The sequence below is a fragment of the Aquila chrysaetos genome, chromosome 1, assembly GCF_900496995.4.
Source record: "Aquila chrysaetos chrysaetos chromosome 1, bAquChr1.4, whole genome shotgun sequence".
NCBI lineage: Eukaryota > Metazoa > Chordata > Aves > Accipitriformes > Accipitridae > Aquila > Aquila chrysaetos.
Window position 1 is genome coordinate 27,172,032 of NC_044004.1, and position 121,896 is coordinate 27,293,927.

At 39.5% G+C, this 121,896-nt stretch overlaps 3 protein-coding genes and 2 long non-coding RNA genes across 11 annotated transcripts; 2 read left to right on the forward strand and 3 right to left on the reverse strand.

Annotated features, from left to right (window-relative positions):
* Nucleotides 1–13,983: 13,983 nt before the first annotated feature.
* TMEM33 (transmembrane protein 33) lies at nt 13,984–28,040 on the forward strand. Of its 3 annotated transcripts, none has more exons than XM_030014256.1 (8): nt 13,984–14,040; nt 14,155–14,219; nt 15,370–15,464; nt 15,903–16,090; nt 17,030–17,097; nt 17,871–18,004; nt 19,954–20,037; nt 21,430–28,040. In XM_030014256.1, the coding sequence occupies exons 2-8, from the start codon at nt 14,163–14,165 to the stop codon at nt 21,557–21,559; spliced, it is 756 nt and encodes a 251-aa protein (XP_029870116.1). In that variant the 5' UTR covers nt 13,984–14,040; nt 14,155–14,162; the 3' UTR covers nt 21,560–28,040. The 3 variants fall into 3 exon arrangements, with proteins under 3 accessions (XP_029870116.1, XP_029870106.1, XP_029870119.1); XM_030014246.1 differs by having other exon boundaries at nt 13,994–14,065; XM_030014259.2 differs by having other exon boundaries at nt 14,019–14,057.
* Nucleotides 28,041–35,409: 7,369 nt separating this feature from the next.
* On the reverse strand, nt 35,410–54,151 carry LOC115335839. The gene is made up of 3 exons (XR_003921559.2): nt 54,140–54,151; nt 43,915–43,918; nt 35,410–35,647 (listed from the first exon to the last, which is right to left on the reverse strand). It is a non-coding gene; the product is annotated as an uncharacterized LOC115335839 (long non-coding RNA).
* Nucleotides 36,402–38,005, reverse strand: LOC115335799. The gene is made up of 2 exons (XR_003921544.2): nt 37,699–38,005; nt 36,402–37,481 (listed from the first exon to the last, which is right to left on the reverse strand). It is a non-coding gene; the product is annotated as an uncharacterized LOC115335799 (long non-coding RNA).
* On the forward strand, nt 38,093–81,313 carry SLC30A9 (solute carrier family 30 member 9). 4 transcript variants are annotated; one of them, XM_030001932.2, is made up of 18 exons: nt 38,093–38,303; nt 40,286–40,462; nt 43,983–44,045; nt 47,628–47,727; nt 49,123–49,215; nt 49,606–49,688; nt 51,122–51,180; nt 51,989–52,056; nt 56,773–56,875; nt 60,162–60,217; nt 61,820–61,955; nt 62,369–62,408; nt 62,856–62,927; nt 63,387–63,494; nt 64,780–64,945; nt 70,568–70,697; nt 73,233–73,346; nt 74,862–81,313. In XM_030001932.2, exons 1-18 carry the CDS (start codon nt 38,207–38,209, stop codon nt 74,904–74,906), a joined length of 1,710 nt encoding a protein of 569 aa, XP_029857792.1. In that variant the 5' UTR covers nt 38,093–38,206; the 3' UTR covers nt 74,907–81,313. The 4 variants fall into 4 exon arrangements, 1 of the variants encoding a protein (XP_029857792.1); XR_005931124.1 differs by lacking the exon at nt 70,568–70,697 and having other exon boundaries at nt 38,192–38,303; XR_005931128.1 differs by lacking the exons at nt 73,233–73,346; nt 74,862–81,313 and adding an exon at nt 65,678–65,778 and having other exon boundaries at nt 38,192–38,303; nt 70,568–70,653.
* Nucleotides 81,314–88,175: 6,862 nt separating this feature from the next.
* BEND4 (BEN domain containing 4) lies at nt 88,176–121,689 on the reverse strand. Of its 2 annotated transcripts, none has more exons than XM_030025073.2 (5): nt 121,214–121,689; nt 112,553–113,119; nt 99,482–99,573; nt 95,307–95,476; nt 88,176–91,982 (listed from the first exon to the last, which is right to left on the reverse strand). In XM_030025073.2, exons 1-5 carry the CDS (start codon nt 121,587–121,589, stop codon nt 91,973–91,975), a joined length of 1,215 nt encoding a protein of 404 aa, XP_029880933.1. In that variant the 5' UTR covers nt 121,590–121,689; the 3' UTR covers nt 88,176–91,972. The 2 variants fall into 2 exon arrangements, with proteins under 2 accessions (XP_029880933.1, XP_029880924.1); XM_030025064.2 differs by having other exon boundaries at nt 95,236–95,476.
* Nucleotides 121,690–121,896: the final 207 nt, after the last annotated feature.

The window sequence follows — 121,896 nt, forward strand, 5'->3', positions numbered from 1 at the left end:
ACAGCTTTGCTTTGGAGAAAGTTAATGGGAGCAACCTAAAGCAGAAACAAGGAGCGAAGTAGGAGCTGGCAGTGTGGATGATCTACCACGACTGCTCAAATTCACTTTCTGAATCTTTTCTATTAAACCGTTTAAATGCCCCCAGCATCACCCTGACTACCCTGGATTTCTGGTGCAATGAGAAATGATGGTGTGGAGTCACCACAGGAATCTATATCATTCATGTTTATAGTTTCTGTCCAGCTCCAAGGTGCACGTAGCATCTTCAACATAACCTTAACTAGGGACTGCTGGATGACTATGTGGGATGGATTGCAGAGGGTGGCCAGGAGTCCATGACTTCCCTGAACAGGCAGGAAAAGGATCTTTGCAAATAGGTCTTTGAATCAGGATTGTCATTGCATTTTGTAAGGATGTGTTTCAGCACCCTCGTTAACAGTTATTTATGATACTAAGGCACAGGGGTGCTGTCATTTATGCTCATCTAATGATGTAAGTCAGTAGCACAAAAGGAGTGCAATGGAGCCTCCTCATCCATGGGTTCTTGCTGTAGTTCAAAATTTAACTCAAACTCTGTATCATCTAGGATAATATTTGTCTTTTCTAGTTGCTTTTACTTTTAGACTGATAAACACACTGAATTGTGTGGTGATTTTGTTACCTAGACAAATATCTACAAGGAACAAGTATGAAACCACTAAACTGATTTTCACTTACGATTTTAAAACAAGATTTCACAGTAGGTGTCTAGAGGCGAGATCTAACCAAAGATTAATCCCAAGTCACTTAACTGCTTAGTATTAGCCTTAGGAAGTTTATTCTTCATAAAATAAAGCTCTATTTTGATACCAGATGTTAATGCCTTTACTCAAACTGATCTCAGCTGATAGCATTACTGAAAAAGCTTTTAGCAACTGATAGAAATTGAAGCACTATCTCTATTTGTGTATAACTAATACATGTGGTAGACATTGTTCAAAGTATTCCTCAAACAAGATGGCTTGATACTCAATACTCAAATAGGAAAGAAAAACTATTCACACTGATCTCCAGAGCAGAATGAAATCAGATGACTAGTGACTGAACAAGCTAGGTTCATGAAAACAATCTTTGAATATTATGGGTTGAATATAAAGAACGCACAGAACAGATCAAATCCAAAATGCAATACTGTATTTCTATTCACTGGGTATCAATGTGCCCCTTTTATTGGTCTTTCAGAATCTGAGGAAGTCGTGATTAGATGGCATGAGTGTTCCATTTTCAAAAGAATAGATAAATAGCATGAAAAGTCCCCTTAAGAGTTTAAGAAGAAATCCCCCCCGCACTATTTCTGGTTCCTAGTAAACTTCGCTGTTCTTTGAGAAATACCATTCCTTCAAGATATCATGCAATTCTACATCTGCAAATGCCAGAAATACTCGGATGCCAACACCACTGAAAAAGTCCTTCAATATATTAAATACTTCTCCTAACTACCCTTCTTGTCACAAATATTATTCACTATTCATTTCTAGTGACCTTTTTTGCAGTGTTAGATTGGTTTATACTTTAAACAAGAAGAATCTTAGTGCAAGGGTCTCCAATGAAATTTTATGAGATAATTACACAATAAATGATGAACAGAACTTACCACTACTATTTTGCGATCATCATCATTCTGTGCTTTACTGCTTTTGTTATCGCCACCTCTCAAGGCCTCGAATGAGGCTATTGAGACTTTGCTGAATGCTGCACTCGCTCAGATGAAAAGAAATCTTGGGTTTTTTTTTCTTCCTGGGCTTTTGCAGTCTGAGGCCCTGGCTGAAGTAAGTGGGGTCATATCAACCAAGTTAAGCGCACCTGTAAGCGTTTACTGAAAAAATACAATAGTAGTGCCCCATTTAGTTTTCGAGAACAATGAGGAGCAGACACAATCCAGTTTCTGGATAATTAGAAATCTGTATTATCGTGAACGAACTTACTTGAAAGGCATGCTAGGAAGTTACTATTCCAGTACACATGGAATACAAATTACCAGATCATAATGCTCTAAATCTCCATTAAATCGAACCCTGAGAAAACTGCAGAAACAGGAAATTCACCCTAGTTTCTTCACCCATTTACTATGTAAGAGGTCTTAGTAAGTCTAGAATTCCAAAATATGTTTCAGAAATAAGTTTACTAGCAATTTGCTATGTTATTGAGGTTGTGCTCCCTAGTGTGTTCATTCGCTAGGGTTTAGTGAGAGGAAGACTTGTACTGCATCTGATATGATACCTTATCACTGCAGAATCAATTGCGAGGTTTACCAGCACTGACAGGGACATAATGAAAACAGATCTGTCTTCTGACCTTGCTATCTCTTGTAGAGCAAGACATGGCATCTTCAGAAGAGATGAGAAAACACAGTTCATTCTTTTGGCATAACATAATATATTTGATCACTAACCATGCCTTTCCCTTTAGCTACTATTTGGTCCTCCATTCTCATTTTTATCAGTTTTGCAGCATTTCGTCTCTTCTCTGGGCCATGCACTGGTACACAGGATATCATCCTGATAAAAGGATATAGAAGACATTTGTATCCTCATGATGGGCATGTATTTGACCAAGTAGAGGACAAAAAGCTGTTTATTTTCTTATGCTAAATATTTTTTTCATGTATTGAATGCCTATTTTAAATTATATTCTAATTAGAAGTAAAGATACTTCAGGAATAGAAATGCATTAATTTGACGATTCACTCCTAAATTTAACATTAATCAGAAGTTACAGTTAGAAAACAGATCTACATATTCTTATTTATGCTATTTTTTAACTCTTCTGTGTTTGACTTTTGAATGATTATTTGTCAGTTTTATTGCTAAGTGATAAATGCTCTGATAAGCACTATGCAGAGCCAGGACAAATAAATATTTGATTGACACAAGTTTTATTTTATTGCATGAGCTCATGCTCACAGGTGAAAATAATTAAATTTTATGGTTTATGCCTGAGGCACCTCTGGTTTAAAACTGTTGTAAAATAGCCTGATCATATTTAATAGTTAGAAATGTACACTGCCACTATAGGATAGTAAGGTCATTAGACTAGCAAATGTTATCAATATTCCTATTTGTTCTGGAAAAACATTTTTATTTGTTTCTTTTAAGCTGAGGTCTTCATAAAAGCAGGTGCACTGGAAGATATTCTTGAGGAAGCGGGTTTTGCATAGGACTGTAGTTAATTTGGGCAGTCAGACCTGTTACGTTTACCATGTTTTGAACTCTACAGTTCTGACAGCATCCTTATCTTGGCCATGGACAACTCCAGAAAGTCGGTACCATATTCACTAGGTGAATAATTGGTGTCCTGGCCAAAAGTGCCACATCTTTGTTGTGGATTTCAAGAGGGCAAGCTCCATGACCTGCACTCTGTTCATATTTCAGGGCTGTTAGCTGAGCTGTACCTTAGGTTCAAAGCATCTATATGGTACTGAGCAAAGGCTGATCTTGGGATTACAGCTAATGAACAAGGTTCTGACTCGTCTGGCTTGGATGGTGCCCAAAACAGGTCTAAAAGGAGGTCAAAGACTTGGACTTGACCTTTGGAAAGATTCAATGAAGTTTGAGAGATCGGTGTTTGGAAATTCAGACAAAAGCCTCGATTTTACCTTGTGCTTGGAGACAGCACTGACAGACTTTTCTCCTGCCTGGTCACTTGTATTCTAGACACTTCTAAGAGGCTTTTGTTTCCAGCTCCAAAGTGGGGGGCAAGTTTTTAGGGAAATTTTAATCATTTGACTATGGGATCCACTATGGCATCTCATTTTAGTCACAGAACCTCAGAGATGCTTTTTTCCAGACATCTTGCAAAACTGTTTTCGCTTAGAAATTGCAGAGTACATTTGTGGTCTGAGATCATTAAAAAAAAATCACAAAATAATTTAATTTCCATCTGTTTGAATAAAAACTCATGATGGAGAAACATTTTTGCTCTGAAAAATTAATAATTCTTTAGAATTTTAATATATCAGCACTTTTTTCAGGTAAAAATGAAAATAGCAGCAGACCTCAAAGGATGGACTAACCACTGAAATTTTCTTCACTTTGTGGATATGTTCATAGTGTCCTTTAAACCAAAACAGTAAAAACAATCATGTCTGATGCTGTTTCATGCCTCCCAATGAATGGATATAATTAACTGAAACCCTTTAAGGATGATTCAAAGAGAGTTTCTCCTTAACATCCCAGGTGGAACCATCTGGGCTGTCAAGCTGTATAAACTTACTAAACTCTGTTTTAAGAGTATTTAGATGTTTTAATTCCACTGTTCTCACTGGAATGCTGTTACAGATTCTGATTGGTTAGGAGGCTTCTTCTTGTTTCTAGTCCAAATACATGAATAGCAATTTATACCCATTTATTTTTGTATCAACTTCAACTTAACTGATTATTCGCCTGTCCTGTTGTTACCTAATACAGAGCAATTGTGTTCTACTGTCCTCTCATAAAATCACCTATTCCCCTGAAGAATACAACTCTCTATACTTCTGTTTCAGTTCCTTATTCTTGAACTTATGTCACCAGAACGGTACAGTGTGTTCTAGATGAGGTTTTACCTGTGCCACATACAATGGCAGTAATATTTCTGTATTTCTCCTTATTGCCCAGAGGATCATGTTTATCCCTCACATTGCCTATCATTTTGGCAGCTCATATCCGTGCTTTGTAGTCTGGTACCTTCAGCTCCACCTAGGTTAATTCCAGATCATGCTTCTTTCCACTAGTAGTTTTCCTGAGACCATGTCGTTATTTTGCATTTAGTACTACTGAATTTGATCTTGTTTCTGTTTCTCAAGCCCTTGAAGCCATCCAGATTTTTTTCTGCATGATAAGCAATCTATTTGTCTTGAAGATGCCTCCTATCTCCGCAACACTGGAGATAACCCTATCTCCATACTAGTACCTATGCCATTATGCAATTATGAGCATAATGAACACGAACAGTCTTGTGATTTATCTTTAAGGAGCTACATTAGTAAGTACCCATCAGTCTTCCCCTTTTAATCTTTGCCATCTTTGCCAGAGCCAGTTCCTTACTTACCTGTGGTTCTTTTAATACCCTTCCCCATTTCCACTAGCAGTGCCATGCAACTTCATGTCATTTTTTTTAATGATGAGATAGCTGAAATCTACATTTCCTTTTCATAGAAAAACAACTCCATTTGACACCTTTCATAAACTTATATTGACTTTCAGCTGATTTACAATTTAATTCTTTTATTTTTAATTGTTTTTTACATTAAGAAAGCTCATCCATTAATGTTTACTTCCAGTATCTTTTCTCTAGTATGTATTCATTCAGATCTATGTGAGGATGGTGGCAACAGTAGCAATTTCCGTGCCTTCTCCTCCAGCAGTCTACACTACCTAAAATTGAGATTTTTTCCTCCTGGCCATTTTAAGAGACTGGGGATGGAATTACAGACATCCTCCTATAGCAGATATAATTTTTATTTTCTTATTTCACCTTTACTTGAATTCCTCTGTACAGATGACCTCACTAACCATTTACTTAATTTATTGGTAGATATTCTTGCAAAATATAAAAAGCTTAGATAGATAAATATCTTTTATTTATTCTTCAATTTATTTTAAACCATATCAACTTGCAATTGCTCAGTCCAGGATTATTTTCAATAGATGGTTATCTTACAATATTTGTATTCTCTCCAACACCAAGACTGATGTAGCAGCTCAGCTTATAGAATCATAGAATCATTTAGGTTGGAAAAGACCTTTAAGATAATTGAGTCCAACCGTCAACCACACCCACTAAACCATGTTCTGGAGTACCTTGTCTATGCGCTTTTTGAATACCTCCAGGGATGGTGACTCAATCACTTCCCTGGGCAGCCTATTCCAATGTCTGACAACCCTCTCAGTAAAGAAATTTTTCCTAATATCCAACCTAAATCTCCCTTGCTGCAACTTGAGGCCATTTCCTCTCATCCTATCTCCAGCCACCTGACAGAAGAGACCAGCACCCACCTCACTACAACCTCCTTTCAGGTAGCTGTAGAGAGGGATAAGGTCTCCCCTCAGCCTCCTCTTCTCCAGACTAAACAGCCCCAGCTCCCTCAGCCGCTCCTCATAAGACTTGTGCTCCAGGCCCCTCACCAACTTGGTTGCCCTTCTCTGGACTGCTTGTTGATGCAGTATTGATGAGGAAGTTTGTAAGCTGTAACACTTCAGAATAGCTGCACTGTATGGTTACAAATAACCTGTATTCTTTCATCTGTATCTTAGAAATCAACATTTTTCATAATGATGGCATTCCTGAGAACATTTAATCTGTTATTAACCTTCACTGTTACTCATCACTTTATGAGTCCTTAAGAGTCCTTATCCTTCAGTGCCCCTTAACAAGCATGCCTGCTATTCCATCATGAATTTATTATCCTGACAATGGTGGATGTCATACCCATCACTAGTTGTTCCACTTTCTTCATTTTTGCTGCTTAAGACCCTCACTTTTCATACGATCATACAAATATTGATTGGAAGGCAACCCAGGGGTCAGGTGGTCCAACCTCTCCCTTGAAGTAGGACCATAGCTGAGTGTTGAAAATCTCCAAGGATACAGATTCCACTGCCTATGAGCAATATACCACTGCATGTAAATTATTCTCTCGTTTCTTATTGTTCATCTCCCATTTCTCAAGCACATTCCTGTCACTAAGCCCACTACCTGCTACAGCATTCTTCTTACACTTCAACAATTCCTGACTGATGTTCCTTTATCTATTTTAATACCTCTATTTCTCTGATTTTTTCTGCTTCTGCTATAATTACTGTACAAATTACACCTTTTCCTTTTCATCTTCTTTTTCCATTTTGTCTTTTATCTACCCTGCTAGTCTTAATCCTAGAATGCTGCTTAAAATCCTTAGCCTGAAGGACTCTTAGTGGCCAAACATCTTCATATCTTTCCTACCTCACTCATCCTGAATTTATCAGCTGAGGACATCTTCTCATAGCTTCTGCCTCCCCAGTGGGCTGTCAGAGGAATTCTACTGGCTGGGTTTCTTTTCCTTTAAGCATCTTTCCCAGGATATTAGATACCCATGAAGTCATTGAATTTTGTCATGTCATGTGAACTTCCAGAACTTTTTTCCTGCTCCTGTCAGAACTATTTTAAACTTTTCATCTGCTCATTGTCTTTTGCAGCAGACAAATGACTCTGAAGGAATCACATGACAGGCTTGCCAGACTTTTTAATATTTCAAGGCTTTTAGCAAAGATCCTCTCCCTAATGTCATCCATGAAGATTAAAACAAAGGTGCCAGACAGGAACTGTTCGTAGTGGTCTTGCACAAACTGTAATGTAAAGCAATCTTATCTATGACAAAGAAGATTTTTTAAAAAATCTCTGTTTTATCTTTTTATTAGGAAAATGAGATAAAGGACATTTGCTTACTTTTCAGAAGTGTGCAACTCATCAAAATTTCTGTCATCAGGAATGAATGGTATAACGCACCAAAAGTCTCATTAAACCTCAGTGAAGAAGCTAACAGTGAGTATAGACAGTTTTCTACAGACATGCCCTGAATTCCCTGTGCTTCTCTTCCTGTGCCACTGACTGATACACCATTGACTATTATACTTCAGAAGCTGTCATCCATGTCAATAATCTTGCTCTGTGTTTAACTCTTCACTTTACTTGTGACCCGCTCTAGATTGCTTACAAATTCCTTTCTATAATGCCAGATATCTCCCTTGAACCCTAACCCCCCTGTATTTTACCTTCCTAATAAAGGAATTACTAGTGGCTATATATAAGCAACCAAAGATTGCCAAAGAAGAAATGTAAGATAGCTCTTTTCTGCAAAAGTCATAACACGGAAGGCTGAATTCAATAAGAAGTTATGAGCCTCAAAGTATACACCTCCATTACCAGTCACCATGGTCAATATATAAATCGGAAGCATTATGACTGAGTGAGAAACTTATCCTTGACTTATCAGTAGACTATCTGACTAATTGGTATCCTTGAGGATTTTTATATCTCAGTAAGAACATTTTCTGGGATATGGACAGCTTGATTTCATTCAATTTCACGCCACTTCAGCACATGATTAGATCAGATTTAAATGGATGGACTTTACCTATGACTGTTTGGAAGGACAAATCTAATTAACCTGATTGTCTTTCCATGTATTCTTTATCTTTTCTAAGTTCTAAGCTCTTATTGATTATCAGTGGCCACAAAAAACAGTTGGATAAAATATGCATATACTTTTTTTGGCAGTGATTATAAACCTAGATTAATCTAATTAAATTATACAGAATAAAATAAAAAATAGAGGGATTAATTATATAAACTGGAACCCTTGGAGCATTTGCCTCGTATGTTTGGAATTGGATATGCTGTGAATGAATAAACACCAACGAATAAAAATACCCCCCTCAAAAAAAAACCAATAAAATGTCTACAGAAGACATGTCAGTCCACTGTGTTTAAACAATCTAATATCAAATACCAAATGTTAAAAATATTTCCACATATCCCTACCATGTACTCATCCATCCAGTTTTCTGTGACTGAATTTCTGCATGGGATCTCACAAAGAATGCAGAAAGTTACTGATTTCAGAGTTTATCTGTACTGCAAAGCGCTTTTGAAAATTCAGCACCGGAAGTATGTGATAAATGATCAAGAAGAATTTATGTAATATAATAAATGAGACCACTGGAACCTACCCTGGTTAGGAAGACATACTAGATTGTGTAAAAACTGTCCAAAATCAAAAGCTTCTTTCTGAAGCTTCGTCTAATTTTAATAAGGATTTCTATGTACACCTGTGAAACATTTACTGCCTAGGTACTTTTGTAATGATCTTAAGAGTGCAGATGATATTGACAGACAAGAACAAACATCTAAAGATGCTTGTGGATGAAACCAGAGGCAGCTTTGGGGGTCCAGAGAACATAAAACGTGCAGTCCCCACATTCGCTGTAGTTGTGAGAAAAGTTTTGTATGTGAATGGGGTGGGATTCCCCACATTCTGACTGGTACACTGAAGTCGAGGGAAGTCTTTGGCTTGTGTCACCTTCAGATAAAAGCAGAAAATTTCTTGGTGGTTCATTTTCCTTCAGCTTAACAGCTTGCAACCCTAACAGTTTACCTGCAGACCTCTGGTTATGCTGAATGAGTGGCAGAAATGTAACCTGGTTCATGAATATCTCTGCTGAAAAAGACTGGACCAGAGGTTACAGCGTTACTAAACTTTAGTTATCAGTGCAGTACCGTGTCAGGCGTTACTGTCACCAAACTTAGTGGGGTTTTTGCTCAGTTCATATAACAGTATTTCAGAAAGGGAGTATTTCTTTGCACGTTTCTGTGCACACACACAGCTAACACTCCTTGCATCATGAACTGAACTTCTCCTGGGGAAAGCTCACAGCTTTGGGGTTTGGGGTTTCGTCCCTCGTCCTCTTTTTATTCCCTCATTGTAGCCTGTCATTAGTAGAAGAAAAGGAGCCTCTTACCAACAAGTCAGTCTGAGTTCAGCATTGATCAATACACCTTCAAATACTTCTTTAAGCTTGCAAGAGGATGCTTATCAATCTTTCCTGCTGCGGTATTTCTAATCAGGCAGTACAGGTAGTCGAAAGTTCACATCTATAATTCACCATGTTCCTCCATTTGTTGATACAGTCTCTTGCTGCAGAATTCTAAAATCTTCCCAACCTTCCTCGCATTTGTTAAAAAGAACACTTGCCCATCTTTCTTTCCATTCTTAAGTTTCCAATATTTTTCATGTCCTTAGTGGGTTGGACATTGCAAATAAAATACACTGGTAAGGCTGCCCTGTCAATCACATGCAAAGCCTTGTGCCATACCTCCAATCTTTAAAAAGATATATATAAATTTATCATATTTCTTTGTACCATCTTAAGCTTTCACTTGCAGCTTCTGTGTCACATATCTTAATAACACAGGGATATACCAAAACTGTGAAAGTTATGAAAATGCTGACACAGAAAGCAACTGGAAGGAATATTGTCCTATTTTGCACATCTTCAAAAAGGTTGTGGTTTCTCCTTTTCACTGCTTTGGCAGGCACTCAGTGATTAAAAGGGTAATCCTTCCAGGAAGGGTGAGTAAATGGAAACTCCAGCTGTGAGGGAAAAGAAAGACGACCATGTTTGATATTGCTACAGACCATCAAGCAAAAATCACAAAGCAATCTGGTAGAGAGAGACAGAAGACTTCTGTTTCTTTTTCTGAAAAATGTAACAGGCATTGACCCGATGTCCTTTATTGTTTCTTGAGATGTGGACAGCCAGCTTGAGATAACCACAAACAAGAACCAAATTGTTCATGACAACTTTGCATAAAAACTTATTTTAGCTTTGCGTTATACACTACTGATACAAATAATGGAGCTAGTTTGGCTATGAGGAACCGCAATCGTATCGACCTTGGAAGAATGTTCTCTCTTTTATTCGAAATAAATGAAAACTATATACAGATGTTAGCAACAGTACCTTCTTTCAAATCAAGAAGGACAAAATAGATAAATCATTATCTGAACCTCAAGTGCTCCATGCTGCAAGGTGGTGAACACCAGCTAAACAATGCTAAACCAGCTTCTGTTAAAATGACTGAGAATTGAGGCCACTGGAGACCACAAAAGATTGCATGCTTCTGATGGTGATGCTATTAAAAAGACAATAAAAAGTTTAAATTTAAAACAACTTGTAATGCAAAATACTGGTTCTATAAAATATTTATTATGGCTGTCAAAAGTTATTTAATAATAATTGTTGTTTATAAAATATTTCCATAGTGTCTGTGATGAGGTTCTCCGTAATTAATTTGAAACACACAAAAGCCTCCTTCTTTTTCAGATATTCAAACTGGCTTCAAATTACATATGGAGTTTTGCATATTATTTCAACTGAAAACACAGTCATTAAGAAGGAAAGTGGCAATGGGGACTCGGGAGTTGTGGATTCCATCTCCAGCCCAGCTATGCTACTGCTTGTGTGCCTACAAGCAAATTACTAACCTTTTTGACCCAAAGTCTTCATTGAACATCTAATAGTGATGTTGCGAGCATCAGTAAACTTGCACTGTGTCTGGAAAGTCTCAGCCGGAGCTAAACAAATGCAAAGCATTGCATATTTTCTTTCATGTATTTCTAAAATATGTGAATTATTTTACAGACATCTGAGGTGTTTTATTTTTTTTTTCCCTGAGACTTCAAAGTGGGTGCGTGGAAGTAGGTGTACACATTTGGGCCCAAAATACATCCCTTTGCATCTACAATTTTTTAAATTGAGAGAGAGCTGATCCCAGGTATTGTTACTGCCAATAATTCTCCGATAGGCTTATAAATTTACTGGGGGGAAACAGAGAGATGCGTCAGTTATAATTTCAGATATGCCAGTGTTGATCACATTGGACTGCCACAGAGGAGAAATGGGACTATATTGCTAATGAGGTAGATAAGTCCTCAGCAGTTACAATGATACTCTTCTAAATATCTGAACCATCAATCATCAATGAAAGCAAACTGGTGCCTTGATGGTCCGGAAGAATCCCCTTACAACTGTCAGAAACCAAATCATTAATAACACAGGAATCAATTTCTGTTCCTCGTCTCTGCTCAATCAGCAATATTATAGCAGAGGAGAATTGGGAAAGGGAGAAACCAATAGCTGACACTTGATCTCTTAAGATATAATTTAATGTCTTCTCTCAAGTTAAAGTGAACAGTAGCATGGTCCGAATTGCTCAACAGGAGAGACTATATTGAACAAGAAGTGAGAACAGACGCAGAACAAAAGCGAAGGGGAAAGCTGGGAAAGGAAAAATTGATATAAACTAACTGGGACTTCTTGGCTGTAAGGGGCCAAGTGTGATATTCTTTATTAAGTTTCCCAAAGCGTGGCACTTTTTAAGCCATTAACTTCTGGGAATAAACAATGGTTTAACATTCTATTGAAACGAAATTAAGGCCAATCTACGAAAGACAACTTTTCCTAAAAGAAAACACAAACTTTAGCATTATAACTGATAGACAGTAAACTAGACTCTAGAAATGCTTTGCATGTGGGTGTATTTGGTCCTTCCTAAACTACAAATGCTAACAAATAAATAAGCATTCCTGATAAAGATGTGGATTTGTCATCCTAGGTCCGTTTAAGAAATACATAGTCTTGAAGATTGATCAGTTTTTTTCCCTTGTGACATTTCAGTTAAACATCAGCAGCATTAAATGTCTGGTGGTCTTCGATGTGTATTTCCACATTTCAGTTGCATCTAATTAAATCCAGATATATTAATATTTTCTCTTGTAATAAAGCAATGTGGTAATGGTTAAACAATTTACTGGGATTATATTCAAAGCCTTAATTTTTGTTTAGCATAAATGTTTGTCAGTCTTTTTATTACACCTTTGAGAACACCCAGCAGACGTACTGAGAGTCTTAATTCTCTAGTGCTGTATACTGGAGTCTCCTCTGCCTGTAGAAAAATGGTGCCAAAATAGCAGGTAGCTCTCGTCCCTACTTCGCAGCCACTTTAGGGAGAGATGAGTGCTTCAGAAAAGGAAGTGGAAAATCAGGTTCTGCATCTTCAATTTAAAAAGTGTTAATTACCCTAAAGCCTTAGTTTATTTGTAATTGTTATGGTATTAGAATCCCTATCAGCTGACTCTTCTTTTGCTCCTTCCCTGTCAACATACTTCATTACACATTCTTCTGATGTCTTCCTGAGTCTCTTCCAATCAATCTTCAAGTTTAATCATCATAAGCCGGAAATGAGGCTGATTGCAGATCTTGATTCCAACATCCTTGGTCACAAAAATACGCCTTTTTTGCTGCTAAAGAGTAATTGAAAGCATCTGGGAATGATTAGAAACTGGAGCAGTTGGCTTGCTATCCTGGAACCCACGCTGCCAGAAGGGGGAACCTGCTGCACACCCTTGAGAGAGACCCGAGTACAAACCATGTCAGGTTACCAGAGCTAAAAGTCACAGGTGTCCGTCTGGAGGCCCGCACTTCGTTTTCTTTTACTTTGATACCACTTCAGCCGAGTTATGCTAGATTTAAAGACTTTCAGCTAAGAACAGAAACATAGCTAGCTATCCGGCACAGATCATTAAAAAAAGAGATCAACATTAAGACAAGGGTCGGATTAATGAAGGGAAGATTAACCCTTTCCAAGACCTTGCAAATAGCATACAATAGCTGTTGGGAGAGTGAGCAGGAGGCTTCTGGTTTGTGCTATCCAGCTCGGTCCTTCTGTCAACGTTGCTGATATACCTGCCCTTGATTAAAGCTCCTTAGCTTTAAGGTTTAATGATTATTGACCAAAGATTTCAGAAACTTATTTCAAAGCTGCTGCATTTTAATGTAATATCACTTACAGTATCAATATTTGGGCACACGCTGCTTTGAGGAGGCTTTTTTTTTTTTCCTTTTTACATCATAGGCAACCAGTAACACTAAAACACGTGCATACAGCCCGAGACGGCACGATGTTTAATTTGCGCATTGCCTCATTTCTGCGTGACACCACCGTGCTACCACAGCCCCGGCGAAGCGGTGAGGGCCCTGGCTGCGACCTGCGACCTTATGACTCCCGCTTCGGCTGCAGCCGCACAGCACTAAGCCTGCGCCTCGCGCAATGGCTCCCGAAAGCCTGTTTGTTTGGCCCTCAGAGAGCAAACGCTCCCCGGACCGGCGCCGACGCGAGCGTTAATGTTGTTGCCGTTACTGCCAGAGCGCGGAGGCGGCCCGGCACAGGCCCTACAGGGCGAGCTGAGAAGCAGAGGTGGGGCCTGCTGCGGGCGGGCCCCGCGCACCTGAGGCACTGCCTCGCCGCGGCAGACGCGCTCCCGGCAACGGCCGAGGCAGCCCCGCTACCGCCTCCCAACAAGGCCTTCTGACGTCACTAGGCGCGGTCGGAGGCGTGACGTCGCCGGGCCTACATTGCCCAGCAGGCCCTGCGGCCCGCTGGAAGTGACGTCCGGCCGTATCCGGGGAGGGCGCGGAGGCGGCGGTGCGTGGTCCCTTGCCGTCTTGCGGTGGGTCGCGGGCGGCCGGGCCGGGGGCGGGAGCTCGGGAGGCGGTGGCGGTCTCCCCTGCCCCAGCTGAGGCGCTTCTCTCCCCGCAGGTGCGGCCATGGCGGACTCCACACAGAATGGGCCCATGCAAGGCGGGGCCGGCGGCGGAGCCGTGGTAAGGAGCCCCCGGCCGTGGCGGGGCGGAGCAGGCCGCGGCGCCGGCCCCGCTCTTGGCGGGGCGGGCGTGAGGGTCCTGGGCCGGCCACGGCGCTTTTCCGTGGCCCCGGGTGCCCCTTGTGCTGCGGGGAGGGTCCTGCTGGAACCGCAGTATGGCCGACTGCTCGCCCGGGTACGGGCAGGGGGAAGCGGCTCTTTCGCTTTCCGATGGAAAACGTTCTGTCGCTGCGCCGCCGCTCTCGAAAATGCCTCGGTCAGAAGTAATTCCGTGTGGCAGCAACTACGTGTCTGTAGTTGCATTGCGCAAGCGAGGCAGTAGGTGATGATACGAAGACGCTTGCAGGTTGGTTAGGTTAATTTCTGGTTGCTTTCATAAAATGGGTCTGGGGACACAGAGGAAAAGAGTGGTCTTCAAAAGCTGGTTCAAACTCGGAAGAAAAATGTTGAGCTCTTTCAGGTGAAAGGAAACTGATGTTTTAACTGTTAGCCACCTAGTAGCCAAAAGTATGCTGTGTTTCATTAGAGCCTTTCTGGTACAGGGACTGTATCAGGAGTGGAGAGGGCTGTGGTTAAGGAGAGCTCAACAACAGGAGAAGTGCTAGATTACTGTTAAAAGCTTTTTTGAGGCCAAGAATGTGTAGGCCAAAACGATGCCGCTTTCCTTATGATGTAGTTACGCTAACTTTACCTGAGCCTTACTTTTTCTCCCCTTGGTAAGAATTGTGGAGATTTAGCCCCAGGTGTGTGGAGTGTATTCTGAAAGGAACCTTGAAGTAATAGATGCAAAAGTCAGTCAGGTCTAAAGACCTTGCGTGGTAACATTTTTGAAGCTGGCTGTTTAGTGAGGTTGTTCTGTATAGAAGTACCACCTCCACAGAAGATCTTACCACTATATTTGGTTGTAGTGTACAAAGGAGCCTTTTGGTTCTGAGGACACCTAGCTATTTTTGATCTGGTTAGTAACGTCATACGAGTCAAGTGTCACAGAACAAAAAGGTGCTCTTCACTTCGAGCTGTAATTTGCTTCTATTCAAGGTTGGGGAAGGACTTGCAATTTAATATAGAAGGGAAGAATGTTCATTGTATGCAAATATTAAGATTCCAACTTCTGTGGGGGTTGGGTTTTTTCTTTTCTTCTTCTAATGTAGCAATTTCTGATGGCTAACAAGTTGGATACAGCAATGTGGATCTCCCGCTTGTTCACAGTTTACTGCTCAGCTTTATTTGTCCTGCCTCTTCTAGGGTACGTATTGTAATATTGTAAAATAGCATTAAAAAGTTACAAAATAACTGCGCTCCCTTTTCATAGTGTTGTTTTTCATGTAAGGGTAAAATTCTATTATTCAGCTTACTTGGATGCTTTTTATCAGAACAGTTTACAGATTTTAGGTTGGTTTAAAACACTTTTAGATGTGTTTGGAAAATGTGTTGAGCGGCGGTAAAGTGGTGGCAAAAGCATGTTTTTATGTGTAGCTATGGAGTAATATATTGAATTGCTTTACCTTTGGCACCCGTGGTGAGTCAGTGTTACCAGTTTTCGAGTTGTATTTTAGTAGTAGTGCTTATGTATGATAATAGAAATACTTTGGGTATTGTGCAATTGTGATGCAATTCTCAAGGGTGGAAGACTTCTGAGCAGGGGCTTGGTTCATATGGTAACATCTCCTCTGATGATTTGCAGGTTGCATGAAGCAGCAAGCTTTTATCAGCGTGCCTTGCTGGCAAATGCTCTTACTAGTGCCCTCCGACTACACCAAAGGCTACCGCACTTTCAGCTTAGCAGGGCATTTCTGGCCCAGGCTTTGCTGGAGGACAGCTGCCACTACCTGTTGTACTCTCTTATCTTTGTGAATTCCTACCCTGTTACAAGTATCCTTTACTTGTGTCATCCTGGTAATGTTGTTAAATATCTTAAAAACTTGGTTCTTTTCATCACCTGATGAATGATTTGAAAAACTAGTTTAAACTAGAATATGTTTGCTATTCATAAAACATACTTTATGTAAAATAGGAGAGGCTTATGTTGATTGATCCATATTCAGGTTAATCACCTCTATAAGTAGTACACTGCAGTCTCTGGCAACTTAGATTTTCTTTTCCTGAGACTTAAGTTCAGTGGATTTTATGACCAGCCTCAAGTGATACTTTGAGAAGTTGGTAACTTTCGTTTATTACCAGTACAGGGTTTATATAGGACTCCTCACTGTAAGCAATATTCAGTAGTAGCTTTTTCAGAGAAGTTATTAAACAGATGAAGTCTGCAAAAAAGACTTACTCCTGTGGCTTGTCAAAGGTGGCTGAAGAACTGACTTGACTTTGTGCATATGCTTAATGTCCTACTCTTAAAATGTCTCTGGCAGAGGAATGAATGTCTACATTCTTGCTCTCTAAAATCTGAATGGCTGGCATGTTCCTTGATAAAGAAATGCATCTTGTAGCATCTCTTAATAAAAAATATTATGACTACATGTGTCTGATAGATTTTAAATCGTAACCTTGTGTGTCTTTCATGCAGAAAGAATGCATTTCAGTAGAAACGTACTGGTGTGTAATAGCGTATGTTGTACTTTGCATACCTGCATACACACGCATTTTGAAGTCAATAAAAATGCATAGCGAAGAGGTGTAAGAAGCAAAGGGAAGAGCTATAAATATGGATGTTAGACATATATGTGTCTTAACCCAGTATAGGTCATTCCAGTCAACTTCTTGCAAAAAGCCATTTAGCTATGACTTGTGTGTTAGCATAACATCATGGGGAAACGAAGCACTTGTGCAGCCTATAATTTTCCTTATCGCTTGCTTCAGTGAGTATTTTTCCTGTTCTGCTGTTCTCTTTGCTTCATGCTGCCACATATACAAAGAAGGTTCTGGATGTAAGTATGATATGATGTATGATACCATTAATACTGTTGGTATTCTTGGGGGTTATAAACACGTTTGAGTTGCAGCTATGGTTTCCTTTAGCTAGACTAGAGGAGTTAGAGTGAAATTGTAGTATGGAATCTCAGCACAGAGAATCTGAGAAGTCTTTTTTTGGGTTGCTCCCTGCCACCCCACCCCCGCCTTCTGTTATGACTCAATGATATGTTGGAGTTGACCCTAATTACTTTTCTTGAAATGCTATTCTTTGAAGGAAGCAAAAGCTGTGTAGCAGTTAAGTTGAAACTTAAGACATGTCTTTTCAAGCTAAACTGTAGCTTGTTCTATCTCAGTAGTAAAATAACAAACTGCAGGGTGAGGCTAGCAAGCAAAATACTTGCCAGTTGGACCTGCTGGTCAATGAACTGCCTTGTGCAGCTTAATATAACTCCAAACTTTGGTGTTCCTAACTGGGCTATCTTGCAACCATAGGCCCTTCCGTCCTAGTGGACAGAATAAGGCTCATGGCCATCTCGTTGCAGTTGAACCTAAAATGGGTGGGTAAGGGAATTGCAACACCTCATGTTTTTAATTGAACGCTATGTAATTACGGAGTTCCAAGCTTCCGGTAGTTTTCTTTGGGATACTAATCTCCATACCTTCAAAGGATCTAATCTTAAAATGCTGAAATGAGTTGTAAATGATAATTGTTAGTATTTTGGTTTCTTTGTGCTAGAGAAGATAGGTGTAACTTGTATGTTTTCTGGCAATCTTTTTTTCTTTAAAGGCACGAAGTTCAAACAGTCTGCCCTTTCTGAGAAATATTTTGGAGAAACTGAATGCTAATCAACAGAATATTCTAAAATTCATTGCTTGCAATGAAATTTTCCTGATGCCAGCTACAGTTTTTATGCTCTTCAGGTAAGAATTACCACAACTATTTTCAGAATTAGAAACTTTCTACATAGGATTACTTTTTTGCAGGTAGAGTTCTCTGCTGGTTACAGATCTCCATTTATATGGTTCTGGCTGACCAAGGCTTGAACTTAGAGTTAAATTTATTTGATTCCTAGACTTCTCAAGTTGGTGCATCATGAAATCAAAAAAGCATTCACTCTGATATAACTAAGCACCAAAAACCCCTTCCCTTTCATAGCATAGGTCACATTGTTGGGTCAAACTAAAGTTTTTCAGGCCTGTAAATTGTGTTCTCCTACAATGTTCAGTAAGTTGAATTTTGGTCAGTGTAGTAGAATATTGAGATCTTCAGCTTCACTGAAAGTGAACTCTTATTTTTGACTATTAGATTCCAGAAATTTAAGTGGCATGAAATTTCACTGTGCTAAAACTGTGCAAGCAGGAGTAGGTTATGTCCTCTACTGTGTTACTTCTGACCAGTGACCCTTGTTTGTTGCGGTTTTGGGTTTTTTTTTTTTTTTTTTTTAAATTCCATTTGGCTTTGCCTGCTGTGCAGGCTGTTGAATTCATTTTGGGCGTCTTGAGCATATGCATGTTAGAATCCTACTGAAGTCATACAGGCATAATGACCTGCCAGTCACTGAAGTTTGGGTCATTTCCTTTTAATATTTGGAGGAGGATTAACACCCTTTGTTCTATATAAGTTGTAGCACAGTGAGAGCATTTGTCTTGAGTGGTCTCACAGGCAGCAGAAGGGAGGCTTTATCTTCTTGGAAGTTGGTAGAATGCTTAATTTGTCTTTATCTTTTGATATGTCATCTGAACACTTCAATGCTTCAGCCCTGAAGGATTCCATTTCATTTAAGGCCACTTACCAACTGACAGATACACTCTGTATCCAGTATCTGAAACTTTCAAGTCCTTTAAAATTCTCTTTAGGAGAACTTTTTTTTCTCTCTCTATGGAGAATTTAGTAAGTAAAGTGTCGCTACTTGCTATGTCATCTGGTAGATACTGAAGTTTATAAAAGATCATATACCAAATTTTAAAATCGTGTAATGGTTAAATGCAGCTATTGTGAGAATTTCTTCTTTAAACTGTTTTAGAATATTAAATTGCTTGTAAATACTGTACAGGAGCAAGATTTCCTCTTTTTCCCTTTCTGTAGCTTACTTTCCACCTTATTTTTTTCTTCTGGGTGAAGATACTGCTCATACTTGAAGGAGCTCTAGTTACTGGAACTGTCATGTTCAACTTCAAACAGAGCTTTTTAATATTGTGTTATATAAAGAAGCTTCAGTCAATAAAATTAAACTCATGGTATTTCTGTGCTTTGCTATGTATGGTTTGTATGCTACCCTTTCACTGTTTTACAGCACTGTGATGTGAAACAGCAGCTCTGTAAAGTGTCAAAACCTAATTTCAGTGTAACTGAAATAGTTGGATATCAGCTTGGCATTAATATCTCAATACAGCTATAATAGTCTCCACTGTGTTCTGAGAAGTTTTGCAAAAGATATTAGAAATATGGTTCAGATAGTCAAAGTGCTACAATTGGAGCTGAAGAAGCTTGCTGTAACTGGACTACTTATGTCAGCCAATTTCTGTGCTTGACCAGCAAACTTTTTCTTAATCCTGAACAGGTGTCCACCATCACTTCTTTGATTCTTTGCCCATCACCAGAAATGAGGCATATAAAAAACTTCATAAATATAGACTCAATACAAGAACAACACTTTAACTGCTTCATTGAGCAGTTTTATAATGTAAGTTTCTGCTTTTGTAAGTGTATGGTTATGTACTCTTTCTTGTCAGATCTAGATTATCTGAACCAATGTGACCCCAATCTAGGTTTTTTTGAGCCTAAGTAGTTTGCTTGCTTTTATAAAGAAAAGTCTTGATTTTTTTTTTTTTTTGTCAGTATTAAGCTCTACTTCTCTATTTTCTTGCAGTGGGCAAGGGAGTCTGCTCCAGCCATTCATTTACTATAGATTTCTTACATTACGCTACTCCTCTCGGCGAAATCCATACTGTCGGTAAGCACTAAATTGATTTTCAAAGTTCATGTCTAACTGCATAGTGTTTAGGCATTCATAAATTTTTCATTCTAAAATGAATGCATAACTCATACTACTGAATCTGCAAATGGTAATTACAGAATGTGGAATACACCTGGATGCTAAAAAAAAACCCCAAACCAGCTGGTTTAAGATTACATTTATTTCATGTAGCTGAACTTTTCTGAAATGTACCATCATCCTTGAATGGGAGCTTTCAGAACATCCTTGTGTAATTAAAATTGGAAAAGAAAGTCTTTTAATTGTTCTGTAACCATTTACCAGAAAGATATCCTTAGTTTTAGATTCCAGGCCTATCTGAGGCTAAGTCTATACATGAACAGGCACTTATGAAGTTGTGTAGTGTTGACAGAAATAAAATCTGTGGATCTTTAACATGTTCATTACCTCCTTCAGTTAAATTCGTAAGTCAGGTTAATTATAATTGAAGTAGAGCCTTATTGATTTTTGTTTGAAAGTTGGTCAAGCCAATGCCATTGCTTTAAACTTTGAAAACATAAATATTTCCATGAGGACTTGCTCAGGTCAGTGTTTTCTCAGAACTTTTCTTATGACAAGTGTTGTATAGCATAAGATTTTGTGAACATACTTTCCAGTCTGATCACTACTCAATTAGAAAATGGTTTGCTAAATTACTGAGGATTTGGCTTTGGCTGCCATGGCATGCAAAGATAGGTCTGAGAATCGTAAACTTAATCACGTCCTATTCCCTACTATTTTGTAAGAAATCAATTGTTCCATCTTAGTAGATGGTTTAGTTTCTTTGTTTTTAACAATAACAGCAGCAATCTATGAAGGTGCTTTACTACTTTCATATCTAAAAATAATTTAAGTCATGCAATACTAAAACTAAGTTTCAGTAGAACTAGTTTATCCAAGATGTTCTGCTGGCATTTATGTAGTTTTAAGGGGTGGTGTGGGTTTTATTTCTCATGTCTGTCTCCTCATAGTTGCTTCTAGAGTGCAGGGTTCTTGCATTCTGACATGAAACAGTGCAAACACACAATTACCTTCCAAGTCCTTACACTATTTCTGATAAAGTGTTACTCTTCCCTTTTTTTATAGTGTGGGGATTTTTTTTCTTGGAAGTGGAATTTTTCTGCTGTCTTTATATCTGTCCTCAGCTGAAAGCTGCTGAACTGAAGTTAATTAAAATGTTCATGTTTAAAGGACGAGAGTTCTGAAGCTCTTGCAAGATACTGCAACGCTGAGTTGATCTAAAGAACTTGTTAAGTAGAGTGTGTGGGGGGTGTCGAGAAAAGAAGTGAATGAAAAAGATAGATTTAGATGATATTTACTTCTGATAAGTGCTGTAGGATTTTAAAACTCTCTTTAAATCTGATTTTTCAGGACTCTCTTCACCGAGCTGAGGATTGTTGTTGAACACTTAATAATGAAGCCCTCATGCCCTGTTTTTGTAAGAAGACTATGCCTCAGCAGCATTTCCTTTATCAGCAGATTGGCACCAACTGTTGCATAGCCAAATTTCAGGCACTTGTGTTTTGTGAACATTATGAGCAGCTGGCACTTCTGCTGATGACTATAAATTCCTGGTTTTACACTGATCTCGCTCCAGGCTGTATAAAAATGTGTATATGCTTTTCTTGGAGATAATATGAAATTTAGCATATCAAAAGCAAGTCATGGAAACTTAAAATTACTGTGCTGTATTGCTAATTGGTGGGAAAAAAAAGTAGCTGCATCCTATCCAAAACATGCCCAGTCATACAGAATTGGTTTTTTAGGAATTGAGGACTGTTTGAGGTTGATTAAAACTTTAAGAAGTCTGTGCTCAGTAGGTTTATGTTAGTTTGAACTATAGCTACTGTAGGATGTCTCTAGTGGATAGCAATTGGTACACATACCTATGCAGTACACTTTGGACAGTATTCTCCTGCTTACTAAATGTATCTGTAGAATCATTTTGTCTAAATTACTATACTCAATGTAAAAATATGACCCACTTAGATTTTAATCCCTTTTGTTAAATTCAATCAAGCTGACATAGTTAACACCTTTTCTCAAGGAGAGGCTATTTTTATTAATGCTATTTAAAAAGAACTCTTCCAAGTTTCTACCTTGTGACATAGTCTTACATTATGTTGTTGGAAGAAATCTCAAGACTCTGATCATGGAAAACTCTGTGCAGTTGTCTTGTCATAACAAGATGTTTTACCAAGCCAAATTGCTGACCTGTAGGCTTTTCAGACAAAGATGCAATACTTAAACTTTTAACCACCTCTTAAGTGAACTAATCAATGTAAATGAAGTAACTTTTGTAGAATCATTGCAGATTTGTTCTTGTGTCCACATAAATGTGAGACTGCAGTAATTCAAGCATGTCAGCTTTTTAGAAAATTAATCTGTAGCTAGCTCTATATAAATTGTTATTCCAGTTTCTGAGACTCTCATTGTGATGGGAAATTTGCATAAAGGATTGCACCTGTTTAGGCAGCTTCTGAAACAAATGGGTGTAGGATTTTTTGGCATAAATCCATCTGACTGATCTGAAGCTAGTGTCATGGCTACAGAAGTGAATATTAAATTGAGTGCTGATTAGGCATTCACCCAACAGCTGAAAGGTAGGTTGTGGAAAAAGAATCTTATCTGTCTGAACACAACTTCTTTCCGTAAATTCAGGGCAAACTATTTGCATAATCTTCTGTGGTTAATGTTAGTATTCTGATTGCATAAAATTAAATGGGTTTCATTGGCCTTTTGTAAACTTCTGTAGCATTGTACTTAACTATTCTTCCTTGGTCAGAGAAATCTTACGTGAAACACTTTTAAAAACAGTCTTGAAGCAAAGTATTTTCCTGTAACTATTGAGTTATCTTGTCTGTGATGTGGATATCATTCAGACTTGCCAGTTGTATTAGTTTGTTAGATCAGAGCCATGTATTTATAAACCTAATTCAGTTTTTGCTCAACCTCTTGGTGTTTATGACCAATTGGTAATTCAATATGATATCCTTTGACTACTCGTCTTGCTCTCTGAACATGATTAGCTATTTATAGAACACTTCCACACTGCAGAAGCAACTGCATGCAGTAATGCTGTACAGCTGCTAAAGACTTGCAATGAGATTCACTATATGTATATCCTGTAATTTGAGGATTTTATAAAAACTAAAATTTCTACTGCAATAAAAGGAGTGTTAAATGTAATTTGCTAGGCTCTTCAAGCTTATTTTCTCTCTAACAGAACATACTGATGCTTGAACCTGGAAGTTGAGCAGAATGCTGTCCTGTGTGTATGTGTGCATGTTCTTATATCCCACCGCTGCTTCTGAATTGGGACATAATGTCTTGTGCATTTCTAAATTGTTTTTTAGGTAATCTTTGCTTTCTAAAGTGCAAAAATTTATGACCCTTTCCTTCAAATTTTAACCCAAGAATAAGCACTGCAACAACAGTTATCTAATCAGAGGAGAAATCTAGACCTACTTACAACCTGTTCAATTCTTCAGCACTATTCTAGGCCCTCTTTCATGTTACATGGTGTATTTTTCGAGTGGTGATATCAGATTCTGTTCAGCTCTTTGCACCACTGTGATTTAATATTTAATTTGGCCATCTAAATTCGTCTCGCATACTGGGAGTAGAAGGCAAATAAATACTTGTGTAATTACTGTAAGCAAAATAACATATTACTTCTGAGAAAATTTTTGTGGCCTAAGACTGCTGTTATGGGTGCAGTCTACTGTTCCTTTAATTGTATGCTGTTACTAAATTAGAGACGAGTCTAAATTGGATCTGATGTATTGCAACTGTAACTGAAGGATGCTGTCTTGAGATCCAACTCTGTGAATGGATGAGGAAGATCAAAAGAAGTGAGTGAGATGTCAGTAAGTAGGGAGTTGGAAGGTAGTGCCATGAAGTAGAGCTTTTATGTTGATACTGAATTTCTTGTTAACTCCTATTAAGTCTTAAAAATAGATCAAGAGGAGGAAGATGTTTCATAAATGGGATTTGATTTGGCTAGTAGTATATTCTTGGCTTTGCAAGGAGTTGCTTGACAAGTGAGGCCTGGATTTTACTTGTGGCCTGGTAAAACTTACCTCTCTGATGTGCCAAGAAAACATGGAATAATGGGGTAAGGATAACTTTGAAGCCAAATAAATAAGGCAACTGACCTGCACGCTGCATCAACTTTGATTTTTTTTTTTTTTTTTTTTTTACTGCAGCCTTTAGGCTGCCTAAGTGATAACACTGAGTTTCCTCAATGCTGGCAAAAACATTTTGTCCTTGTGCCTGCTTCCTTACCACAGTTTGTGACGCTCTCTATACTAACAAACACATGAAATGCTGGTTGTGTCCTGATAGCCTGAGATTTTTCTGGTGAAAAGAACTGTATGTTCATGCTGCTGTGCTGTCAACAGCTAGTGGTGATGCAGAGGCTGTAACAGAAGTCTGTGGTAGTAGAGAAGTTTTGCAGCTGACCATAAAACACCTGCCAACCCCAAATGTGAAGCAGAAGAGTCTTTGTCCTACTGAAAGGTTGGCTACCTAATGTGGTAATTGTTTCCACTGGTATACATCACAGTGGTGATTGTTTTCATCATCTTAGCTTTCATAAGTTAAAGTGCTGTTGCACAGATTCTGTGGGTAGACCTACCCCTTGCTGTCCACAAGCTTGCTGTAGAAGTGATGCTCCAGTGTAAGACTGGTCTGTTCTCACCTGTAGATAAATAAAGTGTCAGGACCCACTGGGTCTGTTGGAGTAGCTAATGCCAGTTGAGGTTTCTTACACACACAATAATTCACTAATGCATCCATCCTTTTCTTTATTGTCTTTAACTTTATACTTTTATTGTCATTTTTGTCCTGTCAGTTTTGTTTTGCTCTCTTCTTTGATGGATGTTCAAGGGGAGCAATATCTGTCAATATTTTAAGTTACATGTTTTAAGGATTTTTTTAATATATTATAATTGAGCCACTATTCCAACAGTTTTTGAGCTGCTAACTATATATGTGATAGTACTGTTCCAAACAAATAACGTAGCTGGTGATTTTGTACAGTCTGTGTTGGACCTTTTTATCATTAGGCACTGGTATTGCAACATTTGCTGTGCAGATCCCCTGTTAATTAAGGAAGTACAGTTCCTGCCCATTTTACAGACAGGAACTGAGGCATGGAGGGAAAGACCACTTGCCTGAGGTGATGTAAGAGCTCTGGCAGAGCAGGAAATAGAAAAGAGTTGGACAAACATCCAGGGGAACTGTGATTTGTTTCTACACCACATGACTTCTTGGTCCTGTTTCCAAAATGATACTAACTGCTGCTTACACAGTTTCAAAAAGTACTGTACGTTATGGTGCTCAGAGTAAGGGTAGTGAAGACCATTGAGCTAGAACAGCATGTTCTTTTAAACAGTGTCAAAAATTGGTTCTCATGTGCAAGAGCTAGGTATAGCCCCTGGTATTGTCATCTTTCTGGTGAGGAAAAATAATGCAATAGAGTAAGATTGCAAGCACTTACCCTACTAACATCTAGCATGTATGCTGATCTGTTGTAATTGTCTATAATTTTTAATTGCTGCAGTGCAAGTATTTGTGGTTAAACTATATATACTGAAAGTGGTTAGTTTATCTTTGTACTGTAACTTTTCTTGTGTTACAATTATCTTAAAATCATAGGAAGAGTCAGACCTTGCTGTTTTAAATTGCCTTTTAAGGATAGACCCTTAAGCAATCCTTTATATCAAAGATGCATTATCAGTATGGATAATGTAATTGAATTTAATCTTAAATGTGGATTCAAAAATATCTTTTTCATAAAATGTCAGCATTACTTACTAATTTTTCTGCAGAAGCTAGCTCTGTGCTAATAGCAGATATTGTGCAGGTAAGGGAGTTTCATTGCTTAGTTCTGTGCCATCCAGATGGTACAAACTTCTAAAATGAATTGAAAAATTCATCTTTTGCTTGTATTCAAGGACTGAGGCACAAAATGCTAATGTAAGGGCTCAGAGGGGAAATACAGTTCTCCTGCATATTTGAGAAAATGTGAAGCCCTTTCAAGAAAATCTAATAAACATAATAATCACAGGCTGCTGACACTAAGGAAAAAGCACCTCATTCGCTCTTTCTTTTATGCAGCAATTTACTGGTCCCTACTGATTTTCAAATTGGATCACTGCAGTAAATTATCCATGCCAGTACCTGTGAAAGAAAGCACTGGGATCCATATTTGTTTAGTGCTGTGCTTAAATCAGCAAGAATGATAAATTTGATGGTATGAAATTGGAAATACCAAGGGTTTTTCTCAGTGAACGAGCAAGTATCTCCATTTGTAATTTATTGTGACCCTTTTTCACTGTATGTGCTTTGTATGTCAAATATTTATTTCAAAACAAATTAAATTGTTTTCTGTATTGATACAGCTATGGTTTTGTTGATGTTCTTGAAATCAAATTGTGTAGGTTTTTTTCTGGATTTAAAATATTACCAATATTGTGTTGGAAAACAGCACTTGTTCAAATCTCCGAGTTTGAGTTACTGACCAACAGCTTTGCATGTTAAGCGTCCTAGCTGTGTGTAGGGTGTTACGGTTTTTTGTCTTGTTTTTTTGTGTGTTTAGTATAGTGCAAGATGCAGTGAGCTACTTTGGTTTCTCATTTGCTTTTTCTAGAGAAAAAGGAAGATTAAGCTGTATATCAAAACCAAGAAAAGCTCATCCCTGTCTTAAGTCATTGGAGCTATTCTGCTTTACACCTGGCATAGGTAACACCAAGTCCTGTGAAAAAATTTACCTATGTGCTCAGTTTACTACTATATTTTCAGTGCAGGTATTAATAAAGTTGACTGTACACCTGTGTTTTGGCAGGAGTCCTGTCCCTTTAATCTTAAAACAGGTTACTTTGTGACTATGATTACCTCCCACTGCCTTAGTAAATGCCACTGCTGAACTGAAAAGGAGTCATAGCTAGCACTTGATTATTTGGAATTTATATCAGTATAATAATAATTTGTTCTGCAACTAGTAAGCAAAATTGTAAACCAGTGTTAATAATGTGACCCTATGTTACCCTCTTCTTGTGGGCTAGGCCTAGCTCATTTGTGATGGCATGTTAAATAGCTGACTTCTCTTTAAGCCCAGTTCCAACCAGATAGGCTTTATTCTACCACAGCTGGCTACCACCATACAGCTGCAGTTTTGTTGAAGCAGTAGTGTGGATTGCTTTCTGAGGAGCCATGAAAGACTTGGCTCTTAAAGCAATGGTTAATTTGAGTTCATCTTCCTTTATCCCGGTTTCCATGTGCCTGACCAGGATACCTTGCTTGCGAGGCGAGTGAAGTGTTGCAGCAGTCCAGACTCCTGCCTGGGGTGAGGAAACTGGTTTCCTTAAGAACAAGTGCAGATCATGGTATTTTAATTTGCTCTGTGTATTCCTATGAATGTTCATTCATGCACCTTTCCCAATGTGAAGATCTAGAGTGTGTTGGATGAAGATGGTGCATCAGTTGGTTGAGATATTTCACAGGAAAATTAAGCTGAAAATGAGAAATGGTAAAAGTGCAGGGCTAGATTATCTGCAAAGGTTAAAGCAATGTCAACTATAGTTTTCACAAAGGTAGAAATGTAATAGAAGGAAGAAGAATGGGGAGAAAAATAATGAGAATGCAGAATAGTTTAGCTCTGTGACAAAAAGAGGTATGGAAATCCTACTGGGTGCTCTGTTGCTTTCACAAACCCCAATTCACCATTCATGGTTTCATGCCATCAGTATCCTCTGGACAGTACTTAAGTTTTCTAGCTGTAAACTATTTCTAACTTAGTCTCTATTAAAATACAATTGGAATAGCATGTTTGGATGCTGCCACATTGCACAAGAGCTGACAGGCTGATCTTGGTTTACTTAAAATGGAAAACAGCTGCAGTGGAATTGTGTTCTTGTCCATTGTGTTTGAAGCTCCTGTAGTGGAAAAGTTGAGAAATAAATACTTATGATGGTCTATATTGCTCTTGGCTTTTTTTTTTTTTAAGCTTTTCTCTTTCCATGTTGCTTTGCTACATTTTTACATTGGCAGTCTAGGGGTAGATATAAGTGCAACTGCATGGGGTTTTGTCCTGATGTATGTTTGCTTCTGTGTGCGAAGACGCATATAGAACATATTTGTACCTTAGCATTTTAAATTTTTTGTATTTTTTTTTAATCTAGAAAATCTGACCAAACAGTATTTTGAGATGACAGATGTTTGCCTATTACAATCCCTTTCAACATATTCTGCTATAGCAACTTCTGTTAGGTTCTGACTAAAGCGCAACAAAAACCATTGTGAATCCTTTTAGTGATAAAGTTTAAATCATAGCTGTTATTAGCAAGTTTTTTTGTAATGGTAGATGGAAATCTGAAGTTGACTTTCTGAATTCTCATGTGTCCACTGGCATTTTATCAATTGTATAACTGTAATACAGAGAAATACTGAAACCTTAGAAACTACAGTTAGAGCATGAAGCATTGGTTCAGCATGTGTTTGAGCATCCAGTGGTTCTATTCACATTTTTAATTCTCTCAAATTTTTTAACATCACTCTGGGGCAGAGGTAAGCAAGACATTTGGTTGCATCAATGTTTGTACTGTGGTTGATGGTCTTTATGCATACTTCAAGCAGCAGTTAAATGACTAAATAAAACATAATATTTTGAGGGTTTTTTGCCATTTGGATATGTTAATACACTTTGCTCTTTATGATTAAAAAGCCTCTTTCTGCCCTCTGCCAGCCTTCTCTCTTTGCAGAGTGTTACATTTGTAAGGGAGATGGCTTGTAAATAAAGGTTCTTGCACTGCGTAGGTGCTTCTAATATACTGCCTTTATACACTTCAAAAGTACCAGTCAAGCTTATTTCACATTCTTGTAATCAATTTTTTTTTTCTTACAAGCAAAAGAATCAAGCTGCTTTTAAGCTGGTCCTTGCTTTGTTTATGTGAGAGGTTGTAGGACAGGTGGAGTGGCAGGAGACTAGACCTGATGATGCAGGAAGCTTCCTCCAGTCCTATGTTCCTATGCGTGTCTGCAAATTACTGTAGAGAATAGGAGAAGTTGTTTCACTATGTTATGTATTATGTACCTAATATTGTGTTTAAGAATTTTAAACTAGCTTTCTGCTTTAGGATGAAGATAAGTGCTGCTAACCGTAACAGTTCTTCTTCCTTACTCAAAGGCTGGAAAGCTTGTTTGACAATGTGATATGGTCATTTGAAATGAAATGGAATTCTTCTTCCATGTGCTAAACTTATTCCAAACCACTGACCTCTAGTGGCTGGTTTGCAACTATGAAGCAAAACATTTTAGTAATTTAATGTGCTCCTCATGTGTCTCTTGGCTACCGGAGAGCCTTTTTCCCTTTACATTTCTTGGGAGAATCATGTCTCTTCACGATTTATTGTACTTTGGCTTTGCAAGTATCTGACTTGTGCATTAGAAAGGAGATCAAAAGAAAACCAGATTTAAGGTTAAGGTTTCTTTAAAGAAGTAACTAGTCACAAGCCCAAATATTTGTTGTTGTTATTGCGAAGCTAGAAGACCCTATGATCTGTGAGAGCATCCCATAATAAAGATCTTAAAATGTTTATTGTCAAATCCTTGCAGCCATAAAGCATGGTAATTACATTAGCAGAATCCTGATTCCTTTTTGCTTAGGATGTTGCTACTTTACAATTGAAGTCTTTCCTATATGTGTAGGATTATTGATCCAGGAACAGTAATATTTTCATCTTTTTCCTGCCTGACCATGAAGCACACATTTCTGAATGTATGCTGTATGAATCTTTCCCTTTTCCCTAGCTTGATTGTAGCTGCCTATGTCCCAATATAACTCTCATTGATTTTTGTTGAGATAGGCAAGCGACTCTCCAGTGGGAGAGCAAGTTCTTTAAAAATGGAATGCCTCCCTTTAGGAAAACAGAGTATTGGGTAGCTAAAAGGAGTGCCTGCATTAACATGTTAAATCAGAGCCATACTGGGGTTTTTTTTAAGCGAATCCTGATTGTTCTCATTTACTGTGAAACCAAACTGGAAGGTCTGCTCTAGGCTCACTCCTAATGGGCTCCAGTCTCTGTCAGGGATACAGGGCCTGACCGGTGTGGGGGCTGCATTACTGCCAAGTTCTCCTGTGTGTACCGAGTGCACATGGTGATGGAGGGCTTTGAAACCATGGAGACAACATGTAGTGTCCTCAGGTCTTTTGAGCACTAAATAAAGGGCCAAATGATCTGTGTGTCTGCTGTCAACCTCTAGCTCTCAAAGTTTATCCCATCTTTCTCCTATCCTGATAGTCCTTCCTTTCTTTACCTGCCCTATCTCCTGTTGTTGTCTGCTCTTGTGAAACCCTTTCTCTCTTCTGGAATTCCCTCCCTCTGCTTTATTGTACTCCTACTTCAACCAGTTCTGCACTACTGATGTCAGTTTAGCCTCCCAGAAGATCTGGCATGCGTCACCTGGGTTCCTGAGGAAAGGATGGGGTTGCCAGCCTGTGCCATGAGAGGACTGCGAGCTGCTCCAGCAGCAGCAGCAGGAGGTCACTAGCTGCCTGGCTGCTGCTGGGGTTGAAAGGGCTAGTTGAACACTGCTGTGTGCAGTTCAAGAAACTGAAGATGACTCTGCTGGTGTTCAGGTGAATGAACTGCATGTCAATAATGGAAAACACTTATCCACGTGCTGGAAATGAAAGATATTTACTTCTAGTCTATGTTGATCTTTGACCTAGTGACCATGAAATAAGTTTACAGACCTGTGTGACTCAGTGGTGTTATGCAGACTTCTGTAGACTCACCATTTTGTGCTTTGGAAGAGTCATTCCCCTCATGCACCTGCCTGCCATGAAATATTTTCTCTTTTTCTGTTAATTTAAATATTTTACCTGAAAAACTTAAAGGCTGTTTGGGATCACTGGACACTTCATGTATTCATACTTTTTTTTTTTTTTGGAACTCTCAGTATGTATCTGCTTGGTGTTAACATTGTATGTGTAGGATCATAAAAGGTACAAAATCAAAACAGTCTTTCCCTTTTAAAAACCTTGCTATGCTGTATGGAAGACACACAAGGCAGGATGTTAAGGGAATCCCAAAGAGTAATTTAAACTATATTAAGTCATTACCTCAGCTCTTGCTGCTGATCTGGGGACATTGCAAGTCTCTTCCACTGTATGAACTTGAAATCTTTAATGAATTTCAGATTTAAAAATAGTCAAATTGGCTTTGTACTACATCCTTTTTCGTTGTCCTGGTTTCAGCTGGGATAGAGTTAATTTTCTTCCTAGTAGCTGGTATAGTGCTGTGTTCTGGATTTAGGATGAGAAGAATGTTGATAACACACTGATGTGTTTAGTTGTTGCTAAGTAATGTTTATACCAAGTCCAGGATTTTTCAGCTTCTGATGCCCAGCCAGCAAGAAGGCTGGAGGGGCACAAGAAGTTGGGAGGGGACACAGCCAGGGCAGCTGACCCAAACTGGTCAAAGGGGTATTCCAGACCATGTGACATCATGCCCAGTATATAAACTGGAGGGAGTTGGCGGGGGCGGGGGGGCCAGACTGCTGCTCGAGGACTAACTGGGCATCAGTTGGTAACTGGTGAGCAATTGCATTGTGCATCACTTTTTTTTGTATATTCCAATTCTATTATTTAATTTAATAAAATTATTGTCATTTTATTATTTTTATTATTATTATTTTATTTTCTGTCCTATTAAAGTGTCTTTATTTCATGAGTTTTACTTTTTTCCGATTCTTTCCCCCATCCCACTGAGTGGGGAGGGGAGTGAGCAAGCGGGCTGCATGGTGCTTAGTTGCTGGCTGGGGTTAAACCACAACTGTCCTTTTCGGCACCCAACGTGGAGCCTAGTGGGTTGAGATAACGACAAATCTGACTGGAATGCTTTACAACAAATTTATTGTAAGCATTCATTATATTAGTTCAATAGTTGCTGGTCACAATGTTGATTTGTTTGCTCTCAAAGTCAGCGTGCTTGTTCTTAAAGTTGCATTATGTAATACCTTAGTGTATATGCTCCCTGTTGTGCTGTTTATCACCTGTGGGAACTGGGGTAATGTTATCGTGTTGTACTTTGTAACACTGGCTTATGATACAATGGAATCGCTGGTTGTGAAACTAACTGATCTGGTATTTGTACTCAGCATTGCCGTCATCTCTGTACCTCGGGAGCCATCTGTCAGAAACTATTAATAATTACACCTTTTACCTTTTCTCCTCGGGGAGCCAATTCAAGGTGGGGAGACACATCTCTCCGCCTTCCCCTTCTCCTCCAGGCAAATTACAATAGCTCTTGAGAATTTTGAAAATCCTTGGGATGTTCGAACCAGCATGTTCCTATTGCTATGTCTCCTGAATGTGTTCCAGATATTGTATAAGGCTAAACAACTATTTAAGAATATAACCCAGAGATCTGCCCTGAGGCTGGATAATCACAGGTGGCATGGCATGTGGGAGAATATGGGCAGGTATCTAGAGAACTTCTCACCTCCAATGGTTTGCAACTTCACTCCTGAACAACTACAGAACCCTGATGAAGTGACAAAATATTTGAAAGGAAAATGCTGTGGCTATTCTGAAGAGGCACAACTTACTGCCCTGTGCCGGGTCCTGGCCAGTATCTACCAAACACTGCTTGATGTTATGCAGCACCCTCAGGGGGGAGGGAGGGAAGACAGAGTGACAGGCACTGCAGCTACTCCAACCCTGGTGATAGGCATTGCAGCTGAACCAGAGAACCAACCTGTGCCAGTATCAGGTGCCCCTATACAGAAGAAATATACAAAAAACCCAGTTCGCTTAGTGAGGGATGAAGATGAACCAGGGTCATCACAAGAACAGGAGGAAGAGGCAGAACCAGAGGTAATCACCAGATCCCTATCCCTGAGCGAGCTGTGGGATATGCGAAAGAATTTCAGCTGTCATCCAGGTGAGCACATTGTTACCTGGCTGCTCCGATGCTGGGACAATGGGGCTAGTAGCCTGGAATTAGAAGGTAGGGAAGCCAAGCAGTGGGATCCCTTTTTAGGGAAGGGGGGCTTTGACAAGGTGATCAGAAAAGGGACACAAGCCCTTGCCTCCCGAGGCGACTCCTGTCAAGCATGAAGGAAAGGTACCCTTTCAAGGAAGATGTTACATGTCAACCAGGCAAGTGGACCACTATGGAGAAAGGTATCCAGTACTTCAGGGAATTAGCCATGCTAGAGATGATTTGTTATGACCTGGATGATGCACAGTTACCCAGAGATCCAGATGAAGTCCAATGCATGACCCATGTGGCAGAAGTTTGTATGGAGCGCACCATCGTTGTATGACAACCCATTGGCAGTACTGACCTGGAAGGATGAAGAGGCACTGACGGTGGATGAAATGGCTTGCCAACTCTGGCAATACGAAGAAAACTTCTCTTCCTCCCTATGAGCCTGTGTCTTGGCTGTGGAAAAACTGTCCAAAAAAATCTGAAAAACTGATCAAGCTGATTGAAAAGTCCTACTCCCCACTTGTACGGACCAGTATCTCAGCTATTAGGAGCAAGTGTTCCTCTGCTCAAGAGAGAGAATATAGAAGGTACACACCACGGGGTGCCCTGTGGTTTTACCTGTGTGACCACGGAGAGGACATGAGGAAGTGGGATGGAAAGCCTACCTCGACCCTAGATGCATGGGTACATGAGAGGAAAAACAAACATAAAAGGGGATTCTTCCAGGAAAAATGCTGCTCCAGTTTCCAGACAGAGTAGAAGGGCTGATCTTACTTCTGATCCTCTTGAAGGGACTTCTGAGTAATTTTTACAAGAAGTGAGTAATGAATTCTCTGACCAGGATTAGAGGGCCCTGCCTCCAGCCAAGGGTAGGACAGGGACAACCAGGTTTATTGGACTGTCTGGATTTGCTGGCCCGGCACCTCAGACCCACAGGAGTATAAGGCTGTGGTGGACACCGGTGCACAGTGTACTCTAATGTCGTCAAGTTATAAAGGGGCAGAACCCACCTGTATTTCTGGAGTGACAGGGGGATCCCAACAGCTAACTGTATTGGAAGCCTAAGTGAGTCTAACTGGGAATGAATGGCAGAAACACCCCATTGTGACTGGCCCAGAGGCTCAGTGCATCTTTGGCATAGACTACCTCAGGAGAGGGTATTTTAAGGACCCAGAGGGGTATTGCTGGGCTTTCAGTATAGCTGCCTTGGAGATGGAGGAAATTAAACAGCTGTCTACCCTGGATGGTCTCTCTGAGGACCCTTCTGCATGGGGTTGTTGAGGGTTAAAGAACAACAAGTGCCAGTCACTACTACCACAATGGTGCACTGGCGACGATATCGCACCAAGACTCCCTGGTTCCCATCCATAAGCTGATTTGTCAACTGGAGAGCCAAGGGGTGATCAGCAAAACTCGCTCACCCTTTAACAGCCCCATATGGCTAGTGCAAAAGTTTAATGGAGAGTGGAGACTAACAGCAGACTATCGTGGCCTAAATGAAGTCATGCTGCTGCTGAGTGCTGCCATGCCGGACAGGCTGGAACTTCAGTATGCACTGGAGTCAAAGGCAGCCAAGTGGAACGACACAATTAATATCGCTAATGTGTTTTTCTCAATCCCTTTGGCAGCAGAGTGCTGGCCACAGTTTGTTTTCACTTGGAGGGACGTCCAGTACACCTGGAAACGACTGCCCCAGGGGTGGAAACACAGCCCCACCATTTGCCATGGACTAATCCAGACTGCGCTGGAAAAGGGTGAAGCTCTGGAACACCTGCAATACACTGATGACATCACTGTATGGGGCAACACAGCAGAAGAAGTTTTTGAGAAAGGGAAGAAAATGATCCAAATCCTTCTGAAAGCCAGTTTTGCTATAAAACAAAGTAAGGTCAAGGGACTTGCACAGGGGATCCAGTTTTTAGGAATAAAATGGCAAGATGGATGTTGTCAGATCCCAATGGATGTGATCAACAAAATAGCAGCTAGGTGTCCACTGACTAGTAAAAAGGAAACACAAGCCTTCTTAGGTGATGTGGGCTTTTGGAGAATGCATGGTCCAAACTACAGTCTGATTGTAAGCCCTGTCTATCAAGTGACCTGGAAGAAGAATGATTTTAAATGGCGCCCTGAGCAACAACAAGCCTTTGAACAAATTAAACAGGAGATTGTTCACGCAGTAGCCCTTGGGCCGGTCCGGATAGGACAAGATGTTAAAAATGTGCTCTACACTGCAGCCGGGGAGAATGGCCCTACCTGGAGTCTCTGGCAGAGAGCACCTGGGGAGACCTGAGGCCAACCCCTAGGGTTTTGGGGTCAGGGATATCGAGGATCCGAGGCTGCTATACTCCAGTTTTGGCAGCACATGAAGGAGTTCGAGCTGCCTCAGAAGTGGTTGGTACTGAAGCACAGCTCCTCTTAGCACCCTGCCTGCCAGTGCTGGGCTGGATGTTCAAAGGGAGGGTCTCCTCTACACATCATGCAACTGATGCCACGTGGAGTAAGTGGGTTGCGCTGATCACAGAATGAGCTCGAATAGGAAACCCCAGTCTCCCAGGAATTGTGGAAGTGATCACGGACTGGCCAGAAGGCTAAGTATTGCCAGAGGAGGAGGTGATGTGTGCTGAAAAGGCCCCACTGTATAATAAACTGCCAGAAAATGAGAGGCAACCTCTATCTCCTAGCAAGAGGTTCAGATGGTACAGAAGCCCCTGCACAAGCATGACATATAATTTTTTTTATCAGGTTGGTCAGAGTTTAGCAACTTGAATGTGAATGAGATTTTTCTTTTTTTTTTTTTTTTTTGAACTGGCTTGATTTCATGAAATACGGGCTTAAAATAGCTATTGAATAACCATTATTCAAAATTAAACCTTAGGATGCAATTCCAACTATATTGAATGAAAATGTTGCGACTTAGTGAGAAACAAGATCTCACAGCCTATTCACCATGGCTATATATAGTAGTCTTTGCCACAGGCAAAAAGTCGTTTAATTTAGTTTGGATGTGCTGAAATACATACACAGTTCCCTATTATTTAGGGTGTTTCTCCATTCATTGCTAGTGATAACTACTGGTTGTGATGCTCATAAATAAGGATTTGAGATGAGATTTTTGTCTTAGGATGCTGCAGCTACATACCATGAACATGGTAGTTCATTATCAATTGTTTTATGTACTTGGCTATCGCATACCAAATAGGCTGCTACTGATGCTCTTTTGCTTGTTGTTTGTCTCCTTCCTCAGGTTTCAGTGTTTATCAATAGAAAGATTCATGCAGAGCCCTTGATCATGTGAATATTGGTTGGCTGCCACACTGGTAGTATCTATTAATGTCTATGGTATTTCAGCTTTATTATTTTCCTTCCTGTTTCATATTTACAACAACAAAACTAGACAAGGCAAATTCAATTATTTAGCTGGATAAAAGTATATGAAATAGTTTAGTAATTCCATTTGGGTTTGGATAGGAAATGATAAACCTAAAGAAAAATACTTGTAGGAGTAACGTAACAGCACCTTTTCTAGAGTATAGCAGAGAGTCTTCAGGAATTACAAATGTTTCAAGAATTTCTGCTTATATTCTTTCAAATATCTTTATGCACGGAAAAGAAAGGGTACTCTGTTAACCTCATGTTTCTCCTTTTTTTTTACTGTTAGGCTCTTGCCAAAATTACAAGCAGCCAGCAAAACATACATCAGTTGCATGCTAGACTCCAACTAAAATTGGTGAATCGACTCCATCTTTGGTACTTTATAACTTGCAGTGAATTTAGTATTTAACTCCATTGCTCTACATCTGTTACTAATGATACAGCATCTGTTGCAATACTCCTGATTCACCTGGTATGGCTGTGATTGGACTATTGGGAAGATGGGCGTTAATTATTTTATGCAAGTATTTTATTTCAATCTGCCTCCATTGGGCTTCTACGAAAACTTATATTGGCAATGCTAATGACTAGCTGGCTGGTAAAGAAGTTATGTGCCAGCAAACCTTGTTCAAAATCTAATTGGGTATGTTAAAGACAGGCACCATAATAATTCTCCTCAGTGATCAAATGCTTTGTGGATTTTCAGGTACATTAATTATCCAAATTCCCTGCCAACCTAACTTCTGGTGAGCTCCCACGTTCCTCACAGCGTGCAAATGAAGGCAAGGAAGCCAGAGACAGTTTGTCAGAGTCACGTAAACTAATATCAACGCTATACTGGAAAAACATTGCCAAAATGTTTTTTTTTTTTTTTTTTTTTTTTTAATTAAAAAAAAGCGTGTAAACTGATGCCAGTGGGACTAATTGCATGCATGGTCCCGCGCCAGGCTGTAGGTGAGAAGAGCAGAAGGCGGTGTCACGGCAGGGCTGGGATGGGTACCAGACATCATAACCCTCTGACAGCAGCATCACCCTCAGGGCACCCTCTCTCTGCAGAAAGATACAGGTTTTTAATTAAATTTTTTTTTTTTTTATCAGCACTGATCCGGGAAGCACATTTTTAGGGGAGACCTAAGGGTAGGGGAGAGCATTTTCACATAAAAATCTCGCAAACAGCTTCATCTTGCGTGTTTTAATATTGTTACTACCGATAAAACCATGTCTCTCTACATGTTTTTATCTGTGCTAACGCAATTAGCATACATACCTATGCTGCACACGCACGTATATGTTGCCTCTTTATTACGAGCAGGAAATTAGCCGTTCCTGCGCAGGAGGCGCTCCCAACGCGTACTTGGGTGGATGCAGCCTCGCTGCAGGCGAGGCGGCGGGGGGGGTCACTTAGGGCCGAGCCGGTTTTAAGCGCCAGGCCGGCGCGGGGCCTCCCGGTCACTCCCCCGGGCCTGGGAAGGCCTCGCCCGCCGGGGGCGCCGAGCCGAGGCGGCTGGGCCACTCCGCGCAGGCGCAGCGGGAGGGGCGGGTGAGTCAGCGGCGGCCGCCGGGCGTCGCGCCGGCCCGGCGGCCCCGAGGTCCCTCCGCATATCCGGGTGCCGAGGCCCCGCCCACCGCCGGCCCCCCGGCTACCGCCGCCGCCGCCCGGGGCTTGCGGGCGTCCCGCCGCAGCCGCGCCGGGCCTCTCCGATGCGAATCGCCGCCCCCTCGCCGGCCGCTGCCGTGCGGCGGGGAGCGGCCGGGCTCCGCGCGCGGTCGCCGCCATGATGCCGGCCCTGGCCGCCCAGCGGCGGGGCTGCCGTGGCCTCTACCGGCTGTACTTGCGGTGCCAGGCGGCGCCGCTCCCCCGCGCCTGCCACGGTGAGTCCCTCAGGGCCCGGCCCGCTGCCTTGCGCCGGCGGGCTGCTGGGAATAGCCCCCCTCCGGCCTCCGCGGGCCGGGCCGGGCCGGCGGACCCCGGTCGAGCCTCGTAGAGAGCTGTAACGAAGGTGTAGTCGAGCTGCGAGCTCGCGTGGGGGAAAGCGAGTGCCAGCGCTCGCAGGCGGCGGGTGGCAGCCGGGCTCGGGCGCCAGCAGGGGCGGGAAGGGATTCCTCTTGAGGCCGTGACGCTGCCCCCGGCTGCGGGGCGTCTCCGGGCCGGGGGCTGCCTTCCGAGGATCGGCCCGAAAAGGAGGGAGAACGCTCGAGTCGTTAAGTGCCTCGGTAGGCGAGGCGTGTGCGGACGTGCGTAATGCCTTGTCGCGGGTGTTTTCGCACGCCCTTTGCGGGCCCGCTGCCCTGTCAGCCCCCGTCTTACGTAAGACTGAAAACGTCACGCCCGTGTTGGGGTTGGAGTTTGCAGTAATTCTGTGAAGCGAAGCGCGGCCTCGCAGGATTTTTGTGGGTCTGAGGAGCGAGCCCTGGCTTTTCCTTTGGGCCACAGGTCCCGTGAAATTTAAATTCTGACCGGCTTTTTCCCCCTTCATGTCATCACTTCTGGTTGAATTGCAGCAAATACCCTTTCTCTTTAGCGGTTTCTTTTGTATGTGTGGATTAGTAGGAAAAACATCCTCTAAACATGCTGATCAAGTTTCCCTTTTTCAGCTGCTCCAGTATCACCAAAGCTTAGGAAACAGCAGTGCTCATCTTGTGCCATATGTTTATTGTAGTGTTTTATGAGTCGTAATCAGTAAGTTGACTGAGCTGCGTTCAGTTGATTTTTCTGGGCTTTTGTCACATTACCAACAACTAATAGTAAGAGCTTATCTGACTTTTTTTGGTGAAACTGGTCTTCTGTAAGGTTCGGTTCGCTACGTGCACAGGTGCAGATGCTTCGGTACTGTAGAGGACTAAAATAAAAGCAAAGCTGTTCAGACTCTTATGGAATACAAAGTTTTATAAAATATTTTCATTTTGTGAGAGGTGCGTTATTCATACATGATTAGTCATACTTTGTATGATTTGATTTACCAGCACTGCTTAATTTTTTTTTAATTTATTTATTCTTTTAATGAGTGCTTTCCAAAACAGCCAGTTTGCATGTTGCATTTCTGGTTGGAGGAGTTATATACCCTCTCTACAGAAGTGTTTATGCTGCCTAAAAGAAACTACTTGCTAATACAGGTTGGCCTGTACTTCATACAACTCTACTTTTGGCTAGTTTTTGAAATTGAAGATTGCCTACCTAGGGTGATTTCTCAAGAGGCTTTTTACATACTTATCTTGTAATTTGTCTGTTGTAAATGTTGCAAAATTTAAGATTCCTCTGTATAAAATATTTTATACAGCAATGTGTGCTTTTCTATGTAATTTCTGTAGCAAGTTGCTCTTAATGCATAATGCACACAGTTCAAATTTTCTTAATTGGTAGGCTGTGGTTTCTACAGAGTATACACAGAGTGAAATGAAATAGCAACACTGCCTAATAGTTCTGTAGTGGTCTGTATTTGTTCTTTTATCAATACTTGTTTTTTAAAGATTTTGAGGCAGTATGACTAGAACGGGACTTAATGTGTCAGTAAGCCAATCTTATCAAATAGCTTTGGTGTGGGTTTTTTTTTTTGGTTTTTTTTTTTTTTACCCCGTTAAGATCATCTAGAGGTCTTTGGAAAAAGTGCATACCGGATGGTACGGGGAAAAAACCCTAATGTTAGAATAAAGTTTAAAAGTGGATATTTGAAGGGAGGTAGTGGAAGGATGCTGTATACTCCCATTTTGTAATTCCTAAACATGGGTAAAATAAGCATAGATCAGTACTTAAAAGCTCACTTTCCATAACTTATGCTGGTGTAGCTGGACCACTTTCCCTTCTTTTTCCTTCCAAAATGGTTGCCTAAAACATCTTTTTTTCCTCCCCCTGTTAGGATGGCAAGCTTCAATGAAAAGTGGGAGTCTGTCTTATATTCTGTCATGCAATCGTCTGCCTGTGCAGTTGATGAGTCAAGTGAGAGTTTATACCTCCAATGGTCAGAAAAAAGATCTTGGATCAGAAGATACAAATGGATCAACCCCTGAAGAAACCCTGCATAAAGTTGGAACAGGTAGTACTAAGCTAAAATAAAGAGTATTTATATAAATGTGAAAACTTTGTATTTAACAATTGATAACTTTTTTTGTCCCAATTGTGTGCTATTACGGTTGCAGAATTCTTGGTATTTGTTGCTTGTGGGCATCTATATATAAATTTCAAATGCATAAGTAGGGAGGGATGCTGAAATTTATTTCTTTGTCATTCCAGTATTTAAAGGATTTAAGTTTAGAGTAATCAAATTTAAAGTGGTGATAATAAAATGTGGATGTCAGAAGGGATTGGGTAATTTAAGGGATAAGAAATGGAATGTATTACTTGTCTTTAACCACTTTGCTTGCTTACTTGGATTCTTTTTGTAGTATTGCAGGTTTGTTGTGTGAAATGAACTGGTGATAAAGATTGAATGAGTGTGAATACTGAGCACTGTGACTTTTCCAGGTCAGGCTATAGATGACTGGTAAAGAAGGTCGAGCTGTTTCACCTGCTAGAGCTTTCTAATCTGACCGGTGCCAGAACTGCAGCATTCGTATTGAACACTTGATACAATGGACATAACCTGACCCTCCTTGCTGTTCAATTTGATTGTCAATCCTGTGCTAGTTAGGTGCTTGTGAAATTCACAACTGTCTTGTCCTTGCTCCATCGTAGGATCCTCTATTTTTTCTGCTTATTAAGTGTAGGACTGCACAGACACATGTTTGGAAGAGTACCGCGCTTAAGAGATAACAAATGCATTTTAAAATGCTCTTCCTGTGTGCTTTTGTCTGAAACTAAGTGGTCTACTAAAGAAAATTTCCTTCTCTTCATTGTCAGGTCAGCAGGTATTCGTTCTTTCTTCAGTAGCTTTTAAATTCCTGAGGCTTGCAGTAGTCTTTAAAAGCTGGTAACTATGGCCAGCTAAGAGTATTACTTTTCTGATGTTTTGAAGTACAAAAGTGGATCTTAAATGTTGTTCTGAGTGTAACGATTAGATATTGTTCCTTAAGTCTGTGATTGGGTTTTAGAAGAGGATAATACTTAAGACCATTTATGTTTCTAGGAAAGTCTTGAGGTGAAGGTGGTTGCTAGAGGGTAAGATTCTTGCAGAAGAATGTGTGCTTGAATACGCTGAAAGACTATAGAGCCAGTTTTAGTCGTTGGTGTTTTCTGGGTTCTTAATGTGCAGTTACTGGTGTTAAACAACAGACATGTGAAAACAGTCTAGTACTATTGCTTTCATGATTGCCTTAAGTTTATATAATTGTTGACTGTTATCAGAAGGGGTGTTTCCGCCTTCTCCTACCCCTGTCTGATTATTCCCTCTCTTGTGCTGGCATTAATTACGTTTAGGCCTGTTTTGTGAAAAAACTAATTGCTTGTTTTGCAGAGCTAGGGTAGAGGTAGGATGGATCAGTAAGCTGATCCTGCTCACTGTCTCTAGAATGGCTGGAGGAGAGATGCTGCCCTCTGTGGCAGCACAGCCTTGAGTCATAGTAAGCCTTGAATGGAACTGCGCTACGTGGGCACCATGAGACTTACCTTTTGTTGAGAGTGGGGTCTCACATATGCAAGTGTATATGGAAACTGCAGCCTAGAGATATTGTGCATAGATGAACAATCACTTTGAAGTTTATTTTGCAATTCATGTTGTTACATGCATGCTTCATAAGGGGGGGTATTTTCTGGGGCCTAGTGGGTAGAATGTTCTTATGCATTATGGACATATTACTACTGTTTATTTAAAAAAGCATGAGATTTTGATAGAGTTCTGAACAGGTAATATACTACTTGTAAAGATTGCCATACTTTTCCAGTAACTTAAATATTTAGCAAATAACAGATATCTTTTGGACCTCCATTTCTTTATCGGTAAACTTGGGAAATGCTTTTGTGATATTGAAGGTGATATTGAAAATATTAACGTATTCATCTTGAAAGTTCTATCATATCAACTGCTGCTAGTCTGAAAAGCAGTAATTGTGAATTCAAGTATTCTGTATTTTTTTTTCCTCACTGATGCACTGTGATTTTGTCCAGTCTCTAGGGTGAGGTAGTAAACTTTAAAAGGGTACTTGATGTATGTAGATCTCTATGCATATATATAAATCTTGATACATCTGTGCCTTTTTCTCCCCCCTCTGAAATCTTATGACTCAGTCTTTTGTTAAATAGTGTTGGTGATTTTTCTTGTAATGACATAAATGATTGCACATGGTTTCTGAAAAGCAGCTACTGCTCAGTTTTTGCTAAGCAATCTTGGCTGAAGTTTTTTATCATGACTACTGATAGATAGGCTGGCTGGTGTTCTAAACCACATAATAAAAGAAAGGAAAGGAACAGCAAAGGTTTTTTTGCTTCCATTTTCAAGTCAATAATGGATAGGGGTGACTGTTTTAGGAATGCTAAATAAGGTCCAGCCTTATTTTTTGTATAATAAGATCAGTTTCATAAATTTATAAGTGTTATTTTTCCAAGAAAGTATACTTGGATTGTTATTAGCCTTAGTCCTCAGTTGCTGTTAGGGCAATAACTAATTGCCTGATGAAAAGACAGTTATGTAGTTCAAGCTTGAAGAATATCTGACCTTTGACTAATTTGAGTAGCATGTTAAGCTAGGAGTATCTCATTAATTAACACAAACCTGCTTGAAAATCTTCACTTTTTTTATGTATCACTTCCAATACGGTCAGTTTTAATTTTGTTAATGACTGTGGATGTGTGGCAAACCTCCCATGTTAGAGAGTGTTGGCACAAAAGAGTGGGTGTGTTGGTTTGATGTGTTAGTATCATAAGGTTTTTGTCTGAAAGCTATGTCGAGATGTGTGAGGTAAGGATGCGATATTTGTGTTTTCAAGGAGTACTTCTGATTTCTAAGTAGAATCTCACTGAAATTACTAGAATTTATTATTTTCCAAGTATTAAGATTCACTTAACAGTACTGTAAATTGTATTTTATTAGCTTTTTCTTGAGTCATATCCTCAAATTTCAAAACTAGCTAAAATACTTTGTTTTCATTCTAGCTCCAGCTTGTGACACAAGAGTTGTGGATTTTAGTTTAAATATTCTGTATTTTAAGGAGCTTGCTTTTTGTAAGTGAAAAAGCTTCAGTCCCTTAAAATTGAATTACAGCTTGAAAGCTCTATGAGACTGGGCTGATCAGCACCCATAAGCTATATAGGATTCATTATATTTACTAATCTAAAATTTTGTATAAAACTTGCCCCACACCGTAAGTGCACTGTTAAAATATTTTTTAAAAATTCAGGATATTTTTTGAAGTATGTTGCAAGTTGGTGCTCTTCTGCTAGCTGCTAGGAGTTTATTCATCAGTGTTATATTAAATGTCTTTTTTTTTTTTTTTTTTTTTTTTTACTATTTCTGTCTTTTGAGAGTTTTAAATGTTGGAAATCTAGCAAAAATTTTTTTTTAATTGTTAGGGTGGAAAGCAACATTAAGATATATTCTTAATTTGTTATGTCAACCAAACTCTTTACTAAAAAGAAAAGTAGGTACTTCCATATTTACAGTGAGCTTTATTTTTATTTTACAGGACAAGATACGACCAATGCAGGTCAAAAGCAGTCTTTCCTTAAAGAGCCAATCCAAGTAAAAGGTAAAGAAATACTTCCTGTATTGAAACTCTACTGTTGTCTGCTGCTAGTAGGCAAAAAAGATAGGTGTAAGGAAACTGTGGTTCCTCTTCCATAGTGTAACAAGTTATGTGAATAACATTTTAAACCACACTTGTATGTCAGCTTTGTTTGGTATGCAGTTGTTTGAAAATGACTCCCAAAAAATCAAATGTAGCGATGTTCCTTCTAATTACTCACTCCTCTGTGTCTGTTTTTAATTGTTTCATTTAAGCTGATGAGTTTGTCAGGAAAAGACTAATTTGTTTTCTCATCTGTTACCACAGTCTATCCTCCTTGCATGTTTTTAGGCATGTCCATTCACCATCGCAGACTTAATGTGGCTAAGCTGAATACTTGATCTTCCCCTGTTCCTTGTTCTAAGTCTTCATCTGTTCCTTCTTATTGCTAAGTTAATCTAATCAGTGTTGCTTCTAAATATACTGAGACCGCATGAACTGCCTAATCTGAATCCTGTAGTGTTCCCATTTGTGCCTGTAGAAATATGGTGGGTTGACCTTGGCTGGATGGGACCTCAGCTGGGCAGGGGAGAGAAAATATAATGAAAGGCTTGTGGGTAGAGATAAAGACAGGGAGAGATCATTCACCAACTACTATCAAAGGCAAAACAGACTCGACTTGGGGAAATTAGTTTAATTCATTACCAATCAAATCAGAGTAGGGTAATGAGAAATAAAAACTAAATCTTAAAACACCTTTCCCCTGCCCCTCCCTTCTTCCCGGGCTTAACTTTGCTCCTGATTTTCTCTACCTCCTCCTCCCCAGCAGCACAGGGGATGGAAATCGGGGTTGCGGTCAGTTCATCACACGTTGTCTCTGCTGCTCCTTCCTCCTCAGGGGCAGGACTCCTCTCTTCCCCTACTCCAGCGTGGGGTCCCTCCCATGGGAGACAGTCCACCACGAACTCCTCCAGCATGAGTCCTTCCCACAGGCTGCAGTCCTTCACGAACTGCTCCAGCGTGGGTCCCTTCCACGGGCTGCAGTCCTTCAGGCACAGACTGCTCCAGCGTGGGTCCCCCGCAGGGTCACAAGTCCTGCCAGAAAACCTGCTCCAGCGTGGGGTCTCTCCATGGGTCCACAGGTCCTGCCCAGAGCCTGCTCCAGCACAGGCTTCCCACGGGATCACAGCCTTCTTCGGGAATCCATCTGCTCTGGTGTGGGGTCTTCCCGGGGCTGCAGGTGGATATCTGCTCCACCATGGACCTCCATGGGCTGCAGGTGGACAGCCTGCCTCACCATGGTCTTCCTTATGGGCTGCAGGGGAATCTCTGCTCCGGCGCCTGGAGTACCTCTCCCCCTCCTTCTTCACTGACCTGGGGGTCTGCAGGGCTGTTTCTCTCACATATTCTCACTCTTCTCTCCGGCTGAAGTTTCTGTTGAGCAGCAACTTTTTCCCCTTCTTAAATCTGTTATCCCAGAGGCGCTACCAGCATCGCTGATGGGCTCGGCCTTGGCCAGCGGCGGGTCTGTCTTGGAGCCGGCTGGCATTGGCTCAATTGGACATGGGGGAAGCTTCTAGCAGCTTCTCACAGAAGCTGCCCCTGTAGCCCCCCTGCTAACAAAACCTTGCCATGGAAACCCAATACAAGTAAATACATCCTTTTGTCTTTAGTTACATTGTTTAAAAACGTAAGTGGATAAAATAAGGGCATAACTTTCTTTCATGTTTTTAATTTATCATGACTTGATTTAATTCCATCTTCACTCTGGTAGTTTCTATTTTGTTATTGTGGGAATTACGCTATTAAAAACTTCTGTGCTTTTGATCACTCCTAGCCTTCTATGTATGGAAAGAACTTTATTAAAATAAAACCTGCTATTTCTCTTTAAAGTCTGTCAAAAAAAATTAAAATCTCTGGAGTGAAAGTGACTCAGCAGGCTATAAACTGTATCAAAATTCCTTCCTGTCTTTCCCCAAATTTAAATTTGAAACCTCAAATAATAATACTTGTTAGTAACAAGGTGAGATCAGTGTCTCTGGATGTGTATTTTCTGTACGCTTTTGTCTACATCCTTTATGTCAATTTCTTTGGGTCTGTTGTCATTTAGTGTACCTATGCAAGGGGAACATACAAGGTACATAAGAGAAATCAGATAGACTGTGAAATTATTGTAAAAATAGATATATCTTTCAGTGAGAAAAGAGTTTTGCCTCTGTAGATTATAGACGCGCAAGCAAGAATGTTTGTATTAAAGAATTTGATAGTGTCTAGAAAGTAAATTTTAGTCTTCAGATGCTGCTGTGACTTAAACTAATCGATCCAAGTATTACTAAGACAATAACATTTTTAAAGGATCACTAGTCTTAAAAAATTTGTGCTATTTAAAGTGTTTTATTTACATCATCTTTTATTGGGCTTTGTCCTTCTCTTGGAAATACTAAATTGATTCCCCCCCCCCCCCATTTATTGCCAATTTTATGCAGTTATTTGAACTAAGGGTAGGATTGTTGAGATATTCTGCAACGTACAATTGGTTATAGTATTTTATTTTAGTGAAATTTACCTGTGTTTCAGAAAGATGGATTAGTAAGTGTTTGATAAATCACAAGTTATCTTTTACTAAGGTTAATACACTTTGGATATATATCTGTTTTAAATAAGAAAAGATGGGAAACGTTCTTCTTGTTTGAAAATGTTCATCCTGTTCTAACTTTAGTAAGTGATAGACTGTTTTTAGGAAAGCTCTAATTTTTTTGTCACCTTCGATCAGGAGCACTGTGGGATGAATATGATTACTCAAGTACTTAAAATCATTTAAGTTCAGACTGGATGACAGAAATCAGATTATGGTAAATATTGGTATCTAGTGTTAGTATCTTTCTGTAAGTATCCTGTGACTTAAGGAAAAGTTCTGGACTAACTATAGAAATCACATCAATCCTATGGTATGCAGGAAGTTTGTGTGTCTTCATGTGAAGATACAAGTCTTCTCGCCTGCAGAATTTGGGCTTTTTGTTTTCAGTTGTGTTCTTGAATGTTATATCCTTCAGCAGTTGTAACTCTTCTTCCAATAAGCATAATGTTTTTAATGGAAGTGAGTGTATAGTGACTTACATTTGAAAATAAGATGAAGTTGTGAGTGTATAGACAAGCAGGAAATAATGGCATAAATTTAAAATTCCATTTATCCTTTTTCTGAATACATGTGGTATTCTTTTCCTTGTGCATGAAAATCTGATGTGATAGGAGTACATCTTCTAGACATACAAAACATTGTAAATAAAGAATGCATATTTTTAATTGTTATAGATGCCCAATATTAAGTGTGCTAATTTTGAAAGTAATAGTTGAGAAAAACAAAGTATACAGTCTGTCTCAGTTCTCTGTATGGTCTGCAAAGGTCAAAAATCTTATCTCTAGAAGATGGAAGTGGTTAAGTATTGGAAAAAAAGAAATGTAAGTTTTCCATCTCACTGACAAGCATTATTTTTCAGATCTCCACTTAGAGGTATCATGATACGACACTAGATTGAATTACCTTTTGGAGTTTCTACTGTAGTCTCCACGAGTGACATGACTTGCTTATCTATTTCTCTTTTTAAGTGAAAGCAGTCCTTAAAAAGAGAGAGTATGGACCAAAATACACACAGAATAACTTCATCACTGGAGTCAGAGCAATAAATGAGTTTTGTCTTAAATCCAGGTATGATGGGTTTCAGTTGAAATTTAAATTGTGAATATTTGTTTGTTCGTATATGCTTCAAAAGTAATTGTGATTGTAGCGTGATTTTGCACAGCAACTTTTTCTAAATGCTTTTGTGGTATACATAACCATAAGTGACTGAAGTTCTTATTTAGTGTTACAGTGGATTAGGAACGTGCACTTAGTTTGCATGTTTGTGTAGTTGCTTCTTAAAGTATTTTATTTGTACTTACATGACCATAAATCTAGTTGGGGGGAGTCCACCTCTAAAGCAGCTAGTTACAGGGGGGAATCGCAAATAACTCTTGTTTCAGCATTTTGGGGTCATGATGGTTTCATGTGAACATCTCTAAAAGATCAGTGGAAGCTTCATGTTATGTAATGTACTGTCTGTTATATCTGTAATTTGGAATAAAATATAATCTGGTTCGTTGAAACCTAACTATTGTTACTTGATTCATATTTACTGCCTTTCACTATGTGCCATGCCTGCCAGCAGGTCTTACTGAGTATCGCTATAGTTGAGGTGTCTGTCAGATTTCACGCATATTATGTGTGTGACCCATATTAAATCTAAAGGCTTAGCAGCTTTGTTTATAATTTACTATGCTGTCACTGTACCCCCCTGTTTTTACATATAGTGTATATCATCAGACTTGGTCTTTGCTGAAAATCCAGTGACAAATTGTGCTTAGTCCTCTGCCATATTTTTATCATAAGTAGCTTGTCATGCAGAGAAATAACTAGCTAAAGTTTTGCTGGATTGACCAAAAGAGGAGGGGAGGAAGAAAAAAGGACTAGATAATTGGTTGGGCTAAAAATGAAATGTTCTGTTGTATTTTAAAAAATAAAATAATAAAAAAAAAAAATCCCCGATGCTTCTCAATGTAGATGCTCTAATGTGTAGCTCAGCACAGGAAACTTATCTGTTCCCCCAAATAGTTTTGTTATGTCCAACCTTTTATAGCTTGTGCTGGGTATGTGGGTTTTGAAGTTAAGTGTCTTAATTTTTCATGTCATGTGACTTCTGATTTCCGTTTAGAAATGTTAAGCCATGAAACCTCTTGTTTAGCACTTGTGCATGTTATTAATTAAATGCAGATCATTCATTGGATGCTTTATTATTCAATGTTTTATTACTTTGTCTTCCATGTATAGTATTTCATGGTGTGAGGATATGATTTGGACTTCTGAGTGTGGAAACCACAGTGGTTTTTCAATAGCATCCAAGAGAACGCTTGCTTCATGTTGTGTATATGTTCTGTTTGTCTCAAGTAAACAACTTCAGTTTTTTGTACTGCAAATTAATAATATCAAAATTGTGGAAGACATACAAGTAAAATTAGAATAATATGAACTGTTTCTTGCACTAAACTGTTTGTCCACTTCCCTTAGTGATTTAGACCAGCTGAGGAAAATTAAACGACGAAGCCCTCATGATGACACCGAGACTTTCACTGTGTACCTGAGATCGGATGTAGAGGCAAAGTAAGAACATTTTTATGAAGGAAAATGTTTGGATCATTTAAAATGGATTATATGAGAGAGAGAGGAAAAAAAAAAAATTACAACGTGAAAGGTTTACAATGTGAAAGGGCAATAATGTTTTCCATTTTCTATCTGAACACTTTTTATACCCTCATCATTGTAGTAATTACATGGTCTGTATAAAATTGGAGGGTATGTTTCATGTGTCCAAAGATTAAGTGCTGTCCTCAGCCCCCTCTTGCCCAGCTTTTTATTCTGTGAAGTAGTCTGCATGGCTTCTTATCAGAATGATGTGATGTTCTGCTTTTAGGAAAGGCATTTGTAATGTAGTCAAACTGAAAAGAAGTTGCATAAATAGAACCATTGTTAAGTTACTTTTACTCTGTGCAGGTCTCTTGAAGTTTGGGGTAGTCCAGAGGCTCTTGCTAGAGAAAGAAAACGACGTAAAGAGGCAGAGATCAAGTACAGAGAAAGTGAGTATAGAGTTTTCAGATATCTTCAGATGTAAACAACAAAGTATGATTGTTAGAAATCCACTAGATGGTGTGTTACTTCATTGAGAACATACAAATTTAGAATTGGCAATTACTGTTAAGGTTTTATAGCATAATGTTAGAGTAACACATTACTATCTATGCAGATATAGTCTGTTACTGTCTTAGAGTTTATCATCTATGTGATACAGCAAGAATATACATTCAGTTGAGATCTATAGTTATACTTTGATTTTTGGGGGGCTTTGAATTTTTTTATTAGAATTCACATCTTCAACGGTTTTGGATTTTTTTTTTTTTTTAATTGAGAATTTTGAAAAGACTTAAAACCAATCCAAACCTTGATAGCATACTGTTACTCATTTATTTTTCCTCCGAGATGAATTCAGCTTACCTTTGTGCTTCAGAAGGGGGGGGGGGGGGGGAACGCCCCCAGATTGTCTTTTTGCTTAAAATTATTGTTGTTGTCCTTGTCGGTATTATCAATAACAGGTACAGTCAAATCAGTAGTTTGTAATGGATTTCGATCTGTCTAGTCAGTTGAAATCACAGGAGAGGCAATATTCAAGGTACTTATTCCAATTATGCACCTTAAAATTAGAGTGGTGGTGGATTTTTGTTTTGTTTTGTTTTTTTTGAAACAGTTGTGCCACTGGAACACCCTCCTAGTAAAAAGGCTAGAGCTGCAGGCACTTGTTAAGGTACCTGTATTTGTACTGAGAGTGCAGTCAGTAGCTTAAAAATTTTTAGTGAGCAACAGAATAATTCTTGGACATAATCCAAAAAATGAGATTTAAAAAAATACTGCTCAGTTATAATAGCATACTGAAATGTTGTATACTTGAGGTGGTAACGCCCTCCCCCCCCCTTTTTTTTTTCCAGACTATTCTTGTACTCCACTGACTGTTTTAATCTATTTAAATTATTTTGTACAACGTATTTTATATAACTTTGTAGGGGAGAGTCTAGCACTACAGCTTCTAGATACTGTAGTATACCAATGTTTATTTTGAAGTTACTGAACATCATTAGTGGATGGAAAAATACTGACATTAAGAGACTTGCTTTGAAACATCCTTCCCCCTCTCCCTCGTGGTTAAGGGATGGGAGGGAGGCAGTAGAATACCTGGAATTGGTACGGTGTATTTTAATTTTTTTCCCTCTGTGTATCATCCTTTTTTGTTAGAAATGGCAATGACGTATAGGATCAGAGCAGATTGTATTTGGCATTTTGCATGAATATATAACAATATGTGTTTCTGATTAACAATACCAGTAGGGGAGTTTTTCACACAGAAAGATAGACTATGTAGCTCTTACCAGAAGTTGACTGCTGCATAAAAAATACAGACTTCAGTTCCTGAAACTACTGGTTACTAGTATGTATTCATGATAATGATTTTGTATTGCAGATCTGTTTAGAAACCAAAGGCTGTTGAGGGAATACAAGGAGTTCTTTGGAAATACTAAGGTAAGAGATGTTTTAAAGTTTTTGGCTGGAAAAATGCTACAACATGTACTGTGACACCTTTTGAAGGAAAGAGTTGTGAAACAGTTGAATAAGCTTGACTAACTGAATATTATTGGAAGTTTTATTTGCACTGTAATATACCTGATCTGTCTCTGATTGTAATGCAGTGGTAAATGTTATGGTGCCAGTTTAAATGGGTTCCTATTGTGGCAATGTAATCCACCAGTAAGGTGTGTGGGTTTTTTTGTGGTTTTTGTGGTTTTTTGGTTTTTTTTTTTTTTTTAGTCAATTGCCGCCTTATTAACAAAATTTCAGCTGTATTTGTGATTTCATCTATAGCCTATAAACATGTATAGTAAATAGATTATTAATGTAAAGAAATGAAATAGGTTTCTTAAGGTAAAAAAAACCAAAACAAAACATTAACACTTTGCTCTGTGCCCTACTGGCCCTTCCTCTTTGCTTAAGCAGACCCATTGCCTAGATCCAGGTGCTCTGCTATGGTAGAATGATTTCTTAATCTTTCTGCTGCACAGCTGGCTCCTGTACTTATGGTTGCAGTGGCCCCTGCTGGAGTTTTTGTTAGTTGTTTATTCTTTTTATAGCCATCCATTTGTAGAAATGTGTAAGACCCAACTGCAGTTTCGATGAGCATTCAGTAGTAAATTAGTAGGCTTCAAGGACTGTAGTTTCACTTTTGCAATAACAGGGCAATACAAAGTTTTTATTTAATAATTTGTATGGTAGGTCCTTCATGAGGTCAAGATTTGGTTATTTTATTTTAATAATCTCTTATTTCTTTATGTAGCCACGCTCCAGTGCAGCAGCTATGTTTTTCAAGGGACCAGGGAAGGTGGTAATGGTAGCTATTTGCATGTAAGTTTAAAAAAATAAATGTTTTGTTTATGCAAGTATAAAACAATTAATTTGTATTATCCTGGAAATGACAACAATCTGTGTATTCAAGCTAAAGGTATCTGTGTCTCTGTAACTGAAGTTAATATTTATTCACTGTTGGTGGGAGAGAGTTTAGGTAAATACATTCATCAATATATAGAGATCAGGAATAGAATATATCTCTGATCAGAGATGAGCAAATTTTTTGAAGTTGATCAGGCTAAACAGTTTTTAAAGTAAAAGCTAAAGTTTTGAAGGACATGGAGAGGCAGGCATTTAAAGTTGTCCTTTTTTCTTGCTCTTTCTCGAGAGGAAGCTTTTCATATGTTTGGAACAATCTTCCATATAACCAACAGAAAAGAATTCAGTTTTCTATTTCTGCTCTTACTCAGCTCTTTATCTTTCAAACTGAGAAGGAGATATTTTAGGAGGTTTTTGCCTTTCACATGTCTTACAAGTTTGAATGAAACAAAACTAAACTAATGATCCTGATTTGAAGCAAATGAACACAGAGACTATCTGGCATGAAATACACAGAAGTGTGTTAAGTTTCTCTCGGGAGATGATGGCTAAAATTTACTTGCCATAAAATCTGTAATTTTTAAAATAAATTTGATTTTATAAAGGGTATTTATTTGCTAAGACACTATGGATATAAGGGAGCAAAATAGAAACATAGGGAAAATGCTTTTTTGGCACAGGAAACAACATTTTGAGCAGGAAGTAACTGAGTTTTTCTACAAAACTATATGCTTTTTGCTTGGGGGGGGGGGGGAAACCCACAAAGCTTGTTTGACTGAAAACCTCCCCCTTTCTTTATTGAGTATTCTACTAGTAACTACTCAGAGCTTTCCAAGTTAAAAAACATGTAAGAACTGCTAGTATGGATGTTTCTAATGGAAAAAAAAGGGGGGGGGGAATGGGAGGAATGTTCTATGGTCACTTCTGCCTCCTTCACTTTCTTATAATGATCTAGAGAAAACAGACCTTTCCTCCTGCTTTGTAAATAGGGCATTGCTATAAATGTTGCACTGTATTTCATAAATAGCATTTGGATGGTTAGGTATTTTTATAGATGAATGCCTGGCAGCCAGGCCAGCAGAAGTTTGTAGAGCCTGTTGTATTTCTCAGTCATCTTTTTGTGGAGGCTTTTTTAGAAGTTAAAGGGTCTTGTGGCCCTCAAATACTAGGTGATTTTTCAGAGATTAAGTCAAGGTCACCATCAGTGCTGCTTTGTTGGTGGCTCTGATTTTGTTGACATTAGCATGATTTTTAATGGCTTGTGGTTTTGGGTCAAGAAAGGCCAATCTGTCTTAACTTCTCCAGTTGGAATGATTTGGTAGACTTTTCACAAACTTCGGGCACCCCCAGTGAGGATGAAATGTGGTTCAGTCAAAAGCAGAGTTCTTCTCTATGGATCCACGTGGAGGGTATAGACCGGCTGCACTGGCACAGTCGATGTTATTAATAGAATTCTGTGTGCGAGGAAAAACTCTGAAGCTCTGTTTGAGAAATACAGGAAGGTAATGGTTTTTTTTTTAATCAAAAAGGGAATAATCTATTATTAGTAAAACATTCTTCAGAGTCTGGTTGAAGTGATTTCATTGTCATGCTAATGCTTTACCTTTTGAACAATACAAAGTTTGCACAGTATATATTTTTTAAAAAAAATGTTATAAGAATATTAGTAATGTTACAGCTTCTTTGGAAATAGATGTGATGAAATGTGTTTAGTTCTCAAATCTAGAGCCTAAATAGAAGATTTTTTCCATAGATTCATAATGGATCTGAATAATTTCAGTTTGATTTTTTTTTTTTTTTTAATTTGGACTTTTTTTTTTAATGTCCTTTCTTCAAAACCCTGAATATTTTATGTAGGTAGACAGGGATGGTTTGTAAACCAGACCAGGTCCTTTTAGACTATTATCTTATGGTGTAAGGTAGAGTATAAAAAGGGCAATCACATGATGGCACAATTCCCTATATATATATATTTCTCAATTCCCTGTAATTCCTGTTCCCCATATACATCTTGGGGTTTTGAGGTGGTTATCTTTGAAACAAATTTGGAATGGTAGATATGTAAAAGCAAGTATTAATGCCCTTTAATTTTTTTCAAGTTTACAGTTCAGTCAGGATAGAATTATTTGAATTTGGTTTAATTGTAATTTAAATAGTTAAGTTAGGAACCTTGATTTGAATAATTGATTTTGATCTACTTTTGCATTTGTGTATTTTTGTGAGGGGTTTTTTTTTTTGGTTTTTTTGGTCAAAGAAAGGCTGATTCTGTTCATGTATCAGTACATTTTAAAGTTACCAATTAAATTTAGACTGTACACTAAAATTGACTTCTGACTGCAAGGAAGATGTATATCTCTTTCAACACCACCAACCCGCCCTTACCTCCCCTGCCCCCATTTTGTTGGTGAATATCTGCCTCCTATGGGGACTTTGGAATACAGTTATGAACAGTTGTGTTGAATGAAACTGCTTATTTTCTAGGTGCAGAAGAGAGGCTTATTAGAAAATGCTGTATGGTAGGAGCTTTAATAAGCAAGAGAATCGTACCTAATGAATCATGGTGTTGGGTTTTTTTTTTTTTGGTATTTCTTGGCATGATGTCCAAAACATTACAATAAAGTCCTTTTCAGACTTTACTTAGCTTTGGTTTGAGTTCTGTTAAGATTTCCTATTGTTTGAAGTCCATGCAGATAGAAATGAGGTAGCTAAATCAGGCAGTTCTGTTTATTTCAGTACAATAGAGAAAATACTTTCTGAATTGGTGGTCACTGATGTAAAAGATAACTTTGTTTCAAACTGATTCAGAGTATTTTAGCTGTTTTCTCAGAATCTGCTGGTTTTGGATTATTTTTCCTCTGCTGTTTAAAAACTTTGTAGTATCTCTTCAACAGAATTTAGGCTTTCATAGGGCTTATTATTTTTCAAATGCAGTGGTGAATTTGTTTTTTAAAGCAATACATATTTTACTGGCGGTAAAAACATGACTTTCCCCCCAACTGACTTTTATTTCTTGTCTTACATTAGCGTGAACATCTAGTCAGACAGGAAACACCAAATAGCCTTGACGACTCTGTAGACTCACAAGGTTTTTTGTAATTTCCCATGTAGCACTCTTCATCTTTCTGTCCTGTGTCTCCAACTTACTGGACATCTTTAACACATTGGTTTTGCTGGGCCTGACATTTGAAAATCTTAGTATGGTTTCTTTTTAGATTTCTAGGATGTCAAATCCCCCCATAAATTTGGAATTTGTAGGGGTGAAATAAAATATCAGCTGAGTGCCTATTGTGTCATCTGAACAGGTGGGGGCCTCACAACTGAATTGTACCTTCAGATAAGCTGTCAACTCCATTAATACAACATTGAGAAGAACAATACAAAAGTCAAGAGACTGTGCTCATGAATCCCACTGTAATTTATTTCATTTTCTTTCTATGCTAAAGATGCAGTATGCTGTGAGTTGGAAGAACTTGTAATTAACACAGGGAGTTTAAATTATGGTTTAGTGTTACAACAGCCTTACTTTCTTCTTGGGTTATCCACTAACTTATGCATTGTTTTACTTCCCACCTATAAATTATGGTGGTGATTCACCACCTCATGAGGTTATGAGACTAAATTAAAAATTGTAAAGCACGTTCAGGTCCTTGGATGGAAGGAGGTATAGAGAACAGTGCTACCTCTTGCTTGAAGTGGATGTACTCTCACAGAAATTCTTTAAGGATGACCTTGGAAATTAATGTTATTTAATCAACTGTATAATTTGGGGTATGGCAAGGGGCTGGACTTGTGCTTCCTCTAACTTAAATACAATTTCTTGGCATGTGGTTGTTCAAAAATGCAACTACAAGATGTTAATAATTACTTATAACACTTAATTTCATTTTAATACTTTTAAAAATTGCCAATAAGCTAAACTCAAATATATTAAAAAAGGTAGAGGAGAATGTTATAATCCTCTAGTCTGATTTTCTTTGCAATATGATTGTAACAATTAACCTACTGATTCTGATAATGAATGTTTGAAGTGAGAATGTAGACTTCGATTTTAGTGCTGGTAGTTACCTTTCTGTGTACAACATAACACAATGTTTACTCCAGTGAGCTTGTAACCTAAAAAAGACTTGATAAGTCACACTGGACATCTTAATAGAAAAGTTCCATAGATTATTTTACAGCGTAATCTAATGATAGCCTTGTCTTCCTGTCTGTTGTCTTATGTTCATATCCTACTGGGAATTGTGCAAGCTGAGATTGAAGTGGGGACCCTTGCACTCCAGTATTAGGAGGGGATTTATAGGAGGCAAAGGATTGAAGAAAGAGAGAAGGAAATCGTTAAGGCTTGTATTCTCCCACTGGTAGGCAATTAGTAGTGAATGTGATGGAAGTTTTCAGGAAGTGCAGCTTATTCAGGACTGCTTAGAAGTTAACAATTTTTGAAAAATAAATAGTATATCTACATATCAAGGTTAGCTGAAAGGGCTTTTTAACAGTAACCATGCAGAAAATCTGTATGCCTTATCTGCCTGTACAGGTCTCTAATGATTAAACTGATACTTAGTTTCACCACTTACTGGCAGGTAATGCATGATTACACAGCACTTGTGGTTTTGCTGAAAATATTAGAGGAAATATTCTGTTGTTCTTTAGCTTATTTCTTGTCTTTGTTTTCAGAAATGGGTTGAATTTTTTCTTTAAGCTACTTGCTTGGGTTTACACGGGTTCTGCAAGTATGTTTTCAGAAGCCATACATTCTTTAGCAGACACATGTAACCAGGTGAGTGTTTTTTCCATTCTGCTTAAGCTAGCACTTGTAATAATTTTTCAGGAATAAAGACATACTTATAGTAAGTAGTTGTATTACACTTGAAAGCAATAATTCAATCTACTAGTATTCCGTAGTTTGCCTATAGTGTCTAAATAGTAAACACAGAGAAATGAAAGCAGTATTTTATTTAGGAGGACTACAGCGCATGGCAAAATACTTTGTTTTTCTCTACAAACTTTGCTCATAGATAATATTGGCATTGTAGAGAGACCTAGAAGTTCCAAGTTTATTAGCCACAACTCTTATTAAAAATTACTCTCAGATTCTGCTGTGGTGCGTATTTATAGTGCTTTTCCTGTTCAATACCTGTGATCATTTTTGTACTGTTTTGTATGGTTTACATGCTTCCTAGAATTAACAGTAATATATTCTAGTTGGAAAAGAGCTAGTACTTCATCTAATGACCATTTAAATAATTTTGAGGCAAAACAGTCTTAAAGGTGTTTTTTAAATAAACAGTTTGATCTGGGAGAGGGTGGATTTTGTTTCACTTTATTATTAAATAATTTCTGGTTTCAGTCATTCAGATTACAAAGCCTGCCCAGAGTGTGACAAGCTCTGTGTGCATGCAGTGGGAGGAAGATGTACTCTTTTCTGTGTGTTATGTAGTATACATGGGTATTTTTTAGCTTCCCAGAGACAAAAGCAAATCTCACTTACAAAGTAATGTTGTTATGAAGGCATATTTTGTCAGAAATTCACATTACTTTAGAAATACTGCTAAACCCAAAGTTGTTTCTGCTGTTCCCCAATCTGAGTGCAAAGCTGTTGTTGCTCTGTTGGAAATTTACGTGACAAAACTAGTGGTTTCAACTAGTGGTTTCTGCAGTTTTATCTAGCTGCTGTCTTATTTTTTTTTATATTGATGCCAGTAATTTGGTGGAGGGTTTATAAGCTAACAGTAAAATAACTGACTGAGTCTTGAAACCTTAAATGCAGAAGGAATCTAGAAAGGGTCACCTGTAATTATAAATAAAATCTGTTTGAATGGTGTTTGGACTAGTATTTCTGCTAATACACTATTATTTGTAGTACATCTACATTATTTCAAACTGCCTGCCCCAATTAGTTCTGTTCTTTTCTAAACTATTGTTTTTTCATATAATAGATTGTTCCATACTTTGGTTGCAATTTATTTTCCCTATAACTATCAAGATGGAAGCGCACCAAAAAAGGTTAAATGGGTTATAATATTAGTCAAATATACAAACATTAGGAAATAAGTCCCAGGACAGGCTTAATTTTGTTTCTCGCAATGCGTATGCGTAATGTGACCAGCCTTATCTTTAGGAAGTGGTGTCAGAACAAAATCTCAGTAATTTGGGTTACATGGTTCTTCCTCTCTGTCCTGCTCCCTGCCCTTCCTGGACAAGAATGATGTGTCGGTCATCTTAAAGGATTATTGAGTGCCTGTCCAGATAATAAAAAAATTAAAATTAGGCATTTTTAAATTTTGTATTAATGAAAGAATGCAACAAGTCAGAATGTAGATTCTGAAGTGTTTTTTAGAAATGAGTTGGAAGAGAGGAGTTCTGGTAAGCAGAACTGTGCTCAGCTACTTCATGGATCATAAATGGGACTGGAAACTCAGATGATGTACAAAGTATACCTCTCTCTTATTTTGGTTAAATGTTAACTTGAAATACTTTTCCTGTCAGTTATTGTAATAGAATGACAGACTTTGTTGCTTTGTCATCTCTCGGTAGAATAATGATAAGAATTTGAGCATCTCTGTTTCTTTTTCTATTCCTAGACATTTAATTTGATAGGTGGTGTGGCAGACTCAGAGCTGGGCATGTAATATTAGTGTGCAGGGACAAAATTAATGTTTTTTCCACTATTTTCTTTAGTGTGCTTGAGGCATACATTACGAGACCTTGTAATTTCCCCTTCTCCCAGTGTAGAAAGAATTTTTCACGTTGCAGTTTTTGATATAGCAAGGCTTTGTAAACAAAAAAAGTACTTAAAGATGAGTGGCTGAAACCCTCCTGCAGCACTCCTTGGATAGCTTCTGATTTATACAAAAATGCAAGTCTTGTGCTTCTCCAAATTTGAGGAATGTATGGAACCTTAGAGCAGACTTAATATCTTAAAAAGCATTTTAACGTAATTTTAGCTACCTTTTTGCTTCAGTTGTATCTAGTATGTTTCTCTGTCCAGAAAGACTGAGTTGAGGATTCACATTTTGTTTGCTATTTTTCTGTAAATGGTTTTACACAACCTTTCAGCCGTTCCAGCTGTAAAGTGAAGGCAGGAGCACTACTAACTCAACTGATAATACTTAAAGAAATTTATGGGCAGGCAGCCTTAAAATGTGTGATTTTCACTTGGTCAAGCATGTCAATTTATAGGTGAACCAAGTTTGATAGTGGTATTATCTACCACTTATATGTGGAAGAGCTATTCTGGTTTTTAAATGTGAAAGTTAAATGTTCCACTGGAAATGCAGGGGGGTTTTGCTCAAATATTCGAGTATGTGGTTTTGGGAAAAACGCAGGAGAAACCTTGCTGCCTCAAAGCAGCTTGCTGCTGTGAAGACTAGTGTGTCTAAATTTTAATACTCGTTATTATGTTTCAATAATTCATAGTCCTAAACCAAAGCATGTGCTTTGCAAAATTGAGGTCTAGATTTATAACTTACTGCATCAATAGTTTAATACATGCCTAATTAAATATATCCCAAATAGGCCATTTAGATAGCAAGAGGTTTTTCTTTCTTTCTTCAAAATAATTTTTTTCTTTAGTTTGGAGAATACGAAGTTCACTACTGAAAGAAGCTGCAGTGTAAAATTATTGCTTTAAATGTAGTATCCTATCACCATAGTCTCTCTGTAATTTCTCTTCAAGAGGGATTTATTTAAATAGCTTTGTTTCCTGAACAACTTCATTCCTTCACATTGAAGCAGAGCAACAGCTCTTGTGATTGCATGTAATGTTCGGTTTTGGTTGAAATTCTAAAATTCTAATTAACAGTAATTATATATATACACACACTATATAATTGCCCATATATTATATACATATAGGTATAATTAACAATTTTTGGGGGGCAGTAGATTTAGGCGACAGATTTTGAGGTTTATATTCCAACTCTAATAAAATATCAGTAACAAAGCATATGTGCAGATCAGCGAATTGCATGTGCCTTTATCTTTCAAGTTCAGTTGATATAGAATGTTTCAAAATTTTTTTTTTTTTTTTTTTAACAAGGGTTTTTTCCTTTTATCCTAAATAGGCATTGCTAGCTTTGGGCATCAGTCAGTCTGCAAGGACGCCTGACCCTAGTCATCCGTAAGCTTTTTGAGTAAATAATGATTTTGGTAATTATATATAGGAGTAAGTTCAGTTCTTGTTTGTATGTCACCTTGTTCTTTTTAATCTTCTGTTTCATATAGTTTCTGAAATGCATTGTTTCTGATTTTACAATAGATAAAATAAAAGGGTTTTCTTCCAAACTGCAGGAGCTGTAGCTTCAGTGGCTTGATGAATGCTGTATTTCATGGGGTTTTTTTGTGGTCTGCAGGGTTGTTTCTCTTACATGTTGCCACGCCTCTCTCCGGCTGCTGTTTCTGTACCCCCTGCAACTTTTTTTCCTTCTTAAATATGTTATCACAGAGGTGCTACCACTATTGCTGATTGGCTCGGCCTTGGCTGGCGGCAAGGTCTGTCTTGGAGCCGACTGGTATTGGCTCTGTTGGACACAGGGGAAGCTTCCAGCAGCTTCTCACAGAAGCCACCCCTGTAACCCCCCTGCTACCAAAACCTTGCCATGCAAACCCAATACAAAGTTATTCTAGGCTCTTCTACCTCTTCCGATGGATAGATTTACTTTGTTTTTAAACACTGTTCATGTGAATGGCAAGATTTTTTAAAAAATAAAAAATACTGTCCTCTTCCTGTTTTCAACAAAGTGCTTTTCTGCAAGGCAGCTACTTGTCTCGTAAGGAGATGTGTTTGACTTAAACTACTCTGTTTTTATCTGAGTAATAGGGGTATTATTGATAAGTTCTTACAACTTCATGAAAGTTAGAAGCTAATCTCTCCATGATGTTTTCTTGGTGTTGACCTGCTTTACAATTCACACATTTGGGCAAGTCATTCATGCTGTAAGCACTAGTTCAAAATATGTCTAATTTACAAAATTAGTTAAGATTTTCTTCATTAAGAGCATCAGGTAATTTGAAAAATATTTTAATCTTAAATTTGTCTAAATATTCATTGTCTCCTTCCCCTTTCCCACTTTTTTCCTTTCTTCTTCAATATAGTCTTTTGTACTATTGTTTTTTAAATGTTGCTAAGGAAATATACTGTTTGTAGTAGCAGTTAGTACAAAAAAAAAAAAGGGGAATAAATGTACTCTTTTAATATTGCTTTAGCTCTTCCCACTACTCTTTAAGAACTGCAAGTGTTGAATGTCTGCAGTTAGCTGAACTACTTAAAGATGTCACAAATTTTAATCCCTTCAAATTAGCATTATAAAATACGTAGGCTGGCTGCCTATAAGGTTAGGGTTTTCATTTAGAAGTAGCATTTCAAGGAAATGTAAAAGTGACATGAATGTTGGGGGGGGTTGTTTGTTTTGTTTTTGGTTTTTTTACAGTAGTAAAATCCTCAGTCTGTGCACAGGAGCTGATACAGCTGTGTAAATAGCTTGTTTAAAAATGAATTAGAAAAAGATCTATGCTTGATATCCTTGGCGTGTACTAGATACCCTTTTCCAGGTGGCTTTTTTTTCCTTGGGTTGGATTGGATTTGGCAGCTTTGTCTTAAATAGATGTCCAGTCATATGATGATAATTGAAGACATATAAAAATTAATGGAAAAAACTTGTAGATATGTTTGCAGAGATAAAGAATTTTATTTTCCTAAATCACTTCCTTTGTTTTCATCTAGGTATGGTTTCACAAACATGCGCTATATTGCCTCCCTTATTAGTGGGGTGGGCATTTTCATGATGGGTGCAGGACTTTCTTGGTATCATGGGATCATAGGTTTACTCCACCCTCATCCTATAGAATCTCTTCTCTGGGTAAGCTAATCTTGTCTGATATTGTATCTAATGCTGGTGACTTAATAGAAAGTAATGGCACGGTCTGAAATTCACTTTCTGAGTCAGTTTGAATCCCAACACAATTAACTCAAATGATCCTAAATGAGAATGTGTTTTAAGAAAAAAATCATGTTAAACTATAGCTGATCTTATAGCAAAATGAGCTGTTCTTTAAATGCTGCATCTTCCCTTCACACCTCCCAAGAGGTCTTCCTTTCCCATTTTGCAATATATTGCATAATTGAAATATTGTTGGTTGCCTTCTGTTTAAGGATGGCTACATGACACAGTGGGTAATGAGGTTCTGGAGTGCTGCGTTTGAATAGTCTATGGTGAAGAGATCTGTACAAATATGCATATAACGTAATAATTGAGACTTTTCTTTTATACAGGCATACTGCATTTTAGCAGGGTCATTGGTATCAGAAGGAGGTACGCAGTTTCAAGAAATATTTCTATTTAAGTATTCATAATCTCGAAGAGTACAGTGTGAGTAATTAGAGTAATAATTGGCACTTGCTTACACAGTGAAGTTTTGAGCTCTGTTGCAAATACTTGTGTTGTAAACAAACAAAAAAAAAAAGTTGGGAAAACTTTTTTTCTTACCTGTCTATATAATAAGAAGTTGAAGAACACATTATTTGGGAAGTATATGTAGAACACCTTTTTGGTATTCAACTATCAGCGGATATAACTGTTCTGATTTGTATGGGAGATGCATGTAGAAAAGAAGATAACTTTATGCTTTGTCATTACTCAAATTATCAATAATCAGAGCTTTCTTGATGTTGCTATGATATGAAGTTCAGTCTTTTCAAAATGGAAACAAGTCTTTTTGCCTCTAAACGTTTTTCAGCAACTACTCTGGTGTTGTTTCAGCTACCCTTCTTGTTGCTATAAATGAAATTCGCAGAAGTGCTCGAGCCAAGGGTCTGTCATTTTATCAATATGGTATGTGTCGTTACAGCAATAAGGTATGTGGTTATTTAAAACAGAATCTATTTACCAGTGTTTGCATAACAATAGAAACAATTTTGTCTGTTTTCCCTTTCCCCTTGCTATATTGATCTGTTTTCTGTTCTAGTAACAAATACATTCTACAAATTAGATGAAAACCTGTTAAGAAACAATACTTTGATACTTTTACTAAACTACTTGCATTTTTCATGTTAAATGCCCCTTAAAATTTTTCAAACATTTTGGAGAAGCTTCCATAATTGGCACAGGGCTTGTTCTGTGTATTTATGAATGCTTCCAGAAGCGTGCATATGCAAAAATTTGGTTTACGCTTATATACTTACGGAAATTTTTCTTTTAAGTTGCTGGTGTTAATATAGTTTAAGTACTGTGCATAATGTAGTAAAGCTAGCTTTCCAAAGCAATGTTATTTTTTTGTTGCTGTATATGCAGTTGTGCAGAGTCGTGATCCTAGTACAAACGTGGTGTTACTGGAGGATGCTGCAGCAGTTCTGAGTGTGGCTGTAGCTGCTACCTGTATGGGTCTGACTTCTTTAACAGGTAAAATTCTGCCTCAAACTGAGGCAATCAGGATGTGAATTTCCTCCTGTGCGTGATATGAACACAGAGCACTTAGTTTATATTGGTTGAGTAAAATACATCTCTAATCTTTTTCTGATGCTTGTACTGTGTAAGGTTCTGGAGGTTTATACTGTTCTCTGATCTGATTTCTAGTAGTTTGAGTTGAAAATATGTAAAATATGAAAAAAACCGTACTTTTTTTAATGTCTTATTATTGGTGGGGTTAAGCTTGAAAGAGTACTCACAGATGGGTCTAACTTCCTTTTGAGCTATTTTGTAATACAAACTAAGGGTTTTTTAACTGAAAGTGTATTTATTGTAGTCAGTTATGTAAACCACTTTGTGCCATGGTGGGATTACATAATTTGAGCTTCCTTATTCAGTGGTGTGCAGCTCCATGTGCATGTGGGGAGGATTTAAGGAAGCAGTTCTTTCCTTCCTTTTGATATGTAGTGGTATTAGTGTTATCTTCAGATTACCACAGCTGCTCCTGAACGGTGTGGCAAACCTAACTCACGCAGGTAGGATGATCTATATGGCAACTGATTCAAAGTCTGTCTTTGCTGCACAGTTAAGTTTTCTAAAGAGGAAAGATTATTTATTTGTCCCTTTTAAAGTATTGGCTTTGGCTTTTCAATTGTTTTAAAAAAAAAAGTGGTAATTTTGTTTCTTTGTGGCTTCTGATGAGTTAGTTGCAAGTTTCAGTTTTATATAAAAGGCAGTTTTTTATTCCATCTCTAGTTTTTTTCATAAACTTAAAAATACCTTACTGTTTCTACAAATCTGAATATGAATGAATACGTGTTTAAAACTTCTAAGTACTGTATTCCAGAAATGGTTAATACTTGCAAGTTTCCAAGTTACTGATAAAAGAACACAGACTTTTGTGCTACTACCTGTGTTTAGGTATATATAATTTTGTATTAATAAAGGTAAATCTGTACACAGAAACCTAAATAGCTGATGAGTTTACTCATTTATTAGTCCTGCAGGAGACAGGAGTGGCTGAAGGACAGGAGGGACTTGAAACTTTATCTTAAGATAATTTGTTTTCTTCCAGTTTCATCTTGTTCCTCAGTAGGAAAAAATTGCCAGTGCGTTAAAAGAACCAAACCACCCCAAAACCAAAACAAAGCCCACCAAAAACCAACACCCCTCCTCCTCCAAAGCCCCCAAAACTATGTACTCTTTACAGTGTGAAATCTGAATTATCTGCTATGTTTTATAAATGCTCTGTGAAACTAATTTGACATGTCTTGTTTAGGAAACCCTTATTATGACAGTGTGGGGTCTCTAGGTGTTGGAACTTTATTAGGAACTGTGTCAGCATTTCTAATCTACACTAACACTGAAGCCCTTCTGGGACGATCCATTCAGCCTGAACAACTGCAGCGACTTACCGAGTTACTGGAAAGTGATCCTGTAGTAAGGTAAGAATCTTTACAGCTCAATCTCTACTACGAACAACAAAAAGCAAAAAAATAACATTTGGAAAAAATAGTTCAAGGACTTTAAATGAGAGAAATCTGATGAAATTGATTATTTTTAGGGTGGATTCTTCTGTATTGAGATTTTTAGAATCTTAATTATTACTAACTTCTATTTCTGCGATAAAAATTTCAATAAGTGAATACTCGTACCTATCATGTTCCACAGCTGAAATAAAATTGCAAATATGTTCCAACAGTTACACTAATTACAGGAGTTGACAATGACTTAATGAGAAAGCCATCACAAAACTATTTTCAAATGCATGAAGTGCAAGTGCTTACATGATACTGTAATGTTGCTTTTATAGCTTATTAGCACTTTAAATATTTAATTCTGTTACTGTTAATATCCAGTGTCTGGAATTCTGTAGCTGTTGGCAGTGAAGTGCTGCAGTATGATGATGTAATAGATTCTGCATGGTAGATGCTTACAAAATTAACTTAATGCTAATTTCTCTTCAGAAATCTGCAATTTGTAGTGAAATAAACTTATAACTCATTGTAATTATGAAATATTGTTTAAATGTTTTTTTAAGGAGCTATTTTAGCTTTAACCCTATTAACCTTCATTTAAAAGCAAACCCCTTTTTGTTTTCTTCTTATTCTATCTTCAGGAATATATTTCTGTGTAAATCAGCTGGAATATTTTAGTGCTTTTTTTTTTATTTGTAGTCATTACTGAGCTCTGGAAAAAAAAAACCCCAAGCCCATTAGTTAACACCAGAATACTTGAAAGAAACAAAGTGCTGCATCATCTCAGTTGCAAGCAACAGGTCTGAACAACATGCCCTTCATTCCAGACGCTAAACAAGATTCCTTTCTTATTTTGGAACAGAATTGTGTTAGAATTTTCATGTGTCAGTAACTAAACTCTGTTAAAGTATTTGTGGTGGCCCTGGATTAGTCTAAATGGTGGAGCATGTGTCAACAGTGCTGTCTTAGACTAGGTGAGCTCACATGGTTATTTGTACATTACTTCTGCAGTTCTTTTTTCCAAAGTGCACAGTTGGCTTTTGCTTGTCTCCCACTGGAATCATAAAATTTCTCCTATTCCAAGCACCCTTTTATATTATATTCCATTTTGTAGATGTCTATAACCTCTCAACAGAGCAAACTTACTTCATCTCATTCTTGCTGTAGACATTTTTTAAAAACAAGAAGTAACTTTATTCTTCCTGCTTTTTTTAAAATTAAAAAACTGAAGACTTGGTAAAAAAACTGCGTGTTTCTCTTAAGGTTAGAAGCTGAAACTCATTTAGGTACTTCTCATAACACTGTTTGCAGGACCTTCTGTATGCACTTTTGTCTTGAGTGATCTCTCTCTTAGATCCATTACATTATCCACTTTGATTTCTTTTAGCATACACTTCATCTTTGACCAAGTTCTTGTTGTAACAAGCCTAATATCTTGAGCTTGGTTAACTTACATCTTCTAATAAGGCATTGGGTCTTGATCTCAGAATTCTCTGAGGTGCAAATGTATATTACCGTTGCTTGTAACTAGGCAAAATTTTGGGAAAAAGCTACTCTAAATTTTTTTTTTCTTATTCCAACCTTTGGTTAGTTATGTTTTTTGGTTTGTTTGTTTTCAGCTTTTCCTGTGAAATGAGGAAGTCTTTTAGCTTCAAATATTTCTTCAAAAGGCTACTTGTACATTTTCATCACATAGCTTTGTGCTTGTAAGAGTTCCAGCATTTTCTTGTACATTCAAAATCCCATTTTCTTAAATGGAGTTGTGTAGTAGTATGTCCTACTCTTACATTTTTTTCTAGTGACACAAAATGTAAAAGAAAAAGCTCCTGAGTACTGGTCTGCTTCTGAAGCTGTGACTCATATTTGCTCTTTTTATTTCAACCTTTCAGGGTTTTAAGCTATCAAACTGTATCTGAGTTCTCAATGCGATCCTTTTTGCAGTTGCTGCTTCCCAGAACAGTCCTCCCTTGCTCTTTCAGGGAGGGTTTGCAATCTTTATTTTCAGATGTGTTCTGCCAAATATGAAGGGGATATATTAGGGAATCATTTAGTATTCACCAGAAGGTATTTTAGATCCAAATTGACCAAAGGATCCAGAAGGTCTGATTTCTACTCTCCCCTGCCCCTGTCAGCACCACCACCACTTAGCTTACTATTCTAGCAGTAGGTTGCCTGAACATCGTGTTCTGCTGCTAATTATGAAGTGTTTAATTTATCAGACAATAGTAACTGCTGTGCTACTAAAATAAACCTCTGTTGTTGATTTTTTTTTTTTTCCCCAGCTAAATCTTGATTTATTTATTTATATTTTTTTTCCACAGAGGACAGTTTGACAAGACCTACATTCCCTAAAACCTTAATGACTGGAATTAATGCTCTTAATATATAAATTTTTTCCCCACCTTTTTCACTGTTTTTCCTTGGGTTGTCAGGTGAAGCTGTCTTTAGTTAAATGGATTGCCTTATTTGCTCTTCTTAAATTTTGGCACAGTGTTGTTAATCTACTCTTTTTTGAATTCTCATCAGTATTGCAGGATGAAAAATTAATTGGCCTTCACAGTTGTTCTTTTTACTCTTGAATGCAACTTATGGAGCCTGCTGAATTAGAAGCATTTTCTTCCTTTTAAGTATCTGATATGCTTCTCTGCTACTAATAGGGAAATGTTTTGTTTTACTAATACAGTTTTGCTTTTTTAGATCAAGATGACAATGATTATTGCATGTTTCTGCCTAATCTGTATCATCAGTAACAATTTTACCATTTCCATCTAGTAGCAGGCTTGTTTCCAGGTTATCCTTTGGTGTTGCTATACTTAAAAAATGTTGGTTTGTATCACATACAGTGCCTTTTTTTATGCTTCTCCTATCAGTTTGCTGGACATCATAATTTCTTTCTTAGGCTCATGGCTATTTATTTCCCCTTTCTTTTCATTTTGCTTGGTAACTTCTAGTTGTAGCCCTTATTTCATTTGTGATCCAGAATGGGCTTTCAGTCAGAGTTGTTCTCAGCTGGAAAATTATTTGATTTTGTTTTTTGCTATACAAACATTCCATTCTTAACTCTCATTCACACCTTTGGTGTCTCTTTCTTGTGTTCAGCTTAACTGAAGTGTAGGAGATTAGGCTTTCAGAGCTGTGAAATAAAATATATGATGTGGTAGAGACTGTCCTGATTGCGTTCTTATGGAATGTAATCGTGGATCCCTAGGCATAAACTATTCTTAGTGACAGTTCCGTCTTTAATTTTTACTTCATTGTAACAGCTATTGGGTAATGGTGCTACTGTTGTGCTGGAAAATCTGTTATTCTGGTTGGAGGAAAAAAAAAAAGTATTACAACTGATGGCTCAAAACCAGTAACTTGATATCCTCTGACAATTTTTTCTTTAATGTGAAAGTTGCTCTTTTCCCTAGTTTGAATTGCCTACTAGCCATCCAGAAGCTTCCATAAGAAAGCTTTGTAGCTTAAGTTTTAGCCTACACATTTGTATTTTTGAGTTATTAGTGATTTTTCTCCTCCTGACTCACTGTCTTATCTTTCTTGGACAGATTATAAGCAGTAAGGCAGACATTTTTTCTTCACATTTACAGAATATGCATCATTCAACTGAATTCTATCAGGTTACTGCTTAATGAGAATCTCAAATATCTCTTGTTATCTTATTGCTTAGCTCTGATAGGCACTTGATACTTCTTCAACATTTTTGAATCATATGGATTCAAATTCTCTTCAGTAACCCTCGTTGTACCACATCCGTTATCCTAAATACCCTTTGTGTGAGGAGGTAGTTTGATGCCAGTTAGGTTACTCCAGTTAATACTGTTACGATTTGGTAGCTTCCCACAGAATAGCTGTGTAAATTTAATTGGAGCTGGAAATTCTGTATTGCTACCAGTAAGCTGATAGTTCTTTTAATTTGCTTAAATGTTTACTGAGATGTATTTTTTGGTGTTTCTATATTTAGTGCATGTTCTATTTCTTTTTTAATGTGCTTACCTCTCCTTCACCCTGAGTATTACAAGAAATATTCCATAAAGATTTCCTGTGACTGTTTATCTTAAATTTCGGCCTCCTGTTCTTGGTCAGCTGTTCACTCTAGCAGGCTACTTCTGAAATATATGCCTTCTGCTTTCTTCCTGCACTGCCTGTGAAGTTAGTTCAGATTTATAAACATTCAGATGAGAAGAAACATTTCTAGTTGGGAAGAGTAAATTTGCTTAAGACGAAGGGCGTGCTAAATTTAAAGATGCTGTGAAAATGCACAACTTAGTAAAATGAATGGGGGAAAAAAAGCTTAGTAACTTTCCATCAAGTGAGCTTTATTGCTGAATCTAAATTTTGTGTTAGAATTTAAAAAATTATGAAGACTGCATTTTTCTGTTAATAAAACTGAAGTCTTTGGAATATTTTATAGTTGACCTCAGATACTTGTTTTGCTTTGGAAATGTCAGAAGAAATAGTTTCAAAAATTTGAAACTTCTCTGTGATTCATGTCCCCTATTTTAGTATCAACTTTTTTTTTTCCCTGGCCTTGATGGAAAAATGTGGAAACTTAACTCTGCAGAGACTACTTTAAATTCTACTTAGCCTTAAAGATAAACTAAGTTTCTGTTAATCTAATCGGGAAAAAAACCTAGAGTATTTTATTTTGTTATTTTATTTTATATTCATTCTACTGTTGAAATGCACCACAATATGTCTGGGTCCTGAGTTTGCTTCATATCTTATTATCCCTGAAAAATAGAGGGCTTTTTGGTTATTACTTATATTCACACATCACGGAGTTTATCTAACAAACTGGAACAAAACTATGCTATGGAAAAACAGAAGTTTTCAAAGGACCAAAAGATAAACATATTGCAACATTCATTTTCTACTATTTATTAGGAACCTTTAAATAAATATGTATGTTCAGCATTTGCAAACAGCTGTATTGTGACTAGTTGTGATCAATAATTCAATACAATCAAAAATGAGTTCCAAACACAGTATCTGTAACTTTCTTATATCAAATATAACTTTGATAGAAAATTCTCCAAAAGGCCATGCCTTTACAAATTGTAGTTATCTAGGAAAGGACACTTATAATTGCAATGTGTGCTTTCAGTAATTGACAATAGATTATTGTTCCTTACCTCAGAACTGAAGGTACTTAAAGATTGTTATCGTGTCATGTATATGTACATGCACAAAAACTTTTGTGTAGTAGCAAGTAAGTTGAACTTAAAAGTTTAACTCTGAATAGGGAAGTTCTCACATTCTATTGTGGGATGGGTTTTTTTTTTTTTAATACTATTGGTCTAGTTCTAAATCTGCAATGCTTCTTGTAGTCTGTCTTTTATTACAGCGAGCCATTTATAGATGTTTTGGTGTAGCGGATACCTGTAGAAGTGGTATAACCAGTTAAATATAAATCAGTATTTAATGGAAGTGTGTGGTGGCAAAATGAGGATATGTTAGTCAAAGGCAGTGGCCTTTTAAAATTACAGGATCATTTTACTGTGACGATATTGTTAATATCGGAAGTTGAACTAGCTAGTTGTTTGTTTTATGTTGTTCTACATTTTTTTTAAAAATTATGTGTTTCAGAGCAATTCATGATGTTAAAGCCACAGACATGGGAATGAGCAAAGTGAGATTCAAGGCAGAAGTAGACTTTGATGGACGGGTTGTTACTCGTTCTTACCTGGAAAAACAAGACATTGAACAGCTGCTACAAGTATGTTTAAAAAAAAATTATTTTGTAACTTCAGTATTTGCTATTTACTTTCCAATTTCAAGTATGTCTAAACCCAAGATTTTCAAGTAGGTGACATATATTCCACTTCTTAATTTTCAAGGATTGCAGATGTTTCTACTTTGTGTTAGTGTGTTAGATATCTGTACATGGAATCGTATTATGTGCTGCTGAAATGGAGCCACTTCTGGGCTGAGTAGGGCCTGGGTAGGAGGAGGACTGGTTTTTTAAATTTTTTTTTTTTAATTCAATTTTTTGTTAGAAAATGCAGATTTGTCCAAAATAATTTTGATGAGAACATAGTTATTCCAGTAAATTTTTACTGAATTACAAGATCCCTAGTTAAAACTGGAAGCCTGTCACCTGAGAATAAGCATCTGTTTTGGCAGAGCCGTTTGCCTTGGGTGCTGGAGATGCAGTGTTACAGTTTACAGATTCTGCTATTCAGACTAGGCTTGAATATGGATTGCTTGCATCACATGACTTAGCATTTTGGCAGCGTTTAACAATTAACCATCCTTAAGTAAGTGTCTGTCTCTGATTTTAGTGTCGTTCAGAGTAGCTTTTCTTAATCCCTCTCTTCAATACACAAATGTAAAACTGCTTTCAGCTGGATTCTACATGGCAAAGCTATGAAGTAAAGACTAAATTATCTAAATTACAAGGAGAGTTTTAAGTGGGCAAAATGTTTTGCTTGCTTACCTGCTTTCATCAGTAACTTGCCTATATACATTTGCTTGTGTACCTGCAAGATTTCTTTCTCTGCTGCGCTTTCAAAATGAAAAGTAGATGTCAGATGTCTGCATTTTATGTCTGTCTGTTAAACACTACTTAGAAGTTATCTGAGTTTACATTTAAATTACTGCAATTTTTTAAACCATTAGTCAGTGTCCCAGTTTTTTAAAAGTACCGCCCTTTAACGTCAAAATAAGAATGTATGTATATTATATATGTAGTGCAGTAAGTGATCTGTTCATGTGTCGGATTTCAATTGAATACATTTTTGAGACGAAGAGTGCCATCAGCTTTGTACAACTGAGGCACTACAGGTTTGCTTGGTTTTATATTGCCAAGTCTCAGTTGCTTTGCTATTGCAGCTGTTTAATATGCTACTTTTCTTTTCAAAGGTTTTGTTAGCTTTTGTTCTTTACCCACTATTCCCTTTGGCGACTGCATACAGCCTTCCCTGGTTCTTCCAACTAGTATTGTTGGGAAAGTTCTTCCTGATTGTTTCTGGGTTGGCAACTGTTTTCTTACACAGGTCATTGTAGTTTCATGTAGTAACCTCGTGTCAGCTATAAAACCATGGTTGAAAGATAGCCGCTTTTAGCAGGACTCAGCCACACGAAGTCAAGGGCAGACATAGTGCTTGCCTTTTGATCTATAGTTTTTCAAATAACTAGCTCATTCAGCTGGCACTGCTATCACCATTACTCTTTCTAAAGTTGTGAAATATTTGTTGAAATTCTGTCATTCAGATTAATCTCATTTCTTTTTCTTGTTTGACTTGCTGTGATCATAGTCATGGATTATTGTGGTTGGAATATCTTTTAAGGGCTCTCAATTACGTTATTCCTCCTCAGTTTTAGAGTAATGGGGAGGGAGGGAAGAAATTGATCTTGTGTTGTAGTTATATACACAAGAAGAATTAGCTATTTAATAATTACTCTGTTAGCAGTAACCTATTTGTTCTAAACATACTGCAGCTGTATCGCCTAAATGATGGCTGAGATACTACAGGGCAAATGGCTTCTGGCCAACTTGGTGTGAGACCTCTAGGGAAAGCTCATGACAATGCTGTAATACCTGGTTTGGTGTTTCTGATGTCTGTGGTTTTTTTGGAGGGAGGAGCATAGTAGCATCTTGTCTTCCTTAACATCATTCCTTCAGTCTTGTATGCTGTGGGTCTCCTAGTCTGAGTTCCTAACAAGTATCTTGTGACTTTTGTGATATTATGGAGGAGCTGTACTTACAGCAGCATTTGTAGTAATCCTTGTGGATTTTCCGATGAGTTGATAATGTGATGCCCAGAGTAAGCAGTGTAATGGAATAGCAAGAATGTATGAAAATGAGGAAAGAATACACGGGGTATCCTGCTTTGCCTTGCTGTCAGCAAGGGATACCCCAGAAACTTCTAGAAGATGAATGAAATTCTCTAAACTTACTTGGAAAATAAAGCAGGAAATCCATTAAAGATAGAAGGTGATTTTATATCAAGTGCAGGAGGAAATCCATTAAAGAGAGAAGGTTTTATATCAAGTGCAGGTGTAATGGTAAGCCAGCTGTTTTCATTGAATAGATGCTACTCTTCTGTGTCTATGAGATATAAGAACAGATGACATTTTGAAAGGAAATGGCAAAAGCTGAAAAGTGTTTGGTGTTTGTTTTTTTGGGAGGGTTTTTTTTGTTTGTTTGGTTGGTTTTTTTCCCCACTTAAAATATGTCAGGACGCTCTGTAGTGTTATTAGTTTCTTTTCTTTCCCTCATCTCAGCCTCTTAAATTTGATTTCTTCCTAGGAAATTCAGCAAGTGAAAACTCTTGAAGAATTAGAAGCCTTCATGCTTAAGCATGGTGAGAATATCATTGACACACTGGGAGCTGAAGTAGACAGACTTGAGAAGGACCTAAAGGTAAAATTTGGCTGCTTATTAGGGAGTCCTTATTCGCTGATATACTTTAAACAATATGACTGCATCTACTTTTTGGGATTTTGTTTGTAAATATGGGAGAGGGGAAGAAGTCAATAATCCTAATGCAAATTTTCTTGCTATAGTATCATTAATTAAGTTCTGACTGGTAGCAAACCCTTACTTTGCCATTGATCTGTTTGTTATGTATTTTGTTCAATTTTATACCACTGTAGGACAATATTTTTGTGAAATGAGACCTGATCGTGTCTTTGTTACTGTATTCTCAGAATGTCAGGTTATTTACGGGCTGTTGAATTCTTTTTTGGTTGTAAAGAAGCAAATTTCAATTTTTTTTTTTTTTTTTTTTTTTTTTAATCTGGTACTTAGCATTGTATCAAATATATCAGTGTGTGATGAGGGCTTTATTCAACATTTTTTTGCTCTTTTTGAAGCAGTACAGTGTTTACTTATTTTTAAGCCCGTCATAACTTTCTTGTAATTACGTTTTTTTTCATTCTGTGATTTAAAGATCCTTTGGTTGATGCAACAAAGGATTGTTTCCACTTTTAATTTTACAATTATATTGTGGCTGTTAATCTTACCTTTTCTGGTATGAATACAGAACTATAAGTCCTGTCATGACTGCCTTTTCTGGTCATCAGGAGACAGTGCTCAAGAGCATGTCTGTCCTTGCTTATTATACTTGGTAAATATCCTAGTTTTAGTTTTTGTCCCTAGAGTGGTGCTGTTTAAAAATCAGAATATTATTTTTCAGTTTAATTGCACCAGCAGATCCAGTTCTTCATGGTTTTTGAGGAGTAGGATCATGACTAATTATTTTATAAACATGAATACTGTTTTTTGGTATAGGCAGGGATTTCAGTGATTGTGTTGCTGTTGAATATGCTTTACTAAATATGCTAGTCAGATTCACATGCTGGATGACTTTGAAGTCGGTGACTTTCAGTAAACCTCTCATGGATTACACAATCCATGTAATGACGATAACATATTTCTACAATATCAGAAAATTCATATTTCTTAAAAGAAACAGTATTTTGAATCTTTATAAATAGCTTCAGTGCCATGGAGCAAATTATTTCAGCAATCTTATCCTTTATTCAGGAAAGTATCTGTTAAAACTTTAATAAAGTGAGATATATATACATTTATTTGGACAGTTTTATATAAAAACTAACTGTCTTTAAAATCAAGAGAGCTGCTTCATACTTTATAAAGCATGAGAACTAATTTATCTGTGATGTTGAAAAATATTTGTCAAATAAAAGATGACGTAGCCTTCAAAAAATCGCTTATAGTATGGGCAATGTTTGCTGAGGCTGTTCCTCATTTTAAAGTAGTCCCTATGTTACCAGCAAAGGGGATTTGTTATCCAGTTGCCAACATCGTACCAGAAATACATTATTTGTATCCATGTGCAAAAATGTGTTTGAATATTTTCAATTAAAATGTGGTTTGTTGTTTTTTTTGTTTGTTTTTTTAATTTTATTTCAGCAACGGAATCCTGATGTTCGTCATGTGGATTTGGAGATACTATAGCCTTGGCAGAAGAAATCAGGTTGCTACCATTTTGAAAAGAAGTCATGTAAAGGGCTGAAAAGCTTCTGAAATTGCAGTGACCTCAGCACCATACCTTGCTTACTTTTGCTGTAGGCTTCCTGGACTTAGCACTGCTTCTGGTTCTGGAAGAGCGTTAGACTCACAGACAAAAATTTCCATGGCAAAATCAATTTTAAAAAGCTACTTGACTTAAATTACACGGGGGAGTCTGTCAGAGTATATTTACTGCAATTCAGAACTTAAGACTTGAGGTTTAGTTAGGCAGATATAGCTGCCTGAAAATACACAACACACTGAGTTTTTCCATTTGTGTCCCTTTGCAGTCAGTTTGCACTTCTTTAGTTTCTTTCAAGATATCATTAAAGGTTCTTGGGAGATATTAAGATTAGCTAGGAAGAGTTTGTTCCAGTGGAACCTGCCAACCTTAAACTAATTGTAATATTTCAACTGTGTGATTGTTTCACAGTTTTTCTTTTCTATAAGATAAATTCTTTCAAACAGGCGCTGGCCTTCTCTCAAGTACCATGACCTGGAAACCTGCTTTTTGCCACTGTTGTGATTACCAACTGCACTTCAGAAAAATAAGGTTTTTTCTCCTCAGTGGAGTCAGCTGTATGTCGTTAGCCAGAGTATGTTAAGTTACTGTGAAGAAATTACTGTGTAGAGATTTCACTGAACTTCCTCTGTTTTAATTTTGTTCTTTTTTTCCCTACTTTAACACTTGTTCTCTTATTTGTAAGTATCTTCAGATGTAATCTGGGAGATATTTATGGTAGTGCTTATTAAAAGTTACCTGGCATTTTTGGCTTTTTATACTTCTAATAGGCTGTGTTGCCAGATATGGCCTTTGCTAGAAGGTGTAAGAGACATAGTTGGAAGTCACAATAGTAAAAAATGTATCAGAACTATTTATAATTAAACAAATGAATACATTGTATTTTTAATTTATTTCCCTCTAGACATTATCTGTTACCTGAATTCTAGACTGCTTCTCTTGTGTTTTTTAAGAATTGACCTTGCTTGTTTGGGAAAGTAGAGTAATTCTATCAGTGGTCCTCAGCAATCCTGAGCTAAGTGTTTAGAGTTTCTACCTTTGAAATGTGTAATTCTAGCACGGTATATAATCAGCCTCAAGGCTTTCTGCGATAGGCACCCAAGTTGTAGCAGATTCTTTGAGACCTGCTCGTTGTTAATAAGGCCACGAGTACTGATCATGCAAGTTGAAATATAAGTGAAATAACTGCATAAATAACTCTGAGGAAAATCCTTTATGCACTTTAACATATTTCAGTAAAATGAGAATTGTTCATGGGTGAGAGGTGGTAATACGACCCTCCTAGTGACCCAGCTGCTGAGTAATGACTGACTTGCTGAGAGAAGAAATGTTGATATGAAACACAAGTCTTCAAAAATAAATTTAAGATTAAATTATAAGCATTGCAGCAAATAATAATTGTGGAGACCAATATGTCCAGGTATGACTAAAAGCTTTTTAGAATGTTTGGGGTTTTTTTTTTTTTTCATACCAACTGTATCTTACCAGTGAATTATGAGAATTTAAAATAGCATGCCTTTTGACAACTGCAAAGCACTTTGCGTGCTGGTCATTTTAAGTAGGAAAACATTCCAGAGTTTAGTTACAGATGGGACTTCACATACAGTAATTGTGGGTGAAGGGGTCTCTTTAGTAGCCTTGTCTATAATACCTATTCATTGGCGGCTTCTTTGTAGCATATTAGCTTATTGTGGCTAATCCAAAAGAAGGCTTACTTTATCTGGTTTTCTCCTGTTGTAGAACTAGTTAGTATATTTAAGCCTGATGATTTGAAATGCAGTTTAAAGGTAATTTGGAAGTGTACTGTATCAAGTAAATAAGGCATATTTTAGGACACTATAAATCATTACCTTTCTCCTCACCCTTCCATGTAAATTTCATCTCATCTCAGTATGCAGTCTGCTGATAGTCTTATTCATGAAGAGCACTGGAATCTGATAATGCATCACCTCTTTCCTTCTTCCTAGGATATTTATGTGGATTTTGAATTTGAATAAACGCTTTAATAACCCTGTTATTCCAGAAATCTTAAAAACCTGAAGAGAAGTAAAACTGGGAAAATGTTCTTACTGGGGAGGTTAGTGGAGATAGCCAATGTGATCTAAGTGGTTGGTATGCTGGAGCTGCTGATGAATGAGTAGTGTTAGTATGCACTTTACAGGGCAGAAATTTCACTGAGAGGTTAGTAAATGTTATCTCAATACTGAAGTGTTCCCATGTCTTGTTTAAGAGGTGGCATGAGTTTATATTCCGACAGGGCATCTGCTCCAAAAGCCTATTAAAATTTTTTTTATTTATCAGAGATGAAATTCATATGAATTCTGATCTTAATTTCCTTACCTGAGTCAGAAGCATACCTTTCATGCACCTTTTGTTTGTATTCCAAGATAAAATTCAGCTCCTGGTCTCCCAGTAATGTTATTGATTATAGCATCACAATATGTTAAATTTAAGAAGCCAGAATTTGAATGTTTTTGGGTACATAACAGTTGCATGGTTTGAGGACCCAGTTCCATTTTCAAAAACAACCTGCATGGTGATGTACCACAAAAAGGCAGGCAGACTGGTTTTGGCAGTACCTTGTAAGTTTACATGTCTTGCAGTTGAATGAAAATAGCGATTCATTGAGCCTGTCAGGTTGGAAAGGAAAAGTAATTCCAAGCTGTTAAATTTTAATATATATTATAACTTGCAGATTGTTTTTAACAGTTTTGACATTTTTACTGCTTTTTTTCTTAACTGTATTTATGGTCTACAACTTGAGGTGATGTGGGTCCAGTACTTGGTTTACTTTTGTTTTAGTGTTTTTGGGGAAAATGTTTAGCTAATACATTTACATGACAGAATCGTCAAAATTAAAGAAAACTTATAAAGTGTGGAGGAGTGGATTTTTTTTTTTTATCACAAATGCTATTACATAATGTTTCTTTTAGATTGATTTTAAGGAAAAGGATTTTAAGGAAAAGGAGTGAGGATTTAGCTAACAAAGTTATATTCTAGAATTTTTTCAGTTAAGGTGTGGTCTTTTAAAATAATTTATTTTTGTAGACTGGCCTAGCAGGTTCTATTTTTTCAAATTGTGTTCAAGGTACTACTGCTCTCTGCTTTGTGAAAGATTGCTTACATGTTGCGCAATGTCTCGTAATTCTGTAAAACTTACAATGTTTGAAAAAAAAAAAATTGTCTTAATGTTCCAATACACTGAGTGATCTGAATATATTTTAAGTCAAAGTTGACTGGACACTAATAATACATGTTTTCCTGTAGAATTTCTTTTTCTATAAAATTCTGAAGTGATCATCTTTCCCCCATGAACCAATTCGAAGTCTAAATTGTCTCCTTTATACACTGTGGAATTCAGTATTTGATGTGGTCCCCCTCTAGCCCTCCACTTTCCAAAGCATTTATTAAGCATAATGTAGTAGTAAATGCTACAGTATTTACTGTTCAGTGGACTACTGTATTACAGAGACTGTTTGCTGTGTGTTCTGGTCTAGAAGTAGCAGAGACTTAGGGAACAGGGGAACATATTTTTTTTTTAAGGACAGGTTGCATCCTTTATCCTCTGTGACTCATACTCAAGCTGAAGGTTTTTTAGCCTCTGCTTTTCTCCTTCCTTGAATTCCCACACAGATTTTACTATTTTTTTTAATAACTCTTAATTTTAGAGGAGGAAGCCATTATGAGCATCTTATGTTTTTAACAGCAGGGCTAGATAATACTCTCGGTCACTGGATTTTGCACTGTACTTCATTGTTCATAGTTGACAATAGTGATTGCTGTTTTGAAAGCTACAAGTCATGTTAGCCAAAACTACCAGAGTTTTCTGATTCTGGCATGTGCAGTTTTTTCAGCTGTATCCTGAGACTCAGTTTTTATTGAGAGGTTTTTACTGGCCCTGCTTTGATAAGGGGGAGTATGGGGAAAGAGTTTTAGGTATGTTTTGTCTAGGTAATACACTGATGGCAATTCTGTGTTCTCCTTATTTGTTATCATTTTAGCGGACTTTTTTTCCATAACAAAGAAAAAATTATGCATTATGGAAGCCTCTACTAATGATGAGTGCATTGAATACAGGCTTCCTGCAAAGAGTTTTTAGGTTTTTGTGTATTGAAATTGTGGCAATTTTTGAAAATTCTCAATGAAGTAATCCTTTTCCTAAAGTTGATTTAGATGTGTTTCTTACAAAAGAATCCACAGAAACATATTGTTTAAGATTTGAAAGAAAAGTATTTTATTTTATGGTCATATGTTCTTAAGGTGTTTTGGCTTGGTAGAATAGAACAATTGATTAATATTGACTCCTGTACAAAAACTGAACTTCTGTGCATGCCTGAAGGCTTACGTTGCAGAAATGAATATAAAATGACAATGTGCTTTTTTTTTCCTCTAGCTTAAGTATTGTGCTGCTTCTGTTCTTATTGTTAGCTCTGAATAGAGAGTACAACTAACATCTCTTTTGCAGTTTACCTGCTTAATGTAAATGAGAAGTCGAGGTGTACCAAAAAGATTTTTTTTTTTGTAGAGGAGTTGCTTAAATAAGTAATCTTTCATTTCTTGTTAGTGAGACACAAATAATTAAGATCAAAAGTAGACTATATCTCTATTACATTTAAAAGAAATGGGAATCCAGGCTTTAAAGCACAATAGTCAGATTTCTGAAATGCATGTCCTTTGAGAAAAATAAAATGTGCCAGGTGCTCTAAGTGGTTGTATGGACTATAGAAAATGCATTCAGTCAGGCTTTGCTGAAGCAAAAGAAAAGAAACTATAACAAAGTGTGTGGTAAAAAGAAAAGAATACAAGGAAAGAAAAAAACTAAGGTGTTGAGCACTTGGCAATAGGAAAAGATGAACACAATCTGAAAAATGTGGCCAGAAATAAGAAATGATGATTGGAGAGGAAAAGAACAGTAAGAAATTATATTTGATGGAACGCATAAGATGATGTAGTATGACATTCTCTTTCTTTTAGCAATATTCACATAGTTGGGTGATTCTTCCTTCCCACCCCCAGCAAAAACTCATCTTTTTTTTCCTGTAATGAAAATCAGTGCCTCCATTTAACTGTTTCCTAATACAGTGTTCAGTCTTGCAGTTATAAACCTATTTGCCCTCTGAAAACTTAGTCTTATTGCTAAGGGTGATGGTGTAATCTCAGTCTGGAACTTTGTTCTTGAGGTATGTATTTCGTGAGTGGAGGGTGAGTAATTTTAAATGTGGAAACAGGAAGCTGGAGTGAGTTAAAGAGAAAATGAATTGATTCTTTCAGCCAGAAAATGATTGAAGCACCATACTGAAAATGTTACAGGGGGAAAAAAAAAAAAAGTGTGTTCTAAGGTCTACAGAATTCTTGCAATGAACTGTAATCATTGGTGAATATGTTAGTCCGTATTCTTCAAGGTGCTTAAATGTCTGTGGATAAGCAAGATTTCCAGTTAAATCATCACATTCTGAAAAGAAGTTAAAGAAAACATTCAAAGCATTATGTGAAAAGGATGTACATTTTTTTAAATACCACTGACAGATACTGTAACAGATTATAGTAGATAGGCAGAACATTGTTCTATATTACATGAGGCTCTTGAGGACAATTGCTTTTTTTTCTGTGTAAATCAAAGCCACCAATTAAAATAAAAGGTCTTGATTAATTTTTATAAGTGTTATACTAACAGTAAGCCTGGTCAAATTTTTGTATTGCCAGTGTTTATAGGCTGTTACGGGGAGAAGGTGTCTGTTAAAATAGTGGAATACAGCTCCACACTCTAGCATATGTTTGATTTTTGTAATGTAAATTTAGACTATATTTAAAACTTTTGACGTTGTGATCAGCTGCTTCAGATCTGAAGATAGAAGAAAAAAAAATGCAGTGTTTTATAAATGATGTAATATAAAGGGGTTTTTGTAAGTTCCTCTTCAAATTAAAGATGCTGAAGAACTATGTGAGAAGAAGCATTTGAAAAATGCTGAAACCATTTTGCCTATTGTCAAATTGTATTAAACCTGAAAGTCAACGGTGAGGATTTGCACTGGTGGTAGAACTTTCAAAGGGCAATCTCAAAGTAGAAACATGTTTTTCCATGCAGCCTTTTAATCAAACGTATTTGCCCCCCTCCCTGTCCCTTGCCATGCTTTTTGGTGTATTGGCTTTTTCATTCTGTGTCTTGGTTACCCCATATTAGTATGGGGAAGTCATTTTGATTTGTGAGGTGTAGACATTTAAATATTTCTCTGCATGTGTTCTTTCTTTTGTAATTACACTTGAGTTCGGTACATCCTGTAAAATGTCTGGAAGTTGTAATTACTCAGTAAAACGTTACATAGCTGGTAAAGGTTGTGTTCTGTTAATTCAAGCAATTGCATATATACAGTAAAGGTAAGCAATAACACTGGCTTTAGGCAGTTGATGATTTGCTACGTTTCTGAATTCAAAATGCATATAACAGTACTTTATGGATGCAAAACAAAGGTTATATCCATCTATTTGTACTAGTTATTCAGTCTGCCTTTGTGATGTTGACAGTACACACTCTGTTAAATAGCATGCACTCGGTACGTGAGCAACCTGCCTAGGGTAGCCAAGCTGTATTTACATATACTCCGTACTTCACTGGCAACTGTGCTTTTCATCCTATTCACCCCCCACCCCCAAAGAGTGCACTTCCTTGCCCAGTACAGAGTAAGCTCTTTCTGCCTTGCTCAGAGGCCCTCCTGGCACTGTCTCCAGTTTGGACTACCAGTCCTGATACACATCTAAGGATGATGTGAAGAAAGGTAGTAAGGCAGATGGGTTGCATGTCTGTGTATAGTCAAGGGTATGGAGAATTTCTTGAAGAGGTTGGGTTTATGTGTTAGACTTACATAATAACTGTAGTTTGACAATCCCAGCAAAGCTGTCCAAACCTCTTAAGAAAAAGCTAGGTATCATTCACTTGAAATTGGTCAGCTTAGAGAGGATTTAACATACTGATTCATTAAAGTGCCACTTTTTGTCACAAACATTGATGAAAACTGGTGATTTATCCAGTTATGGAAAGAACTACTTCTGATTGGGCTAAAAAAAAAAATCTGTATGTGGTTCGAAAGAAGAGACAAAAATGCAAGAAGCCTGGGCGATAAAGTAGAGAAACTTGAAAAACTGGAGTTTTTGTCTGTATGGTACCGGATATCAGAAAGTTGCATACATCAAGCAACATATTTCGGGAAAGATTTTGGATATGCAGCATGTGTCCTGATTGCTAAAGATGTTTCATTTCGTAGTTAAGAGACTCCCTTTCTCAAGGGATTTTCTTGGAGGGACACTGGGCAGTAATGTGTGGTGTTCAGATTGCAAAAGGCTGTGTGTCACAAACTCATCTCCCATGTTCAGCAACATTATTTTTGGATGGTGACACCATTGCCAACAGTTTTGGTTTGGGTTTTGTTTGTTGTTTTGTTTTTTTTTTTTAATAAACCAAATGGCACAAAATCTGCTTGAGCAGGTAAGTGACAGACTTCAGGGCCTTGTGTGTTTGAGGTCAAGTCCAAATACTGGACTGTCTTTTGGGCTATCTGAATAAACAGGCAGATGGTCTTGGCCACTTTGAAAGAGGGAGAGAGCTCTGTCTTTTTGCATAATGTAACCTGGAATCTTCAAAATCCTTTCTTTATTTGCCATTTGTGGCATTTGTTGAAGGGCCATTCTTTAATTGTGTTAAATGGTTGGTAATGGGTTGAAGTGGGACCTTGCAGTCAGCTGGTTGGAGGCAATCTGTTCAAGAATCAGTTTTGTCTGTCTTTCCAAATATTTTATGGAGGACTTTATTAAAAGATCATGTAAAATAAACCTTCCTTTACCATTTGAGTTAAACTTCTTGAAAACCTTAGCAAAGGGACATAATTTCTGCCTTCACAGCTCAGCCTCTAGTAAATTACCTATATTGACTGACCCAAGTTCTGTACTGTGGGGTTTTGGGGTTTTTTTGTTTTTGTTTTTTAATTTAGACTTCTTGAGTTCTTCTGGTGCTGAATTGGGGCTTAGTAGGATCTTTTCTAGGTCCTCTTTACTACAAACAAGGTGGCTTAAATGTTATTCAGTGTTCTAGTGTAAACTGATATTCAGTGTTAGAGAATTTTTTTTTTCCCCAGAAATACTGATGGAACAGCAGTCTACCATTGAAATAAATCAGGCCACTCTGAATACACAAAGCATTAAGTTTAGGATCAAAATGTTTTTTCCAAAGCAAGCTGCAGTAATAAAAATGCATCTTGCATTTGATGCACACACAAATACATTCATGTGTGAACTTGTGTCTCTGCATGTTATAATTGTATGTAGGTGTCTTTGGTTGTAGATTTGTACCTCACTGATGGTGTTTCTCGTGAAAGAGAACAGATACCTTAGCAAAAATAAATACTGTGGAAGAAGATTCTAATGAATTTGGACAGTTTGGAAACCTTGATGAAAAGGTGACATTTCAGTGAAGCTGTGGCTTTGAGATGACCAAACTTTCTGTGTTCTGCCCTGTGTTTTCATCTGGCTGCTGTCAAGAGACAGCATAGAGAGGTTTAACAGACCTGTGGTTGCTCTTACGTCTTTAGCCACTCAGACTGATGGACATTAGAGGAAGAAGGTGGGGAAGACTGAGCAATGAAACGGTTAACTTCAGAAGTATATTAAGCAAGACACCTTACAAAGGGGATACCTGAGGTATACCATCGTGTTACTGTGGAAGCTAAAGAAGTTAACAGAAATGGAAGGGATGCTCTTCACAAGAGGGACAAGATTGAATAGTTTTATGACAAAGTTTATTGTTTTGATATCCTCAATCTCCAATGTACATAAACAATTTTCAAGTGACTTGGACAGAGATGTATGATTTTTTTCACATTCTCCGCTCACTTTTGTTTGCTAAGGATGCATAATTTTGACATCTGTATGCTAAATTAAAGGTATGTCAGTGCTAATCCTTACCAAAAGCTGATGCCTGAGCAAGACATCCAGGGCTGAACTCAGGTGAGTTCCTTGGTGGGAGAATACTTTTGGCAGCTCTCAGTTTCTCCTGACAGCCCTTTTTCTAGCCCCATTCCACCTGGAGAAAGGATCAAAATGATGTATCCCCAGCAGAGCAAAAGTGAGCAGAGAACAATGAAAATCATATATCTCCCTCTTGCATGGTCTTCTTTCAGCCTTAGCTTAGGGTTGAGCCGCTGGCAAGGCAGCTCAAGTCTAGTCATGGGGACGAGTTTCTCATGGGAGAAGTCTTTTTGCAGCCTTTAATTTCCTTCAGCAGGTATTTCTCTATCAAATACAAGAGCTAAAAATAGGAGAGGGATGAGAGAGGAGGAGCCACGTTTGTGGTGGTGGTGGTTTGTTTCTCAATGTTGAATAAGATCTCTGCCTTTTAAGATTTGGTCCCATGGTGATAGACATGAAATAATATTTGCTTTGGTAATTGTTGAATTTGAATGAGGAAATGTTCCTCTTGCAAGTTATGGTTGTGCAAAATTTCCATGGTATGCCTACTTATGAGCCCAAACACTTATGTCTGTTGCTGGAGTGAAGCTCCTGAATAGATACGCTGTTCACATTTCTTAATTCTCTCCGAGCATAAATATGCAGGCGTTTGTTCTGTCTTCTGCCATTGAAGAAAGCCAAGCTTTCTTAGAACCTGATTGTCCCCAGCTTCTCTAAACAGCTCAGATCTGTTGCTTCCACTAAGAGCTTAGGTTTTGATCAAAGGAAATAGGTAAATACTCATATCATCTCATCACAGAGAATGTGGCAAAGGACAAGACTGCTACTTTTAGCTAGGCCTATGTGAAGCTTGTGGACTTTGACCTATTCTGCTCTTCCCCCTTTATGCCTTGCACCGATTTCCTTGGTTCTGACCTTCAATATGTAGCTTCAGTCTCCAGGTGGTTGAAAACAAGGGGTTTGGGTGGAGGAGATGAATTCCAAAGTCTATGTTCCAAGAGCTCCATCTGCTCAGTAGACAATTGAACACTTCTGGATCATTGGGGAGATGTGCAGCGATGCTCTGGCTAGCGTTTGGTGGGTTTACGAATGTGCCAAGGTTAGTTTCTTTTCTTGGAGATTGGTCTTGCCCTGGAACTGTCTTCCTGATGCTGTGGATAGGAAAGGTAGCCTGGGTATTTCCTTCAAGAAGGAAGAGGACTTCCTGTCAAGAGACTGTTAGGACTGCTTGCTGCTCTGCTTCTCGTTTTGGATTATCCTTTAGAAAAAAATGCATCTTTCCATCAGTTCAATAAATAGTTCATTTGTGGGCTCTTCAGGTTTACATCCTTTTGCAAGAAGACTTTTCAGTTTTTCACTCGCATTACTACAAGGCAGTTTTGAATGGTTTAATTAGACTTTTCTGCTGTACTACTGACCCTGTTCCTAAATGGGAGCTAAATTAATATTAACTTTTCTGATGGGAACCTTCGAGTCATTAGAAAACCTGTTTCTTTCCATTTTCCTACAAAGATTGCCTTGGTTGTGGCAATTATATCTGCCAGATGAGTAGGAGAGTTTAAAGTGTTTTTAAGAACAAAAGGTTTTTTAGCTTTTCCCCAACACTGTTATGTAAGTTCATGTCAGATTTTTTTTCTCGTCTCAGGTAATTACTCTGCTGGTGTGTGGTGGGGTTTTTGATGGTGTGTGTTTTGGTTTGGGGTTTTCGTGTCCGTCCCCGTCCCCGTCCCCGTCCCCCCCCCCCCCCGCCTTAACACCATGCAATGGCAGTAGAAGCTGCTTTTATACTTCCGATGTTGAAGTCTTTGGAGGAGGGTTATTGTATTCACAAGGTAAGGTCATACACAGAGATCTGCCAAGTATTCCAGGGGACTCCATGCTGCAACAGGGAGGATTTATCCCTGGAGAGCTGTTCATGTATGAACTTTCTAGGAAATAACCAAGACAGAGCCTTTGATTTAAATAGGCCCCACTCAAGGAGTGCTCAAGTCACATCAGTGGTATTGGTTTGCTGTATCAATAACTAAGATTTATATGGTTGTCACCTGGAGCTGTATTCATGCTTTCCTCCTGCTGAAGAACCTGGGGACCACTGGTAGTCACCCATGGTGCAGATGAGCCAGGTGAGGAAAGAGGAGTTCGTTCTTCCCTGTTCTTTTTGAGATGTCTATGTGCATATTTACAAACCAAAGCTAAACTGTGCAAGTCAGCACTCATCTTGTGGTGGTGTCCAAACTGTGAGCTAGTTGATTGCAAAGCTATGAGAAGAGAACGTTGTGAAGGCAGTATCTTAAGGTCTCAGATGTTAGGAGAGAGCAAAATTAATGCTGCTGTGCAAATGTATCTCAGTCTCCTTGTACCTGGGAGTCCTTATGTCTGCTCTACAATGCTGCTGTTTCCCAGTGCCCCAGCTTTCCTGCAGGAGGATGCTGCTCCATCAGCAGTGATTTGGTATTTTTGTTTTATCCTCATCATTTGATCTGTGGCCTGGTTTTACGTACTGCATGCACTCAAACAACACTGCAGGCAGGCTTTTTACTGTTTTCAACGGCTTTTTCTCTTGTGCTTAGCACTATAGCTCTGGTTCTTCAGTAGCACTAATCTTTACAAAACCCCTATGAAAGAACTGTGCCCAAAACTGGGATACAGCAGGCTGAAGGTTGAAACATGCTGTGTTCCATAGGACTCTGATGTTCCAGTCTCCTCACCATGATGGAAGCACTTCTTCTTCTGACACTCCTCCTTCCACTAGCTCCAGTCACAGAGGTGCCTCAGTAGAGGGAGGGTGGCAGAGAAAACAGCAATTCCTGCCTAGCTGAACTCCTGAGGGCTAGATTTTGCAACTTGAGTAGTCTTAATAAAATTAAGATTACAAAGACTTCTATAATGTGAGCTTGCGCATGACCTTGTTCTAAGCAAATGAGGTAAAAACTAAATTCCTTCATACACATGAGGTGCAATGGCTGACTTTGACCTTAAAGGTCCCCTTCAGGGACATCTTAGTACTTGAGCAGACGCATAACTGCCAGCCTGAAGGACCAGCACCGTGGCAGAGCCGGAGCACGGTTTAACTATTGCCTTCCCAGTATGTCTAACAGGTATTTAGTGGAAGAGTGATAAAATGCCACATTACTGAATTACAGGCAGCTGAGCTGCCTGTTACCCTTCAGTAATTTCCCAGGCCTGGTTCTCCCCCATCCCAGGACCTCTTCCTTACCCCTTCTCTCTGCCTGTCCAGCCCCCGTTGCTACCTCTCATGCTCATCAGCTTCTTACAGACTCTGCTGTTAGACCTCATCTCTCTGGGGATCTTTCCAAGCTTCAAAAACCCGGTTGCTGCTTCTGGTTCCGTACCTACATGCTCTCCTTCCCTGTCAGCTTCCCCGGCCAGTTTCGTGCCTGTACTGCCCCGTCACTCCATTGGTTTCCCCATCCCCGTTCACTCTGGCCTCTGGATCTACCCTCTGACATTTCAAGTCATTGCCCAAAAGCCTGGCAAGTCAGAGCTTTCCAAAGAGAAGTAAATTATGATTTTTTTTCAGAGGGATTAGCACAGGTTTTTTTACCTACATTTCTCAGAATCACCTGAAATTATTTTGGTGCGGGTTTCACTACAGATGATTTTCACAAAAAACCCCAGTAGGCTGAAGCCCCTGATCTAGAAACCCCAGTTAGTTTTACAATGTTACAGGCACCCAAAAGCGTTGTTTTATAATGAAAATATGTGGCAGCCATTTCTAATGGATGACAGCAGCCTGAGGTCAGGCCTGTCTTGCTTCACAGCCCAGCAGAAGGGGTTTGCTGTGGTGAATGTTTGTCACTGTAATTGCTCTACAAATTATTTGGAGTTGGGATTTTCTAAAGCGTTTAAGAGAACAGGAGACATTCAGCCATCACTGAATTTTGAATTAAAATGGGATTTAAACTCCACTGCTTGAAAATCCAGGCCTTAAGATTGCAGATGGGTACCTTCTCTGAGCAGTCTTTCTATCTAACCAGCGCATAAATATATGTGGTTATATTCTGAGGTGAAAATGACTTATATTATATTCATAGTTGAATTCTTCATAAGCTTTCACTGTGCTTGCTGGTGCTTCATACCAAACAAGCATTTCATGCAAAAGACAGGCCTCTAACCTTTTATAGAAATCCAAGTCTAAAACTTTTAATATATATTTATAGTGAGAACCAGTTGTGATGGCTGTCACACTGACACAACACCACCTATAGAGACAGGGAGACAGGTTAACCAGAGACTAACTTTTATTGTGCATTTTTATGCAACAGAACAAATGGAACTGGAGGTATGTAGTAATAAAACCAATATTCAAATTAGAATTAACACCTGAAATAGTAAACTGTAGGTAACAAATGTCTTTATAATTAAAAAATATTGACTGTTTAAAAAATTCTCTAAGATTTTATATTCTTTAAAAGAAATGTGTATTTCCACATAGAAAACAATTCACACATCCTATAGAAATTGTCACAAAAACCTTACTAGTCTATATTACACTATGCACTTTTTTTTTTGTACAATATCTGGTAAAGGTCTATCCCTAACCTGTACTTACTCTACACAGTACAATCATCATTAGAAAGTATTCATAGAATTAACTACACCATAACAATAAAAATATCAGGATTAATGGTTTTTTAATCACAGTTTCTCCACAAATATTTGTCATAGAAAATATAGCGAAGGCATGTTGGCACAGATGGGCGTGCGGTACTGCTACACAGAGTTTGAGAGAAGGCAGATACATAAATGACAGTAAGATTAAAGAGTATGGAAGGATAAGACAAGAATCTCTATCCTCCTGGGACTTTCTGGAGTGACATGATAGATAGCGGTTTCCTTCTGTCGCAAGCCTGCTGTCTACATCCAGAGCTGGGAAGGGATGTGCTGACTTACAAAGCACGCTGCTTAAATATGGATATCTTGCTCCGCAAGGGCTTATGCGCTATCTATTATTTCAGGTCCCGTACTATTATACCTAACATCTTCTGGATATTTAGACACTTCAGTGTATATGAATTTATAATGCTTCACAAACAAATTAATCGGAATAAGCTGTTGTGCAAGGTTTGGGGCTTTTTTAAATGAAATGGGTGGGTCAAGAGTCAAGTGGCCATGATAGCAATTAAAAAGAGACAACTGATAAAAGTTGTTGTACTCTGTTATTTTAAAACCAAACATGAACAAAAAAAGATGAGCTGGTGTCTGCTAATGCCTGTCTGTGACTACGATTCATGTCACTGGCCAGTGCACGCAAGCAACTGAGGGCAAAATTTTGTTCGTAAAGAAAGGTCCAAACCTGCAAAGCCATTTCTAGTACCAAAGTGGCTTTCAGGATGAAACTATACATTTGGTTATTTTGCACAGTATGAGAGCAGAGACGATTGTGAGTGGTTCCGGGACGCTGGCTACACTTTTTACACTAAAAATAAAGCTAGGCTTACTAGTTATTTCAGCAAATCTTTAGGTTATTAAGTAAGAGAGGTCTGTCCAGTCCAGTAATTCTGTTCTGTGACTGTTAAAAATGAAGCGTTCCTATTTTTAACCTCATACGATTAAACATTTGAAAGGAAACCATCACAATGTTTACAAAAATACAGCATGATACATATCGCCGTGGACAAATTTACAGTATAATGTTGACTCACACGTTCTGACATGTTTTACCAAGTAGTTCTGGCAAGTGTCACCACATTAAACATAGACCAGCAAGACTTACACCATCTGAGCAATGTAACATCTTCTATCATAGTTCTTTTAAAAAAAAGTGTAAGTTCAACACTGAAAAGCTACTATAGGATATCTGTACCTCGACGTTTCTATACACCGAGCTTCTCCTCCAGAGGCACCGCGCACCGCCGACTGCTCAAGGAAAGTCACCTCCTGCCTGTAGTGAGGGATGCTGTCCCAAACCCCCCCGGCCTGGTGAGGTCCAGTGTGACTAAACCGCTCATTCACTTTCAGAAAATAAATGTTACTCTGGGGCAAGTGAGTGCCTTTCAACCCCTCCTAAAAAACCACCCAGAACGAAACGAATCGGGAGGTACTGGACGTTGAAGGGCCGAAAGCACATCCCGGCCGAGCGAGGCCCCGTCGGCGGCGGTGCAGCCCGTGTCCCGAGGCGCCCCGCGGGCCGGCCGTGAGGGACCGGTCACAACCGCAGGCGGAGAGGAGGCGGCAGGCGGGAAGGAGCTATCATGTGGGGGAGCTGACCCCTGAGAGACCGCCTCGGTCCTTCGTCCGCGGTCCGGCCGGAGCTAGAGGAGCGCTGCGCCCCGGAGGGCCCTTCCTGATCTTTGAGGAAGGGGCTGGGTGCCTCCTGCCCTGCCCGGCGCACGGGGAGGCGGTTGGGAAGGAGAGGAGAAGGGTAAAAGGAGCAATTAGTAGCTTCTCTTGTGGCTCGCACAAGGCGGGGAGCATGAGATACGCATTCAGGAGAGTCAACGCTGATGAGGTAGCACTAAGGATGGTCAAAAGCAAAGTGAACTTTCTTTCCGAAAACCAGTCCCCCGCACCTGCCAGCGGGGAAGTGTTGCCTCAAGGAGAGCTGGTTCAGGCTGTGAAGGGTGCCAGCACTGGCCTGAGCGACTGGACAAGGGCAGGGAGATGGAAACGCCCTGACACGGAAAGGAAAGGGTATCGTTTCTTTGGCATCGCGTACTTCTGGAGTGCACCAATTCGGAGGGACAACGGACTCCTAAGCCTTTAAAATTAAAGGTTTTCAGTGGACTGACGTTTTTATTTTTTTAAAGTTGGTATCTGCTTCCGGTGTTGTGCACCGCTGTGAATTCTGCTGTAGCACAGCTCTTTTCTTACAGCTCTTAGTTAGTCTGGACCCCGTGTTTACTTACAACAGAAGGTTAAACTAGGCTCTTCTTACCCGACCCCTCCCTGAATGCAACACTGAACACCTGACTGTTAAGACTAGCACATTGCCTCATCTATTTCAAGGAACGGATATAAACCACAAATGAAAGCAAAACCAAGAAAAGGCTATTTAAAGCCTCTAAAGCTACGTAATATGGCTGCAGAATTGGAACAGACAAAGCAAAACTTGTCTTCTGAAATGGCAATTTGTTTTCTGCAATCTTGTTTTAATGAAAACTGTCATGATCAACCCTAATCCCCTAGAAATCTAGATAAATATAGTGTCTATCTGATATACAAAGCAATTTTTATCTATTAGAAGTGCCTGTTATTGTTCTGGGTCTTTGAAGGATTCTGCTGTTGACGAGCACTGCTGTTTTACCCGGGAAGCTTAATTTCCTGGCAGAGTTGGCTAAAGGAAGTCCCTGAATTTTCCATCTTGTGCGGTATTTTAAGGTAGCATTGATAATTATGTTATTTTCTGTTAGGAAATGGGAGACCACTTCTTTTTTTGTTATAAGCGTGCAGACTTGTTCTTACATCTCCTACTCCGGGAAAGCAAATAGTACCCAGCTGTTCTGGGTCCAGACCTGGGCTTGTTATCAATAGGCAGACGAGACAGTAGCTGCTGTTTCTTTTGACATTTTTATAGTTTTTAAACGACCTTTCCTCTAGAACTAGATGAAATGAACTGCAATTTCCCTTTGAGGGTGCTATGAAGGATTTGCAAATAATAGGCACTAAGAAGTTCCATAGAGCAGGTCTTGAAATGGTTTTCTTTCTGTTAACTGGGACATGGTAGGATGGAGAAGCTGAAATGTATGCAGTATGTGTTCAAACATGCTTTGGATTCTTAAATGACAGCAGGGTAAGTGTGTTTAACAAATAGTCTCTCCTAAATTAAGTGGTTGCTACTGTTTTATGAGGTTCTTCTTACTGCCATCAATCGCCAGATCCATCTTGCATACCTCTATTGAAGACTTCATCCTGTGATCCTGGATGGTCAGTCCCTTCGTAATATGAGTTCCCATTGTGAAGGAAAGTCCCCACCGCACGCCCTTGACGAGCATGTCCTACTGCGTCGCTGAATACCTTGTTTATTTGCTCTTCGGATGGCATCCACCAGTCTGGGTTGGAAGTACAATGCATCCTAATGAACTCTGCGGGAAAACATGCAAGGATAAAAAACAACTTGTCTTTGCAGCATCCATTATCGCCCAGGTGTCAAAAGCTCATGGGAAATAAGAAAGGGGGCATTACTGCTCTACTTAAGCAGAAGTAAAGCCTTATGGGGGATGCCATGATAATGCCACTTGGACCTATTTTAGTTCTGTACCAGTGTGTTTCTCCACATGCAGTGTATGTTGTTATATCTGAGCTAATTATGTGACGCGTGGGACCTGGAGATAAAATCCCTTCTTGTGGAAATAAAAAGAACTAATTCGAAGCGACGACCGTGATTCAGCATGTGCCATACATGTGAAAGTTAACATGAACCGGGATGTATTTCATTTGAAACCTGTTGTGTATTTGTACCTTAAGGCGATTACTCTCGTGGATCTTTATGATCGCCCTCTGCTGGCTGCTTCAACATCTGCAGGCTGCAGTAGCCCACAACCTGCTTGAGAATGTCACTACCATTATCTCCGTTTGGTGCTCCTTTCTGTTTGGAATTTCTTTCATTTTAAGTCCTGCTCCTTACATCTTCCTGAATCTGACACCTATTTTTCAGAGACTAAACTGGCCTTAGAAATAGCTAAATGAGATTAGAGGGCTAATTTGGGAAGCCTTGCAATAGTTTTCAATGCAGGAGAAAATGAATTGTACTGCATGTAATTTGGCTATTTAAATAGCTGCTGCTTCCACATACAGCTATTTGTATGTGATGATTGCATTTTTTATAATTTCTTTTTCAGATTCTTTGACATGCAATATGCTAAACTTGCAGAAGGTGCCTTACCAATTCTGGAGTTTTAACTGCTAGACATAGCTCAAAGAGGTGTATTTGGACTTTGAAACATCCAAATACGATTTTAAATGTGAAGGCACCTTATTAGATATATTAGATACACTGTACCTCATATGGAAACCGAGCTTCTTATTTATTCTGTAACATTAGTTATTCCCTCATGCAGTATTGTATGTCCCAGGATATTTTTAAATTCTATTTTCTACTGTTGACAAGCCAACAGCACAATAAGTGGCGTAAGGTAACTTCATTACTGTCACCACATCTCGAGACCAGGGAATGCTGTGCTTTTACTGAGTTCCCATGCCTGCAAGGTATCTCATCTGTTGGACAATTAGGACGTGATTTTTGCATAGCTCCTCCAGCAGTGTGTCTGCAAAAGTGATAGCTATCTCGGTTTTAAATTCATTTCCCTGGAAATCCACACAGGCAACAGTAATTCCTACCCAGTTATGTTCATGTGGGGCTCCACAGACTGGTGTTTTTCTCAGAGAAATTGTTACCACGTAGAGGAGTAATGCTACAATTTAAGCATGCCAGGCTGTTTTAAAGCTGGTTCCAGACATCAGTCAGGTGTAGGAATATATTAAAAATGTTTATAGATGTTTAAACTACTCTGAGTGCAGACAGAGAAGCAGTTTGTACTTCCTGCTATGGTGGGAAGGCATAATTGGACGTGCTGAGAATTAGTCAGACACTTGTTACCTTGGCTTGCAAACGGGTAGGAGCCAGTGACCAACTCTTGGCACTGGAGAAAGTTGTCACGTTCCCACCCATGCACGAAAGCCCAAAGGGAAAGCTGTCTACTCTGCTTTCTTAACTGGTCCTTAGATACTGAATGTTTTGGCTTCCTTTTCAAGCTTCTGCAAATTAAGGAAATTGGCCTTTCTCTTTCTCCCAAGGAACGCTCCACATGTTCTGTATGTCCAGGACCCCAGAAAGGAGAGTGGCCATAAGCAAAAGTCCATTTACATGTGGATTTACTGTTAGTCTTCGTGGGAGGCAGGGGGAAGAAAGGGGAAGAAAAGAGTATTAACACTCTGCTTGTGCATAAATTATTAGGTGAAATTTAAAGTCATTAGTAAATGGTTAATGCATTTGTATTCAGCCTTCAGTTTCCAGGAGAACTTCTGGGACCCTGAATCTTGCTCCAGACCTCTGTGCAGCATGGTGTGCAACGGACTTGCCCTTCTATTAAGCTCTGATAGAGTATAAGGTCTGATAGAGCATCATAGAACAGGTTAACAGATTCCTTTGTAGTAAAAAAAGAGCCTCTTTGCCTAATTTGGCTGTATGTAAAATCTGAGTTCATTACCTGGTTACATCAATGTACCCCAACTACAGGTCTTATCTACTTGGCCTTGTTGGACTCTTCTAACCTAGATGGGACAAGGCTCCGTCTGATGTATATAACCACTTTAGACTCCAGCTGGATGATTAAAGATACTTTTATCACTGACTGACCAAAATATAGCTTCTTACACTGCATTGAGTAGTAAAACATTCTTGAAGTCAGTTCAACCAAAATTTCATGTATGTGCTCACAAAATACTATAAAGTTAACTATGAGTTAATTAAAGAAATGATACGCATATGCATTTATAAAAATGCAGATGCTGATACTACAAACATGTTTTTAATGTCCTGTTTTGTATTTTTCGTTATAAAGCCCAGTACCAGGGCTTTTGAACAATTTTAGGAAACCAAAGTATGAACTGCCACAACAGATAATTCTTCTCAATCTGGACCCCTTCTCTGTATTGTCCAACATCCTCACTCTCTGACATTGTGAAATGCTTGCAAAACTCCCCCTCCTTTTCAGGCTAAACATGGGGGAAAGTTGTTCCCTAACTTTTTCAGTCAATGTTGCATCAGTACTTTGAAAAAGAAATTAAATCCTTGACGCTGCATTTGTATACACGTTGTATGTAATTAATCTGTAGATGTTCTTGGCCCTACAAAATGTTCAAACCTATTCTGAAACTCTCTTAGCTTTTAACTCCAATGATGCACTGTGGCCTTGAGCGTCACATGCTTATTGCACATTAGGCTATAAATATTCCTTTGGTTAATTTTGCTGTATATCAGTGTTAAAGAATGCCCTTTTATTTTATTATAAAAGAGCGTAATCAGGATTGTCTGATTTTCCTTCTTTGTTGTTTCAAGTATATCAGTGTCATGTGCCATTGCATTTGTCTCCTCTCTTAAATAAGCAGTCCTGTTTTTTCCCATTCAAAAAAACCCCAACCACATATATAATACATACATACATATATATATGTATGTATAAAAAAAAAAAAAGCGGAGTGTTTCTGGCTGCTTGTCACCTGCCTGTGAAACCCCTTCTAGTTCTGCAACTGTCAGCCAAATGCTTCTACTGAGCCAGAGCCAATGTGGTGAAATGAGATCACATATGGTGGACACTGAGCGAAAAGATGCAGTACCTCTGAGACATGTTACTTTTACTGGATCCAGAGGACGTCTTTCAGGACCTGTCTCTCCTGACTGCACTGACCTTTTCCTTTTTCCAAGGCCGCATGAGTACTTAAGCTCATCGGTTGTGAAAACAAATCTGATGAGATAGCGAAGGAGCCGTCGTCCATCTTTCTTGGAAGAATTTACAGCCTCATCCCACTGTTTACTAGTGATGTAGACAGGGTAGTTGTTCAGCAACTGCTTGCTCCCCTGAAAAAGTGAAATATTTCTGTTGCTTATTTCACAAGGCAAGTAAGCAAAGATGTCAGCTGCAATAAAAAATACTCTTTTCAACTAGCCGTGATACTGATGGCGAAACACATCCTGAAGTGAACGCGTAATTGCTCTTACTGAGAATGAGGACTTTTAAAATTACATTTCCGTTTTCTAGAACTTGCATTTGGTGAGGTACAAGGAATACGTTTTGAGAGGTGGCTATTGATAATTTCCACTTTAACAAGCAGGTTAAAAAGAGTTAAGAATCAGTGACAGGGTATACTATTTAAGTATAACCTTTCTTCTTAATCTGTTAAAATGCATGAAAAGGGTCTTTGAAGAGCGTGATCAAATGGATCACTTCATCGCAGCTGACAGTTTACTTCAGAGGTGACTCTTTTGGTCTATTTTTATAATAAATTTATTACTTCTGTAGAACACACCCGAAACTTGACAGCAGTTATGTTACTGTGAAAAATGTAAAGAAAATAAATAAAGGAACTATGAAAACTAAAAGCTTCATTATTATTAATGAATGCTGTATTAACTCAAATTATAGCTTTACAGAAATGCTACCATGTCAGCTGGAAAGAAATTTTGCTTTTAACCTTCGTAATTTGTGTGCTTCAATATTCTCACATTAAATGAATGCTGTGGGACTAATTATGGGCATTCCTATACTCCACACACATTTATAAGCCCTCTTTAGTCAATCGTACCTAAATTGTATTTAATTCTTGTTGCCCATAAAATGCCATAGTTCAGGATTATGCAACTGACATAAGATGGTACTGTTAATATACCTGAAATAATTGAAGTACACAAAAAACCAAACCACGCCCTCCTAGAGACTCATTCACTTTTACAGCTACGCCTCTTTATTAAAACACATAAATCTGGAGGCCCAATTAGTAAAATCTTCGTATAGCCTCCAGCTTAGATAGGAGCTCACAGCAAACTACAGAAACATGGGTCTGATGCTCAACAGAGGCAATCAGCCGCATGCTGCACTTGTGGGAAACTGTTGCAAACTTCTCCTCCTCGCTTCCAGATCTTTGATATCTGAAAAATCTATTTTTAAGTACTACCCTTGCCTCCTTTCGTATATTTATTATAGCATCCTGGGAGACAGCGTGGGAGCATCTTTGAAGTTTTTCCTCAGGTATTTGCTTTTAATTTTTTTGCAAGTTTGATAAATATACGGAAGGTTGAATTCAGTGAAGACCATGATGAGGGGGTCATGAGAGAATCTGTATGATTTAGGGTACCACCACCTCCCGGGGTGGTAGCATCACTGGGAGCTGAGCTTATGTGACACTCCGCTACTTGTTCGCCTTGGTGCAAACTGCTGGCAAAGACAGCTACAGGCAAATCCAACACTCTGCAAAGGAAGCCAAAATATAAAGGAAGAGATGGGGTTTGTCTGTCTGAGGGACCCCTCCCCCCAAAACATCTCAACTCTTCATTCCCCCTGTAGCTTGTAAATCTGAGCTTGTAATCCCCAAGAGAAAGACCTACAGTCCAACTCTTGTTACCGCTTGAGACTTTCTCTTTGCACTTCACTTGTCTCCTCCCACCACTGCAAAAGGGCCAGGGTCAATTCCTCCCCCTCCAGTCATGATACAAGAAGCTGCTTTAATTTTTGCCAGGTACACAGGCGCCTGGGAAGCCAGCAATATGTGTGAGGAGCTCTGCTGTGGGAAGGACATTATCCTCCATCCAGTCCAGCTCCTCGTCCTCTGCCGACATGGTGAAGGGGCTGGGGAAGGAGGAAGAGAAGGGGCACAGCACGGAAAGCTCTTTGGGGGTATCGTAGTCTTATGCTGAAGCAACTGTGACCACTCCATCTCAAGGGGAGCTGACGCTAGTATTTCCTTGGCTTGTTCCACCACAGAGGGAATACACAGGACCATCTGATCCCCACAGTGGTACTTTTTTTTTCAGCAGCTAGCTCCACATCCCTTTTATATAAAGCGAATTATTTTCTTACCTTAGATTTCTGAAACCTATGGTTTTTTTCCTATTAAAAAAACCTGTAGCGAAGTAAGGACCTTTCTTACTGATACCAGTGCAAAGTACAAGCTGCAGCTAACTCTGTAGGCACTGCCTTACTTTTAAGTCCCAGTAGGCAGGAGCAATGCAATGCAAGCCTGTAATGGCACAGTGTAAGGCTCCAGGCTTGCTCATGTGCGTTAGGGACGGATGCTTATATGTGGCTTTGCTAAGTAGCAAACTATCCTAGAAGCCACCTCTGTGTTTAAATGTATTGCACTGATGGAAATAGGGCACAGAAAGGCCCAACATCTAAATTTCATGAGAGCTCACATTACTATTAACTGAGGAGAAGGTAATAAATTTTGCGTAATTTCCTCAGCCCCAATTTTATTTTACTTCTCTCTTATTCCCTCTGAAATTTAGGATATTTTTCCTCATTCTTCTCCAAAGGCATGATATAGTGTTATGCTACCCTGTTAAACAATTGCTGGGTTCCTGCTACAGATATACTTTCATTACTTCCTCTGAAAGTAAAGCACTTCTGGGCGAAAGATTCTCGGTAAATATATGATGCAGTTTGGTGTGTCCAGCAGTCATTACACTAAAACAAACAGAAAACCTTCCAGAAATGAAATAAGCAGACCCTGAAGGAAGAACCAAAGTACAAATGCATTCATGCTTGTATTTGTACATGATTAAGCTTATGAATAAAAGATTAGCATCTATGTGTTTAATTGAATAAAAAATTCTGTCACATCATGACAAGTTATTCCATGTGGGACATTACAGAACAGCCTCAGTTTTTACAGTGCTTGAAAATTTTAGTTAAGCCAATGAGCATTAAAAAAAGCGAAATGAATCCTTGGAATATATTTCAGTGATAACAGCTAATGATATATATAAATATAAATTTATATATGTATATATCAATTTGCACAGGAAAAAACTGAATGGAGGAGCAGTGATGCACACCCTGAACGGCTGCAAAGCATCTTCACTGAAACTACACTAAGTTGGACTACGTGACGTTTGCACTACATATCACTGATGTGCAAAGGGAGGTCAGACTTGACCTAAGTCTTCCCTCTCCTCAGTTTGTTTCCATGAATAATGGGTAGTGACACGTATACACTACATACACAAAAACATGCATAGCAAGAGCCTCAAATACAGACAGTCTAAACTAGAATAGTCTCAACAAAACCACTTCATCTGAGGCATTTTTACAAGCCTGGATAGAAACACACTGGAGCAAAATTCACGTGAGTTACACTAGAGCTGATAGATAAATCTATACATCTATCTTCTAGAGAAGGGGAAGACACGAAATTTCCTGCTTTTTCACTGCAGCACTTTTAAACAACATAATTACAAAAATCCCCAAACTCTGTATCAAGTATAAAATTGTCAACACTCAACATTTTGTTTGGGATGCTTTCTGAAAAGCAAGAGCACTCCAAAGCCTTGCAGAAGTCTATATTTGGGTCTGTCTGCAAAATGAAGGAAACGTATATTTTAGTGTTAACCATCTCAGGGCTGCATTAGAGCTATACTAACTGTGTCCGCATGCCTGCCTGCGTCCATACACACGACATGCTGGTACTCCCCACGCACGGGCTGCAGCCCCTGTGCACCAGCAGCTGCCACGGTGGCCACTGTCAATCACAGCTACAGTCCTCACCAGGCTAGCCCTAGCCTAAGTTCTACCCACAAAAACGAGGTTTCTGAGGAAAAGTGAGAGAAAAATTGCCCAAAGCAAGGCAAGCGCAGCTGGTGCCGATGGAGGGAGTTACGTGCTGCTCAGTAAAGTCATCCTAGATTATACCAGTGATGAATCTCCTCCATCTGGGGGATTACTGTACCTAAGAATGACAGTTTAATAATAGATTTTACATACTTTTACTACTAAATATATTCTTCCAGTGCCTACTGATTTATTTGCCTACATGTTTTCAGTGAATTGTCAAACATAAAGAGATATAGGTTGTCTTCACTGTATACTACCTCAGTCGGATGGTCTGTTGGCTGTGGTACCATAAGCTGGTTGTGATGCTGAAGCACAGTCTTCAGATAATCTAAAACAGTCTGGCAGGGTACTGCATAAAACAAATTGCAATTACTGTATATTAGCACAAAATAGAACAACAATATTAAATCAAGCAGTGTTCCTCAGGATCTGTTTTGTACGTCTGTGAGATTTATTTCAAATAGGAAATACTACTCATTTTGATTTGTGCAGATAATTCATTCAATAAATATACGATGGATGTTGTATTTCCTATGTTGAGAACTCTGATATCGCTTTTATTTTCGGCCCACTATTTTCAAAGGTTTTTTTTCCTAGTTTGAAATTATAATTGTTACGAATACAAATTAGGTCAGCAGTAATGATAATAAGAAAAAATCTGTAAATACTATAAGCAGCCCAAACCATACAAAGGAGAAAACACTTCCTGGACTTAAATCATGCACTGATTAACATGTAAATATGCTCAAATGTTTTTGAAACTACAGTCTGATTAACTATACTGAACAGATTTAATGATTCATATACTTTAATTCCTTTTCCCTCCCTCCTCCCAAATTTGTTATAAAACTAGGTGTTAGGCAAATTGCTTTATTTCTCTTTCCCTCATCCTCCCCCCCTTTTCATTCCCATCACCCTCATCCATTTCAGTAGTGGTACCAACATCCTATTCCCTTCTGCTGAGGTGATAGGTTAATTAGGGATGATTCAATTATGGGTCTCTCTTAAGCAGATGCTGCCACATCCCTGATTAACTCTGGAGTATTTTTGAGATACAGTGCTTTTCTCCTGAGCCTGAAACACCATAGGAGAATTAAACAGATATTAACCCAACATTAAGACTGATTTGTGCAAGACTAAATAAGTATCATTTTTAAGGTACCTTATCACTCACATTTCATATGGGTTGTTTTTGTAAAATATTCAGAGATAATCTTAGCTTCAGCTAAAAATCCAGAAAAAATATTTCTGTGTTCTTTCTTTTTTTTTTTTTTAATTATTTCTTGGCATTCAGCCTTTATACCTGGAAAAAATGTGATGTTTTGGGCTTTGTCTTAAGCTGGCAATCTGAAAGCAAGCACTGAAATCACCGAGAATGTCTCAAGGTAGGATTTACAGGTATTTTGCACTTTCCTGGGCATTCACACTGCACAGCAACTGTTCCCCTGTCTAGGCAGACAGGGTGCAAACCACCTTTACTCTCTACAAAACAGACTCTTTACTAAGGGCTAAGCAGTGTTCCATCCAGCAGCCCACATACAGGTGTCATGCAAAGTGCCTGATATGAATAATAAATTCCTATGTCATTTTACCCCATGCCAACTTCTCCATAAAGATGACCCATCAGTGTATTTATTTACTCCTGTTTCATTTGATATATCACATCTTGCCATAGGAGGTTAAGAGGTTATGCTTCAGGCAAAAGTTAGCATTTCAAGTGACTTGTACATGTTTTATTTCTCCAGTGACTTCACTGCTTATTGCTAGACTAGGGCAGCGTCTCTAAGTAGTGTAGCTGCCACACAGTGACATTGCCATATGAGCAAGAGAGCCTGGATGCTTTTTTTTTGTAGGAAACAAAGCACTTTTAAGTATCATCGGGTGGTTTCAGAAATGTTTCAATTCTGAAAAAGTCAGAAGGGCAGTCAAACTTAATAGTCCCACCAACATGTTCTGTGGCCTTCCTGTAATTGAAGCTGTGTATTTAGTGTATAGCAGCAATCAAAAAATTCAATACAAGTTCTTATGTGGAATAAAGGAGAAAAATAACCACAGGTAACGTTTTAGTACACTGGATATTCGTAAGAAGTTGTGGCAAAAAACCAATTTGGCTCTCCCCCCGCCCCGTTTTTATATACAGGAAAGCACATGTGGGAAAAATAAAAGATTTTTTTTTTTTTTTTTCTTTTATTTTCCATGTGTATGGGCTGAAGGATAAGATTGTATTTCAAGACTCTTTTCCTACACTCTGTATGTGTTTGCTGTCTGGCATATCCAAAATGAAGATTAAACTAGGAACGCCCATGCACAGCTTACTCTCTGATTAAGTAGGTGTCCAAGAAAGAGGCACAAGGATCTCAAAGGCTCGCTGCCCTGGGCAGCGTCAGAAACCCTGTGACAAAGTCAGCAAAACCTCCCACCCAGGTGGAAGTTACTGCGGGCAACCAGCATCTCCTGTGAGATCCCGGCATCTCCTGCGAGGTGACAGTAAGGATGAAGAGGCTATGAGGGGTGGTTGTACTAGTGCCTGAAAGGTGCCTGATACTTGGACTTGGAGGAGAGTTCAGTGATACCTGGGAAATCAGAGATACTTGTGAAGTATCCTTTTCCTGCCCTGTCTAAACGTGTCGCTTTTTGTTTAGCAAGCTCGCTGAAGACATAGTTGCCAAAGCATCAGCAGTACCTGGAAGCTTTCGACTTCTTTGGTCCCCCTGAAGCTGTGTTCAAAACAGTCTGTGAGATTTGCACTTGCTTTTCTGGTTATCTCTATTAGCAAAAGTCCCTGGTGATCACCTGATGGCTCTCAGCCATACTTGGTACTATTACCTGTAATTATGTGGAACAACGTGGGGCCTGAAAGGGAACAGAATATAATGCATCAAAAATTTCTAATTTTTAGGAGCTGATCTCACAGCAGGATGGTATTTTACCCACAGTAAGTAATTTCACCGCAGACTATCCAGACATGTATTTAGCTACGTTCTTCCAAAGGGATGGGGCACAAGTGAGAAGACAACAGGAAACTATTTAACCCATTGTGTCCCCAGCAGATGAAGTACAGCTCTGCTTTGATGGTATTCTGCTGATAAAATGCTTTCTCATTACCGGTGAGAAATACAAAGGTACTAAAAGCTGGCTGAAGCTTATAAATACTTCTATATTCATAAAAGCAGTAATGTTTCGAGCACAAAATTGTATGATTTTGTTCTCATTCCAGTGACTGGAGGACTCTGAGCACTTTTGACTTGTAAAGCCACCGTACATCACAGTTTGCTGTTGGTACAAATAACCTCAGCCTTTCAAACACCTGATGCTACTTGCAAAGCCAGGCTTCTTGGGCTGCCATATTAACCGAAGCCTAAAGGAAGCCACAAAGAGAATCGCACAAGGCTGAGAGTCAAAGATTCAGTTTTGCTTCTGTGTTCCTCACAGCTCTGCAAATATCCTCTTTGCCAAGAGATAAGAGGAATCATTTCCTCCAAATCCTGCTGCAAACGTAACTTTTTAAGAGCCTGCGGCTCCCAACTATGAGGATGAAAAATCATTTAAACCTGCTAGCTTATTTATTTTGTATTTCTTTGACTTTGATGTGGTCTCTAGAGAGTTAACAAGATCATAACCGCCAGAGCGGATTCTCTGCAGGCTTATGCACGTATCCACTACCACTGACAACACCAACAGCGATCTGTGCCTACAGTAACCAATGGGAAAGACGCTAATGTCGAAATAACGGTTGCTTGTTATGATTTAGTAGAAAGCCTGCGGGGAGGCAGTAATTTTCCTGCCCACTAAGAAGAAGTTTCCATGGCCTTTACTTTCTGAAAGTGCCAGTGCCACTGGAAGTGGCAAAGTAACCTGGCCTGCAGCGAGTGAAAGACGAGTGAGATCTTTGCAGGAGCTAGAGGGTGAGGAGGAGGTGCTACAGGGCACTGACTTAGCATGCTGGGGAAGGCTGGTCTTGCTAAGATGCTAGGTGGTGACTAAGCAGGACACACGTACGAGGTGGCAGGTCTTCGTTGTTTATTGATCCAAGTTACAAGACTTCGTTGTTATCCTAGGCATCTGTACGCTGTAACAAGTGCTGCTTCGGCATAGCTTGTCACAGCTTTCTCTGCGGAGTATCCTGATTTCTAATAAACAGTTGAATGGCGTGGTGGCCACTGACTGTGCCAATGACAAAAGCTGGGGTGTGATCTCTCAGTCTGACCTGCCACACAGCGCAGCAACTGCCCCAGACTAAATCCTCGTTGCACTACTCAGTATCAGCGGGTAAAACACAGTACAACTCAAGTCGTCATCTCCCAGCGATGCAGTTTCTAGCCTTGGCTCATTGTTACAGTGTGTGCTATTTCACCCTCAGAAACATACACCTTATTTCAAGTCTGCATTTTGTTTTCCTTCAACTGGGTTTTACAAAATCTTTGGAAAAGAAACGGAAAATGCCTGTCACCTGTCAGGAACTTATAGTTAGTGGTGAAGTCATTTCTCTGTCTTCTCTTTGCTAAGCTCAACACTGACCTTCCCGAGATGCTGGGCTCAAGCTAAAAGCAGAGCCCCTACACCTACTTACGTGTCTGTACATCCAGAGACCATGCCAACCTTTTGGCCATGCTGTGCATCAATACTCGGCCAGAAGGTCACCACATCTTCCAAGAGCCTTTCTCAGTGTCCATTTCCCAGGGGCTGAAACCAAGTAGAGCGATATTCTCTGTGCCTCAACACATGTTAATGCTGCACCGTGTTCGGCCAAGTCTGTCACCTCTCATCTTCCTCACTCACTGCTACCTCTGCGCTGCTTGCAAGCTGCGAGCAATGATTGTATGCTTTCTTTCACCGATGAAAGTATTAAAAACATGGGCTGTGAACAGTTTCACAAAGAATCCCTCCAGAAATTCAACTGCATCATGGCAGTTTCCTGAATACAAACATATTTGCATTTTTAAAATCACTTTTTGTAATATAATGTTATGTAACACCCTGAGTATCTGCAGTACCCTCCATCAACCAAACTTTTCACCTCATCAAAACCATAATTTGGCAAGATGTTGCCTGGTACTAACTCCATTATTCTCTTTTAGTACTCTATTAATTGAAGCCGCCATCAGCTGTGCAATCAGTTTGTCTGGGCTCAGTATCAGGCCAATGAACCTACAATGATCTGGGACATCTCATGTGTCCTTTTAAAAAAAATAATGATACAGTATTTGCATCTTTCAGTCTTCTGGAGCATCCCAAATATTCAAAAACATAAGAAAATCATTGTCAGAGTCCTCTTTGTCCACCTTCATCTTTGTTTTAGCTCCTGAAATGAGTTGTCCAAATCTCATGATTTGAAAACATCATGCTTTGGTAGCAGCTGCCTAATGCTTTTGGCAATAAGCTGATGTGCACTTAGGGATGAAAAGCTGGTGTGCCCAAGCAGTTACTGCTCCTGGTGGCCTGTGCTGCGGCTCTCCTGGCGATGCCAGTCTCTGAAAGAGGGACTCCTGACTCCGCTCTTGAACCACTCTGTCTTACAACCTGGGCTGCTATCAGCATCTCTTTATGGTTTCTAAGAAGTCTGGCAAACCTGGCGCTGACCAACAAGCTCTTCAGTTGTCCCGACACTGGGAGGGAGTTGCGGCAGATAGCTGAGGTTGCAGTCCCACCTGAAGCCGCTGTTGAATGTGTGCTGACACACAGAGTTACGGTGGAAACAGAAAATATTTCTACCTGCTTACCATCATCATCATATTGGTGTGACTGCATCATTTTACTCTTCACAAGTACCAGAACAGAAATACTCAATGAGCAGTTCCGTATTATTGACAAAATCTACTATTTCCATCTAATAATCATCTGATACTGTTATTAGGATGCCATATTTCTCCTTTAATTTGCCAGGGAAAGAATGCCTCCTCAACAGACTGCTCCAGGTTTAATTTTAATTATTAATTTTCCACTGATCCTAACCTCTGCTTTTTACTCATCACCATCAACTTCCCTTCTACACCATTTGTTATGTTTCGAACTGTTCCTTCACTTTCCCTCTAAGCTGGTTAGTTTTGTAACCAGCATGAAACTTTTCCTCCTAGATAGTCCTTTTGGGCCTTCAACAACATGCTTTTCATGTTTCTCAATTACCACCCACTCTTTTTTTCTTTTTTTTTAACCTTTGACTCTAATAATTCTTTCCAACTTCTTACCAAATGCCAAGAACATCTCTATTATTGGTTTGGGCTGGGTTTTTGCTTATTATAAATGTTATTGGGCCACAATCACTTGTATTGGTATCTGTCAAAATGAGGGCTCTCACTTATCCTCCCCCAAACGTGGCCTGCAGCGTAACACACTCCAGGGCTGTTCATATTGCCAAAGCACAGCGCTATGAAGAGATACTTGGGCTTGTTGTAAATAAGGCATATCTCCAAGGTAAATAAGGCATATCTCCAACCTCTCCCGCTGCACCAGACAGCCCTAGTGAGGAGGGATGGCTCAACCCCAGCTCGGCCACGTGTCTCCCCGCAGTGGCCTCAGCCCCGTAAGCAGACAGTAAGAAATCTGGTTATTCTGTTCATTAACGAAATTCTGTGCTCTGTAGCTGACACTGGCTAGTTCCTCCTGGTGTTTTGCACAACAGAAGACAAATCCCTTAGCACTCAAGACCATTTACTTCTGACTCGCCAGTGGGGAGGAGAATTGGGAAGGGTGTACATCTACATGCACCCCGCTCAGACTGGCAGCTGTTAGTTAAGACTGGCTCAGCATTGCAACGCGTCCTCCTTTGCTTGACCTTGAGCGATGCTTCACTCCGAGTTCATTGCAGGGCATTTCTAAATTGATGCTCAACTGTCAAAAAGATATAACAAATGATAGGGAACCTGCTGACGAACTACATGGCAGTATGAATTTCTTATAACATTAACGGAGATGCTTTCTCTGCCTGAGATTTGGACAAGTGTGCAATATAACATGGCTTGGATTATTTTAGCTCATACGCTCATTTATTTCAATAGTCAGCTGAAAGCCAGTGAAAGCTGCATGGACAGGCTGTGAAGACAAGTTGTTGGGGTGCGATGAGCTGGAAAAAGAGCGAGGGGCAAGGAGAGATGGGGGTTAGTAAAGAGGAACTGATCTCGATACTCAAGACCCTACAAATTTGGATGTTTGTAACTGGTTGGTAAAATAAAACCAGCACCCATTTGTAGTGAGAGCAGCCAGCAGACATCAGAAGAAGTGACACTACACACAGAAGGGTGTTAAAGACTGGCTAAACTGACCTATGTGCCTGCCAAAAGCAGGAAAGGGAGTAAAAGTTATAGCAAATATCCCGTTACTTTTAAAATCCCTCTCAGTTGTGTTTTCCAGGTGGAGTGGAAAACCATCGAACTTCTGTTAATCTGCACCTCAAAAGCCATTGTATTTCTTTTCATTTTCTTTTGCAAAAATATTTCTTCCAGAAAGAAGAAAGAATGTGCCCCTTCCATACGCCCCTGGGATGTACACCTCTGCCAAAACAACAGAAGACAAGACATAAAACAAGGCATCTGTGCATCTCTCATTTAAGCGATGCTGCCACATGCTCCTGTGGCTTTTATTTTTTGTCTGTGCTCCCTCACTTTCCTTCTACTTAATAGAAGGTACCTCTTCTTGGCCTCCCTTTCAGCCATGAAGTCTTCAGGCAGCGACCTCCCCTGTAAACATTTATACTGCTGATAACTAACAGGGAAACCAAGGAGCCCTTGGTGAGGGGGGACAGCAGTTTGTGTCACTAAAATGCCAAATACTGACTTGCAAAACGCAAACCAAAGTTGAGACTGGGGAGTTCAGCCTCACCAGGCTGAACCACAGCTCCCTACAAAACTTCCACCAGCTTTTGCTCCCCAAGGTAGGCTAAGAAACCTGACCCCCCAAATTCTTACGGGTTTTTACCCAGAAGCATTGAGAAAACAGATTAATAAAGCCCTGGTCTGCTGCAGTTACGTGTTTCAGTAAGTTTTTGTACTCAGGCTGGTTTTGCAAACTAAGCTGGCACCCCCAAGCTGCAAAAGCAAAGCCATGCTGCAAATTCAAAGGGGTTCTCGTGCCAAACACTGGGCAACCGCGCTCGAGGCTCTCTCTTCCCGAAGTAACTTCACGCTTTGAAGCTGAACAGCAGAACGAGGCCAGAGATCAGACCAAAACATCCAGAACATGAAGGGAAACCAAAGAAGTGGTTAAATGTGAACATCAAGAAAAAGGACAAAAAAAAAAAAAAAGACATGAAAAAGTGTTCGTCATCACCCTTGATGGCTGCTTTATCTACGCTGCTGCTGTGGTAGGCTCTTTGGAAATGCAATGCTCTGAAAGTATAAAGGAGACAGGATTTGTAGGGAAAAGTAATATCTTTTATTAGATCATCCGATATAGTCAGGAAAAAGAGTCAAGCCTTGGGCACACAAAACCTTCTGGAAAACTTGTCTGACTTTTTCAATTACATTGATATTAACTCTACCTGCAAATCCCGCTTTGCTTTGGCTACTTCCAGCCACCACGAAAGTTGCCTCTGTAGGTGACCACCTCTCTACATTTGAGGGTATTTTTCACCCCCATTCTCCCGCAGGTTGCTGGAGTATTTTTTGCTGCTGGGCCAACAAGGTAAGAATAATTACTGTATTTATCACACACTGCTTCCCCTTACTTATTTGTACCTTTTCACTACTTTCAGGCTGGTTTGCCCAAAACCATGAAGCAAAGCTCGGAGCACCCGGAGGCAAACCCTCACTCATGACTCCTGGCCTTTGCTTTAACCACCTGGAAATATTTTCTCCCTTTTAGGCTGAAAGCTGTGAGAAAATGCTGCTGACAATAGCGAAGGAGAACTGCTTAATATCCCTATATATTAGAGGGTCTAAATCCAGGTCTTACATGCAGTCTCACAAATAAGTCTTTAATTTTACTATTGGGAATGTATCACAGCCCTAGTAATTTTTATACAGAGGAAAGAGATTAGGAGACATTTTTCTCCTCATATAGATGGATTACTTTGCTCTGTTCTTGACAGTCTCAAAACCTTAAAGAGCCAATGACAAGTTTGCCAAACTCCTTCCAGGAATTATCTAATCTTTAAGTATTTTTCAAAACAAGACAAAATAACACACTGAATGAAAATGTTTCTCTTTTTTTCAGTTGAACTGAAAACTGAAAATGTTCAGTTAATGTTTTTGCCTTAAAAAAAAAATATTGGGGAAAACTGCACAAATTGCAAGATGTCACATTGCTCCAAAACCAAAGCACTGAAATAGGAATTTTTCTTCATTTATTCCATAGCTGAAACAATTAAGATTTCACACAAATTTTAAGTATTGTTTCAGTCAAATCAAATGGGTATTTTCTGAGAAAAAAACTCCCAACAACCAAAACATATGCAATATTTCACCCATGTAATTGCTTTTCTCCAGTGGTGATCTGCCAAAGAGTGATGCTAGGCTATGGGCAAAAAGATCCTACAGGACTGGAGGGCTTCTACAGCAACAGGGCAGAGTCCTGAAAACAGAAAAATCTTATTTTCTGTGTCCAAAAGCTACAGAAGGATATGTTTTGTATAATATTCGCTAAAAAAAAACAGTCGTTGCCTTTACATCTGCTGAGAAAACACTCTTCTTCCTGGTAGTCTCTTTGTGAGCCATGCAAATGGTGCTTTGCAGAGCTAGAGGCAGAGATGTACAGCGGTAACTATTTTTAGACCGCAAACTCTCATGGATTTTAAAAGGGCTTTTGCATATGGAAAGTAAAAAAAAAAAAAAAAAAAAAGGCAAAGTATTTCAGGAAAAGAATAAAATGATTCATAGACGGTTAGGGAGCAGAAGGGAGGGGCTGGTGCCTTTATCTCCTGTTGACAGGGTTGCTAGTGGGAGCCTCAGCACCCACGGGGAGGGCTCGGTGCACGCCTCCCACTGCCCCACGGGGTCCCCTGCCAGCCTCACCGAACAGCTCCAGCCCACCTCCCTCAAGGATGAGAGGGAAACCCACTACCTCAAAAAACCTGCTCCATCAGCGGCTTGACGGGATGGTATGGCAGCCTCCATGCTCACCTAGCTGCCTCCACAGTCGCTCCTCTGCTGCACTCATCGCCTCGCCTGGCCCGTCGGACGCCCGGCGTCAGGTGTATGAATGCGCAAGGAAGAAAGTTTGTGCTCCGAGATGACTCTGATGTGATGATAGATGGTGGCAAACAACACACAAACCCTCTGCAGAGGGCTTTCTGGCTCCCTTCCAAGGCACGCAACGTCTTGATGGGCAAAAAAATAGTGCTCAGAGAACGAGCGCTGAACCCGTTTACATACAGAGTTGGGCATTTCAAGTCAGAGAAAAATTTCTGCCGGCTTCTTTGGTAGCAGAAGCTCAGTGGAGCAAAATCAGCACTGGAGACAAAAATAATCAGACATTGCCTTTAGTTGATTTTTGATTAACCTTGCTCAGTAGTGGCTGTGGGACTGCCTGGGGAGATCAGACCTCTGTCCTACCATGTAGCAAAATCTGAGGGCACCTTCTGTAGCTCTTAACACTTCCTCAAACACCCGGGTCACTTTAGACCTATCTGTATACATCACCCAGACAGCAGCAGATGCATCTGATGATAATTTTATGTTGGCTGATGAAGTCATACATCCTTGCACACTTATTTTACATTTGTCTGCTTCCTTTGAACCACTGTTAACAAGGTGCTTCATTACTCCTGGGGGGTGGAAAATGACTATGCTTATGTATGTTTATCTCTCTTTTAAAGGGAGATGAAGGGTAACTGTGATGACCCAGGTAAATACTGGCTGCTTAGCCTGGCATTAATCCTAGCAAAATACAGGCAATCGCAATGGAATTCAATTGACTAAGAGCTAAAGAATATGAATATAATTAATGCCAGTCAAAACAGTCTTATGGAAAGTGGATCTTGTCAGACTAACCTGATTGTCATTCTTTGATGAGATTATAGGTTCGCTTGAAAAAGTTGGGTTGAATAGATGTAATATACCTAGACTCCTGAAGGCCATTTAACTTAGTACCCTGAGCGATCTGATTGCAAAAGCAGCAACACACATCAGTAGACTAGAGCATACATGGATTAAGAACCTGCTACTGACATCTCAAGTATTTGTCATTGGGGGAATCATCATCAATAGATGTGTTTCTAGCAAGGCTCGACAGGGACTGACAGCAGCCTCAATACCATTTGACATTTCTAACCACGATCACAAAGTTAATTTAAAAACAATCAAAAAAATTCTGGATGATACAGAAATTGGTGAACCAGCAAACAGTGGGCAAACAGGACAGCCAAAGCAATCCAGATCACTTAGTAAATGAACACAGCCAAATACAAAGTATGCACGTCTAGGAAGAAACGCGCACAGAATGAGCAGCTCAGCTGCGCGACTGATCGCCAAATGACCAGGGCAACCGCGGGTGGGAACAAAGAGACCTATTCACCTTCGCTCAGGCAGACAGGAACACATTGCACTTATTTCCAGTGCCCAAATTTTAAAGAAATGAGCAGACAGGGAGAAAAGAACCGCAAAGAAGAATTCAACTCATTTGAGGAGTTCTAAACAGCTGTTTGCTTAGTTTACCTAAGATGGAAATCAAGTCACCTTTCAATCTGTAAGTACCTTCAACGAGAAAAAGCACCAAGTCCTATACAGCACTTCATTTAGTGGAGCAAAGCATAAAAGTCAATGGCTAGAAGCTGGTTTCAGATAGTCAGGCAGAGAATAAAGCACGCATGTTCAGCAGTGTAATTAACCATGGGAGTCAAGTGACAGGGTAAGAGGTAGAGCCACTGCCCACCAGAGTCTCCAACTCAGGACTGGAAACCTTCTGAGATATTACTTGAGTCAAACGTAAGTTATGCTTTACTCAAAGTCAAAAAGATCACTGGGTTCAATATAGGTGATTGAATGAAAGCTGTAGGTCAGATTATAGACGCTGATGATCATTTTCGGTCTTATACACCTGAAGCTAGGACTCAGCAGGAGTTGAAGTCCACACGATTCCCTTTGTCACACAGTGCTTCCACATGACATATGAACCACTACTGAATCTAGTGAGAGTGCACGAGTTATGGTAACTCTGGATTTTGGGAGGGGTGGGGGAAGTATTCTAAATTTTGGGATTTCTCTGCACTGAACAATGATCCTTATGGGATTTGCTGGTACCCCTAGGGATCAATGCACAAAAGAAAAACACAATGTAATACGAATAATGGATAATACATCACTGATAGCTGGGGAGAAGAAATTATGGAGACTGCTGCTTGCTTTTTGATCAGATACTGCAACTGCACCTATGTACTGGGGCAGTAGTTGGTTACTGCCTTCTTCCTTCCTGCATAGTTAGCATAGCTTGGAAGTAGTTTCTCTCTTGCAGCTCATGCTAAATTATCTGTGCTTTTCTGCCATTTCAGGACTAGTTCAATTAACTCTGCATGGATCTAGCCTAAGCACCTCAAACTTTAGCTAGCAAAGGTGCAGCTCCCTAGCATTTATACATGTCAGAAGCATGTTGTATACTTATTTACTTTACTAATTCCAATTTGCTTTTACTATTATTATTTGAGCTGTATTTTTGCCTGTGCTTAAAGTTTAGAGGATATGGGTCCAAGATACTTTGTTCTTATCCAATACCACTCTTCAAGTATCTCGGTGCACCTTAACAGTGAGAAGTTTTAAGTTTAAAGGGGCACAAGAAGTTTTTCACAGAGGGGGTTTCTATTAGATGGAATTTTTCTGCCTGCTTTCTCTCTCCCTGTGGCTGCTAGGTATTGCTGAACTGAGGAAGTTGTTGTCAAGCTTTTTTTTCAGGTTTTATTTGAAGATGAATGGGAGGAGATGTATTTATGCTTCTCACTGAGCTAACAGCAATTTAAGAGGTACTGTTCAACGTAAAAGTCAAATCTATTTCAGTTAAAAGTATGGATGTAACTTTGAATAGTTTCTTTAAGTAACCAAAAAAGGAGCCCCAAAAGGGAATTTGGTTTATAAGCTGCAATATCACTTAAAGAACAGGATAGATAATTAGGTATAAAAGCCTATGTTTGAAATTACTGTGACAAACCACCTGACATTTGCAATTTGGGATTACAAGTACACCCCATCCTGATCACAGCTCACTAGTCTAGGACTCAAGATTCATATGGATGAGTACCAGCAGACAATTTTCCACTGGGCACAGCTATAGGAATTTTGGCTGGAGACAAATTCCAGTGTTTGATTACTACGATCACAACCTTAAAAATGACTAGAACTTAAAACAAACTATCACCCAAACTATTTTTATCACTGACTGACAGTATTATATGGCAGGGGATTATTTACCTGGAATGCTCTCCAATTTTCTACGAAGTTCCTCATTTTCTTGTTGCAATGAAATTACCTCCTGCTCTAGCTCTTGACACCGAGGGCAGTAACCTTCTTCCTCTTCCTCCTCTTCCTCCTCTGGAAGTGTAGAAGATGATGGGTGACCGTGAGATTCAGATGTTGCTGGAGATGTCCATCCACCTAAAGTGTGTACTGGAGAGGTTGAAAGTGGATCCACATCTGCCAAATGGCTAAAATCGTTTACTGATGAGGTGTTCTGAGAAGGGAAACTCCCAGAAAGCAAATAGTTCTGAAGGGAATCGGTAAAAACTCTCAGAAAGGCTGAGGTTTGTTGTTTCTTTTGCATATACTGCATCTCTATGTCTAAAATGTCTGATGTCTGACTATGGACCATTTTCCCAAGCTGACACTGCTCTTGTCTTTCACTATAATTTGGGTTTTCCTGCTTTATACAAGAAATCATGGACTGAGAGTGATTGTTGTCCAGTAGTTTTCCACCACAATTTAAGAGACTTAGAACCCGGCTGCATTGTTGGGCAAAGGCATCCAGAATCATTCGACTCTCTGCAACAAAAGAAAAGATGAATCACAGAAACCTAATGCAAAAGGTTATGCCAGGCAGTAACAGCTAGATGAATGTACACAACTGTTTACAGTAGCATGCATTTTATTTCTGAACACATTAAAATTATGGCTTCTGCTTTAATACTTCTGCAACACTGTGATTTAAAACAATCCCGACTTTGCTTCTATTTTGAGAGTGCCCTTGTGCCCTTGCTGTTAATCAGAAATGCACTGTGATGATAGTCACTGCTTACTGCCATCTTCTTTCAGATGGATTAAGACAGGAAAATGGGGAAGAAAACACAAACTCCATCCAATTTGCTACAAGTAAAAGTTCAAGTAAGTACTTCTTTGGAAGCCTATTTCAAGCTGCTGGTGGGCATTGCCTGTACATATTTGCAGGACTTTGCACTACACCTTCATCCTATGCCCTGCTCCTCTCCAACAAGGCTTCCAAGCTTTGTTTTTTCTCCCTTTCAACTTTGCTGCACTTGCTTGATATTGGGTGTGGGACACTTCACGTAACCCACCTCCAATTCTATGGACTTTGCTTCTGTTTCTTTTGCTTTAAGTTCCAGATACGTCCAAGAACAACTCAAGAGTGATAAACGCAAACCCCTCTTCTTGCACCAAAGAAAGGCATCAAATGTACAACATGAAGCTGCCCCGGTCAGGGGAGGAATTTTCTCTGTCCTGCTGACCTCCTACGAATTTGTGGGCAGGCCAGTAACACGCAGTGGAGAGCAGTGCAGAGTTCTCCAAGCAGCTCTGGACGTAATCAGGGAACTCTACGTGGGGCTGTGTAGCAGTTTCTGGAGGCAGCAGCTCGGTTCTGGAAGTAGGGTAAGGATGCCATGCCGCACCTAGTCAGCCTGGCCTCTAATGACAGGAGGTGTCACGTCTCAGGGAGCAATAGCACCTACAACCTAAACTACACAGTAGGATGGTTCATTTCTGCAGCACCTATGTATATAGCTCAAGCTGCTGTAACAGTTCTTGGACCCAGATGGAAAATGACCAAAGACATTTATGGTACGACCTGTTAGGTTCCCCAGTAAAAATAACGCCTTTTAAAAAATTTTTAGCTTATTCATAGCTGAGTTCCCCTAGGTGTCTAAAAAGATGTAACTAACATTTTGCATGAGATTAAAAAAAAAAAAAAAAAGACTGGTAGGTTTAAGCGCTGCCAATTTTGGAGAGCTCTTCTCAGGCAGGCTTGACTTTTAGAAAGTGACAAATGCATTTACTTTTGAAAAGGCAACCTGCTACAGATGCATGAGACTAAGCACCCCAGACCTTAATTTATCTTAACGTCATCACTAGAGATGAAAACATAGCCTCATCACACTGATAATAAGTAAAGAACAGAAACGTTAGGAATTCAGGCCTTTAAGAGGTGGCACTTCTCATGGTGCTCTCCACAATCCAGAAGACACCTTCTGGTGGAAAATCGACTTCACACTGAAGTTAGTACAGCTGGCCTGAAGAATATTTGAAACAACACTAATTTGCATTTTTACCATCCTCCAGATCTCTGCACAGAGGGCAGGGCTGAAGCAGCATACAACTGCTTTCGGTCTCGAACGCAGCCGGAGGAGACCTCCCCAGCACAAAACCTGAGGACGGGACCTCCCGAGGACTTGACCGTAAGCGCAGGGACGTGAGGCGGACAGAGTAAGCACAGGCGCGGTGCTGGGCGACGAGGCTGCCCAGGGCCAGGCAGACAGAGCCCACCGGCACGTGAAGGACTGGGGTGGTCCTAAGACCACTCAAAGCACCCTCGCAATCAGCCTCCTGTGCTAACAAGTCGCACCACCCCCTTGTAGATGGGCTCGGACGAACCAGAGCAGATTTCTCCAACATCTTTGATCCAAAATGTTAAGCAATGCCCTCTGTCCACACTACAAACTCAGAAGGGCAGAAATGCACAGGCATTGCTGCCCACTCTGCAAGTGGGTGCTGGTGGGGTGCCAGGTGCTCTGCAGCCTCCACACCTGCTGTCCCTCCTTACCTTTTACTGCATTAACCTAAGGCCAGCTGTCTTTAACCCTTACGATGCAAGTGCAAAATAACACAGCACAACAGACGTAATATAAATTAAAAGAATGGAACCTCAGTGACATTGCAGCTTTCCAGCTGGGACCTACTGATAAACCAAAAGAAAATCAAGAAACCCAAGCATCACCAACGACCTGAAGTTGGGCTTTCTTTGCCTTATTTCTTTACTTCCCACATTTTCCCTTTAAAATTATTACAGGATGATATTGATTGGAACTTTGCAATCCTACTACAGAGCGTTTTTTTCATTCATTTTAATCCTATAATCCGATTCCAGACCTGAAGTCATATTTACTGTTTGTATTTTAATCATTATGGTCCCTGCTGACAAAACAGTTACTCATTCTTTGCGTATCCTTGTTGCAAGCGGACACAATATGAATGAAACAACTGAAAAGGGATTAGATTAGTGTAAGAGATGTTATTCTAATATTATGGCTTCTCCTAAAATACGGCAAAAAGTAGCCTGACATTTCAAATACCAGTTTTGAAGAATGCTATAATACACACTAACATCAGTAAAGATAAAATTAATGATTAGTTTTGTTGTAAAATTGAATGCATTAGGCACATTCACTGTGATAATAGCTTAAAATGTAACTGAAATTTTAGACAGAAATGACAGTATTGATTTAATCTTCGGTTCGGTATCAGATCTACTACAAAGACAAAATAACGGCAATTACTGTTTTTTTTCTTAACTTTAACCCATACTCAAAGATATAAAAATGAAGTCATGACAAGGCAGGGCTATTTTGAAATGCTAGCACAAAAATTCACAAATGCTTTTTTTGTGGGTACTGCTGGGCAGCAATAGTGAGGGATGCTCTCAGCACACATTCTGGAAACATCTGGCTCTGTGCTGAAGCGGGTACCACTTTGAAGCGACTTCTTCACCAGTAACTGTACACGTACCCACAGTCTGAACAGTCCTAAATGAGAATGATAACCATGGTTATCTCTTGTGATGGAGAAAAAATAAAAACAAATGCTGCCCATTTAGCATATATTGTAGAAACTGGGATTTCAGCTTTTACGGACTGACTGTAATTAGAAATGCAAGCACTGTGCAATGTCTAATCACTAAGAAATGACAAAAAGTTGTTTTTATGTGATTACTACTGAATAATCACTGATCTATGATTCTTAATTGACTTAATGTAATGTATGTATTTTCTAGGAAAGGAGGATTCTATTGAAATGACTGCACCGGACTAAAACAGTGTAAACAGTTTATTAGAGTCTTATTGTGATATTCCTTTTTCTTATTACGATGCTCACCAACCATGTAATTCTAATGTCTCAGACCCCGCAGTCTTCAGTCATACAGAACTTCTATCGACTTTAACTAGACTTTTGCCTGAAGGTAGACTTGCCGGATCAGGCCCATAAAGTGCTAATATAGCGGGATTAAATTGCTAAAAGTGTAAGTATTCCTAACTAGATTTATCTGAGAGTGCAAGCAACCAGAAGATACTATCATATGGCAAATCAGGTACCAACTCCCAGATACAGCATTCATCTTTACATCTTTTTCTCATTGATGCTAAACTGTGGGGCTTCTTAGCTATCCAACTGCCAGATTAAAACCAGGGTTTTAGTAAGAGCAAACTTCTGAAACTCAACCTGACGACTTACATTTTCTGATGCATCAATGTATCTGGAAAGACTGGCAGGTATAACATCAGCTTTTCCTACACCTGAGGATCTTTTCAATACTTAGACCAGACAGCTTTATTAATCAGGCATTGTGTTGGGTCTCAATGGCTCTGGATTCAGGTCGTGGCTTTTCTGTAGTTTCCTTTGTAATCTTGGGCAGCTGGTTTAAAAAGTCATCTTCGTAACTATTGAGTGGGTCTGAATACCATACATTCTTCCTTGCAGGGAATGTATTAATAGATATTTAATTTTCAGCAAGATTCCAAAGTTCGGGTTCCTTCGCAATTTCAATCATCTCGCTCTTCACCTTGCAGCGTTTCAGCCCTCTCGCCTGATAGTTTGTATTTCTTGATTTGTTAGATTATTATCACATTAATTCAGATCCTGGGGCAGCAGCTCTGTACCTCCCAAGTGGCTTTGTCCATGCATATAGACTTTATCATTATGTTTTTAGATATGAACGCTGCTGTAAATATCTACGCTTGGGTCACAAAATCGAGAGCATATGACACCTACCATGACTAAGTGATGCTTTATGGGGCATTTTGCATGAAGATCACCGAGACAGTCCAGTGGATGAAGATTAGAAGTGTTTGGCCAGTTCAGTACTGATCTGATAGACCTACTTCCAGATGGGGGTTTCCAGCTTCTTGGTTAAGGCCAAAATAATGATCTTCACCTTCTCTGTTCACTTAAACTTTCTTCTGTCCGGGCGTGATAGAGCTTTATTAACTGGTTGTTAAACATGCCAGGTTGTTGGCACTGGAATAACACCTCTAAGACAGCTCTGCTCTTCTTTCTCTGCTTTCCATGAAAGCCCATCTTAAATTTTAAGGCGCGCTATAAGGTCTACATCACGCTTTCCTAAAGAAAAGGAGTTTCTCTGGTGGACTATGACACTGTTTAATGTACCCACTACCAAAGACAAAGATACATGTTGTTTTCATACCAGGAAAATAATCTGAATAGACTAATAAAGACTTAATATTTTACAGGAGAAAATGGGTATCTGCTGGTGCTTTGAATGCATCCGTTTGCGTGGCTTACTCCGCAGCAGCAGTGGTCAGAGTAACCACTATTCACTAGAGGGGAGAGAGAAGGCTCGCGTTGCACTGCAGCTCCACATTTCTCGTTGTAAGGCGACACTTCTCTTGCAGGATTCTTCCCTACAAGATGGGATCTCAAGGTAGATCTTTCCTCACCATGCTCCAGGGCAGAGAACACCTGCTTTTCCTCCTTCCTCCAACCTCTTCCTGCAATTCTTCTGGAGTCTGGAGGCCAGGGTGGTCTCTTGGAGAGGGACTGAGGAAGAAACCATCTCTAACCATTAGGAAAAGCTTCAAAAATATGGAAGCATCCTTACTTGTAGCTGCCTTTGAGGTGCCCCCTCTCAAAAGCAAACGTGGTGCTCTGAATCCCAAGGGGCCAGAAATGTCATGCCCGAAGATTAAGAATCAACTGCATTAAGCGTTTAAGCTGCTAGCGCAGAGTGAGACATCCCAGGAATGGTGTTTTACTAGCCAGCTTGCTCACTGTTGCTTGCACAAGTGAAGAGGTGTCAGCAAAAAGAGGGGAATCTCTAAAACTGAACTTAGGAAATGAGTGTCCCTACAAAACTGTGATCTACAGCCCTCCATCCCCTCAATCAAGTAAGCACCCGCCAAGTGCTGCGGGTAAGCTAAGTGGGAAAACTGTGCAAGGCACGGATGGTGACTGTCTGCCTTGTGGAGGACAACTCAGCAGACCTGCAGCTGGATACCTGCTGAGGGAAGGAAGGATCCTTCCCTCCCTATAACACCCACCACTAGGGAGAGGAACCTCTGGCCAAGAGGTGTTCTGGAAAGGGCCCAGCCCATGCCCCTTGCTGCTGTGGGCAACCCAGGAGCTGGGTGGGCAGAGACCCTGAGGGCGCTGGGCAAAGCACAGGGTGACCGTGCATGGAGCACACGCAAATGGTCCCGCTCCCCAGGGGCAAAATCCCAGCTCTGCTTCCCCAGCGGCAGCCTGAGCTATTAAATTGGCTCACACATTTGTTAAGAGGATTTCAAGGCTCTGGATGACGGGATGGAAGTACTTCACATGCATACAGCCTCGAGGTTCCAACTAGCTCTCCCTCAACAGCTCCCTGCTCAGCTTACCGGTGCTGCGGTTCCTCCAACACAAGGCACCTGGTGTTTCTCCATCACCGAGCAGGAAGGATAGGCGCATAGCTCAGCAAAGCACCCGTACCTCAGGGGTTACAATACCCAGGAGGTCTAAACCTTGCCTCTTGCTTTATCAGCCTCTGGTAACAACTTGTACAGAATCCCTGTTCTGCACACTGTAGCAAGTTTTTGGTTTGTTTTCTCCTGTTCTGTTTTGCTTTGTACTTAAGTTTTAGCTGAGAGAAGGGTATGTTGGGACCCATATAGGAACCTAAAGTAAAAGTAAAGTCTAGATGTACAGGTGACGGGACGGGGACTTCACAGAACTTCAGTGCACAAAAAGCAGTTCCTTAACTATCTTTTTTTTGTTTAGCACAGGACTGAATCAATGACAAACTTTGCAGCCTGCTCTAGCTCCTGGTTACTACAGTCTACAGGGGCAGGAGAAAGTCCAAACTTCTGCTCATCAAAGCCCAGAGGGCTTTGCTCTGAATATGGCCTCGTATATCATCTACCAGACAGCCAAGTGTTTTCCATGGTGTAATCTGCTTCTGTGAAGAAATGCAGGTGTCACGTTTATTGGCATCGTTTTGATTGTGGGCCACAAACCCCCCCCACCCTGAAAACCATCATTTGGGCATTTAAAATAAGAAGTAATTTCAAGAAAAAAGAAAACATGACCTCCTGCCACGGATCACGGGACTATGCGTCAGACCCGTGAATTTTCAGGCTAATCTATTCAAGTATTAAACTTTTTTGGTAAAGTACTTGAATTATTTGTAACAAGACATGATAAATTCATCCAGCACACGGCTGCTTCTGAGCAAAAACAGGCATTAAAACATAGCCATATATCCTATTAACTAGCATATCTCCCTGTTTAGTAAGGAAATGTCATCACATTTGTTACAAAGGCAAACAGCAACATACCAAAACAGGATCCAATTTTTCTAAATAAATAAATCAATGATGTGTCAAAAATTAACAGATGAGTTAATATACCCGATGTTATCAAAACCAGATGGTGCTTCATAATATTCATCCTGTTCAGTCAAACCCTGAATATATTCTGGACCATCAGTATATAAAATAGGATGCTGCTATTTGTGATGGCAAACAAAAGCAATCATGCCTGCCAAGCACATACTATAACAGGCAGCATTTCAGCTCTGCTAGACAGAAAGTAATTAGAATGCTTTTAATGTCCAAAAGAATGATGCTGATAGGCTGCCACAGATGTGTAGATTTATGAATATTTATATGGTGGTTTATAGCTGACACTTTTATCAGTTGAAGAAGATAAAATATCTGCCTGACTCAAAAGCTTGACAGTCAGGTTAATAAAATCTCATTAAAGAGAATGACCTATGCAATTATATAGGATTTATTGTAATTCATTTTTGATTGTACTCTGCTTAAAGATGCAATTTCCCATTTCCTGATGCCAAATTTAGGTTGCATATCAAGATCTACGTGGTTTTTAACTCCAAGCCATCGCTAGAAGAAAGATACGCGTTCAGCATCTCGGTATCTTACACCTTTAAAGAAAAAAAATAATAAAATAATCCGGTCTCCCGTTCCTCGCTGCATCTTACGAAAACGGTGCAGGCAAGCAACCGATCTATTTTCTTTCTGTTAAAATCACCACCACCTCCTTAACAGCAGCCTCTCCATTACCAGCAGCTCCCGCCGGCAGCCAGCCCCAGCCTGCCGCCCTCCCCGGCCGCCGCCGCCGCCGCCGCCGGCCCGGGGCCGCCCCCCCCCCGCGCCCCGCAGACGGCAGCGGCGCTCCCGCAGGTGCGAACCGCCCGCCGGGCGCTTGCCCCGCCAAGTCGCGGGCGGCTGCCGGCACGGCCCCGACGGCGGCGGGGGCGGCCGCGACCCCCTCGCCGCCCCGCTCTTCCCGCCGCCCCGGGGGCGATGCCGGGCGGGCAGCGCCCGCGGCCCCGGCCCCCACAGAGGCCCCGCCCGCCCCCGGGAACTTTAGCGACGCCCGATCGACGGGCGCAACCGGCCGCTCGCCCCTTTCACCGCCGCGCCCGGCCCGGGGCGCCCGGCGCCGCCAGCCCCGATGGGGGGGACCCCGCGGGGGGGGGGGGGGCGAGCCCGCCGCCAGCCCCCCGGGAAAGGGGGGTGTGCGTGGGGGGGGGGGAGCCCGCAGCCCCCATCCCGCTCCCGCCTGCTGCAAAGTGCCCCGCGAAGTTGCGCGGCGGAGGAGAGGAGTTGCGCGTACCTGCGCTCAGCTCCGCGCCGCCGCCCCCCGCCGCCGCCGGGCAGGGGCCGTAGCGGCCCGAGGAGCTCGGGGCCGGCGGCGGGGGTGGGGGCGGCGGGCGGGGGTGGCCCTGGGCAGCGCCGGGGGCGGCGGCGGGGCGGGCGGGCCCGTTGGGGAAGGGGCCGTGCGGCGCGTAGGGCAGCGGCTCGGCGGCGTGCGGGAAGGGCTGCCCCGCTCCGCGCCCGCGGGGCACCTCCACCATGGTGGGTCTCTCGTAGCGCTTGGCCAGCGCCGCCCGCTTCCCGGGGAAGGTCTTCAGGACGCTGTAGGGGCCCCGCTGCTTGTAGATTTTGGGGGTGCTGGGCCCCTCCTCCGCCGGCTGCATCTCCTCCTCCATCCTCCGCCGCCGCCTCCCCCGGCCCGGCCCGGCCCGGCGCGGCCCCGCTCCGGGGCTGCGTCTGCCGCCGCCGCGGCTCGTCTCTGTGGCACGGCGGAGCCCCGGCGCGGCGGGGCGCCGGCCTGATTGACAGGCGGCCGCGCCAATGCCTGGAGGGAGACGGGCGGCGACCGGCAAGTGTTTAGGGTAATCTCTGCTAATGGCAGCGGGCCGGGGAGGCGGGCCCTGGCGGGGCCGCCACCGCCCCCGGCACCCCCCCGCGGGGGGCAGGTGAGCCGCCGAGGGGGACGAGCGGCCGCGGAGACAC

Coding starts and splice junctions, on each gene's coding strand:
- SLC30A9 (XM_030001932.2), top strand. CDS start 38,207: ATGATGCCGGCCCTGGCCGCCCAGCGGCGGGGCTGCCGTGGCCTCTAC. Junction 47,728..49,122: donor GAGTTTTGTCTTAAATCCAG/GTATGATGGGTT, acceptor CACTTCCCTTAG/TGATTTAGACCAGCTGAGGA. Junction 56,876..60,161: donor TAGCAGACACATGTAACCAG/GTGAGTGTTTTT, acceptor TATCCTAAATAG/GCATTGCTAGCTTTGGGCAT.
- TMEM33 (XM_030014256.1), top strand. CDS start 14,163: ATGGCGGACTCCACACAGAATGGGCCCATGCAAGGCGGGGCCGGCGGC. Junction 16,091..17,029: donor GAATTCCTACCCTGTTACAA/GTATCCTTTACT, acceptor CGCTTGCTTCAG/TGAGTATTTTTCCTGTTCTG. Junction 18,005..19,953: donor ACAGTTTTTATGCTCTTCAG/GTAAGAATTACC, acceptor ATTTTCTTGCAG/TGGGCAAGGGAGTCTGCTCC.
- BEND4 (XM_030025064.2), bottom strand. CDS start 121,589: ATGGAGGAGGAGATGCAGCCGGCGGAGGAGGGGCCCAGCACCCCCAAA. Junction 113,120..121,213: donor CGGCGCGGAGCTGAGCGCAG/GTACGCGCAACT, acceptor CTTTTGTTGCAG/AGAGTCGAATGATTCTGGAT. Junction 95,477..99,481: donor CAACAGACCATCCGACTGAG/GTAGTATACAGT, acceptor TCACTTTTTCAG/GGGAGCAAGCAGTTGCTGAA.